The sequence below is a fragment of the Gadus chalcogrammus genome, chromosome 15 (genome assembly GCF_026213295.1).
Source record: "Gadus chalcogrammus isolate NIFS_2021 chromosome 15, NIFS_Gcha_1.0, whole genome shotgun sequence".
NCBI lineage: Eukaryota > Metazoa > Chordata > Actinopteri > Gadiformes > Gadidae > Gadus > Gadus chalcogrammus.
The window spans coordinates 9,231,335-9,373,517 of record NC_079426.1 but is presented as its reverse complement, the minus strand read 5'-3'; the positions used below and the strand labels follow the sequence as shown (position 1 = coordinate 9,373,517).

General features: G+C 44.8%; 11 protein-coding genes and 1 pseudogene across 21 annotated transcripts; 4 read left to right on the top strand and 8 right to left on the bottom strand.

Annotated features, from left to right (window-relative positions):
* Positions 1-1,614: 1,614 nt before the first annotated feature.
* Positions 1,615-15,747, bottom strand: LOC130404983 (PDZ domain-containing protein 7-like). Its single transcript, XM_056609937.1, is given in 18 exon segments — positions 1,615-1,794; positions 5,225-5,325; positions 5,812-5,954; positions 6,096-6,273; positions 6,276-6,434; positions 6,920-6,988; positions 7,286-7,377; positions 7,452-7,543; positions 8,598-8,773; positions 9,273-9,428; positions 10,966-11,523; positions 11,925-11,985; positions 12,873-13,020; positions 13,591-13,770; positions 14,081-14,253; positions 15,114-15,253; positions 15,539-15,656; positions 15,658-15,747. Coding segments are annotated over 18 exon segments (2,814 nt in total).
* A 2,284-nt stretch (positions 15,748-18,031) lies between these two features.
* sfxn3 (sideroflexin 3) lies at positions 18,032-27,078 on the top strand. 2 transcript variants are annotated; one of them, XM_056609241.1, is made up of 11 exons: positions 18,032-18,149; positions 19,237-19,410; positions 20,104-20,274; positions 20,811-20,909; positions 21,325-21,400; positions 21,508-21,593; positions 21,969-22,096; positions 22,486-22,535; positions 23,109-23,158; positions 23,520-23,567; positions 23,834-27,074. In XM_056609241.1, the coding sequence occupies exons 2-11, from the start codon at positions 19,247-19,249 to the stop codon at positions 23,928-23,930; spliced, it is 969 nt and encodes a 322-aa protein (XP_056465216.1). In that variant the 5' UTR covers positions 18,032-18,149; positions 19,237-19,246; the 3' UTR covers positions 23,931-27,074. The 2 variants fall into 2 exon arrangements, with proteins under 2 accessions (XP_056465216.1, XP_056465217.1); XM_056609242.1 differs by lacking the exon at positions 18,032-18,149 and adding an exon at positions 18,160-18,301 and having other exon boundaries at positions 23,834-27,078.
* Positions 27,045-33,976, bottom strand: LOC130404484 (peroxiredoxin-like 2A). Of its 6 annotated transcripts, XM_056609243.1 has the most exons (7): positions 33,889-33,941; positions 32,071-32,299; positions 31,453-31,632; positions 30,965-31,056; positions 29,738-29,878; positions 28,296-28,460; positions 27,045-28,182 (listed from the first exon to the last, which is right to left on the bottom strand). In XM_056609243.1, the coding sequence occupies exons 2-7, from the start codon at positions 32,267-32,269 to the stop codon at positions 28,087-28,089; spliced, it is 873 nt and encodes a 290-aa protein (XP_056465218.1). In that variant the 5' UTR covers positions 32,270-32,299; positions 33,889-33,941; the 3' UTR covers positions 27,045-28,086. The 6 variants fall into 6 exon arrangements, with proteins under 6 accessions (XP_056465218.1, XP_056465219.1, XP_056465223.1 ...); XM_056609244.1 differs by lacking the exon at positions 32,071-32,299 and having other exon boundaries at positions 33,889-33,976; XM_056609248.1 differs by lacking the exon at positions 32,071-32,299 and having other exon boundaries at positions 27,046-28,182; positions 31,453-31,501; positions 33,889-33,929.
* A 1,191-nt stretch (positions 33,977-35,167) lies between these two features.
* Positions 35,168-37,351, bottom strand: LOC130404982 (peroxiredoxin-like 2A; annotated as a pseudogene).
* A 4,960-nt stretch (positions 37,352-42,311) lies between these two features.
* Positions 42,312-51,614, top strand: mat1a (methionine adenosyltransferase I, alpha). Its single transcript, XM_056610064.1, has 10 exons — positions 42,312-42,731; positions 44,659-44,736; positions 45,259-45,381; positions 45,844-45,956; positions 46,457-46,600; positions 47,636-47,761; positions 48,453-48,545; positions 48,777-48,959; positions 49,564-49,697; positions 49,891-51,614. The coding sequence occupies exons 1-10, from the start codon at positions 42,665-42,667 to the stop codon at positions 49,991-49,993; spliced, it is 1,164 nt and encodes a 387-aa protein (XP_056466039.1). The 5' UTR covers positions 42,312-42,664; the 3' UTR covers positions 49,994-51,614.
* On the bottom strand, positions 50,388-72,437 carry zgc:154058 (Transmembrane protein 150A-like). The gene is made up of 8 exons (XM_056610065.1): positions 72,117-72,437; positions 71,523-71,803; positions 66,810-66,857; positions 66,043-66,129; positions 63,712-63,779; positions 58,933-59,060; positions 55,540-55,717; positions 50,388-55,012 (listed from the first exon to the last, which is right to left on the bottom strand). The coding sequence occupies exons 2-8, from the start codon at positions 71,585-71,587 to the stop codon at positions 54,747-54,749; spliced, it is 840 nt and encodes a 279-aa protein (XP_056466040.1). The 5' UTR covers positions 71,588-71,803; positions 72,117-72,437; the 3' UTR covers positions 50,388-54,746.
* Positions 72,438-72,726: 289 nt separating this feature from the next.
* Positions 72,727-78,493, bottom strand: LOC130405095 (tripartite motif-containing protein 16-like). Its single transcript, XM_056610062.1, has 7 exons — positions 77,851-78,493; positions 77,476-77,571; positions 77,091-77,324; positions 76,277-76,436; positions 76,011-76,178; positions 74,838-74,974; positions 72,727-74,574 (listed from the first exon to the last, which is right to left on the bottom strand). The coding sequence occupies exons 1-7, from the start codon at positions 78,268-78,270 to the stop codon at positions 74,188-74,190; spliced, it is 1,602 nt and encodes a 533-aa protein (XP_056466037.1). The 5' UTR covers positions 78,271-78,493; the 3' UTR covers positions 72,727-74,187.
* Positions 78,494-79,149: 656 nt separating this feature from the next.
* Positions 79,150-85,442, top strand: si:ch211-198a12.6 (uncharacterized protein LOC563253 homolog). Of its 2 annotated transcripts, none has more exons than XM_056610060.1 (2): positions 79,150-79,390; positions 81,613-85,442. In XM_056610060.1, the coding sequence occupies exon 2, from the start codon at positions 81,735-81,737 to the stop codon at positions 83,436-83,438; it is 1,704 nt and encodes a 567-aa protein (XP_056466035.1). In that variant the 5' UTR covers positions 79,150-79,390; positions 81,613-81,734; the 3' UTR covers positions 83,439-85,442. The 2 variants fall into 2 exon arrangements, with proteins under 2 accessions (XP_056466035.1, XP_056466036.1); XM_056610061.1 differs by lacking the exon at positions 79,150-79,390 and adding an exon at positions 79,397-80,064.
* stox1 (storkhead box 1) lies at positions 84,905-102,405 on the bottom strand. The gene is made up of 4 exons (XM_056610059.1): positions 101,818-102,405; positions 89,741-89,893; positions 86,620-89,404; positions 84,905-85,987 (listed from the first exon to the last, which is right to left on the bottom strand). The coding sequence occupies exons 1-4, from the start codon at positions 102,149-102,151 to the stop codon at positions 85,834-85,836; spliced, it is 3,426 nt and encodes a 1,141-aa protein (XP_056466034.1). The 5' UTR covers positions 102,152-102,405; the 3' UTR covers positions 84,905-85,833.
* A 9,629-nt stretch (positions 102,406-112,034) lies between these two features.
* ccar1 (cell division cycle and apoptosis regulator 1) lies at positions 112,035-131,357 on the bottom strand. Of its 4 annotated transcripts, none has more exons than XM_056610135.1 (27): positions 131,266-131,357; positions 130,590-130,751; positions 130,052-130,230; positions 129,786-129,950; positions 129,569-129,616; positions 128,993-129,025; positions 128,692-128,900; positions 128,372-128,498; positions 127,825-127,953; positions 127,065-127,254; positions 126,222-126,390; positions 125,451-125,606; positions 124,818-125,043; positions 124,207-124,320; positions 123,680-123,846; positions 122,494-122,704; positions 121,053-121,136; positions 120,709-120,894; positions 119,630-119,821; positions 119,128-119,433; positions 118,584-118,719; positions 117,863-117,948; positions 117,082-117,228; positions 116,373-116,493; positions 115,490-115,672; positions 114,550-114,755; positions 112,035-114,253 (listed from the first exon to the last, which is right to left on the bottom strand). In XM_056610135.1, exons 2-27 carry the CDS (start codon positions 130,699-130,701, stop codon positions 114,173-114,175), a joined length of 3,963 nt encoding a protein of 1,320 aa, XP_056466110.1. In that variant the 5' UTR covers positions 130,702-130,751; positions 131,266-131,357; the 3' UTR covers positions 112,035-114,172. The 4 variants fall into 4 exon arrangements, with proteins under 4 accessions (XP_056466110.1, XP_056466111.1, XP_056466112.1 ...); XM_056610136.1 differs by having other exon boundaries at positions 127,840-127,953; XM_056610137.1 differs by having other exon boundaries at positions 128,692-128,885.
* A 355-nt stretch (positions 131,358-131,712) lies between these two features.
* Positions 131,713-136,191, bottom strand: zgc:110319 (uncharacterized protein LOC796111 homolog). Its single transcript, XM_056610160.1, has 8 exons — positions 136,094-136,191; positions 135,607-135,701; positions 135,355-135,490; positions 134,813-134,879; positions 134,619-134,730; positions 134,204-134,267; positions 133,287-133,461; positions 131,713-133,103 (listed from the first exon to the last, which is right to left on the bottom strand). The coding sequence occupies exons 1-8, from the start codon at positions 136,132-136,134 to the stop codon at positions 133,035-133,037; spliced, it is 759 nt and encodes a 252-aa protein (XP_056466135.1). The 5' UTR covers positions 136,135-136,191; the 3' UTR covers positions 131,713-133,034.
* A 414-nt stretch (positions 136,192-136,605) lies between these two features.
* si:dkey-228d14.5 (uncharacterized protein LOC796266 homolog) lies at positions 136,606-141,886 on the top strand. The gene is made up of 7 exons (XM_056610162.1): positions 136,606-136,889; positions 137,825-137,872; positions 137,988-138,050; positions 138,436-138,503; positions 138,615-138,745; positions 139,991-140,168; positions 140,625-141,886. The coding sequence occupies exons 1-7, from the start codon at positions 136,825-136,827 to the stop codon at positions 140,816-140,818; spliced, it is 747 nt and encodes a 248-aa protein (XP_056466137.1). The 5' UTR covers positions 136,606-136,824; the 3' UTR covers positions 140,819-141,886.
* The last annotated feature ends 297 nt before the right edge of the window (positions 141,887-142,183 follow it).

Sequence of the window (142,183 nt, the reverse complement as noted above, 5' to 3'; positions counted from 1 at the left end):
GACATTTCATGGGACATCACCCTTTTGGCTGGAACAGGTTACATTTTGGCTACGGTATTCTGCTGCATACAAACAAACAAACAAACCAAGATATGCCACAAAAGGCCGCTTGTCAACAAGCACATATTCAACAACATCAGATGAACTGTCACCACTGTGTGCATCGATCTCATATCTTCCTCTACTCATACTCACATTACCGTCATCCTCGGTGTAAATATACGAGGCACTAAACCGTATAACAGAGTGACATTGTCTTCTATTAAGACATGTATCTATTGCTTATTTAGCCACTGTGACTAGACCAAAGCAAGTTTAACACTATTTTTTACTTGTGTTGTTGTCCGTTTCTTATTTGTCTGTGTCTTCTTTTTGTGTTTGGGTCTGTCATGTCGTCATTAATCCATAGAGTGTGTAGTCGCCTGTGTATATTTTTATGTGTAAATTTCTTGTACAAATGACTGTGTTTTTAATTAAAGAACAAATTGTATCACCTTAAAGTGGGTGCCGATGTCATCCTTGTCATCCATAAATATATATTTCTATAACATGAATCATAACACCCAAAATACAATCTCTTTAAGCCTTATCGGCACTCTATCACTTTACCAAAATTAAGCATTGCAACCTATGGCAATTGTAAGGCACTGGGCATTATAATAATGTTATCTAATGTACTAATGCCATGTACTCACAATGTGCCTAACTCTGCCGAAATTTGTTGTCCATGTTCAGTTTCCCAGCCCCGTGTCATCCCAAGATCAGTCACCAGGAAGCTGTCACCATTCCTCAAAAGAGGAGGATAGCTGCAGAAGCCAAGCTCACTCGCAAAAATCCGCAAAAAATAAATACAGACAGCATTTTGTTATACTTCATAATTCTCTCGCCAAGGCATTTTGACATCACTCGGGAGGGGTTAATCGGATATGAATCTATAAATCTCATAAAGCAGTCAGGAAGCGGGGGGGGGTATAGGGGTAATCTGTGTCAGACTGAATCTGATGGCCATGCTGAGACGTGCACTCTGCGCACGTGTCCTGAATTAAACCGCCGGTCACCTTAAAAACCCTGGGAAAAGCAGAGATAAGAGTGCATTGACTCATGGCTTTTCTTTTACTGTATTTTTGCTATTGAAGAAATTCAATATAAAAAAGCATTTCCTTCATTTTGTCCAAAAAATGTATGTCCTTTTTTATACTGGGTACAAAATAAACAAATCGTACAAAAGGGATATAAATACATTTGTATAGCACAACAACATGATAGTATATGATTATATTGTCTCATACCAGATATGATCTGAGGGCCACATGTTCTCTGCCAAACGTCTTCTGCTCCTCACTATCTTACAGGTCCACTCCCTTATAGAGACACACATCATATCCTTGCATCCATGACGACCGTTCCGCTTTCCTCCGCTGTGATTGGATCTCCTCTCTTGCCGCCACCTCTCGACCGGAGGGGGATCAGACGGTTCCGCTCCGATGGGTAGCAGGGTATTTAAAGTATGAGATCATGGTTCTGCTTAAGGCGTGAGGCACCGGGCTGTCCTTCACACCCGACCTGTGGTTCTGCTGCGAGGCTGGCAGGGCCGGCCCTCTCCCCGTGGAGGGTTCAGTCTGCAGGGCCCCCGGCCCCCCCGCCGGGCAGAGTCTTGTTCCTGGGGACCTTGACGACAAACACCATGGCGTTCCTTCCGTGGTGGCCGAAGGCGCGGCGGATGGCGTCCACGGCGTGCTGGTGAGTGACGCGCTGCAGCGACTCGCCGTCTACTGACACCAGCTCGTACCCAGCCTTCAGATAGAGGGACACACACACACACACACACACACCCACACACACACACACACACACACACACACACACACACACACACACATACACACACACACACACACACACACACACACACACACACACACACACACAGACAGAGACTCAGTCGTAGAGAGAGACACCCACATGCACAAACATTTAGACATAGACAGAGACAAACTCATAGAGAGAGACACATACAGACACATACACACAGATAGACATACACAGAGAGAGACACACTTGTAGAGAGAGACCCACGCACACACAGACATACACACATAGACATATACAGAGACACACTCATAGAGAGAGACACATACACATACAGACACATGCAGAGAAAAAAAAGTAATAAATAAAGTAATAAAAGTAATACTTTCACCTAAATATGGACTCTTTATGCCCATACTGCTCCTTGTCCCTGTGTCGCTCATTATTCAAGCCATGCGTCCCTCTTTCCAGAATTCCTCAAGAATCAGACCGGCTCTGATAAGTCTGCTGGGACTGCAGCCCAGCAGGAATCAGACATACGCTTGGGAGACTTGGGCTTCTCTGATCCCATGAATATCCCTACACCGAAGGCCATTACTAAAGCTCTGTATAACCCTCCTCATTCAGCACAAGGCAAGGTGGATGGAAGAAAATATACTCATGCACTGACACACATGCGCACTCGGGCATTCAGGCAAACTTTGTTCTTTGACTGCTTTCCAATTTGTGCATGTTGGACAGAATAATAACCCGGGGAAAAGTGGAAGAAAGGCTCTTTTGCTTAGGCTCTTATGCTCTAAGCCTTTGGCTTTTTGCTGCGACTATTGGATACAGGACGGCAACAGAACCTTTTAGAAAGCCAGTCACGTTAACCCAGGTCGACGATGGGACTCCTGATCTCTCACAAAGTTGACGAGAGCAGAGAGCTGGCGGTCCCCTTGGGACTCGACAGATTTAATCTTCAGATACTGGGTTTGAACCCATCTTTACATCCCCCCGGCCTGAGAGGTTCCTAAGCTGATTGTTTGGTACGTATGTGACCCCAGGCGTATCCAGGAAGCCTCCTGGATACGCGCTAGGTGGGTTAGTATCCTGGGGGAAGGACCAGCTGCAACCTGTCGTTTTGTCAGGGCCTTAAACGTACACAGACGGACACATACAAGGACACACACACAGAACACACACACACACACACAAACTCACGGAACACACACACACACCCATTGTCCTCCAAGATGAGGACAGAGTAATCGGCGTGATTGGAACCCTGAGGAGAGTAACTTCCTGTGATGTCATCAGGGCACAGAGAGGATGCACCTGCCTAACGGATACACCCTCAGTGAAGGTTAGCAACACCCTCAAAACACAGCCGCTGCCCATTGTCATGCACACTCCTTTGAATCCAAACCTCTCCCTTTCTATCATTGTTCGTGCAAACTCCTTCTTTCTTCCTGTGAACTGTATTTACCGTTCTCCATATGAAATCTATCAATCCCTCTCTGACCATCATGTGTCAGCGAATCAACAATACTTTATTGTTCCTTGCTAAAACACAGATCCAACCCACAACTTAACCCGACCTGACCTTATCCTTATCCAACCTCATTTTATAATCTAATATTTTCATAAGCATGGTTAAAGCAGGACACATGTGCATATGTAACATGCACATTTTAACTTACTGAACTTAAAAGTTAAAATGTGCATAGAAATAAATATCATGGGAGACAGAAAACGACCACATCCCTTTGTGAGAACGCCATCAAAAGATTTACATCCTTTTAACTAAAGTGGGGATTACACAGGGCTTTAGTTGTTTTTAAAAAGTAATTTTTGGTGAATTAAATAAATCAGGTCCTAATCTGCCACATCCTCTTTACAGCCCAGAGTGCTTCATTCATAACGCTTCCTGCTCTGTGGCCAATGGACGTCCTCGTCCAAAAATAATGTGATGAATAGAAACCTTGGCCACTGTATCACATCCATCAAAACACGTTCAACTGTTGTAGTGCCAGTACATGACACACACCATACACACACACACACACACACACACACACACACACACACACACACACACACACACACACACACACACACACACACACACACACCACACACACACACACACACACACACACACACACACGTGCACATGCACACACACACACACACACCTAAACACACATTTAAACACACACACACACACACACTTAGAGACAGACACACACACACACACCCACACACACAAACACACACACATACAGACACACACACACACACACACATTTAAACACACACACACACACACTTAGAGACAGACACACACACACACACACACACACACAGACGCACACAACAGACACACACACACTCACACAGACACACACACACCGGTATCTAACTGATAGTGTGCTGCTGCTGCTGCTACTGCTACTGCATGCCTGTGCGGAGACAGGATGTATGTTAACACTGGGGGTCTAGTGGCCTCATATCCTCCTGCACTCAAGGTGTGGGAGATAGCCCAGAGCCTGGCAGAACACAGACACCAGCTGGGCCGCGGGACCAGACGGGGAGGCCCTAGGTTAGACCGGGCAGCTAGCATGGCTCAGCCAACACACAGTGTCCTTGTTCCATGAGGGAGCTTCTTTGCTGTATTTTCTTTTGTTGCTTTTCAGTTATTCACTTACTTTCACTTACACTTATTTCACCTGAAGGAACATCTCTTGAACACAATCCTTGGAAGCCACTTCCCTGACTCGATAGTACAATGCTAGACTATAGTAGAGTATACCTTATGCTAATCAACTCCACAAAAAGAATGTGATTAATCTTGAGTTAAAATGAGTCATTTTAACTCAACCCTAGCCTAATGAGCCTAAGCCAAACATAATTGAACTTAACTGAACCTAATCCCCTAAGTACGGTTAAAGCAGTACAAATGGGTGCGTGTCCCATGCACACATGTGAACCTGAACCAATATCACCGACCCACCGTCAAATTACAGCAGAAGGAGACATATTACCAATACATTAGCTCCTCCAGAAACCATGTACCTCATCCAAAATGTACGAGTCCGTGGACACGCAAGGGTGCGCTCCCTCCCTCTCTCTTCCTCTCTTCCTCTTCCCCCCCACCCCCTCTCCTGTCCTCCAACTCTTCCCTCACACAACGCCTTCCAGGAGCAGGCAACCGTCCACGGGGATGACATGGTGCAGTCAAAACACTCTCTCTGCCCCGGTGTACCATCTGTCCTCCCGACTGTCTGGCGCTACTAAGAATACTCTTTTGTTCTGTTCCAGGATTGGACAGAACTAAAGTGTACTCTTGGAAAAGCTTCAGTCAGCCAGAGAGAGTCTCTGTGGCGGACTGGGTATCACTCGTCGAAGGGTTCCCGTCCTGCGGGCGTCTTACCTTCAGGAACTCGCTGGTGGAGGCCGCGCCCCCGGGGAAGATCTTCTCGATCTTCACCACGGGCTGCACTCTGGACTCGATGCCTCCAGAGATGCTGATGCCTATAAAACATGAAGAGTTAGATGAACCTCTAGGGAGACAGAAGCACACACACACAGACAGATACACAGATAGGTAGGGAGGTAGGCAGGTCTGTAGATTGGTTGTTTGGTAAGTACGTATCTACACGGTTGTTTGATGTACTGGATTTTTTTTTTACTCCTCTTTTTAATGATTTACTGACCTCTATTGGTGAGATATCAAACACATGAAATACAACATTGAAATTCCTCTCATGATATCAAAGGAGAGATCTTTGTGGGAGTGTATGATGAACGATGGTCATTTCCATGCAGAACTAAATAAATAAAACTCCTCCATGCTTCCATGCAATAACCCACAAATTATTCTTTGATATTACTAATCTCTCTCGGAGCTGGGAACATATTGCGAAAGATAACACTTTCCAAGCAGACACTTTGTGGTGAAGATTACGTATTTATCCGCCAGGGATGGAAACGCAAGTTTATAGCTGGCTGGTCTCTCACCCAAAGACGGTCTGATCTTAGAGATGGTCACCGTGGTAACGTCGTACTCCTCCGACAACCGCTTCGGGCTCCTCCTGCCCGTGTGTCCGTTCTGCGTCTCCCCGACGATCCGCTGTCCGTTCTCCAGTCCGACCACGGGGTCTCTTCTCTCAACGGGGGGAGGTGGGGGGCTACCACCACCACCACCACCACCACCGCCCGCAGGCACCCTCATGCTGACCTCCGTGTACGCCCCCTCCGCCTCCTCCTCCTCTTCGTCCGCCGCCGCCCCCGCTGGCCCCCACCTCCCCCGCCTCCCCCCCGCCAGGCTCTCCGGGCTGGCCTCCCGCCGGCCCCGCCCGCGGTGCCCCCCTCCCCCGTTCCTCACGGGCGACCTGCCCCGCTCCGGCGTGGCGGCGGGGGGTCGCTGCGCCGCGGGCTGAGGTTGGGGGAGGGGGTGCGGGAGCGGGCGCCGGGGGGGCCGTAGCCGTCCAGGGGGACGTCGAGCAGGGGGGTGAAGGCCCGGGAGGGGGGCAGCAGGCCGGCGCCGAGGCCCGCCTCGCGCAGCCGCTCCAGGTCCTCCACCAGCCGGCGGTCCCGCCCGCCGCCCTGAGCCGGCTGCAGGTGGAAGCCCCCCCGGTAGTCTGGGCACGCACACACACACACACACACACACACACGAATATATATATACACACAAACACACACACACGCGCACACACACACACACACACACACACACACACACACACACACACACACACACACACACACACACACACACAAATATATATACATATATATATATATACACACACACACCCACACAGACACAGACACACACACACACACGTATATATATATACACACACACACACACACACAAACACACACACACACACACACACACACACACACACACACACACACACACACACACACACACACACACACACACACACACACACACACACACACATAAATATACACACACACACACACACACACACACACACATACACACACACACATAATTATACACACGCATATATTTATACGCACACACATGTCTTGCCAGATGTATCATGTGATGGATGAGGTGTGGGTGTTCGGCCCCTAGAGAGGCTACCTGGGACGGGGGTGATGAGGTGCCGTCGTGGGGTCCCCCCGCGGGGCGAGCGCAGCGCTGGGGAACGCACTGAGAGACAACAGTGGGACACGCTGGGTGACAGAGGATTGGTCTACGCCGTACTTTGTAAGCTGTACAATAGGACCCCTCCAGTAGCTTGACCATTTCTCGTTTTACGGCTTTATTCATAATTTGACCACGGCTGCATTTTTTACATCTTAGTTTTGTTTTGTATCTTACCCTTTTTTTCGCAAGTATTTCACACTATAGGTCCAGAATGACCTTGAAATCACATTGAACGACGACCTTGAGGAAGCGACAGGGTGAAGGGTCAGAGGGCAGGCGATGATTGACAGTCCTGCTTACCGGAGCGACTCTTGAGGATCTCATAAGCTTCCAGCTCAAAGGGCATGACCATGCTGTCGAACTGGCCTCTCTCATTGGCCGGGATCAGCATCCTGCATGACATCCAATAGTCAGATCTACATGTGGACACATGTGAACGCCCACACAGCACCACAGGCCCTCTCACCTTATCTCCCTGAGCAGCAGCAGTTTCTCTGGCCTGTCCAGTATGGCCAGCAGGGGACGCACAAGCTCCTCAATCACATTGTCGGACAGAAACTGGAAAAAAAAAGAAGAAACTCAATGGTACACGAATGAGATGCATCAGCCTGTTTATTTTTTTCTATGACATTTCAAAGAACATAAAAATATCAACATGCATGTACATTAGTACATATAAAGAAATTAAATGCAGTTGTAATGTAGTTTACAAGTTCCCCTTTCCGTGCAGTGAACTAGGTCATTAAACCCACTAGTCTTGGGTGTCTAAGCAGCCAATTATCAGTGAGGACTCATTGTGCTTTAAGAGGCCCTGGTGCCTGATCACTCCTTCAGAGTGTGGGAGCAAGGAGCGGATTACCCAGTTTAGAGTGTCGGAGAGAGAGAGAGAGAAAGAGACGGCTGATATTTGACCCTAATCATAAATGACAGGGCAAATCTGTCCTTTGTCACCGCTGGTGGCTGTCACGTCCATCAGGAGGAGGGACTTGGACGGATACACCGAAGGGACAATGCTTTACATACGATCCCATCCAGACTGAGGGGTAATCCGACACACACACGCACACATGGCTTCAGACAGCTGCATAAGTGTGGTGAACGCGTGTGACTTAATCACAAAATCATTACTGCCCTTTGGTGGCCGTGATGTGTCGCTGGTCTGTCTGAGTGCCCGGATGAATGAGCGCTTGATGAAAGAATCATATCACGCACACACACGCACACACACACACACACACACACACACACACACACACACACACACACACACACACACACACACACACACACACACACACACACACACACACACACACACACACACACACGTTCTCCCACGCTTGTGCACACATACACAAACATACACATGCACACATCTAGACACACACACACGCATACATGCGAACCTGCTCAAATCCGCACAGCTACACAAACACACAACGCACACATGCATATACACACACATGTGTACAAACACACACAAACACACACACACACACACACACAGCACCAAAACACAAACACACACACACACACACGTATGCACTCGTACACAGGGAGAATGTCTGCAGAGTGAGCGTGTCACAGTGCATGTCAGCAGGTGCGTGCTCACCCTGCGACAGTGTCTGAGTACGGCGGTGACCTCGTCGGGGGCCAGCAGCCTGTGGGCCATGCCCTGCACCTGGCCCAGGGTGTCGGCCTGAACCTGGGGGCTGCTGCCCTCCTTCACCCCCGCACGGCTCTCCCTGGGGGAGGTCAGCAGCTGGAAGGGCCGGCCCCTGCTTTTCTCTATAGAATTAAGAAGTGTTACGTAAGTATTGGAGGGCCACACCTAATTGGCCATATATTGAAGTGTGTGGGTTGCAGGGTAAGGACGTTCCACTCGTTTTTCTCTAAAGAGTTTAGAGTTAAAAGTCAAGGTTTGGTTTTCTTTGGGTGCAACTCTGAATACCAGACACTTTTGTTCATTCATTTAAATTAATCTGGTAGAGCATAGGTTAGAAGTTTAACTCCTATTGGTTTCATAACATAACCAAATTGTGGGGTTTTGCGAAGCTCAGTTATTAGTGCTAAGGTAGGCTTTTTTTTTTTCAGAAGCACTTTTTGTCATCTTTGTTGAGATGCTGGTTGGATAGTTTCAAATCTTAGCTTGCTCCAGAGGGATTCTCCAGATTCCCTACCCCAGCTTCAACCCTGCTTCACCCCAGCTTCACCCCAGCTTCACCCATGCTTACGATGTATGCCCTTAGGGTATTGTTAGACTCTTGTGAGCGCTGTGGGTTCTCACCTCTGTCGGTGGGGCGCGAGGGCGACTTAGAGCGGCTCTTCTCCTTGCGGTCTCGTTTGAACAGCAGGTTGACGAAGGTCTTGGAGCGCTGCAGTGTGGACCCGCCTCCTGGGGTGCTCTTGTCCTTCTGCCGAGACTTCTTCTTCTGCTTGTCCTCTGATTTCAAATAAAATAGTTGTTTCAGTTTAGTGTTATAAAGTTGAACCATTGAAAAAAACGGATAAAGTTTTCTCTTTGGATGAGAGAACCAAAGAGGAAAACTTGTTGAAGGCCTTGATGAAGAAGTATGGCCGCAAATACAGATACGTGTCTGATCAAAAACACCATCAATCCCCAGTCCTCCAACCGGCTGTAGCTTTCTCCGGTTGTTCAAGCAACCGGCACGACGCAACAGGGCCGCTCATATACATCTGTGTGTTTACTGCTTGATGCGTGCTTTATGGATCGTGACGCCCCCCTCTCATCGCCATCACCGCGGTGACACCCTGTATGAGAACAGACCGTCGATTTCTCTTCCCGTCTGCTCCTCTTATTCACGGCGCTATATCTTGGGCGGCGGATGGTGGCGGGCTAATGCTGATGAATTGCTGCTTACAACGCCGCTGCCTGAACACACTGTGATGTATTAAAGGGCACAGCAGTTGTTGGGAGTGGAAGTGCCCGGGGGCCTATATAACAAACAGCCAATCAACCTTGGGGCCACACGCCTGGGGCTCTGCCACTTTCTGGGGCCCGCAGAGACGATAAATTGCATGAGCAACAGCTCATAACTTAGAGGACTTGATAGGGGACGGGATGGAATCCTGTCCGTTCCCGTTTAAATCGTCCCCACAGTGGTTACGGGGGAATGGAGTTTGGAAGGGAAACCATCCATCACTGCGCTTTGTGAACTCTGGGGTTCTTTGATGAATATGGAGCGAGCTTAATTCAGTTAACTGAATGTAGTGTTGTCGTTAACTTCTCCGGAGAGAGTGAGGGCAGAGAGAGAGAGGGGGTGAGGGTGAGGGAGAGAAAGAGGTTACAGGAGACAGGGAAAGAGAGAGATAGGGAGAGTGAGGCAACAGGGGAGAGGGTGAGGGAGAGAAATAAAGAGAGATGGTGCAGGAGAGATTGAGAGGGAGTGAGTGCGAGAGACAGCGAGTCAGAGCGAGAGAGAGAGAGAGAGAGAGAGAGAGAGAGAGAGAGAGAGAGAGAGAGAGAGAGAGAGAGAGAGAGAGAGAGAGAGAGAGAGAGAGAGAGAGAGAGAGAGAGAGCGAGCGAGAGAGAGGTAACTCTAAGGTCACTTGCTGGTCAATAGACGACCGTTAATTCTAAGCAGGATCTTTTGAGGTTATGAAGGCATATCGTATTACCGAGAGAATGGACCGACTGGAGCGACTGAATCAGCTCCAGACAGGAGAGGCTAACTAACCATCATACTGTGATTCTGGATTAGGTGGGATTTGATTCTCATCTTCGACCTCTGCCAGGGGTCTCAAAGGAAATGCTAGGATTCTAATTGATTGCTGTATGCTATCTGACTTATCCATCTATTTGAATTCTTGCTTGCATCCAAGGTTTAACCGAAACCTTTTCTTACCTAAACCGTGTTTAACCTAAATACCTGATACTTAAAACCCAAACTTAGAAATAACGCAGACTTTTGGAAAAGTTCTCGTGATTTTCCCAAAGTCAAAATGGCGTCCGGACCCACCCTTCTCCGTGACGTGACTCTGGGAGCGGCTGATTGGCTTCCGCGGCCGGCTCAGCGCCATCAGCACCGCCGTCTTGGCCGAACTAGTACTTTCATCTCTCCCTTCCTGCTCCCCCGAAGACAGCGTCCTGGACCTCGCCCGGCCGCCCCCGTCCCCTCGCCCCGGCGGGGGGCCCGCGCTCCCGTCCCGGGGCCTCTCCCCCTTCCCGTGGACCAGCGTGTCCCTCAGCAGCACCGTGGCCCCCACCGTGCGGCTGGTCTCTGTGGCGACCCACCCGCCCCCCGGCTGCGAGCCGTAGGGGGAGGGCGGCCGGCTGTGGGGGGGCGGGGCCTGCGGGTCGGTCTGCATGGAGGACTCGGCGGTGCGGGGGGTCCGGGGGGTCCGGGGGCGGTCCTCCGTGGAGATGGCCACGTCCACCATGTCGGAGCCGAACGGCGGCGGGAAGAGGACCTGGGAGAGGCCGCTGAGGGAGCTGACCGGGGTGCCCGACGACAGGGAAGAGGCCGAGGAGAAGGAGTCGGACCCCTGGGAGGAGGGCGCCGGGACCCCGTTGGACACTGGGGGGGGGGGGGGAGCGGGAACACAGAGGGAAGGAAGGAGATAAGTGTTAGAGTAAAAACTAAATGTAGTGTTAAACTGAGCCATTAATCCCACTGAAAATGTTCGATTGAATGACCATTACAAAGCGGTTGAGATTAAGGTCGAACCAAAAGGGGTTCCTGATGCAAAAATGTACTTTCTTCCAATCTCGATTTATTTTTATCTAGTTCTGTGAAGACTCAATCTTCATCCAACTCCAACTTCATTCAAAAACAGACATGGCACTTGAAAACCTATTGGCAAAATGTAATGTCAAGACTGGAGCTTTTCTTTTTAATATGTGGTTCAGACTACATCAGCTGTATATATTTGTATATATATATATGTATGTTTAATGTTAATCCGACATAGACCATACATTTGTTCAGCCAACTGTATTCGGCCACCATCTCTTTGTAGGCTGGGTACCTTCCAGCCTCCTGTTGAAACAATATAAATATCATTTTGTTAAAATATTGAAATATTTCTTAATCATTTTGAAATAATTCTGTCCTGAATATCCTATAAAGGGAGCTTTGCTTAGACCCTGAATAAGAAGGTGGTGTGGTTTCAGTACCAAATATGAATTTACGTTTTCAAAGGCTACTCCAACTGTAACAACATTTGGCACAGAAGAAGAGTGATGTTGGCTGGATGACCTTGGCTGACCCTTGCACAAAGACACTTAATGTAGCATCAAAGAGCTGATACTCCAGTCTCCCTCCAAGTCTCCTTCCAATGCTTCAGCACAGCAGGTACGGAGGTGTTGGGTGACCAAACCCCTTAAGGTCCTGAATGTGATTTTTAAACACAATGGCTTCATATGTAAGAATAAGGGGGGCATAAAATATGCTTTCTACTGAATAAAACCTGATCCCTGGCTGCCGCTGAATAATGAACGCTGTCCCTGGATGTTTTTCACACATGGAACCTGAGATCAGAGGTGTAAAATGAGCACACAGGAATGCCAGACCTAAGACTTTGTGCATGCACGCGCGCACTCACCCACACAAACACACATATGCAGACACACACACACACACACACACACAGAAACACACACACACACACACACACACACACACACACACACACACACACACACACACACACACACACACACACACACACACACACACACACACACATTAGAAATTCATGGGAAGGTAGCCAACTGTCTGTTTTTTTTTGGGCACCCTCAATTCAAAGAGCCTCTGTGTTGTTTAACACGCCGGGGCATTCATTATGTGTCAGGGCACTTAAAGAGACTCGGCAATGAAGTCATTATCGTTCATTATACCTATGGAAAGGTCTGAGGTGTACATACCCTGATGGTCAGCATCACATGGGTGTGGCTCTTCAACACCTCCACCGCGTTGCTATGGGTGATGTCTTCAAAGCTCACCCCATTGGCTGCGAGGATCTGGTCACCCATCTTGATGCCATGCAGCTCGGCCAGGCCCCCGGGGTCCAGTCTTGATGAAACATACAGTCAGTAAGGAAGTCAGTAAGAGGTTCATTTGAATATCCACAGCTTTGGCAAAACTTATTTAGAACAATTCTACTACTACGCCACCTCATGGACTAGAGTGGACAGCTGGCAATGATCAAGCATTTAAGAAAATGTGATAACTCTCTTAATGTAATGTAACAGACTAGCTTGCAGTTACATTCCTAACGCACTACTAATCTACCATCACTGATTCCGCTTCACTTTTTGCTACCACTGTCTGCTCATTAAGCCCCTGTGGCACTCCTTCATCCCTGTAGGGAGGGTACCCGCTTCTGTCTTCCTGGGGAGTATCCCATGCCCTTCAGAGGGGTTTAGGGTCTGGGGATGTTGTATAATGTGGCCTATAAAGCGTTCATAGACTGTACTGATTCAGGGCTATAGAAATGAAACAGTCTGGACTCTGGAGTCATACTTAAGACCAACGCGTCTGCACATTCAGCATGTCTCGCCAACATTTTCATTCTGCTGCATGGAACCACCGCCGTGACAACGAACGTAAGATGACATGAATCAGACAGGCTCTGGTCCCTACTTTGACACGTAGATGCCCAGGCCGAACTCCTTGCCCCCTCTGATGTTGAAGCCCAGGCAGTAGTCGTCAGAGGTGGTGTACAGGTGGATGATCCTGCGCAGCGCAGAGCAGTTGGAGCTGGTATCGGAGGGCGTGCGCCCACTCTCCTCCACCACCATTCTCCTGTGGATCAGGTCCACCCTGCGCACGCACACATACACACATACACCACACACACAAACACACACACACACATATAAACACGCTAAAGGACCACATGTACTACAACCTCGTCGACACGCCATTCGTATGTCACACTTTGACATGATTTATAGTGCAAAACGTATATGGAAACGTCATTAATGCGCCAGTAGGCGTCTTCATATAGAATGGCAGATTGCAGAAATGGGGGTTCAAACCAAGAACCTTTCAGCTGGAAGTCGAACCCCCCTAATACGCTATCAATGGCCATGAATATGCATCCAGGTTTCCTCCCTTCCTCAGGTCTCACCAGGTGGTCTTCTCCTTGGAGTAGCGGATGCCGGGCACCTTGCCCACCCTGCGGACCACCGTCCTCAGCCTGTGGTTCCCGGTCAGCACCTTCACAGCACTGCTCATGGTGATGCTCTCCAGGCTCACCCCGTTCACCTCCACCAGCTTGTCCCCCACACACAGCCCAGCCTGCTCTGCACACCGCACAACACCACAAGCTTCACTGTCTAACATTTCGGTTTCATATTAAGGTGTATTTACCATCATGCCATTTATCTCTTCGTCGCCATATAACCGTGAACTATGTACATCTTTTATGATTTTTCTTTTGCACACCGTCATTTTTAGCAGCAGGTATTGGAGTGAGCCATATTTCTCAATAAGTCAGGCTGGGAGTGGGAGAACCTAACCACAACTAGGCTGTCCTGCACCCCCAGCCTCAGCCCTGAAGCAGACGTATCGATACAGAGTGGTTGGTTTAACTTTGGCATTGATTCAACACTTTAGAAGACAGGATAGTTCAATATGATAATAAAATCTGATCAAATTTAGGGAGGGAGGGAAGGACAGACAGGCAGAGGGAAATACAGACTGACAAAGAGACAAATACAGAGGGGAAAAAGTGAGACAGAGGGACACACAGAGTGGCAGAGGATATCTAGAGGGAAACAGATGGAGACAGAGGCAGAGAAAGAGAAAGAGAGAGAGAGAGAGAGAGAGAGAGAGAGAGAGAGAGAGAGAGAGAGAGAGAGAGAGAGAGAGAGGGAGAGAGAGAGGGAAACAGAGTGACAGGGAGATAACTCAAGGAAGTCAGTTGGCGACAGAGGGTGCGAGAGAGAGAGAGAGAGGGAGAGAGAGAAAGAGAGAGAGAGAGAGAGAGAGAGAGAGAGAGAGAGAGAGAGAGAGAGAGAGAGAGAGAGAGAGAGAGAGAGAGAGACAGACAGACGAAGAGAGAGACAGACGGAGAGAGAGAGAGAAAGAGAGAGAAAGGGACAGAGAGAAAGGGAGAAAGAGAATATGAGAGACAGACACAGAGGAGGAGAAGTCTGCACACCTGCAGAGCTGTCGTCCTCCACTTTGCTGACGAATATCCCCAGCCCGTGTTCGGACCCCCCGCGGACGCTAAAGCCCAGACGGCCATCTGGACTCTTATCCACCGTCACTGTGTGGATGTCCTCACTGTCTTCCCCACCTACACACAAACACACACACACCCAAACACACACACATTGCATACAAAGCCATGATACACACAAACGATATTCCAAAAGTATAAAGCCAGGCCTTTGCTCTTTGTTTGTCCATAAAATGCTTTGGTTTTTATCAAGGTGCTAGAAAGTCCAAACCGTTCTTATTAGTGTTCATATTATTCTCCATGGTGGTATGATTTATGGGGTTAGTATTCCCGTTGATATTGATATGGTTGATGCATTATAATGGATGTAAACAGCGTGCTGAGGCTCGGTGCGTCCCCTACCGTCCACCGGGGTGTGGATGAGTATGACCCGCCCCATGGGCGAGGAGGACCCGTGCCGCCGCCGCCGCCGCTGCTTCTTCTTCTGCATGTAGCGCGTGGCGGTGTGGGACCCCCCCTGGCTGGCCGCCGCCCCACCCGTTGAGGGGGTGGGGCTGGTCCCCTCCAGCCGCCATCCCACTCCGGCCGTAGGGGGGAGCCGAGTGAGCCATGACGAGAGCCTGCCTCCCCGTCCCTTACTCATCCAGGCGCAGGGGCTTCGGTAAGGGGCTACGCTCGCTGGGTGTGGGAGCTGGCGCCTTGGGGGGTGCGCGTGGGCGGTGGTGGTGGTGGTATCGGTGATGGAGTCCTGTTATTGGTGGTGATGATGATGATGATGATGATGATGATGATGATGGCGGTGGTGGTCTTGGTCTTTTGACAGCGGTGGTGGATTAGGAACGGTGATGGTTAAGGCGGTGATGGTGGTATTGCTGTGGCGACCGGTAGCGGAGGTGGTGGTGGTGGTGTTCCGATGGGAGAAAGATGAAACCTCCAGTAATTGGTTGCTTGCGGTGAGGTACAGTATGTTATAGGTATAGCCTCCCCACACGCACACGACACTGGACTGGGGCAACGAGTATAGTGTGATTGTATCATCCCCGGTGCAAGAAGTAGACCTCAACAGAATTCTTCTTTAAAAGATAAACAAACCAAAAAGAAAAGTAGTCCATGGCTGAAGATTTGACTTTTGATCTCACCAGGATGAGGATTCCAGGATGAAAAATGCCAAGGAAAAAATATAGTCATTAAAAAAAATATATACAATCCCTATACTTCTCCTAGAGGCTTCCAAAGCCATACAAAGCGGTGAGGCATACGGGCGTATCGGTTCCTGTGATCCATCTGTAGGACTACATCCATGGTGTCTGATTCTCACTTATCTACATGCTGGCTTGGTTGATGGTATGAAGGGCGACCAAGAGTGCACGGTGCTTCCCCAAGGGACACATGCGTCGTCATGTGTAATGTAACTGATAGCCGTTGGGAGGCTACAGTATAGTGATACGAGGCTACAGCCTACAGCGTCAGTAGTTCGAGTCAAGGGCAATCACCTGGTAACAGGTAAATATACCACTATCCGTTTTACAACACTGGAATAACACAGAGCAGGCCAATACTTTGTTTGTGATTGTTTACAAAAAAAAAATAGGCCTGTGTATTAGGCTTACCCTGTTTCTTGGAATTTAACTGCACCTGTAATCAGCACCTCGGACAGCGCCCAATGAAACGCTAACGTTTGTTATGACCTTATTTCGACGCTTAACGGAAATAATTTACGTGACAAGATAATGGAACGAGGTGAATCATGTCTGATGATGAAACCGAAAGGGGAAACCCCCAAAACGTAACGAATGTTTTCACTCACTCGGCTCACCTTGATGTTTGTCAAGTTGGGTGTCAGAGTTCCAGAGTTATCTGACTGGAGTAGAATCAGCGGTCAGATAACTTTCCATATAGAAACATGTGTTGACTATATTCACATATCAAACGTGTAGGATCATAGCCTTATCCGAGATCATTAAGTGGCGATGTAGGCTACCTTGCTCTCGATAGAACTGCACACCCGCCTTACTGCCCTATGATTGGATAGCGAGAATGGATGCAGGCCAACTCATGTGTTATCTGGAAGGGTCGAAGCTTGGCTTAGAGGCAAGCGATCTAATTAAGAAATAAAAACAAGAACGTTGTTTAACTTTAATAAACTATGGCTCTACTAACACAGAGAACATTCAGTTTAGATATTCAAAACTATATGCGCTAGGGGGGGATGAAGTGTAAGCAGGAAATTAGGTTAAGATATTAGTCGATGCGTGTGATAAAGGGTCACTACGACCATTTCTGCTACTTCTCTTCTATTTCGCCCTGTCACTTCCTCTTAGCCTTTCACAGACCAGGCCTACACAATTTATAGTTCTCAATAACTTAAGTTGTATTGTTGCATCATATTTCTTACTTACTTTTTCTTATTGAATATATTCTCAATACTTTTGCGTGTATCATATTGCTTTGTCTTTTATGCATCAACCTCAAGGAGTCTTTAATTTTTTTGTGCAAATACACTTGGCAAAATAAAATGATGAATATTCTGATACTGGTTCTGTTCTACTGCTGTTTAAGTCGGTGTTCTGTCGCTCTCTGGTGGATGTAATCTAAACTGGAGATGTTACCGAATATGATTAATCTACACACCCTGCTTATTTTTAGTGCAATTAATACTAACTTATTAACTCGAATGAATACGAGTCCGAAATAAACAGATAACGTCTATATATTTCCCAAAAATACATAATATTGTATTTATTGCTGACATTTCGTTTTGAAGAGCAATGCACCAATAAGGTGCTGTTTATCGTCCTCGGCCAGCTATGGTCGACCAATCAGACACTTTTTATTGACCTCACCCAGCAACGATCGACCAATCAGGCACTGTTTATCTTCTTCGCGCATCCCACATCGTAACGAATGGAACATATGACAACCACAGACGACGTCGCCCAGCGTGTATACAGGGAGGATTTACACCGGCAGAGCCGTGATATTGAGAGGTCATACATTGTCCATTGTAAAGGAGGTACGTGTTAATGAACAAAGCCAGGCAAACGTTTACAAACTGACTCACGTTATCCGTTCCCTAGGCTCTTAGAGGTCGCATCAGTGCTTTCCAACTAAAACTATTACTACTTAGCGTGCTAAAGAGCTAGCTGTCAGGCTGGTAAGCAAACGGTGAGTATGGGAGTTGTGTGTTATCTTGGTAATAACGGTCGAACTACTATGTTATATGAAACACCGTCTTTCAAACGAATTGACGCGTCTGTTTAGTGACGGTTTGCATTGCTTGTTCTAGGTAACAAATAGTTGAAGCCATACATATATTGCTAGCTTGTGGTTAGCTCAGAGCTACTAGGCGTGTTGTTTCCCGAGACCGTAACGTTAAATGTGTCATTGGCCGCTGGTGTCGTGCAAGGACTTTTCTCCTGCAGCTCTTCGTGATTTAACGTGTCCATCTGTTACCTCGTGTAATGGTATGCGTGTTTCGTCTCTTTTTTTTTTTTTTACAATTATAACATCACGAAGAGCAACCACAATTGCCCTCGAGAATCTGACGCAGTTAAATTGTAGCGCTATTGACTAAAGTTTGAGTAGCATAACGTTAGCTTTTGAAATGTGTTTTAGGACTAGCCGCCATTAATTTATTTAAACCGATTATTTGCCATAATGTGGCAACTTATGTTGAGTAGAAGGAGAGAAGCTTGGAGTCTTTCTTACAAAAAACGTAGTCATTTTTGCCAAAAGAAACAAGGATTAAAAAATGATCCATTGACCTGTTACTCACAGCATGTTCACATTTTGCAACTCGGAGTCGTTATAACCTGTTCACAGCTAGGAGGCTTGCAATGTGATCAGGGTTTAACAGGAGTGGGATTATTATTTCACCCCCTCCATCATTTCACCTTCTTTAGTGTGTATCAATCCCTGTGCCCAGATGGACTTGCGTGTTTTGGTGTTTTGTTCAAAATGGATTTTTAGAGCTTCTGTAGTTATTTTAAGTCACGGCAGAGTAATATAGTAGTGTGTTTGTGAAGGAATAAATGCAAACATGTACTTGTGTAAACTTTTGTGGTATGAAAGTGATGGGCGTGTTTCTCTGTCCTCCAAAGATAAACCAATATGTCTGGAGAGCTGCCTCTAAACATAAACATCAAGGAGCCGAGATGGGACCAGGGTACGTTCATGGGCCGCGCCCAGCACTTCTTCATGGTCACAGATCCCAGGAACGTCCTGCTCTCGTCTGAGACCCTGGAAGATGCCAGGGTCACTGTGGAGAACTACAGGTACTGTGTGTGTGTGTGTGTGTGTGTGTGTGTGTGTGTGTGTGTGTGTGTGTGTGTGTGTGTGTGTGTGTGTGTGTGTGTGTGTGTGTGTGTGTGTGTGTGTGTGTGTGTGTGTGTGTGTTAATGCTGTAAGGATTTATGCTTTGCTTAGACTTGACAGTTGAGGTTTCTTGTCAATATGGTGGCTGAATCAGTTAAACCTATTCCTGATCTTGTGGAGTTCACATAGGGTAATGTACAGGGAATGTGTTTTGGATGCATCTGCATCAGAAAGTCAAGTTTGTAAAACAAGCTCCCCTCTTGATAACCAACTGCTGTAGGCAAATAATTTAGAAAATATAACAAACAATGCTTTTATTGTGTTTTTCGGATAACCTTGCTTTTGCTAATGACTCGAGCATTCAAAAAGGATGGAGGAGTTAATGTTTAAATGTACTTAACGAGCACTTAAGTTAATTATGGCTGCAGGTTGTAGCATCTGTTTACCGCACCTTACGTTCAATCTGTAGGGAAAACCAATGCAGACAGAATTAGAAGCTATTGCTCCAAAAGCCCTGCCTCATTCTGAATAGTATCTTTGGGACATTTAGTAAAAACAGTGATATGGCTAAAGTTGGGTGCCTTACCTCTGATAATGAACCAGATCCTGGACTAGATTGTGTGTTTTAACCAGAGGTTTTGTGGTCCTCCCAGAGCTGGGATCGTGAAGCCGGGCCTGACGGAGGACTCTCTCTGGAAGGCCAAGTATGTCTACGACTCTGCCTTCCACCCTGACACCGGGGAGAAGATGGTTGTGATTGGCCGGATGTCGGCTCAGGTCCCAATGAACATGTCCATCACAGGATCCATGCTCACCTTCTACAGGTAACTGGGAACTCATCTGCCGTCTGTGACTCATATTTCTGAATACTGCCAATCTTTATGAGACTGATATTAGTATTTTATCAATTCTGCTAACTATAATTATCCGGTATGCTTTTTATCTTGCTCTTGTAAATTAAAAAAGGATGTGTAGGATTTTTATTGTTTTTAAACCCTATCTGCTGATTTTGTTTTTGGCATAAGGACACCGTTCCTCTTCAGGGACTGTATAACCATCAATCACTGAATTCTAATAAGATGGTGGTAATGAAATGTAGCTTGCATGCTAACCATGAACTTCTGAAACACCTGCTGGTTTCCATGTTTGGAGCGGGAGGTCAAAGACAACCCAGTTGCTATTGCTGGCGTCAATGAAAGTCACATACTTTAAAGTTGATTGACAGCCGCTAACCTCTGCAAGGCCAAAATCCGGTCCTGTGGTGCCCTTGGCATTCGAAGCACACACACCAACAGATTTGAAAGCACACGACATGGTGCAAACAGTGTTCGTGAATGTGTTCCTCGCTCTTATTGGTCAGGACTACGCCAGCGGTGGTGTTCTGGCAGTGGGTCAACCAGTCCTTCAACGCAGTGGTCAACTACACCAACCGCAGTGGAGACGCCCCCCTGACCGTGAAGTAATCCCTCTACCAAATCATTCATCTATTAGCGTGTTAGTCTGTATGAACTACAGCAACGCCACCCAACAACCGTCTCATTATCCTTGCCATCTGGCCAACCCCCCTCTTATCAAGATTATTGTGAAATAATTTACTACTTTATTTTATTATTAATAACCACAACCCTAGTTAAGATTCACAAATCGTCAAGCCAAATGGCCATAAATTGATCCATCAAAAACAGGCCAGCCTTTGACTCCCACTGGGGCCCACCATGCCTAGAGATGTATTCATTCACATTATTATTTATTTTCACCAACTGACGCATATAAAACATAATAAGATAATGTAAAATAAGACTGAATAATGACGGGGCCTCTGGAAGTGGTTGTTGTTGTGGCCAACGTGTGTCCGTCCTCCTCCTCTCTCTCAGTCAGCTGGGCACCGCCTACGTCTGCGCCACGACGGGAGCCGTGGTCACCGCCCTGGGCTTCAAGTCTCTGGCCGCGGTAATGCACGGGGTCCTCCGCCTCACACCAGGAACAACCACGCTAAACTGAGGCGGCTCCACCGCAGACGACGTGAGGCGTTATGTTAATCATGTGTCTCCCCCCAGCGCCTGCCGCCCATCATGAGCCGCTTCGTTCCCTTCGTCGCCGTCGCCGCCGCCAACTGCATCAACATCCCTTTCATGAGGCAGAGGTGAGTCCCAACCCCCCCCCCCACCCCCCCTCGTCAAACTCCCGTTGATCAGGGCGTTTCCTGAGGTGGGATTGGTGCAGGTACCGGTGCACACAACTTTGTCAGTGGTGACAGTTGACACAGCATGAATCAATAGTTAATTGTGTAGCCATAAAAGTCTATTCAAGTCTGGTTTGTCAAGGCCGCTTTTGTTTGGAACACAAGTGAGCTTGTTAAAGTTAAAGTTATTCTATTAGTGAATGCACAACATGCCAGCTTTGCCCGTTATGTTGTGCATTTGACTAATAAAATAACTTGAACTTGATCGAGCTCACTTGTGTTCAAAACAAAAGCTGCCTCGACAGACCAGATGTTAACGTGATTGACACCTCCTAGGGAACTGAAATACGGCATCCCGGTGACCGACGAGAACGATAACCGTCTGGGGGAGTCCCCTCGCGCCGCCAAGCAGGCCATCCTCCAGGTCATCGTGTCCCGTATCGGCATGGCGGTGCCGGCCATGGGTAAGGACCGACTCCTCCCCTTTACGTGGTCCCCTCCTGGGATCGGTTGGGTAGTCGAACGGGATCATGGGTTAAGAGGTTAGAATTGTATTGGTGGGTAGAAAAACACAGGAGCCGTCTATCTTTGTCTGTAGTGGGGCAGGAAGGTATTAGTGTCACGCCCCCCTGGCCCGACGGTTCGGAGTTTGATTCCGGATGTACCCAGCTTACCTGCAATCTTTTGACTTTCATGTTTAAGGGTAAGTCTCAGTGAGATTAAGATAGACGTTTAAGGCGCTTGAATGGCTAAATACTAGTAAGGGCAATTGCTATAATATTGTTCTAGTTGTTTTGGTTCTTAACCCGTTTTTCCCACTGTTCAAGATGTCCTTTTTCTCTCCATTTCCCAGCTATTCCCCCCGTCATAATGAATGCGCTTGAGAAGAAGGCTTTCCTGAGGGTAAGCATGGGACCCAGGGCCTGTCATCTCTTGCCATCTCTAACAAACTCTCATTTAAGCCACATTCCACAACCGTCCATCACTTCTTAAACTGTTGTGCAGAAATGTGTGCTAAACGAGTCCGACCCGCTCTGATCCCCATGCAGAGTATGGCCGGTGTGTAGGCGAGCAGTGGATAAGATCGTTCTAATCTGATGACAGAAAGCCTTAAAGAGGGTGCCTAAAATCCCTGTTCTCTGTGAGAGAGGAAGAGCGGACTTCCATGCCCGTTTCATTGACCAGGGTTTAAAGGCGCGATAGAGAGAGAGGGGCCCATTTTACATTAAATGTTTTCAGATACAGCTTGGTTAAAAAAAAACATATCTTGTTCTTCACACTCACACTCACGCTTCACACTCGTTCTTAACTGGCATACACAGCTCATAGGAAGTAAAGGAACATAAATTGTATTGCGGTAGACCAGGATAACGCTAACATTCATGTCCTTCCCTCAGCCTAAGCAAGGGATGCTTGGTCAAACTAATTCATTGCGCCACACATTTTTGAACATTGTTTTTCTGTCCCCTCCTGCAGCGTTACCCATTGCTCAACGCGCCGATCCAGGTGGGGCTGGTGGGTTTCTGGTAAGTAGCGGGCCGCACACCTCTGAACGAGAATGGAAGAGGGAGGGATGTACACTAGGGCTGTGCAATTAATCAAAGTTTGATCGTGATTTTGATTTTCAGGTCAAACTCCGAACTAATTTAATCGAGTTAATTTTTTTTTCAAACATTTCAAAGTTCTCAGTTACAAAGCTTTTTTTGGAGAGAAATGCTGAGAAAATGCATCATGTTTCAAACTTAAAAAAATAATAAATTCAATAATCGTGATTTCAATATTGACCAAAATAACCGTGCTTATGATATTTCCTCAATCAATGTATACCATCCTCCTGGCTTACAGTGCGTACGACCCCTCACTTTGGGTGTTCTTTCTCTTCTCCAGCTTGGTGTTTGCCACTCCACTGTGCTGCGCCCTGTTCCCCCAGAAGAGGTATGTACCAGCCCCTCCCACAGCATGTACAGTGCAAACTAAATACCAGAATGGTTGGAATAAAGAAGGCATATAATGGAGTGTTTGAATACAAATAGTAGTTCTTAGATAATCTAATTTTGCACTCGTGCTGCAGTTCCATTGAAATATTCTGTGCTGGAAATGCTTTAATCACTCGGGTCACATGGTGTAAGTCATGTGGCGTTGAAGTCAGATAGGGATACTGGGCTCATTCTGACCGACTGCCTCTATCACTGTCCTTGTAGCTCCATGAGTGTGAGCAGTCTGGAGCCGGAACTGCAAGAGAGGATACGAGAAATCAGCCCCCAGACCACCACTGTGTACTTCAACAAGGGCTTGTAGGACCACAAACACACTCACACAAACAAACACGCACGCAAACACATACACAAGCGAGCGAGTACGCACGCACACATCCATATTGGCTGAGCCTACTACTATCCAACACTCTGAGGGAACAATTCAAAAGGCAGGGGGAACTCTGTTCAAGATGATTGTTCCGCTTCAGTCTCCCATGTTATGTGCTTGTATTGTTTGTTATTATATTTTGTATGGGTGCTCCAAAGTGCAAAGGGTCGCAGTAGAGATGGCGGTTGAGTTTTGAAGAGTGCTGGGTTTTCACCGTTAGTGAAAACGGATGGATGACCAGGAAGACCTTGAGACACGTCACTTCCCTTGGCACTTGATTCGCTCAAGGCTGACCGACACTCCTTTTTGGTTTTGTTATGTGCTGTGCTATCATGTGCTATCTCCTTTCTAGGGTTAGGTTAGTAATGTTTAATGGCTCCACGCCCTCTGTTTTTAGTAAATGCTTTTTGATTTTGTGATTTGAGTGAACCATAGTAAGTCCAATTCAGAGTTGTAGTTTCTTACTGGCTTCAGTTTATCACCTTCTATAACTATGCAACCCTTTGCCATTTATCAATGCTTTATTAAGCTTTCCAATCATATATTTTTGCACTGGCTTGACGCTCATTCACCATTTTTATCACAATTGGGGAAAAAGGAAAATACACATTTCATGAGCACAAAATGGACCACGCCTAGTAACCCCAGCAACTTATGACTCCTCTGAAGTGTACTTACTCCTTCGCTATTTTACTCCATTATACAGGTGCTAGGCGCATATTAAACTTCAATATTATAGTAGCCCCATACGTTGGAGCAAGATGTCAGCGTTAATGTTTATGTACTGTAGCCACGACGATGCCAAACTCTCCGGCACACTTCAAGGCCTTTGGTTGATATGAGGTTCACTGAATTGTGCGACAATAGGGTCGAGCTACTTGATTGTTGTTGATGACTGTAACCGATTGGGCAGAATGTACAGTGTACCATCTGAATGCTAAAGCTGTAGCTCACCCCATAGATATCACAAGGCAACCTTTGAGTAAAACACTATATGCAGATTAGAACTGAAGGCAGAAATGCCCCTTCAACCCGATGCACCATGAGTTGCATATTTGTCCCCCAGATGGCAGCAGAGTACACATGTATCAGAAATCAGTACAATCAGATGCTACAAGAATGCATATGTGTGTGTGTGTGTGTGTGTGTGTGTGTGTGTGTGTGTGTGTGTGTGTGTGTGTGTGTGTGTGTGTGTGTGTGTGTGTGTGTGTGTGTGTGTGTGTGTGTGTGTGTGTGTGTGTGTGTGTGTGTGTGTGTGTGTGTGTGTGCACAACAGAACAATGAGTGAGGTGTAATTGCTTCTGCTGTAACTCAAATGTATATTGAGTTACTTTTGTTAGCGTTACCTTGCGTTGATAAGTAAACATGGTCAGTGGTAACATTTATTCTGATACTATAGTGATAGATTAGTTGATGTATCGTGACCCTCTAACCTCTATGTATGCACACCTGTCACTTGAAATCTATGGATGTTTGTGTATGTTTTTGAGTTTGAGTAGATGGTAGGGCGTACTACCTAACCGGACTGAAGTTGCTATCAAACAGGGTCATCTACCTAGTTATGTCTTGTTAATTCTCCCATCTGTATGTTTTAATTGCTCGTGACAAACATCTTATAAATACATGAAGTTCAGGACAGTGTTAAAGGAGAACAACACTCTTCCCTTTATTCATTTGTGTGTATATGTGTGTGTGTGTGTGTGTGTGTGTGTGTTATGCTATGGCGTTGCTGATTTTGCTTTATGCTTTGGGTTAAACTGCACTATAACCTTTGCTTTGCTGCTGTATAAGCTTTTAGGTGGCTTTTTAGAGGGGTTATATTGTTGACTGCTTTATGAAATATGTATTGGAAATTGTATTGTATGATTACTGTGCTTGACAATGTTAAACGGGATATACGCTAACTAATACCAGCGCTCACAAGCAATATGTTGAGGAACGAGTAACTTTTTATTACTTTCCCCCTTGGTGCAATTGAGTCCACAGTATTTTCTGAGATTGTACATTTTCCTAGATGTCCGATGGACATTATGTATAATGAAATATTACGGACAAACTGGTGGCAGTCAAGTTGAAATACTTCCAGCCGTTCAGGAGGATACCATGGTAACCCATTGCACCCACTACCAAAGATGAGACCAGTTTGAATTGGTAAGAGTTGAGGAATTTCAGATGGAGACTTTGTTTTAGCGTGAGCTTATCATAACGGACCTTCTCTCATGTCAAGGCATGTCTTATGTTCACTAGAATGGGGTTGCCCAGTAACTATTTTGATACTAAATAGTTTGTTCCGAAGTCATATTTGAAAAATTACCAACCACAATGATAATCCTCAGGAAAAGATATGGTAGGAACTAAATCTATTTTAAGTCTGATGAAAGTAATTTAGAGTTAAACAATATCACTGAAAGTTTCCAGTCACTGCACAAGTTATCCAGCATTGCACAGAATGATTTTTCATGCATAGATATTTGTTGTACACTCCACAAATGTTTGTTTTCATGGCGTAATATGTACAAAAACTCCTGTTAGTTACGTTCTTCAGTCAGTATTAGTACAGTACTTGTTTCTTCCTCCAGACTTTGTACTGTGTCCGTTTCCTTCCTTGATGTGTATTTACCAAGAGCAACAGAATAAAATATTTAACTGGAAGTTCTAACTGGGCTCATATCTTTGTGTGCCGTGTGTCTGTCTCATAAGGAGTTGGTCCTACCCTATTTTGTTGCAAAACCCAAACTAGATCAATTATGAATAGATAAAGACCCTTAGGTCTTTAGAAACTAAAGATTTACTAAATCGTATGATTTAAACATTATTTTGTTATAATAGAAAATACTACAAACTTTCAAGAGTTACAATTCCGGAAATTATAGCGGCATACTTTTAACAACCAGTACTGATAAGAGTGAGATAAGCAGGCAGGGATTTCAGTTCAGGAAGTTATGTGTGCTTTGCATTTACATACAGAAACTGCTTAGTTTACCATTGATAAACAACTAGGGCATCGCGGTTCATAAAAGGCCTTAGTCTTAGATCGGTTGAAGTGGATGAATATGCAAACTCCTTTTTTTATTTGCGAATTGGATTAGAGATGTCAAGCTAGGCATGCAGTTCTTCCTGACCTTAAACAAATATGCTACAGCAATACAAAGGTCTTTGATATATGTTTTTCCAAGAAGCTTCAGAATCTGCAACAAAAAAAAAATCAAGGGAAACATTCCTTTAGATTTAGTAGGTTGCTTTATCTTATGAAAAACAAGTCTTGTCTCCTAGAAGCCAGCTCTACCCCAAATAAAAGGGCATATCTTGATTCAACAACAACCTACCTTCAGTCAACAGAAACAAATCTTTTAGAGATTGTTGATGGATCTGTTTTTTATATATTGTGTTGAAGGTATTGCTCAAGGCAAAATGTCCCTTGTACTGTACATTTGTTTCAAGTGCTTGCAATGTCTTGACGCGTGTAATACAAAAAATTCAGACAAATGAATTAAAAAGCAACATTGTAAGTCTAGGTGTAGAGTTTATTGCGGTTGACAGGCCATCCAAACAGGCAGACAACATCTCTCCCAGCAAATAACGCATCACCCGTCTGCAGCACCCAGAACTCCTCGTCGGCATGGCAACGGTAGTGAGCCGGTGTGTGGAAGCATCCAACCCGCTCGTCTCCTGAAGAGTTTAGAGTCAGGTTTTCATTATCACACACAGGCTGACAAGACCGTCCGCCATGTGGACTGCAGCCTGGGTACCCAGCACAGGGCGAATGATAATTAAAATAACTCATAAGATCTGTATCAAGTGTAATCCAACATATGCTGTCATTAGAATCCCATATTGCACTGGTTTTAAGGTCACAATACATGCAATTATATGTTGGAATTAAAACATGCATTTTTGGTTCCATGATGCATTCACAGTGTGGTAAAATGCTGTCAGGTGTCAACAGCTTTCCTTGCCATTTCAAAATGAAAACATCTAAATCAAAAACAGAACAAAATTCAAGAGCCATTTAGAAAAATTAATTACACAGGAATTAAATAAAGATTATCCTTGCCCGCTGCAATTTCTCTTAATTAAATTTAACTTAAATCTATTTGGCTGGAATGATCTTCTTCACGGCTTCTAGAACATCTGCAGTGTTAACCTTGTCCCCAAACTCTTTCTCACGGTGTTCTAGAAGAATCCCCTGTAACACACACACACACACACACACACACGTCAGTTCACCATAACTAAATCCACAAAAAATACATTGCACTTGCGTCATGCCGGAATAACTTTTAAATTCGATTGGCCAACCTGGTCTCCGGGCCCAATGACGAACACGCCTCCCAGGATGAACCCCTCGCCGATCATGTTGCCCTGGTGACCCCCTCTCCGGGCTCGCATGAAGTTCTGCCACACCCCCAGCCGGAAGAAACCCATACCACCCATCTTCCTCTGCAGCGGGCCGTAGAAATGTTTCTACAGGGAGGAGGGTGTGATTAGGTTCCCTTGATATTTGCCATTGTTTCGATTTTTGAGAAACAATATAGGAGAGGCTTTGACTGCTTGATTCATCCTCAACAGACAAGGTATCACCCACGTAAATTCCTTTCATTTTTGGAAAATACATTTGATGAACAGTATGACGTTATAGATATAATGTACCTTCTCATCTAAGTACATAGAGTGCCCCTTCTCATCTATGTAGATATAGTGTACCTTCTCTATGTAGATATAGTGTACCTTCTCATCTATGTAGATATAGTGTACCTTCTCCTCTAAGTAGATATAGTGTAACTTCTCCTCTATGTAGATATAGTGTACCTTCTCATCTATGTAGATATAGTGTACCTTCTCTATGTAGATATAGTGTACCTTCTCATCTATGTAGATATAGTGTACCTTCTCATCTATGTAGATATAGTGTACCTTCTCCTCTATGTAGATATAGTGTACCTTCTCATCTATGTAGATATAGTGTACCTTCTCATCTATGTAGATATAGTGTACCTTCTCCTCTATGTAGATATAGTGTACCTTCTCCTCTATGTAGATATAGTGTACCTTCTCCTCTATGTAGATATAGTGTACCTTCTCATCTATGTAGATATAGTGTACCTTCTCCTCTATGTAGATATAGTGTACCTTCTCCTCTATGTAGATATAGTGTACCTTCTCATCTATGTAGATATAGTGTACCTTCTCATCTATGTAGATATAGTGTACCTTCTCATCTATGTAGATATAGTGTACCTTCTCCTCTAAGTAGATATAGTGTAACTTCTCCTCTATGTAGATATAGTGTACCTTCTCATCTATGTGGATATAGTGTACCTTCTCATCTACGTGGATATAGTGTACCTTCTCATCTACGTGGATATAGTGTACCTTCTCTATGTAGATATAGTGTACCTTCTCCTCTAAGTAGATATAGTGTAACTTCTCCTCTATGTAGATATAGTGTAACTTCTCCTCTATGTAGATATAGTGTACCTTCTCATCTATGTGGATATAGTGTACCTTCTCATCTACGTGGATATAGTGTACCTTCTCATCTATGTAGATATAGGCCCAATCCCATTTCTACCCCTTACCCCTTCCCCTTACCCCTCCCCCTTGTCTTGAAGGGGTAAGGGGAAGGGGTAAGGGGTAGAAATGGGATTGGGCCTTAGACCCAATTCCTTACCCCCTCACCTTACCCCTTCAAAACAAGGGGGAGGGGTAAGGGGTAGAAATGGGATTGGGCCATAGTGTACCTTCTCATCTATGTAGATGTCCCCCGCAAAGTGTGGTCTAAAGTCCTGCAGCTCCGTGCCGATGTCCTCCTTCACCACGGCCACCAGAGGGACCCCGAGCTTCTCCAGCTCAGGCTTCAGAGAGGACAGCTCGGAGGCCTCCTGCGAGAAGATAGACGACACAAGAAGGAGATAAGACGATAAGTCGGGGACACTGCTTGAAATGATGGTGTTATGTAAGAGTAAGCCGCTGAGGCTCAAGACGAGTTCACACAAGCCGTCAGGAGTCAGACCGCCGCATTCCATCCACTGCCTACGTGTGGCGGAGAAAAATTAACCCACTGCTCCGGAAGTGGGAGTTCGTTGAAAAGATACAACAGGATTAACAGGACTCGCCGCATGGGCAATTTCCGAAGAAAATGCCAGTGGTTGCGCCAACTTGTCGCGCACGCCACATTCTGTGAGCATGCTGACATGCTTAGGCCCCGAGGCTAATGAGTGAGCACTCCAAGCCTCAAGTCCCTGGGCTGCTTTGAAGCCGACTTGCGGTTGCTCAAACTATTGGGCTGATCGTTTTGGTTTGGCTGTGAGTTATGGCGCCCGTGTCGCCAAAGAGGTCACTTTTGGAGGCCTGCTTACATGCGGTTTCTATATGTGTACCATGATTGACAAGGCTGAGTTGTTCGCCTTCGGAATGGTTGAAGTCAGCGTTTTTTTTCCCCATTGACCCCATTGACTGATTATAAACAGTAGCTTGGTGAGCACATGCAGCAGTGGTCATTTGAAATTGACCCTGTGGCACCATTTTGTTAGCTATCAACGCAACTCCCGCCTCTGGGGTTCTCTGAAGCAGAATTGGGATTGGTTGAATAATGGTGGCTCATTTGCAAAATCGTAATTTCGAATAAAAATCGGCCATAACTCTGCCATTTTTAAGATAATCAAAATCATAATAATACCATAAGGTTGGGCAGTAATGAGTATTTGGACAATATTTTCAAATAAGGTCCAGATACCAAGTTTCTGTCAGTGACAGAACTTCAAGACTTCAAGTCTGGCAGAAATATTTTCAAATGTATGTGGTATTAACATCACCAAACTAAATGTACCACTAGTAACTACCTTATGTTCCTACGTAATAGGAGGACAGCCGTCATCGGTAACATGTTGAGATTACACATAGTGATGGTTGGTTAGCCACAGCCTGTGTGAACTCGGTGCTAAGCCTGACTAAGTAGCCTAAGTCACCTCTCTGCACAGAAATCACCCAGGCCGCCGGACGGCCATGACCACAGCTCCGCTGGCCTCCCACAGGCTCTTGGCCTTGATGACCCCGCCACCTGTTGAGGTAGAGCAGACCAAGACAACAAGGCCATGTTAAGGCTCGGTTCCACATGATATCATTATTTGGTCTACTGTTCAATGGCTACGTTTTCCAGAATGTTGTGAACTTGCAAAACATCCCGGACGGGGTTATATGTTCAATCTTTAGAAATGTGCAGGAATCTACCAAACTACAAAAAAACGAATTCTTATGGTCACGTGTGTTCAGGTCAGGAATGTGCAAACAGGTACAAACAGCCAAGTAAACTGTTTCTGATGTGCCTTAAAGGCCACATACAATGGACTCTTTCCAGATATTTGCACACTATCTAATCTTGCATTAATTCGAGAAACGGGATATGATCATCGACCAAAGTCCAATTTGGATGTGGCGCTATAAAAATGTCTCTAACCTTCTGCGGTGGATTGCAGGTCTGCATCCTCCAGGTAGTCCATCGATGCCTGTGCAACTTTAGACAAACACAGGTCAGTGTTTGCAAAGAAGATGCCCACTATCGCTGCTCCGACTGCCCCCAGACCCAGAGACCACACCCCCATCCCCAACAGCTCTCCCTCCAGACCCGAGGATAACACTGGGAAAGGAAGGAAATAATAAGTGGAATAAATTATTTTGTTCAATAGAAAATGTACATGATGATAGATAACTGCCATCCCTGGCTGTGACTCATGCCTGTTATTAATTTCCTTGTCGTTTATTCCCCTGCCATGACATGGGAAGAGGCCAGGCAGGTTTCTGTGAATTGAAACTGGCGGAGTAAAAGGTATTTGCAATCTTTTGTCTATCTTGGTGAGATGTCATGGTTAAGACACACCCTTGTTATATTTGCAAGTTCAACAATTACGACTAAAGGTGAAGTCTACATTATTCTCTTTCTTTTTTTTTAAAGAAAATAGAAAAATTGACCCAGGAAACTCAGACAGAAAGTCAGAAAGAGCTTTGCGTTAGGGGAGGCAGCTCAGGGACATGCTTAACTTATACTACACTAGAGAGAAACAGGGTAACGTCTTGCCTGAAGTGGGTTTGTTTGGTTCAGGGATGGCTGTGGCTTTACTGAGGTGAAAGAGGGCAGTGTGGGCCCTGACAAGGCAGGGCCCCGCTGTGGCTGGGGACTGGCTCATCGGAGGAGTCCCTCTCATAGTTAAGGCAGGGTAGCGCAACAATAGTTTACTTCTCAGGGTGGCGGAGCACCGAGACAAGGCCAGCGCCATAGATAGTGTCTATGGAATGCTCTGGAAAGGCTGGGGAAAAAAATATATACGATTCTATTTCTAACAAAACTGCCAACAATTTAGTCATACAAACAAGTCAGTAAACATTGAAAACCAGCTGGACCGGTCCAGCCATCAGGAAAGAAACCTTGACCAAAAACATAAAGTTTGCCTTCATATTTCTGGTTGATATATAACCCTAACATTCCATTAGTTGTCGACAATAGATTGTGTTTGTGCAAGTATCAAACATCAATAATTCTATAACCCTTTGGGGATAAATACAGTGCCCTATGTATATTTATCAATATATGTATCCATCTATCTTTACACTGGACAATAGAAGACAAATCTGCATATATAATCAAATATACAAGTTATAAAGTCAGATATTATTCACATGCATTGGCTATTGCTACACTATAAAATATCACAACTAATAAAGAAGCAAATTCAATGAATTAACTCAGAAACTATAAGAGACGTTCATATGAACAGCAATCTAATAAAAAAAAAAAATCGAATTAATTAATTAACCAATATAAATGTGTAAGCGGGTTACTAACTTGCTGATGCCTCCGTGTTGCAAAAACAAATCGGCGTTTTTTGATGTTTGATGATGGAGTTTAAGCCCCCTTCAAGAAGAGTCCTCTACAACACTATGGCAAAGTTCAGTCCGTGGAGACACTTGTATGTAACTGCAATACCAGGGGCTGCAGTTTCAGGACCGCAGTTCAGGGACCTATTATTTCGTGACACTGGCTTCGGGACACGAGTTTCCTTGGATGGCGAAGGAATCTCATTAGTATCTCAAGACTAAATCGCGAAAACGTGATGAAACACGCTTAACCATATCTATAAACACCTAAACGAACCCTTGCCCATACCTTAATTTAACTCACCTCTAACCTAACCGTAAACGGCTATCCGGCTAAAATTTGCAATTTTAATGTAGACCTTCACCTAAACGTCAACGCCATCCTATGAAAATGAACTCGCCTTCGCCAACACCTAAAGTGTTAATGATTTAAAAAAGAAAAGAAAAGAGGGTCCCATGAGTGCGGTTCCAGGGGTGCGGTACTGAAACTGCAGCCGCAGGAGCACGCTTATTTGCGTAAAGAATAAACAACGATAAGAATCGACCAATTGAAACGGAAACCTTTTAGTTCACAGCAACATGCTCAAGGATTTGATTGTGGCTCAAAGTGTCAAATATATTTAAGCGAATTTCCTCATTGATACATTTTACGACTAATGTTAATTAGTACCTGGACTGAACGACAGAATGTGCCTACAGTCCAACATCCTACTTCAGCTGCGACCTTGATATGTTTTTTCTTCTTAAATGTAACATTCAATGCTAATCACTTGTACAAAATCAAGGGCATATTATCCTGGGTGCCTTCTCGGCCATTAAACAGATTATAATGTTATGAAATAAAACCTTATGCCAGTATCTGGTAGCATCACACAGGTCAGCTTAATCTTTACAGGTGCTAAATACGATAACGTTAGCGCGGCTACATGTTATGATCTTAGAGCCAGATAAATACAAATTTCTTTACATTTTTGTGCAGTATTACATACGATTACAGCTGTAGATGAATGCAGCAACTCACAAAACACGAATGGGAGAAGAAATGCCGTCAGTCAAAACCATAGGCTAGCCAAAACAGAATTCTCCTGAAGGCGTACTAGTCGATCTATTCTAAGGGGAAAGTAATCGAGCTAAATGGCAGGATCAAATTACCCAAGACTCCATATAAACAAATCTTTAATCATTGTTTATATTAATTATACGTACCACGCTGCTCTATGGAAATAATTGCAAGCAGTTATGTTCAAATTCTCTGAAAGAAAATAATCCTTTTGACGCTCCAAGTTGAATTCAATAGCTCTGCCATTTCTAATCAAAACCATTTTAAATCGTCAATAATATATAACTTTGATTCAGCATTCAGTTGACATTTGCCTTTTTGCCTTTTGACTCCTCAAAAATAAGTGACCATAAATTTTGAGTGTAATGTATCGATAAAAAGTGTATGCCTGGTCAAAATAAGGGCCTTTCAATATGAAATTCACTTCAGGCTAATCAGATAATTTAAATCGCAGATTCTAGGTAGACTTGTGAGGACACTGGGGATTGAATACCCTTGTGCTGGTAGCACACTCACAAGGCTATCAAGTGAGATCTAGTTTGTTTTTGTATTGTACTTCATATATTTTTTATACAGGACATTCATTTTATGGCAAGATGTGTCTGATATATAAAGACATTTCACATTTCACATTTCACAAAAAATTGCCTGACACTCTCGACAGTTGATGATATATCTTTATGCAATAACTTTGAACTGTTTATGTTATGTATATTCGATGAAGTCTAACCTAACTGGGCTTTGTGTGTATAGCCATCAGAACAGTCCCCTCTCAGTTTGGGAAACTACTCTTCATTAAAACACAAAGGAATTAACCACAAACCAAAAGAAAGGTCAGGTACATCGACAAACAGTTAAAGTGGACAGTTAAAATGGCATTATAATTGTATCATTAATATAATTATCATAGTTAGTATTATTAGTATTATTATTTGTATTATCATGAAGTATTTATTGTAAAATATTTAATAATAGTATGTAGCATAGTCATGCAATGGCATGTAAACACGCCCATCAAGAAAAAGAATGAAACAACTTTACAAAAAGACATTAAAGGCACTGATATATATTTCAAGGTCACCCCTTGATTATTTTTACTCACTATTTGAGGCCCTACAGAGAAAGTGAGATAAAGACATCATCGATCCACACATGCTACTATATACATGCTCCAAACACTAACATAAAAAACAAACCAACTACAATGAAGCAAACAGTCCATTGCTCAGCGTTGGGAGCTTCATTTGCCAGGGCTCGGACCCTCTGGGATCTGACGGGCCGCTCTCAGTAACGCCAGCAGATTAACCTTATCCCCAAATTCTCTCTCGCGGTGCTCCAGTAGTACACCCTGAAACAAACAAGATGAACAAAACAACTACAGCCATCTCTCCCTTTAGATCAGAAACAGATCTAAAGGCAGGATCGTCGAGTGGTTAGGGTTGAAAGGTAACCTAAATGTCAGTAGCCTAACCTGAATAGGGCATCCTTGAGCTACATACATCACCTACCTACCTGCTCCTTAAGGACAAGTATCTAAATTCCCTGTAAGTCGCATTGGAAAGCGACTTAGCAAAGTTACTGCTAAATTACTTCTTTGTGTGTGCGTGTGTGTGTGTGTGTTTGAGTGTGTTTGTGCGTGCGTGCGTGTGTGTGTGTGTGTATGTGTGTGTGTGTGTGTGTGTGTGTGTGTGTGTGTGTGTGTGTGTGTGTGTGTGTGTGTGTGTGTGTGTGTGTGTGTGTGTGTGTGTGTGTGTGTGTGTGTGTGTGTGTGTGTGTGTTTGTGCGTGTCTGTGTTTGTATGCCTTTGTAACTCTCTGTTGGTCAAAGGTATTCAAATAGTCACAGCTGTAATTTTCATATTTCTATTTGTACCTGATCTCCAGGCCCGATAACGAACACTCCCCCTAGGACGAGTCCTTCTCCTCTGAGGTTTGCCATGAAGCCCCTCCGGGTGGCCCTCCAGAGGTTCTGCCACACCCCCACCCGCAGGAACATGGAGAACAACATCCAGCGCTCTCGAGGGCCGTAAAAGTTCCTCTAAACCCCATGAAGACAAAACACTGGGTTATCTTTCAGTCAGTTTAGTTATTAGTTAGTTAGTAAGTTATTTCTCTGGATGATTAAGGATTGAAACCCACAAAAACACACAGACACACACACACACACACACGATACATGTTAAGAAATGTCATTAATGTGCAGGTAGGTGTTTGAAATCTTGGTTGACGATGCCTACAGGTAGAGTGGGAGGAATGGGGTTCGAAGCCAGAACCTTTCTGCTGGGACTCAAACAATATACTCGACTATTCCCCCCTGAAAGCTTCATCCACTCTTAGTTTTAGAAGGTCCTATCATATATATATATATATATATATATATATATATATATGGAGAGAGAGAGAGAGAGAGAGAGAGAGAGAGAGAGAGAGAGAGAGAGAGAGAGCAGACCTTCTGGTCCAGGTAGACGTTCCCAGCAAAGTACTGCTTGAAGTCGTCCAATTCCCTGCCCTTGTTTTCTTTGACCACAGCAAGGAGAGGGATGTCCAGTTCCTGCAGCTGGGACCTCAGAGAGGAGATCTCAGAGGCCTCCTGGATAGTGAGACACAAAGAGAAGGAGAGAACAAGAGAGAGGGAGCGAGACGGAGGGGGGCGCTGAGACAGAGATATAGATGGAGAGAGAGGGAGAGAGACCATTCATTTAAGGTTATATGTACCGTGATGTGTAGGTAATTAATTAACGAGGCTTAGTCCGAAGTGATGCACATTTATATTGAAGTAGTAATGTGGTAATAGTGTCCTCTTGTGGCTGTGCTGCCTGAATGGGTTTCGTCACGTGCCTCTCTGCACAACAGTCACCCAGGTCTCCGCACCACCATCACCACCGCCCCTCTCTTCTCCCACAGAGACTTGGCCTTGTGCTTCTCATGGACTGAACACACACACACACACACACACACACACACACACACACACACACACACACACACACACACACACACACACACACACACACACACACACACACACACACACATCAAGTGTGATTGTTTCATTATCAAGTCTAGTTAGTTTGGACACAACTCTTGTGGTTAGTCGATGCAGATGTATGAATGCGCCTTACTATTCAGTCATTTAGCTTTTAACTGTTATTTAAGTGACTTAGTAAAAAAAGAAAATGGCATTGGATATGGGCCCCTGAACCTTGGGAGACCACCTCAAACCCCCTAGCTACCCCGACTACCCAGCCCCTTTAGCAATGGTGAATGTTGACGGACTCACTGCCTCCGGTGGTCTTGAGTTCTGTGTTCTCCAGTACCTCGAGCTGGGCCCAGGCTGGTTTGGTTAGGAACCAGTCGGTAAAGGAGCTGAGCAGCTCCAAGATGAACAGGCTAACTGCCTTCAGGGTGCCCGTCACGGTTACCATTCTCTCTCCTCTCTGCTCCAATGGTGCACATTCATCAGGATACAGCTGTAATCACATCACAACATACATGGCTTTAACTATTTCCCATGCCTCTCCATAAACATCTTGTAATTTGGAAAATAAATAGCATTCATGTCTTGTACCCTCTATTCAGTAACCAAAGAGATTATTAAGCATTGGAAATTGATTATTTCATCTTAAGTGTTAACTTTGTGAAGTTATAGAGCAATGAAACATATTTCTGCCTTACCAGTCTGTGCCTCGCAGCTACTAACATAAGCGATATAACTGATCGGTTCTGCTTTCCAAAAAGAATGTGAAAGCCTTTAATACCTCCCCAGCCCAATCGCACTAAACCCTGTTCTCTTATGTAACCATAATGTGAAAGGCTTTCTGCTAGCGTCACTGCAGGACCTCACTTATGTTTTTGTTGAGCACCAAGCACAGACTATCAAAGGCTTACCGACGGCCAATCAGAAATAACTAATTAGGAATGACCTGTGACTATTACTCCAGCCATAGCATATATATTTGCAGAAATCAGACTGATATTCACATTAGGCATGGCTAAAGAAGATTTAGGCCCATTTATTAATCATTGTTGATGAAAACCCACACTATAACACTAACAAAATACGAGAGAAGGAGAAGGTTTGAGGATAAAGACTTTATTATCAATTGCACAGAAATAATAACAAAACCTGAGTTGGTTTGAAAATAACCTCTGACCTGGCATCAGGCCGCAGATTATATTCCCACACGGTGTGGCTTTCCCGCCCATGCACGGACCAATCACAACACTCAATGCATCGGCCCGAGAACTTTGACCCCTCATCCCAGTTCTCCATTACTGAACATGCACTTATCCTCCATCCCTGAGTTCTCAGTACATTACAGTGTAAAGGATTTACATCTGAAACATTACAGGGTAAAGAAGATACATCTTAAACATAACAGTAACTTTAATAGGCCTATCATATGTAGGTCAGTAAAATATGTGTGATTAAAATCAACTCGCCTTCTTATTAATTAACCTGATTAAAAAAATACATAATAAACCACATGTGTTTATGAGATGAGCCATGTATAATGAAAGAAAATTAATCACTTTGTTTTATCTTAAACAATACTGACACCTTCATGACAAACAATGACATTGCAGGCAGGTTGATTTTTCAAGTGAATTTATGGATTGTAGCCTACGCTTGTAAAAATGACTACGTAGGCAATTTGGAGCCTTTTGGAAGACTACGGTCATGCACAATGAGTAGGTTGTGCAAGGATGTGTACAGATAGAACAGCTAGAAAATCCAATCACTTAATTCAGGCAGAATTTAATTATTAGATATACAGTTTATTTTATATATATAGCTTTTCGTTTTCTTCCAAAATAGGTTTTACAACAATAAATATTATAAAAATGTTTTTAAACTACTACTCTACCTTTACCTACATACAGAAAACAGTTATTCAGTTCCCTTTCCAACATTCAACATTGCAACATCCAACAGTACTATTTCAGAAATAACTTAAGTAATGGATCCCCCATTGCACTGAAAGCAGAAATTGTCTAGATCTATAGGCTACTTCTAATCAAGACTTAATTTACCCTAGCATCCATATTATTTCGAACCAATAATAACTGGGTTATGCCCAATGCAGGCCTTCTCGAAAACTATTTCCGTTGCATCATCGTAGTACTACAGTACTTCACCAGTAGTGGGACGACTACATTCATTGGATGTCAAACCTGCTGCTTCAGTTTCAACCGGCTGAGGATAGGATTTCACACCCAGCTGCTACGTTCCCTCTGGTGTCCCAGTCTGGATGTGTGAGTGTGTGTCAATAGATCGTATATTACCTTCTCGAACTAAAATACATTATAACCGAGAATTTTTTTTGGTATATGGGTAGGAATCAAGTTTGTATGATTGGTTGATAGATAAAAGCATAGATTAAAAAAAGAGTTCTGTTGTAATGCAGAGAGGAATCTATTGCCACCGGCGTTCATCACATAGATGAATAGATAATTTATTATGAAGAACACAAAGTACATCAACACAAACACAACACCCCATGAAACATAAGGTAGTGAGCTTTTTCAGGGCAGTGATGGCAGCATACAATATAAAGTATACCCTACCACCCTGGCCTGGGTAACTAATCATTTTAGCTCCAGCGGATAAAAACACATGTGTAGACATAAGTTTGTAACTCTTAGTTAGGAAACGAGGCTTATTGCTATATGCATGTTGATTTTGTTTATGCCTTGGTAGTGTTTGGGACCGACATCCAATCAAAATAAAGGATTTGTACCACACCCCACTTTGTCACTTTCAGGGATTGGTCACCGCTCCAAACGCCCCTCGTACACATCCAGCCCGTCAGAGAGCCGGTTGGTTTATCCGAGGTCGTGACAACGGTCACTCTGGCTGGCCTCATCATCGTCAACCGCATGTCTTGTTCAGTAAATTTGAATGTACTATCATTATGTCCGTTATGTTTGTTAAAGAAGCACAACTCAGCAGTGCAAAACATTAGGCCATAAGCAGGCTTGTCAGGATATCGTGATTCTGAGGAACAGTATATTTCAGTCAGGCACAAAGTTTTAAAAAAAGAGTCTTGGTTGTTTTGCAGGCAACATGTTAACCTCCCCAATAACTGACCTACTTAAGCCTACACTGAGCATGACAGCCAGCTGGGACCGGTACATACAGCAATGATAGAAAAAAAAGGAAGCAGGGTTAGGTGTCCTTGGACTTGGATAAAGGCAAACATGTGTGGACATTTCTCTTGAATCCAGAGAAAGGAGGCCCCTAGTTTTAAATCTGACCAGCTGCGTCTGGATACTTTAAAACCAGTAGCTCCATTAGAGTGGCCACCTACATCCCACCTGATGGCTCTTTAATGCTTTTCCCACTGTATTGCAGGATTAAGAGGCAAAATAAAAACATTTTCTACACTATTACAATTGCATTCACCCTTTTTCAGTAGTATTTTCAGTATACAGTATTCAGTATTCAATATACACATTACAAATGCACCAATCTTAAAGGTTTTAGGTCCATATATGGGACATAAACATATGGAAATGTCAATGACGTTTAAGTAATAATATTAAAACATATGCAAATTAATACTTGTCTATCTATCTTGGCTATCTGTCCAAATTTGTAGATGTGAGCTGGGTAAATGGTTTAAGTAAATACATATTTATTTTGAATATTATGTGACCGGTCATATTAGCTGCAAAACAAATCTGTTGCTTGAATGCTGTTGCCTTAGTTGAAGGTTTTGAACTTTAAACGTTATGCATTATGTTTGGGGTTTTTACAAATTAATCAGTTTATGATTACCTGTTTTGACTGATAATGGCACTTGGGACTTCGTATAGGTAAACCAGCAGGATCAGGCAAGCAGATAGTCTGTTGAGGTTCTGGCTGCTGATTACAAGATTCTGCAGCAGATGTAACCAACCAAGCAATACAGTTTAATCTAACAGTTAAACTGTAATGGATGTGAATAGCACTTTCAAAAATACCAGTAAAATATGATGGGAGGGGAAACTAAAAGATCCAAGAATGAATCGATGAATTGAAAAAAGTCTATGCTGGTTTGCTTTAATTTTATGACGAATTCTGATCTATTTAGAATAATGTTATAGCATTATAATCCAACCCAAACCCTAATACTAACCCTATCCCTATAGCTAAACTAACCTGAATATATATCTATCAATAAATAGGATAATACATATTTCTTTAAAGTAAGCTTAGAAGGTCTCTAAGCATCGGTATTACTGGTTGCCTCAACAGTCATTGTTTTCAGTTGTTGACACGTCAAAGCTCCGATGTTATCACACACCTGACACAACCAGAATGATCTTGTTGCCGATGGATATAGTCTCCCAGTCAGTCATTAACAAGCGTGGCATCAGTCCTCTCTCTGTCTCCTAAGGTAACTTCAGTCCTCTGACTGAACCAAGAACTTCACTTTAAATATTTTAAATAAATATAAGAATGACTGACAAATTTATAAGAAAAACAAGTGTTGTTTACACTTTAGATATTGCATTGAATGCTTCGTGCTACGTTGTATATTGTTGGTGTATGCCTAATATGTTCCCTGGTATATATGACCGGGAGGTGAAGGGAAAAGTTACGACATGACTTCTGTTGCACAATCAAGGGAACATTATTTGAACATTCCTATTTATGGGGTAGGGTTTACCCAAACCTAACCTAACCCTATTTTAATACATCATCCTAAATGCTGGAGAAAATATATTGTGTCTAAATTGATATAAGTTGGTCTGTGATCTTTCAAAATAGAAAAAGAACAGGTTGCATCATTTTTGTAGTCGGTCTCTCTCTCTCCCTCTCTCTCTCTCTCTCTCTCTCTCTCTCTCTCTCTCTCTCTCTCTCTCTCTGTCTCTCTCTCTGTCTCTCTCCCTCTCTCTCTGTCTCTCTCTCTGTCTCTCTCCCTCTGTCTCTCTGTCTCTCTGTCTCTCTCTCTCTCTCTCTCTCTCTCTCTCTCTCTCTCTCTCTCTCTCTCTCTCTCTCTCTCTCTCTCTCCCCCTCTCCCCACAGACTGCAGATCAGTCACAACAGGGGGCTCGTGGTTGGATGGTTTGTAAGGTGGTGGTGGAACCCAAACTAAAAGTGTTCCAGCCACCCCCTCCGTGGAGTGACCCACCATCTTAAGGACAGCTGACATGTGGGGTGCTACGACCCCCAGCACTACCCTATACACCCCCACATAACGTGCTCACACGCTGTGTGTTCCACTATTTAAAACCCCCCTCCCCGGAATGGTCTATTCCATGGGTCCAAATGAAGCTTGTGTTTGTATGAGTGTGTGTTGGGGAGGGAGTGGGGAGGGAGTGGAGCGAGTAGAGTGTGTGTGTGTGTGTGTGTGTGTGTTTGTGTGTGTGGGTCTGTGTGTGCATGGAGGCACGTGTGTGTATGTGTTTTCTCCTGGCCATATATAGGATGATGTGCACCAGGCTCTACATTGGTAGCAGCACTTGAGCTCTTCCCCTATTCTGTTTGTATCTCTATCACCACTCTCCCTCTCTCTAGTTCTACCTCTCTCTCTCTCTCTCTCTCTCTCTCTCTCTCTCTCTCTCTCTCTCTCTCTCTCTCTCTCTCTCTCTCTCTCTCTCCGGCCCCCCATTCAAGATTACCTGCAGGAATACAAGGGAAGCTCTGGTCCTGCTCTGCTCCTTTCTACCGGACCTTCTTGCTGGGAGACTTTGAGTGTTTTTCTTTTTTAAAGCTGTGTGCTTTGAGAACCCGGTGAAGCTGAGACAACATGAGTGATCTTCTGGAAGATGGGTCCTTCATGTTCACGTCGGAGTCCGTAGGGGAAGGACATCCAGGTGACATACCTGAAATTGTAATCTCTGTCTCTTCAGGGTTCCTTGTTGTGTTTATGCCTGGTATTATACATAATGAATTGACATGAAACTGGTAACACTTACCCATTTGTGCAAAACAAACAATGATTGACATAATATCTTAAAATGTTGCCCTATGCCATTGCATTGTATACAAATAGGTTTGGATTGTCCCACTGTTCCGCTCAGATTGCAGTAGCATTTATATTATATTTACAAACCAAAAAGTTAATTATAATACAGGTAAAATATTTGAATGGGTTCCTCATCCTTGAATGACTTGAATGGTATTCCATTGATGGAGACGCAACTGTTTGAGACGCATGTGTGTGTTTGTGTGTGAACTATGAGTGTGTGTGTGTGTGTGTGTGTGTGTGTGTGTGTGTCTGTGTGTCTGTGTGTGTCTGTGTGTGTCTATGTGTGTGTGTGTGTGTGTGTGTGTGTGTGTGTGTGTGTGTGTGTGTGTGTGTGTGTGTGTGTGTGTGTGTGTGTGTGTGTGTGTGTGTGTGTGTGTGTGTGTACTACGTCCCAACTTACTCGCGGGCAGCTGTGCCCTATGAGGTTGGAAGGTGGTGTGGGGTTGCACAAGTTAGCAATAAATGTGCAAGGAACTCAAAACGAGGGTCTCCCCAATACAGCTGTCCTTCTGTGTACACCCCCTTCCAACAGCTGTTGGATCCAAACAAACCTAACCGAATATGAAAAAGGGAGTTTGATAAAAGTCTTTGTTATTTTAGTGTGGGAAGAACTGATGTAGTTTCAACCTACTAGCTTTTTGTAATTCTGTATTACAGCCTGCACTGGCAGTCACTGCACACTGAGGCGCTTTTGAACAAATCAGAACACTTCAAATGCAGCCTGCCCTATGCCATCTGTGTTTTGCGACATCCCCGAAAGAGTGTGTCATCGTACACAATCCCATTCACGAAAGTTGAACATTTGCTAAACTTGTATCAAATAGGCACTTAGACACAAGCTTTGGATTTCCAACTGGATATCTGACAGACTGACTGTGTACTCTTGTACTTGACTTGTTTTTAAAACACCAACACATATACTATTTTCCAAGATATGAGGCACTGGCTTGACCTGCAATAATCCCATTATAATGCATTTTTCGTATTATTATATATTTTTTCTTAAGGCCAATTTATTGCATACTTTTGTGAATACTTTATCATTTTTTCATTGTGCATTGTTCTATGAGATCATGCATCCAGATTATCCAAAATCCTCCCCCCCCCCCGCCCCCCCAACAGTGTGGAAGGTTTGAAGATAGGTAGCCCTGTGGTCAGCATGCCCTTGGTGGGAGGCCCACTAACCTACGGAGCCCGATTAAAACCGATAAAGGCCCCTGACCTCTCTCTTCCCACTATTGGGGGCAGGTAAATAAATAAATACATATTCAGTGTTTGTACTGTGAAGTACTACAGGGCAAAGGCAGGAGGGCATGTTGTTTCTGATGTAACCTGCACGCTGCCTTGCTTCAGCAGGGACAGACAGACAGAGAGAGAGACACACAAAGAGAGAGAGAGAGAGAGCGAGAGAATGAAATAGATAGAGCGATGAATGGAGGGGTTAAGCATTGACCCAGTGCCCCCCATCACACAGGCACACAAAATACAACCATAGAACCTGGAAAGAAGTCTAAAATTACCCCAGGGCTGAAATCCATCAACACGAATGCAGCGCATAAACGCTCATAAACATACCAACATCGTTTTCAGATCAAAATGGGTCCAATCCAGCATTATAGGCTGGATTTACCAGTCAAACCTGCATTCATACTTGTTGTTAAGTCCCATTGTACTATGGGCTTATGGCGTCTAAACAGCTCTCGGTCTTTACAAATGGTGGCATTTGGTTCACTTATATCAATGGATCTCTTTCATATTTCTCCTGTCCACAGATAAAATCTGTGACCAAATCAGTGACGCTGTCCTGGACGCCCATCTGATGCAGGACCCTGATGCAAAAGTAGCCTGTGGTAAGAAATGAAGTATACATTTGCAAAAGTGAGGAATACTACGGAGCTGAACAAAACTCACCCACAGATGTTGTTCATACTATTTTTTGTGTTCTGATATCAACCTTGGGATACTTGCAAGATAAAGCCTTTCAGAGCTCAAACCATTGAGCATGTCGGTGACAAACAACAATCCATAAATCTCTATGTCACATAATGTCATTGCATCGCAAGGCCTGCAGATCCCGGCAACTGAGAAACTGACTCCTGACGGTCTGAGTGATGCTATAGATAGTCAATTGGTGGTGGCTGTTTGGGCTGTTTAAAGCTCCTGGATTTAAACTCCTAAAGGCCACAGTCTCCCTGTAGACATCTGGAGAAAGATGCCCCCAGCTCCCTACCTTTTGTGCAAACAAATGTATTGAAAAATGTATGTACGGTAAAAAAGGTTACTGTAAATTCCTTTGGATTAAAGTGTCCACTTAATGAATAACTAAATAGCGTGATTGGATGTCTCCCCCCCCCCCCCCCCCCCCCTGACAGAGACGGTGTGTAAGACCGGCATGGTGTTGCTGTGTGGAGAGATCACTTCCCGGGCCCATGTGGACTACCAGAAGGTTGTCAGGGAGACCATCCGGCACATCGGCTACGACAACTCCGACAAGGGTGAGGAGAAAGAGACCACGAGGATGAACCACATCGGGGGTGGAGGAATGGAAAATACAGGGGGAAGGAGAGTGGGTTGGATCGGGGGGGGGCGTTCGCCACCAGATCATAGGGTACAGGGGTTCGATTCCCCAACGTCCACGTCCTAACCATTAGGCATCCTAAAGCAACAAGTCCCTCACTCCTAGCTTGGTTCTCAATCTGAAATGCATGCACAAATTCTATGTAAATCGCTTTAGATAAACGACTTGACAGTTCATAGAATACAAAAGGTTAATCCCATTCTGGGAAATGTAAAATACTGTAAGTAAAAGCTCTTCTCCAGTCGTAGCTCTCACGGTGATTCCCAACATACACATTACAGAATGTCCATAAGACTTAATTCTGTAAATCTTCTTCATTCTCCTGTCTCTCACATTCACCCTCTCCCTTCTCCCCCTTGGTCCTTTCGGTCCTGCGCAGGTTTTGACTACAAGACGTGCAATGTGCTGGTGGCTCTGGAGCAGCAGAGCCCCGACATCGCCCAGGGCGTCCACATCGACAGACAGGAGGAGGACATCGGCGCCGGAGATCAGGTAAGAGCTATAGTGACCACGGAGCCGTCTCGTAGCGCTGAGGCGCAGGCCCCGTGGAACAGTTGGATTGCAGTTCTCTTCAACGCGGCCTCTGGTCTTTATGCCCTACATCCCTCATACTACCCCAGTGCCCAAACGCTTTTTAGTTACTACCTATTCTGGTTCACTTTGTTTTGGGATTGTCTTTCTTCTTGTAAAGCTCTTTGTTCCCCAGAAAAGGTGTTACAAATAAGGTCAAATTGTTTAATATTACGAATAAATCAACATCGTGTTGGGGGTCGGGATATCTAAATAGTTGAAAGTGGGGGTGGACTCAAAGCGGAAAGGTACTGGGTTCCATCCTCAAATGTCTAGCAACTGAAGCAAGATGCGTATCCCAAACCTGCTCAGGCCGTGTCTGACAAGTACATGAAATCACTCTCCCGACACCCTAATACTTAACACGGCGATCTAGAGAGTTCAACAAAAATAACCCCTCCCTCGGCCTCCGTCTCCGTCAGGGCCTGATGTTCGGCTACGCCACCGACGAGACGGAGGAGTGCATGCCGCTCACCATCGTCCTGGCCCACAAGCTCAACTCCAAGATGGCTGAGCTCAGACGCGACGGCACCCTTCCCTGGCTGCGTCCCGACTCTAAAACACAGGTGGGAATCTTAAACCAACATGAGAGTGGGTGAATTTGGCGTGCGTTGTGTTTTGTTTGCGTTTCCTTGAAAAACTGATGACAGAACTTGGATAAGATTCAGCGGCAGTCTTTGATTGTGGCCCCCGGTGACGCATGCGGGCCCTCCGGTAGTTACATAGAGGGACTCAGTTTATCTGTCCGTCTAGTTGGACATTGGAGCGAGTGCAGGGAGCAAATTAGTTTAGTTTAATCCTTAAATCCACCAGGGCACCTTTATTTAATGGCATACAAATAATTGTAATAATCGGATCAGACTATTAATGCGTGCTTGTTAATCCAACTGTAGTCTGAGTTGGAGTAGGTTTGGTGGGGGGGGGGGGGGGGGGGGGTACAGTGATTCATGAACCTGTTGACCCACTGACCGGCCACTAAGACACAACAAACTTGCCAATGAGTGAAAGTCTGGTGACCGCGTAAAAACAGAAATTCATACAGCAGCAATTATTTTTCAGTTGTGGTCCATCGTGTTGGTGACCCTGTGTATTGCTTCTGTCCATGGGGTGTGGATTGCAGCAGGAGTGATAGCTGCAGTCTTGTTTATCACCCCAACACCCCGCCTCTCCACACACACCTATACATACACATGCAGGCACATACACACACACAAGCATACAGACACACACAAATTCACATTCACACGCACACATTTGTGCATTTATGAATCAAGTATTTTGGTTCTACCCTCAGAGGTTGGGGTGGGGGGGGGGGGTTAATTAAGTTGTTGTTTTTTGCAGTTTGGTAGTTTGGATGTAAACATTTCAATTGATGAAACTTTGCCAATCTGCACGTTACAATATTTGGCCAAAAACCGTGTTAATTTAAAACTGGCTATGTAACCATAAACAATACACATAGTCAAATAAATTCAGAGTGTAGTCAGTGCGCCTTTATCAGCCCTTATCTTTGTCCCCATCACATCACACGCCCAGATGAATGAAGCGTATGAACAGCTGATGTTAACTCATGGCTTCTCATTGGTCCTCCCCTCCACCAGGTGACAGTGCACTACGAACAGCAGGGCGGCGCGGTCATCCCCATAAGGGTCCACACCGTGGTCATCTCCGTCCAGCACGATGACTACATCTCCCTGGAGGAGCAGAAAGTCATGCTCAAAGAGAAGGTACACGTCTGTCCATCTGTTTGTCTGTGTTATTTGTTCCCCTATACTGTCTGTCATCCTGTCTGTCTGAACTGTCTGTTCTGTCTGACTGATTGATTGACACTCTGTCGGTCCGGTTTGTCTCTCTGTCTCTCTGTATGTCTGTCCGGACAGTCTGTCGACCTGTCTGTCGGTCTTTCTGTTTATATTTCTGTCCGTACTGACTGACTGTCTGTGCGTCTGTCTGTCCATCTGTTAGCCTGTGGAATGTCTGGGCTTACAGTGTGGTGTGTTAAGTTAGGGTTATTCAAGTTGGTGTTAAAGTCTTCACAAGGCCAAAATGTAACCTGCAGCCATTCTGAAGGTTACACATTGATACACACATTGAATACCAGACAGAGTTGATCTATGAGCTTGTTGGTTCAACACAGGACCAAGGCTCACATTTCTATACATTTACACATAGTGTGCTTCTCAACTACAATAAGATATGATTGGAATTAGAATTTGGTCCAAAGAATAAAAGACTGCAAATGAATTCTAAATAGCATTTACCAAACATGAGATGAGAAACAGCACCGACTGGATAGGATATGGACGGATCGCAACTGTAGTGTAGATGGAAGGAAACATGTTTAAATCCCCTGACATCTCAACACACATTATTATACGTTATGAGTTGGGAAGTAAATCTGCGTGTTGTTTGTGGCAGGTGATCAAAGCAGTGGTCCCTGCTAAGTATCTGGATGACCAGACCATCTACCACCTGCAGCCCAGCGGACGCTTCGTGATCGGAGGGCCTCAGGTGAGACCAAACGCACACACGGAGACACACAAACACAAGATGATTTGTCTTTTATCACACTCTTCCACTTTTAACTGCCACACGAGATCAAATACATTTTATTTCATAGCGCTAAAACATATTTTTTTTAACCAGATATTAATGATTACGAGGACGACAGTGACAATGATGAAATAATCTGTTAACAAATAATTGATATCTACCGGTAATATAACTGCCTTTGCTGCGCAGGGCGATGCCGGGGTGACGGGCAGGAAGATCATCGTGGACACGTACGGCGGTTGGGGCGCGCACGGCGGTGGAGCCTTCTCAGGGAAGGACTTCTCCAAGGTGGACCGCTCGGCTGCCTACGCCGCCCGCTGGGTGGCCAAGTCCCTGGTGAAGGCCAAGCTGTGCCGCAGGGTGCTGGTCCAGGTGAGGATACTTCTGTACCCATCAGTTCACCGCTGTCTACTTCACTTTGACTCCACCACCACCACCACCAGCACACCAACTGTAATGTAGATGGAAGGAAACCTGTTTCAATCCCCTGTCATCTCAACACACATTATTATATGTTATGAGGAAACACATTCTTAATTGACGCATGCCATTTAGACGTGCACCTACAATCAGCATTTGTGACTTGGCAGGTGACATAGCTACTAATAATTGTAAAAATCTGATCAGACTATGCCTGCTTGTTAAACCAACTGTAGTCTGGGTTGGAGTAGGTATGGGGGGGGGGGGGGGGGTGAATTTAGCCTATCAAGGTCTGATATGCAAATTATATGTAAATAGGACAATGGGTTGACCAAAAATGGAGAAGGAGCGTGTGGGATGTGAGGGCGAATTAATACAGGAACTCGCAAAAGGTTTAATGTTGTTTTATGTTGTTTATGTCCTATCCTCCACCAGAAGGACTAGCTGACTACGTTGGATTCCGGGGGGATCCTTTAATAAACAAATCAACCGAAAGTAACAATGTTCAAGGCAGGTTAGTTGTGGTGGTTAAACCTAGCTGTGCCTTGTCTTCCAGGTGTCATATGCCATTGGCGTGGCCCACCCCCTCTCCATCTCCCTGTTCACATACGGCTCTTCCGAGAAGTCAGAGGGGGAGCTGCTGCGCATCGTCAACAAGAACTTTGACTTGCGGCCAGGTGTCATTGTCAGGTAAATAACGTCATACGCCATATGTTATTAATAAGGTGGTACAGGTTACGTATTTTGATACAGATAGGCCATCTGAAGGCATTGCGGTATGAATTAACAACCTTTTTCTGAGAGCCAAACACCTAACCAGTACAACAAGGCCTTTCTGTCATGCTTCAGCAAACTCAAACTCCATTATGTGTGTGTCTGGCAGGGAGCTTAACCTGAAGAGGCCCATCTACCAGCAGACAGCCTCCTACGGCCACTTTGGCCGCCCAGAGTTCACATGGGAGATGCCGAAGGAGCTGATCCATTAAACATCCCCAACACCTGCCCTGGAACACAACCACAACCACACCTTCTTACGGACTACAGCCACAAAGGACTAATCATTTAGTCTTAGTGCCCCCCACTTCCTACAATCGATATGGTGTATCTTCAAGAGAATACATGCGGCCAATGTTAGGGATATAGTTTTAGGTTTTAGATTTTCGGGCTGAGGTTCGCTCCACCAAAACAAGACCACTTTAGCAAGAGAAAGGAGTGGGGGAGATGTGTATCTGAGGAGGAGGATGAAGGCTATCCATTCAAAAGCCAGGTCTAAATATTGAAAGACAGCACCACATAAGTTACACAGAGAAGAGTACACAAAAGAAAGTAAATGTAACAATAACAGTCATCTTATGATCATTTTAACTCTTTTTGGGATGGTTTTTCAAACTCAGGTAATGCTTGTAGATTTGTGCCTTTTGTCAAACCATTTCTCTTATGGTCACTGAAAAGCAGAAATGTATTTATATGCAGGGAAGTATCGTAAGCTGTAGCGGTGCTTTAATCTTGTGTCAGGGTTTGGACTCCATCTGCATAATATTTGACGTACTCAATCAGGTTAAGCCGAGACAAAGCAAATTTTCCCGACTGATGCAACTGTGTGTGCATTGATTACTCAATATTGTGTCACCAAAAGCCAGAATACTTCTACAGTAATAAATGTTAAATATAAAAAATGCAAACATAACCCCAAAGCAGAGAATATCCCCTTTGAATTCTGAAATGTGGTGCAAACAAACCTTTTGATCTCTAAATGGTGCTTTTCAAACCACTCATCTGTGGGCTTGATGTTTGTCTTAAAATAGCTCATGTGTTATTGAATTTACTTAAAAGAGACTTGACTCTGTATGAAAAACGATTTTATTTAAGATACAAATAACAACAGCAATAGGTCACTTAGTCAAGAAGTCTGTTTGTGTTTGTTACTAAACCAAACAATGAATTATTACCCCGACATATGAAATATGATGCATTAGTTTCCATGCCAGGGCTTCCCACATGACATTGCTAGACAAACATGGGGTCCCACTGTTACAATTCTCTGATAAGAAACACTTGTTTTATCTATGGATCGTTTGTACTTAAACTGTGACTTAATCTTCTGTGATTGCTATAATTGGTGCTGAGAAGTCTTAAGCATTGGAGACATGTACACATCTCAAATCTCCCATATGGTAAAGGTGGAGGCACAGGTTGACTTTGATTGAAGTCCTGCCGCTGCTGCTTTTTTTCCATATCAGTCATGTGCAAAGCCAGATTGGACAATCTTCTGCTTACATTTTATACCTACAGTGTAGAACCAGACGTGCTTCTGCTATGGGCCATAGGACAGGAAAGCAAAAGATTTGCCTCGTTAGATTTAGGGACACCTGACGGCAGAGTTAATAGTCTTAAACCAAAAGCTGCAGATGTCTGTGGATGGTCAACAAACGCTGATTGTATGAACCACTCGCTCCACGTCAATGTGTGACCGTGGACCTGTTTACTTTGAACCTTTTAACTTTTCTTAAAACATTACAGCTGGTGGATCAATGAACAATGTATATAATTATCGACAATAAAGAACAATATTTTAAAGATAAATCTGTAAAAGTATTATTTTCTCTTTCTGATTATACTGTAAAATATGAAATAAAAAAGGATATGTAAAGCACAAGGTAAGATAATTGAGAGTTCTTCTGAACTTTGCTTGCAGTTTTATTTGTTAAATATGAAGGCAAATTAACATTCATTGTTCTTTAACTGAAACAAAATAAACTAGTTGAAACTCTTTGGTTTTAGTTAGGAAAGTAAGGCACATAGGGCTTCTCTTTATTTTGTTGCTTTTCAGATAAAACTCTTGATTTGTTTAGATTTCCTCCAGATCTTAATTATTTTAACATAATTCTCCTGCCAATCCTAAATCAGCATCAGAGGCAGACTAGTACATACAGACATCAAAACACAGTTGTGTGTAACAAGCAAAAACCAAACCAGCAAACATGGAATGTCCAAAGCGTATCAGAAACGACGATACACATCTATAGGATCCAAAAAGGTAAAACAAGCAATTAAACATCATGTAGAACAACAACAATAATACAATGAAACACATCCATTCCTGTCACATTCGCTTTCCATTCAGATAAAAAAACAAATTGAAGTTGGAAAAAACAACAACAATACTATCAGATAAACAAAGAAACTTGAATTAGCTTCCAATCCTTGAATACAGCTAGTGACGTCAAATATCTTCCTGAGTGCAAAGGTCAAAGTTTAAAAGGTAGGGGAGTAAACCGAGAGAAAGAGACCAGACTCTCCTGTTATAACGGCAGTGGAACGCAGATAAACATGTCATATACAATAACAATTTTAATTATAACTATAATGATAACATCAATAGCAACATGAATCAACAATAATAAGCATTTGGTTGGTATCGTTTGAATGAAATGCCAGCAAGTAAATTCAATGCTTTAAAAAACACAAATCCATCACAACCCTGTTCGTGCGAGCACCTTGATAAACAGCCCAGAATCTTGATTCAGAGACTGAATCTCTGGTGTATATTTGCAAGAACGTTAAACGCTAAATCCTCTTATCATAAAAGGCAACGTCATACTTCAATGACGGTTGTGAAAAGACACGACATGGCGATTTAGACACATTCTGATTAGATGGCTTAACTTTAAACTTAGAACCCACTCAGTAACTGTAGTGATTTATCAAGGTTTAGCTCAAGGCTAACAATATCCCTTGACACTGAATGTGTAACTATAATAAATGATCGTTTACAGTTCAAACATGACAAGTTCAAACTTTCTACATGTTAAAATATACAAACAACAACAAAATAACTTTCTGATCCGTCGACCGTTTAACAAAATAGCTGTAACGGAACCGCTTGTCTGCAAATGTTATTACATCTTGTTACATTTAGTAGTTTAGTTTTATGTAACCACTATTAGGCTGGCCTTTTCAGTTTTTCAAACAATTTAGTGAAACTTACAACTCTGCATAGTATCAAGTTAAGTTCAGTCTGTCTGTGTGTTTTGTAAATCAAACTGACATTTAGACGAGTACCAGCTCCACCGAAACAAAGTAAAAAATATAATTCTGTTTTGTAAAGATTTATTTTAAATATTCTTTCGAGTTATTTACAAATGTATTCAGGTGGTGGCTAAGCGCACGTAAAGATTCTTGCATATTGACTATTGGCATTTCAAGGGCAGGGGCCGATAAATTGTATTCCTGTATCCTCTCGAAAAAAAAAAAGTACCAACAAGGGCAACTGCGAATACACAAAAACCAAAAATAAATATATTTGAAATGTAAATACCTTCGTGTGTTGATAAAATCCTTCCTTGTAAGCCTGTCTGAGATTAAGGCACTGAAATGGTTCAAGGGATACCAGTCTTCCGACACCACACAGGATCCATGTAATGTATAATAATGGCCATGGTTTGTAATGCTCCTATTGCCAGAGGGTGGGAACAACAACAGAGATAGTCATTTGGCACAAGCTCTCAGAACCGAAGGCAGCGAATGTCTACGTTTACACCCACTTGGTTTGGCATAATAACTCTAACTGGCGATAAAGAAAAAAAAAAAAAAAACATCAAGGTAAATGCTCGGATCTAATATAGTCTTTATAGTCGGCCGAGCTGGGATTTAGAAGTAGGACATCCACACAATCAAACACTGGTGATTTTCCTCTTGCTGGAGTCGGTTATGCCCAAAATGTGACGCAATGGCTTGTAAACATGTCCCTACCTTCAGGTCTGCAGACCTCCTCCCTGTATCTCAGTATAAACTGGTATGAAAACACAACAGACATTACAAAAATACTTTTCAGGAGGTCTGACTTGGTGGTTTGGTGTGGCATTGCTGAAAACAAAAAAATGTCAGATCATCACATCTATTCTCTTGCGTTCCCAAATCATGAAGGCAAAAAGTCAAGTTCGGGTCAAGTATTGAGTTTTGGTCTTCAGTAGGTCGTCAGGCAGGGAGTGAAACGCAATTGTTGGACTGCAGCGGTGAGCCATTCCTCAAACTGTAGAATGATGACCGAACCCAGGCCTTTACTCAGACTTCAGAGCCCAAGGCACAGGTTTTCATGACTCTTACACACCAACCATAATTTTTTGTCGCCCTACTCCTTTCCGTAGCATCTGTGTTAGAGGAACGGTGTAACACAGTTGGAACGGTTGTGTCCAGAGCTCTGGGGACTAGCAAGCTGTCTTGCAGCTGTCCTTAAAACCCGTCCTGTTAAGCTACAGAAGTCACCTAAACACATCTCAGCATACCGTCACATATCTCAACAGCTTCAGTCGGTCACTCAAAACCAGAACGGACCATCGCAAGGGCCCCTTGACGCAGGTTTGAGATAGAATTGTGATTGAGACAGGATTGAAGACCATACACTTCTACTTACCCTGGTTGGTTAGAAGAAGATAAAATGAGAAATGAAAAATAAAAACCATGGAAAATAGTCAAAGAAGGCATTTCCGGTTCGTCAGTCAGCAGCGTGCAAATCAGGAGACTTGAGAGACGTCTAAATATCCACGGTCTCAGTCGATGCATCAGGAGACCCCCTCCCTGGGGGGGAGGGGGGAGGCAGAGAAATCAGGGTTGTTCCATCAAACCCTAGTCCCCTTTCCTCCAATCACAGCGCGTGTGTAGCGCTGGCCGGGACGTCTCTCTCTTGCACATGGGCGTGGCAGAAAACAAACTAATTAATTTCAAAAGTAGGACTACAGACTACAGCATGGACATGTTTTCGTGCGGGTGAGGTTGGGGATGTGCATGGGGCAGCGGGCCCACCTGCAGGGCCTCTATCTTGTGCGCATGGCCCTCTGGCCCGAGGGCCCCTCCCCTGGCCAGCACCATCAGGGTCTCCCCAGACATGCCGGCGAACTCGAAGGCAAAGGTGCCATAGTAGAGCATGACGATGACGCAGAAGACCCACTCGAAGATGGCCGACGCGTGCTGGAGGACGAAGCTCTCCTGCAGGAAGAACATGCCACCTGGGAGAGCGAGGTGAAGGAGGGTAACAGAGGACCTGAGAGCATCATCTTTTCCCATAACCAGATTTCCACGTCTGGGATAAATCAAGCAACACATTTTTGACGCTGTTCCTTTGCGCCTACGGCGAAATCTGGAGATAGTTAAAGCTCAACAACATGAATCGGACATGAATTTTTAAAGATACAGTATGCAAGGCTTGATCCACATTGGGGTAAAATGTCACCCTGCCTTAACTAGTGGATAAAATACGAACCATATAGTCAACACGACTTGTTGATTCCCTACATCCCCATATTTTCTTCAACCTACTTTCCTGTTACGTCTATTAAAATGCACAAGAGCCTAGAATGTTTAAAAATAAATTCGACCTGCGTCAAAAAAACAAATTCCCATCAGAAAACGATCATCCCTCATTACTCTTCCCCTCCTTTCCAACTACCCCTCCCTCCCAATCCCTTCTTTCTGAAGAAGCCTGGGTGATCTCTGATTGGTTGACAAGGGGGTGTGCATGTCTTCAAGAGGATACTGAGCACCAGGGCGGTGAAGGCCAGCAGGGACATGGTGAGGCGGAGGTGGGCCACGCCGTACTCCCTCTGGGTCTTGGCCAGGCGGTAGGTCAGAGCCGTCTGCAGGCACACAAACAGCATGCTGGTGGGGAAGGCCATGCCCGCGCCCACATAATGGAGCACCTTGGCGCTGTCCACCTGGGGAGGGGAGGGGGAGGGGGAGGCAGACGGAAGGGGAAGGAGCGATGCTGGTCAGTGGTTAGGCAACACTGAAATGTACTATTAAGCAGTTGCTTTAATCAAAAGGGACTTCAATCAGATCATTGCTAAAAGATCCCTAAAGATGATCAACTGAAGAGGTAGAGAGAGACACCCAGTCTATAAGGGGTATAATGTGGTTCTGGTTCATAATGTGCACATGACCTAACCACCTGTGGCCTGTAGGGGGCAGTGTCAGACCGCTTTTCCTACAATGTCAACATTGGTTTGTTTACGTATTTATCTTCACAGCGCCCCGGCCCTAGCCAGACATGCCAGACCATTTGAGCCAGGTCTGCACAAAATCTGTCCCGACCATGAGGGCTGCCAGAGCAGCAGATCAAACAGGGCAGGCAGATGCGCCTGGATCCGAGCTGACTTTGGCCCTGCATTGAGAAAGTGTCAAGAGGAAATAATAACACTAAACACAAAGATACTGAACAGCAGACAAAAAGGGGAACCGAGTGAGAGCGAGAGAGCAAGAGCGAGGGAGGGGGAGCGGGAGCGACCGAGAGAGCGCGAGAAAGAGAGATCTCCTTGTTCTGCAGATCACCAAGTGATCTGAGACAATACACAAAAGAACTGCTCAGGAGCATGTGACCGCAGAGCTCCTTTGAACGAGACGTTCTGATCAGCTGACAACCCGATACCAATCTCCCGGAGCGGCACCGACCGCAAAAACCTAAAGAAAACCCCAAAAGTGGGCTGATTTGGGGTCAGGGGTGACAGAAATCACTTTACTTGGGCCCACCATCTAGTCCAAGCTGCTGATTAAAGACTGAGGCCTGCTTTACGGTAATCAGGAGAAGGACTTTCAAATCCTGAAGCCAATAGTCCACTTACCCTGCAGGTAGATTTTGAACATTCGAAATTAGTAACTGGTTCCTTGAATTTACCAATTAAGAAAAACTCAACATGAACACGCACGCACGCACGCACGCACGCACACACACACAGACAAAAACACACACAGTACAATGGCTGCCTTTCTCTGTGCAGGCTCACCGATTAGACTTAAAGTCCAAGTCAATGCTGGGATAATAGGATAATAGGGTTAGGATTGGCACTGGCTCAGAAGAAAGAAAGAAAAAACTTAAAGATAGCAATCTTTTGGTACTGTGCCTGCTGTAGTAACCGTCCATTAAACCCTTCTTTCCAACTCCTCCGCAAACTCTCCTCCATGCAGCCTTGTCTCACAAGGAGGAGCCAAAGAGGCCGTCACAACCATTAACTGGGGTACATTTCAGTTTAAATGTCATTCCTCCAAATAGTGTATCCAGACAAGTGGATGTGTGCCTGGTTAGCGTGATACCTCACCTATACAAGCATGCCTCCTGCAGGCTTGTTTAAAACAACACAAGGGCGACCTGAATCATCCTGTCCTCACATTCCAAAAAACGCTGTACAGAGGTCGTAGTTCTATCTAAATCTGCTAAAAATATCCATTATTATGCACCGAGTCATAAGCACACCCACAGTTCACTCCAGTGCCCTCTTTCATGTCTCTCCCCTCTGGGTTTGACCACAGCTGTTCGGTCGCCATCTTGCTGCCGAGCAAAATGTTTGCTTCAGACGCAGCTGTGCTCCGCCTCCAGCAGCACACCGGCCCATCTGCCGTCCACAACCATAGCGGACGGGCCACTAGGCTGTTCAACTCCCAGTCCTAAAAAAGGTACTGGGTTCGATCCCCTAGTTCCCCTTCCTGACCAGTAGAACATCCTTGATAAAGACATACCAACACCTACCTGATCTTTTAAGACCGATATCTGAATTCACTCTAAAATGCCTTTGATAAAAGCGTCAGCTTAATGACTCAATGGTAACAAGTTCAAGTTCAAGAGTTCGGAGCCCAGCTGTGTCTGAAGCAGCTCTGTCTACCAAAGAGGTTTTGCGATGCTATACATTTCTACTCATTGCTCCACTCTGGACTGAGCTGGTCTTTGTGTGTGTGTGTGTGTGTGTGTGTGTGTGTGTGTGTGTGTGTGTGTGTGTGTGTGTGTGTGTGTGTGTGTGTGTGTGTGTGTGTGTGTGTGTGTGTGTGTGTGTGTGTGTGTGTGTGTGTGTGTGTGTGTGTGTGTGTGTGTGTGTGTGTGTGTGTGTGTGTGTGTGTGCTTGCGTGCGAGTGTGTCGGACCGAGGCCCTGCTCCTTTTACCCAGCCTGCCCCAACACATGGCCTGGAGAAGGTGACTCACTCCCCTCTGTGTTTTCCGTAACCTCCCCGCCCCCTGGTCCTCCAGAACTACACTACTATCCTCCAGTTCCATCCCTCCTCCCCGCCTCTTTCCCCCCCAAAGAGGCCTCGTAGGAAACCGGGGTGAGGGCAGAGGAGGACGCTGTTTACTCACTCCTGTCTCCCCCTCCCTGCATTTGGGGATTTGTCACGACCCAATTTAAAGTGTCATCCCTGGGTGGCTGGCTGCTCAGACAACATCCAGAGGCTGAAGCCGTTGCCTGGGATTAACCGAATCACATGGAGATATGACCCTCGATGGGGAATAGGCAGTGAAATACAGTGGTTTGGATATACCAAGGCTTCGCAACTGTACATTTGGGTAGAGAGTTTGAAGCTTAAAGGTAATGTGCATAATGTAAAAAATACTTTTAGGGAGGATGAATGCATTGCAAAATGAAACAGATACATCACTTTGAAAAGCACGTTGTTATTTGAGGGAAACATCCCAATTAGCAATGCAACGGTTGTACAGTCGTGCTCTACAAGAAAAAACAAAGCATGGTTATTTCTCTAAGAATTCAGATGACGAATTGCTACTACCTATAAATGCTTACTCTCCCTTCCCTCTCCTGAACACACACAAGATAACTCATCAACCAGCCCATGGTCCAAATATTTAACACAGTGCAGGGACTTTTTTGCCCTGGACGAAGAAGAGCAACAGAGAATCCTTCTGTGTCAGTGTTTGACCTCCCAGTCTAAATGTCACACATCAGAGGACGCGGTTGGTGCTACGAAGAGGACAGAGTTCATCACTGCAGCGTCCACTTCCAAGGGACAGCAGACTCCAGGTGCTTTTGTGTGTGCGTGTGTGTGCGTGCACGTGTGTGGAAAACAAAGGAAATTACAAGATAATTAGGAGAGAGGCAGTAATGGAGGCTTACAATCAACCCATTAAACAGAACGCCATGAGATCAGTACCTGGAAGTTGCCCACAATGATGAGGCCGCCGGAGCAGATCCAGCCGGTGGACAGACTGGCCGTGTTGAGCAGAGAGTTCTGGTGCTTCTCTATGACATGGGCGTAGCGTAGCAGCACAATCGCCATCACTGTGAGAGAGAGAGAGAGAGAGAGAGAGAGAGAGAGAGAGAGAGAGAGAGGAGAGAGAGAGAGAGAGAGAGAGAGAGAGAGAGAGAGAGAGAGAGAGAGAGAGAGAGAGAGAAAGAGAGACATTAATTATGTTATTCAAGTGTTAGGCATTTTTGACTATTTAAATATTTTATTCTAATGTGTATCTTATGTCACATTATTAAACGTAATTTAAGATTTGAGTTTCCCTTGCCGATAAAGCCCTTTGAATTGAACAAAGACAAACAGAGAGAGAGGGAGAGAAGTTATTCAGTAGTGTAAGGAAAGGAAAGGCAATAACATATATTGGAAATGTTTAACACACATTATTCCATAAGATTCGTTTTCTCATAGTACCAAATTAATACAATTAGAATATATAATATATGTATAGTTGGTAATATAGTTTATCAATATATCTTTGATTCCTGTGTAGCAATGCCTAGGATAATCAATGGTGTATAACATGTCTGGCCTCGAAAAACACAGCAAAAAAAACAGGCCATTTAGAATTTCCTGGAAAGTTTTCTCCTCATGAAAAAGCGGGAATTTGAAGGAGGGAGGGAGGGAGGGAGGGAGGGAGGGAGGGAGGGGGGAGTTGTAGTGAGTGGGGGTCGGAGGACGTGTGTGTGAGTCTAGGACCCCGACCTGATTCAGGATAAAGAATTCAAACAAAGGGGGTACAGTGACTGGACCATATTGGGCCCAATAGGATGTGACTGGTGTTCAATTGTTTTGGGGGGGGGAGTCTATGTTGTCCATGTCACACACTAACGGGGCCTGCCTAATGAACACTGACAAGATCCCCCCCCCCCCCCCCCCCCCCCCCCCCCCCCTCAAGAAAATAAAAAGCGGGAAAGACTAAAGGAGCTCAGAGGTATGGAGCAGAAGGGGGGGGGGGGGGGGGGGGGGGGTTGAGGGGCCTCCAGGCATCCAGGGGAGCCTGTGCTGCCAACATGGCATTATGCTGCAAACTGCAGGGCAAGAAAGTTGTTTAAAGCAAAACAATGGCAGCCTTTGTCTGCGGCTGCTGCTGCCGTGACCGGAGCTTTTAGCTTTAGCCGCTCCGTGGCTACCTTGGCACACTGCCTGGCGTCTCTGAACCTGGGTGAACCATGATGAACCTGTCCACACTTAGAGCTGGACCCGTCAGACGCAGTTCACAAGACCTTTCTGGGCCTCGAAAGCTTATCTACACCCCTGGCATAATTGAAAACGTTCCGATGTCTGATCGCGTGTTGGCAGTGACTGATTGAGATCGCTTTGATAGAGTTGGTGGCTCATGATGTTGACTCTGTGAATGGATTTAAAATGTTATGAAAGAGTTTTTTAGATTACTGACTTGTTTTAGGTTCACAGCCATGGTTGCCGTTATTTGTCACTCGCATGAAGATACAGCCTATTTGGAAAACACACTTTGATTTGTGCGGACAATGTTTCAATGTTTCCCAGGGTGAGGAAGAAAACGATTCCAGCTATCTGTATTAGATTATGCCGTCCTTGTCTCCTCTCTGTCTGCGGAGCGAGCCTCTGGTCGCTATAACAGAGCTTTTCCTCATTACAAATGAACATCCAACAGTCTCGCTGGCCATTGGAAAAGGAAAATAAACTGCCTGATGGAACTGTTGATAACATTGGCAGTATAATCACAAGAATGCCCTTTCCCGTAACACAACGTCTAAAAAAATTCATGTTTTCCTAGGAAACAGGGCTTGTAGGTCAATAGGGGCACAGCAAGACATCCCTCTGTCGGCTTTCTGAACTGAAAACTTAAAGACTGCAATAAGAGTTCAATTAATAACAATTCGAGGGACAATAACAACTGACAGAAACAGGCCAATCCCCTGCTGGTCCCCGACAGCTCACTGTTGGTCAAGCACTTTACTCTAAAAGACCAGGAAGGTCACGAGAGAGAAGGCACAGAGCTGGCCCACACCGAGACGGTCACCATTGGCACACCAAGTCACATCCCTCTTTATGATCAAAATACAGACAAACATAAAGACTTGATGTGCATTTGGTACAAGCATGATAAAATACGCACTGCGAACAGAGGACAAGATAAGATGTCTTTTTTAGGTTGATGACAGCAGGAAGTACAAATGAGCAGTAGTGAGAATTGAAAGATAATATATCTATCATCATTACATGTCCCGTCATGTTTTCTGTTAAAATAGCTTGCTTTTCCCAAAGGGGATCTATTTTAATCCAAACACATCACTGCTTCCTCTCACAGTGCGATGTAGATAGAGAAAAGATATGTTGTCTTCACACTCGTGTGTAAAGCACAATGCACAAATTGTGGTATTCAAGTGCATTCTAGTGTGCAGTTAGAGTGCATATGGGGCCACGGTTACGCTGAACTTGTAAGCTCAGTATTACAGTTGGCTGTCCAGTTAAAACTGCAGTGTGCTGGGAATGCTTAAGACATATCTTTTGCAAGATCCCAAAGTCTACCTGTAACCAGATTAGACTTAATGCACAACTCTTCAAAAACGATTTGTTTTTAAAAGATTAGGTTCAATTGTTTGTGTTATCCACATATGATAGCACAATATATATAGCATATGCATATATGTATATCATTATAGCATAATATACATATAAAAACAAAGCATTATATGTGCAACCGTGTAAGCACACTCTGATTCTCAAATTGTCGTTTTCAAACGTATTCCGCAGTCTGCCTAAAAAGCAGTTTTAAAGTGGGCCTCTGGTGTTTAGGCTTGTGAACCTCTCCGAGTCGAGCTGACTAAACAGCAGCGTGTCAGTGAGAGACCGGCAGACAGGGTGCCTACAGAGGAGGGAAAACCTGGTCTCAAGTCTGTTGATACACGCAAAGACCCCAGCACCCCCTCACCAATCCCCCCCCACCAATCCACCAGGGGCGTACGGGCATCGCTGAATGATTGACGTGATTAGTGATTAATGATCATCTTGACGATGCTGTTCTGAGGGGATCCCAATGGGCCAGATGGAATCTGAACTCTAGACATGCACGCATACACTTTGCAAACACACACACACACACACACACACACACACACACACACACACACACACACACACACACACACACACACACACACACACACACACACACACACACACACACACACACACACACACACACACACACAAACACACAAACACTCAGGTAAGTGAAGGCCAAGACAACTGGACCAACAGAGCGATGTCTATTACGTTAATGGACTCATACCTCCATCGTATTTATACAGCATACTGCACCATTTACTATTTTTCACTCGCTCGTAAGTCCGTTATTAAAGCATTTAATCGCTATAAGCGGCGGCTGCTTGCTGCTCTAGTAATGCGCACATGATAATAAGCTTGAAATTATCGGCCACCTGCAATAAACTCCGACACGGCATCAGCAGAACAATGGAGAACAGAATAGAGTTGCCATTTCCTGTGCTATATCTTTTTGACACGCAGGTCGATATACAAAAGTGGCCCCATCATGAAACAGTCCTCGTCCCCTCCCTGTTTAATCTATTCTAGACAGACAAGACAAAAATAGATGACAGCGCAAGCACACACACACACACGCACGCACGCACACACGCACGCACGCACACACACACACACACACACACACACACACACACACACACTGCTGGGAGACATTCCCTGGTGCTGGGTCGGGTCGGGATGTTCAGAGTGCTGACCCACAACGCATCCAGCAGCACCAGAGATCCATCATACTCTGCATCCGCCCTATTTCAACCTAAACAACACCAACGCTACGCACCATGAATGCACCATTCGGCCCAAGGAGGTAACCTTGTAGGTAAAGTATCGACCAGCCTGTTCGCATAGAGCAAATATCTCAGAGCGGGTTGAGGCGGTACACCGCAAAGGGGAATTTAGATTCTGTGTTTTTTTCTGCTCAACAGATCATGCAGGGTTTTTTCCCTGGCTCTTCGAGATTCCTTCCAATCGAGGAAGGCCTTGCATGCTTTACCCCAGAAAGTGTGGACTTCTTATTCTGACAAGCTGCTGCCTCCAGCGCAGTGGGTGGGCTTCAATATCTGTCGTATTTGAATGAGTAAAGGCCATTCGTCTGTGGTGTGCATGGGAGTTAATATAAAAAGGTCAGAGAGAATGTGTCAGACCCTGGGCTTATTCAGAGACATTGACTGAAAACCAGCAGTCAGCCAGCTGATAGACTTCAATGAAGGACTTCTAACAGAAATGTTAGCTGAGTCCTTAACATAATGCACTTTACTACATGAAGCATACATTTGGACGCAACATTTCAAAAACGATTTTGAGGTTTAAATTTAACTTAAACTAAATGTAGGTCAGATGAGGAAAAACAAAAGTGGATTCCTACACCACAACACTACTTGTGACGGAAATTTGTGGCCACATTTTCCACTGTTATCTGAAAAGGTGCGCAAACCAACATGAGTGACAAGGAAACTGAAGTATCTAGGCCAACCAACTAATTAAATTGCGAGAAAATAAACTTGTTGGTGCAGTTTCTTGTAGAAACATTTACTTTCTTATGGAAACATTTGCTTTATAGAAGGACAAAATCTTCTCTCCTTTCCAAGTGTGTGTGTGTGGGGGGGGGGGGGGGATATTTGTTTGTGTGGGTATGCCTACCCATGAAGGATCCAGTGCTGCAGATGAGGCTGAAGAAGGAGCTCTCAGGAGGCAGAGTCCCACACTTACTATATGGAGAAAACAGCACGCACAAACACACAAACACACACACACACACACACACACACACACACACACACACACACACACACACACACACACACACACACACACACACACACACACACACACACACACACACACACACACACACATTGATGTTACTACATACCCATGCTATTTGAATTTGCGTTGCTACACATGACCATACTATTGTATTGTATTTTACATTGTATAAAAAAGTGTTAGTGGAACCCTCATATCTGATGCCTCAACTCAACCTCTTTTCTATCAGATGCAAACACAGAGAGGGGTACGGTTGATGTAAGGTGTGGACCCAAAAGCAGTGTGGAAAGAAGGAATAGCAGCAGGCAGGGATGCGTTGTAAAAGAAACTCAAGTAATTAGCAAGCACAGTACAAAAACACTTTCCATGAAAAAATAAGTGGAGAAACAAGTCTCAAAGAAGCTCTTAACAAAAAACACGACCGAGAACCGTGTTCTCGCAGGCTTCAATAGAACCAACGTTTCTGAAGTTTCAGCAGGGAGGAAGAGGAGCAGAGGGAATGAAGAGAAAAGACAATCAAACACAGGACTAGATGATGAGTTTGTGATAGTATGCCGTCCGGTAAGGTAACCAAAGAGTGTGGCCGGAGCGGAGCGCATAGCGGCCTCTGCAACCCCACTGTGTGTGTGTGTGTGTGTGTGTGTGTGTGTGTGTGTGTGTGTGTGTGTGTGTGTGTGTGTGTGTGTGTGTGTGTGTGTGTGTGTGTGTGTGTGTGTGTGTGTGTGTGTGTGTGTGTGTGTGTGTGTGTGTGTCTGTGTGCATGTGTGTGTGTGTGTGTGTGTGTGTGTGTGCGCGCGTGAGAGACCCTGGGGCATGTTCATTCTGCCATTAAAGCCAATCATCTTGTCAGCTGACTGCACCCCACCACCTTACAGCCTGAACACACAACTCACGCTATCATCAACCTACACTAGATGAGCTCCCGATCTATACGTCTAAAGTTGCTTTGCTGACGAGAAGCCCCTTCTTCCAGTGATCCCATCAGTCCCCTCCTTCTGCCAATAGGAAGAATGCATGTGTGCGGATATTCTGCGAATGTTCAGTCATATCGCAGGTATCTGCTGAGCATTGAGATCTGAGTTATATTTAGACCAAAACGTCCAGATGGTGAAACAACAGCGAATGCTGCAGAGTGGTACATAATATTAAAAAAACAAAACTGGTTTTGTGTAGGCTTGCAACTCTAGGAATGGCTGAATCTCAACGATAAAAAATGAGTTCTTCAAGAATGTAAGTCAGGACTTGGCTCTGAGGTTGGTACTTCCACACCATTGTACTCCATTTTATAAACCAGTCTTTGCCCTCTTCATGTTCAAAGCCCTGCAGTCTAAAAAGCTAAACAAACAAGCAGCAGACTCGGTTTCCTCCCAAGTGTAAGCCGACTCCACTTTTCTAGGGAATTTGCGTGCGGGTCCGTGTGTTTGTGTGTGTGTGTGTGTGTGCGCGAGTGCGAGTGTGCGTGTGTGTGCGCCCGAGTGCGAGTGTATGTGTGCGTGTATGTGTGTGTGTGTGTGGGGGGCAAGTGCAGACCCATGCTTTGCCTTTTCAGACCCACTGCCACGGTGGCAGACAGGAAAGCTATTTTCATCGCATGTACGCCATGAGCACCAGCCCCTACGCGCACACACACACACACACAAATCATGTCCACACACACAGGAACTGGGTCCTCAAATCACTTTGTCACCAAGGTGGGGAGACAAATCCTGGCTAACAATGGCATCGCATTCCTCTATGTGTCGTTTTCCTGCTAAGAGCTCACGAGAGAGAGAGAGAGAGAGAGAGAGAGAGAGAGAGAGAGAGAGAGAGAGAGAGAGAGAGAGAGAGAGAGAGAGAGAGAGAGAGAGATCATGAGACATAAGAGCGAGAGAGAGAGATGTATAGGGTGAAGCCGGAGAAAGCCAAGGAAAACAGAGAAAGCAAGACAAACACAGACCGGCCGACCGACCGACCGACCGACCGACCGACAGACAGACAGACAGACAGACAGACAGACAGACAGACAGACAGACAGACAGACAGACAGACAGACAGACAGACAGACAGACAGACAGACAGAGTCAGACAGACAGACAGAGTCAGACAGACAGACAGACGGACAGACAGACAGAGTCAGACAGACAGACAGAGTCAGACAGACAGACAGACAGACAGAGACAGAGAGAGAGAGAGAGCAGTAGTCCTGCTGGGGGCGTTCTCCCAGACCTGATGAGGGGGACGTTGTCCAGTGTGCAGCACAGAGTCGGCCCCCTCTGCACGTACAGCTCCTCCTCACATGACTGGTTGTATAACCTGGGGAAGTTCACAAACACACACACACACACACACACACACACACACACACACACACACACACACACACACACACACACACACACACACACACACACACACACACACACACACACACACACACACACACACACACACACACACACACACACATTAAAAAGCTACACTTCAACCAAAGAACACAGATTTCTTTAAATTCATTTATTTCTCTCTTTCGGTTTTGTCCGAGGGAAATAGACAGATGAATTTTAACCTTTTATTCCCATAATAATGTTGCACGGTGTCTATCTGCAGAGTTGCTTTTTTTCTCGGGTAAGCTGCTGCCCTTGTCAAACGGTGTCTCCAGTGGATCAGATCAACCCTGTATCGTCTCAAAACACCAGCCCATATCCCCAGAGACTGGCTAGTTATCGATTTACAGAGCTTACACCACTGACCCAAGGACAACAGAAATCTGCTTCTTAGGTCAGATAAAAAAGAAGGATCTCTTTTACTGATCCTCTGCTGTCACGTACTTAGTTATACATCTTGTCTCGGGAATGTACTGGCAAAGTTAGGATTAGGACTGTGCTTGGACCGAACAAGATAGGAAACGCGTCATGTGCATATTTTTATGACAAGGGGAACCAAATACAGTAGAGAGAGAGGGAGAGGGAGAGAGAAAGAAGGATATTACCTACCAGTTTTCTACTGGGCAGACGTGTTGATTGTACAGAGCCATGGCATATCTGCAGGAGGAAAGAAGGAAATAAACTGATATTAGGGATAAAGCATGATTATTTTGCTATATATATTGCGTACTTTGTTATACTATCTGTCATATATTATCGGACAATAATAATGACCAAATGTAATTCTTCAGAATTCAAATCAGGCTCGTTTTATGGATTAAAACCAGCGTAATCTAGCTAATCTCAGAATGTACAGGATCTCCCTCATGATTAACCATCAAAACGCTAATGAGCTGACCGGTCAGCATCATGTATCAGCCTCTCCCGTTCATCTTTCAGGAACTGAAAGACACCTGCAACCGAGCTCGGCGATTGGTCTGAATATTTGCTGAATTTGGAAAATATGTTTTTAATCGGGGCATGAACCATGCGGGATTTGCAGAAGAACAACCAGGGGTGCAGTAGAAACCACCTGCTTCCAGGTAGAAACACGAACTGAACACTGAAGACCTCAATGACCAACTCATGGTGATACTGAAACCTGATGCACCAGATAAGTAGCTTAACCACTTCCACCTAAGACACAATAAACACCCCCAAATGTATGTATTGGAACAAAGATTAATATTATTTAAATGCCAGGAAGAATGAGAGGGATATATAAAATAAATAAATGATATTGTTTAACTCTGGGAGAGAGGGATAGAAATGGAAAGAGGAGAATGAGAAAGAGAGGGGGAAAGGGGGAAAGAAAAGAGAGTGAGTGAGATGAATTCACTGTAGGCTATATTTACATATACCCATTCCAACTCATGCTGCAATGAGCACCACAGGTCTCAACACAAGGGTTTTGATTCTTGCTTCATATTATTTTAGTGACAAACAGAGATTGACAGAGGCGGTAGAGACAGAGAGAGACATACAAAAACAGAGGGAAAAAAGGTAGGATGAAGGGTGAGAAAGCAAAACAAAAAGGGATCTAGCCGGATAGAGATAGAGAAGTGACAAAAGACAGATAGGGAGGAAGACAGATGCTGTGTACTGATACAGTGTGAGGTCAGCAACAGGCTAAGCAACAATTAGAAGCGTTACCATGGTGGGTAGCATCCCGGCCCAGGGGCCGCGTCGAACGGTGTGCACTGGTACATAAAATACATTACTCTCACATGACACACACACACACACACACACACACACACACACACACACACACACACACACACACACACACACACACACACACACACACACACACACACACACACACACACACACACACACACACACACACACACACACACACACACAATGTATACACAGACACACCAGCCCCTCAAGAGGTCTGGAGAGAAGGAAGGAGGGGGGGAAAGAAAGACATAATCCACCAATGGCCCCCGACGAATCAATGCCATCCCCCTGATGGCGAAGGACAAACATGCAACCATCCATCAGCTGAGACGCGGCTTCTGTTGTCAGCGGTAGGCAAACACGCCACCATCTGCCTCCAGACGCCGTGAGATCCGCTACGACCCGCAGGGCTGAGATGGCCGCATAGCAAAAGCAGTGTTTCTAGTACCGTACATTCCACTAACGTTGTACCACATGGCTAAATCGGTCTGTGTGAAAACGGGAACGTGTGAAGTTTGTGAACGTGTGAATACTCAAGGAAGAACAGAGCACCGGAATGAATCGTCATTTATAATATTGATGGGCTTCCTCATATGGTTATTTTGTGAATTTTGTTAATGTATGTGGTTGTGAACCTGTTCACACATAGTATCATTGGTTTTTAAAGTGTTTTCAGGAAGAATTTTTGTGTATTTTCAGTTCAGCTCTCAAAAAAACGCATTAAATCGTGGTGCATTCCCATTGTCATAAAAAGTTGCGATATGACAAAGGACTGAATTATGCTGCAATAAAATCAGCACTCTTGATGGAACAATATAACTGATGCTGCCTCCACGGTAAGATAGGATAGGTGAGCACCTAACCCCATCTTGGAAAAAGAAAAAGATTGCAAAACTGGAAAGCCACGTTTGACAAAATAAAATGTATTAACACTTTACTTGTGGACCTCCCAACTGGTTTGAGGAGGGGGAGGGGGGGGTTGGGAAATGGGTAATGGAACGCTGTAACATGTATTACAACATGCCTACCCGATGGGTGTTCCTGGTTGTAGGATGGATCCTCAGTGTGTGACGCCCCGTCGTTGAGAGTGGAACATGGCCTTGGGGGGCGAACACACGGCAGGATGCTGGGACTCAAGCCTGCCGTTCGCAGATCAAACGATTTGGGTAACGCAAACGGACGTGGAATAAAGAAAAGGCCACCGACAGGAGATGGAGACTAGATCGGAAAAAGACGTCAACCCGAGAAGGCTTTATTAAGGGCAGAGGTCTCGGCCCGCTGACCAGAAAACAGAACAAATGTTTCTTACTTGTCCCAAGGTCAACCCGGTAACATTTAAATAGAAACAGCCAGTACAGTTCAGGGTACTTGAATAATAAAGTGTAGTCTTTACTGCACAAAACAATTTTTGTACATGTCCCACGCTTGGGGAGAAACTAAATAATAATAGATTTGTTTATGTAGCTGGGCTGGGCGGGGCTGAACTGAGATGGCCTGGCCGGCAGCAGTATATAAAGTGGAACAGGCCACATTTTCTCTTTTTAAGGATGAATTGCGGAGATCGTATGCAGAGAGAGCGTTACTGTGGCAACCGCTCGGTTGCGCGAGCGAGCGTCCAGAAGCAGCAGCCGAACAGCTTGTCAACACAAAGCGTGGTGGGCAGCATGCCGCGTGGAACGGCGTGCTCGTTATGGGGCATGTGTGTGTCACATCCTAGCAGTGACCTTCCTGATTGGCCGTGACCTGGCAACCTTCGGTAGGAAGGGGAACTACCTATGGATGAGGAAGCTGAACTTAAACCGAGTCAACGATCCAAATACTTCCAAACATCCATTTTGTTGGGTTGCAGAATGGAAATGCATGCCACTCTGCCATGCTGCACAGGACCAGGGAAGTCTCTAGTGTCTAGGGTGTTCAGCCCACCAGCTGATGGTTCCGTGTTCGATCCCCAATGTCTTCCGCCTGTAGGCAACCTAGAGCAAACCCCACTCTGTTTTGATTCAATTGTGGTTTGACACGGTTCTCATGTTATCGGCTCTATAGCAACGGACAGTAGTCAAACAAATAAGACATGACAACCATGAGACTCACTGAAAACACAATGTCAAAGCAAAATCTGCTGATTGTACACCGTGCCCTGCGTCAACAAATGGAATCGCAAGTCGCTGGCAAGAGGAAAAAATCCTCTGCTCCATGACGTAATAGTAAAAACTTAATCATTGCCTCTGTAGTGAAAAAAAATGAAGACAATGCGCAGACAGAATTGGACATGTTCGTCATCGGTGCAAGGAGACTGGTATAGGCCTACACCCTCTGAGAAAACGCCACACCAGGCCTGGTCTAAAACTACTTCGGGCCCAAATCCAGAAGGTTAGGGGAAGGGTGCATTCTGGTAAACACACTGTCAACCAATTCTGGTAATCACTCAACAGATTCCAATCAGGTGCTCATTGTGAGTTTGCCAATAACACAACCAATCTCTGACACAAATCTCAGGCCATTCCACACACACACACACACACACACACACACACACACACACACACACACACACACACACACACACACACACACATACACACATACACACACACACACACACACACACACACACACACACACACACACACACACACACACAATTGACTATCTGGAAACACTCTTGAGTCTAGTCCCTGGGGCTGTGCATACCTTCCCCTTAGATCATAGAGCAGGGAGCAAGGAAGAGGCTATAAGACCTCTGATTATGTCTCCCGTAATGAGCCTACAGTTAACTAGGACCCCTCCGGGGTAGAAAAGGAGAGGTGTGGTTATCACCATCTAGGTCAGGGGCTGTTAAAGTTTTCATCTCGGCAGCCAAAATACCATTCTGGTGTGTCTAAAGGAGCCCACCACACACTCTTCAAACTCACACCAGAACCTTTAGGTTCCTGTCAGTTGTCCTGCCGCTTCCTACTTCCAACTGGATTGTGGCCCATATTTGGTCCGGCCCATAGTTTTATAAATGCTGGTCTAGGTGCTGCTGCTGCTGCTGCTGCTGCTGCTGCTGCTGCTGCTGCTGCTGCTGCTGCTGCTGCTGCTGCTGCTACTGCAGCTGACCCATTTGCCACTACTGGCCACCTTCCAGGAGGTTTTAAGATAAATACGAGTGCATCAAAAAGCTTCTGTTTTTAAACAGTACCAACACAATGTAATGGGTACCTGAGTACTCTAATCAATGTCCCAGGGGGGAAAAACAGCACTGTGCGAACACGACTGAATAAACAACCCCCAGAGCCTCTGCCATTGGAGACTCTACCATGTTGAAACTTATTTTTTGGAGTGATGTGATCATGTATGTTCTGTAAACACTGCCTAGATCCAGGAGAGCTGTTCTATGTAGCAGTCCCTGTGTGTTAGTGAACAACACCACTAGAAGAAACCAGAGGAACGGATGCAAACCAGTTCAACTTGCAAATGTGACAGCCAATGTGATCTATCATAACACATCTTGGAGGAACGCAGATCTTTTACAGCATTTTGGCACAGACATAGACAGAGAGAGCGATAGACAGATATACATTTCCACACATGCAGGGAAGAGGGGAGACTTACACAACCCATATCCCGGTGATGGTGAGGGCTGGGAGGCTCACAGGGAGGATCACCCAAAGAGACATCCCCAACAACCTCTGTAGTCACCCTCTGCTCCCGAAACACTCCTTTCCTCTTTCTCCTGGGCCAGCCAAGCGCTCGCTGCTCCAGTTCTAGCATTTAATTGCAGGCGGGAGACATCTGCGTTTCCATTCACTTTTATTCGCCAATTCAGATGAGAGCGGCGAGTGACATCAAGACAGAAGAGCGACAAGCGATTATTTCCCCTGAGTGAACTGTGCCTGATGGTGAGAGGGAACAAATTGGCATCAGTCACTAATCAACAACGTCACCGATGATGACCATCTTCATCGTCACCATCATCACCACCACCATCATCATCATCACAAAAATAACACATTGAAATAGACTACAAATGCGCTATTACGCAATGCGCTGGGGTTCACATATGGAGATGCCAAATCCATACATTTCATTAATATTGTTTTCATTGCATCTTAGCGCCGCTGTGGTTAACACTTATTGTAAAAGCAGCACACATCCACATAAAATCCACGTAAAGGGGAAAACGAGGACTTCAAAATTGGTGCTTACCCGGTCTCTTTAGATGTGATCCACAAGTTGTTTTACCCTGGATCTCTGAGACCTGAAACCTTTTGTCTGGCTCGCCTTCGCCTTGCTCAACACCTCTGGAAAACCAAATGGTCACCTTTACCCGGGACTGAAAGGATCATGCGGCGAGTTACCCGGTGGTCGATACGAGTCGTAGTTTCGTGTTGTTGGTAACAAGAAAGTAAGCAAAATCCATACGTTTGTAAGAATGTTTTCAATATCTGTGGGACAGATGTCTTAGTTTTTTCATACCATCTAAAGTCAAGCTGTTGCTTCGGTACATCACTATGTAGCCGCCAATAGAGCCAACTCCTCCTCTTAAAGAACGGGAGTGTGTTGGGTTTACTCATCCCTGCAATCTCTGGAGTTTACAATATGGGGTACGATAAAAGAGCTGTTTGCAGCTTTATCGTATGTAGCAATCTCATATTATGAACTAGATCATATTATCACATAGGGCTGCATATTTTTCCTTAAATATGACGATATGAAAAGGACAATATCTAAATTAAAATGATATGTGGCTCTGGGAATGCAGAGGACCCGTGAATATACGTTTATTCGGTGCGTCCGATGAGGCAAACGAGCGCTCCCCTCCTCGGCGCTCTCCCGTCGTGAGTCTGTGCGTTCAGCGGGCTCTACAGATCTTGAGTTTCTCTTCACAATGAAATGACAGCAAGATACTGGTGCGTTACCACGTGCAAACGTTATGCATGACTTCTGGTTCAAGCCTATTTATTGTTTGTTATATATAACCTTCCCACAGCGTTCTAAGTATGTGAAGAATTGTTTTGCACAGTCGCGTTCCCAAAACGTAATAATAACCACATGAAGTAGGCTAACGTTATTTGGGACTCTTAGTCATTTTAATAACGATCCCCTGAGCTGGCCTTTTAGGTAACCCTCCCAATCTTCAAAGAAGTTTGTGCAGATGTCTTTGTTCAAATATCATTTTCAAAACCCTTCTTAAAACCACATGTCATGTTCTTTTTTTGTATTTATTCGAATGAACGTTCCAAAAGTCATCAAATCGCGTGACGTTATCGTTTTTGAGTGTCATTTATAGACGTAGGCCTACCCCCGAAGTATCCTGCTGGTCGCCTCTTTGGTAAACCAGTCTTCTCTGATATCTGTTTCATTTTAAGAAGATCTTGCTGTTTGGGAACGTGAAAGAAAATAACCTTCCTTGAACATTAATTGGTTTTATGCACGATAGTTTTAGATCAGCCGGGAATAACAATAATTTAAATAAAGGTTCCCGGACAGTTTGGTAACCTAATTGGACTAGCTGGGTAATAACCAAAACATGTACCTTTACATTAGAACATATAAGAATAGTTTTAGTAGTAGTATAGTAGTAGATAGTTTTAGATCAGCCGGGAATAACAATAATTTAAATAAAGGTTCCCGGACAGTTTGGTAACCTAATTGGACTAGCTGGGTAATAACCAAAACATGTACCTTTACATTAGAACATATAAGAATAGTTTTAGTAGTAGTATAGTAGTAGATAGTTTTAGATCAGCCGGGAATAACAATAATTTAAATAAAGGTTCCCGGACAGTTTGGTAACCTAATTGGACTAGCTGGGTAATAACCAAAACATGTACCTTTACATTAGAACATATAAGAACATCTATATAGTTTTGATTTATTTTTTATTCAAAGTTGTATTAGTAGCCTATTCAACTGTTATTCCCACCACAATATCGACTATCAGATTATCCCCCAACCCCGACCAATCATGAGTAGATTTCTCATTGCAACGTTGATGAGAAATCCTCATACAACTGAACGAAAAATGAATAATAAAATAAATACACAAAATGCAATAAAACCTGAAAGTTAAAACAGCGGGGAACAGATCACCGATCAGTAGACAAAATTACATAATTTAACTGCTTATTGTTCAACTAGACACACGATAAAAAGGTCTGATGATCATACATTTAAAAAAAAAAAATCCAACAGTAAACATTTATGATGGAAGAAAAAGTTGTAAAGAAAAAACAACAACCAACCATATCATGTATAATAAATAGCCTGCCCTGCACTACAGCAGTTTGATACTAGAACCGAAGCCCCACACGCTAAAGGCAGGGTAGATGGGCTCGGTGAAAGAAGTCTGGATCTTGTGCAGCAGGATCATGCTTTCAGAAACACTGTAAAAGGCAAGGATCCCTGCTCTGTAATCCAGGTAAACTCCGACCCGGGATGACCTTGGCACCTCTAACTCTGTGCTCTTATTGTTGTGCACAAAGGAGTATTTGGACTCCGAGCAATAGAGGCTCCAGGACTTCTCATTCCAACCAAGGCTGCATTCGTTGCCGCTGCCTTTGCGTTTGATGCCCCTGTAGGTCACTGCGACGTCAGTCTCCGTCCCTCTCCAGTCCACCTCCCAGTAGTAACGACTGCCACTCACACTCTCTCTTCCAAGAACCTTATGGAAGCCAGAATGACTCGTTATTAATTTATACAATAATTTATATAGGGACGTCATAATATGCCAATAAGCATTTAATTAGGCCTGTAAAGGCCTACCTTTTTTTCTTCTTGGGGAAGTTAACCGATTATATTCTTATATTTGTCAGTGGAACTAGCTAGCTAAACAATGACCCCTACTGGTCCTTTACAGCATTACAATAACAATGTACAACCAGTGCATTCAAAAAATAAATTCAAAAGAGTTGCAAGAGATCTTACTTGTTGCCATTGGTCAAACCTCTCAGGGTGGCTGGAATAATTTTTGGGGTTCTGCACCATGGTAGCCGTCTTGTTTCCATCAGAGAGTTGAAGATTAGGGTGGACGGTGTTTGAGTCAAGGATCAACTGGAAAGCATCTAGAAAAACACGGGACAACAACATGTTGACAGCACCGCATTGCCTTGCTCAATGCCCTTCCTGAATCTCTGTGTCACCTTTCATGGTTCACATTTTTTTACAAAGAGATCTGGAGATAAAAAAGTATAAAGCAAAAATATGCTTACAAATTTCCTTTGAATAATGCTTGTTTGGCTGTTACTATGACTTATACCAAAGGTATAAGCCATAGTAAGGATCTGCAATTCATCGTGTTGTATTATATGAGGGGTCTTTCTCCATCACAATCAGCACCACCATGAACGTGCTACTGATAATACACCATTCACAAAACAGTGGCAGTCCATATGGCGATCAAGATTATTCTCTACCTCTAGTTCAGTTGTATTACTGTCTTGGACATTATTCATTGCCAATTATCATAAATATTACTAAATACATTGGTGGTGAGAAAGATCAAGATATTACTGTTGGCTTGGGGTAAGGAAAGAAAGTGGTCATTATAATTAACATATGTTATATTATTATACAATATAATTAACATAATATTCAATGTGTACTATTATAAAATGAACACATTCCTTTAACAAGCAACATTTTGTTTCAAGGTGCTTATTAAAGTCACGTGACTGAAACCCAAACCATGACAACCAACACTGCTTAGGGTCAACATGAACCACTGCAGTCATGACAGAATAACGCGTGACATCATTTTCTTTGATAATTTGTCAAAGTATGGAACCTGAAAGCTTTTGATGTGTATCCTACTCTAGCTTTGTCCCAAATATACCCTTTATTTGGATAGTTTATGCAAAGTTTTCAGATTGCTTCTAGACATCTCCTCAAACCTGTTCTCCGAGTGGACATACTTCTACCTCTCCGGTGTTGGTCGTTTCTTTTGTTTCACTACAACAGTAGTCTAAGGTGCTAACATGTCGAAAAAGGCAAAGCAGCCAATGATAATAACAACATACATATATATATATATATATATATATATATATATATATATATATATATTCTTTCTTTTTTTTAACAAAATTAACTATAACTCACATTTGAGGAAATCTTGTCTGGTCCTTGGTTGTTGTTGTTGTTGTTGTTCCCGTTGTGGTTCCCGTTGTGGTTCCCGTTGTGGTTCCCGTCGAGGCTCGCTGACCACTACTGTGTCATCTGCTCTCTCTGTCTTCGTGTCCATTTGTTTTGTTATGTGCACCTCTTTCACTATGTGGGACATGTGAAGGAAACATATTGGATTTTATCAGTTTCAATGTCAACTAAAGCCCAAATAAATAACTTTTACTTCATTTAAATGTAGGAACCTGCGGAAGAGATCTTGCTGGTCTCTGCCTTGGTGGCCTCCTCCACCTCCATCTTCAGGGCAGCGATGGCTCTCTTGGTGGCCTCGAAGGAGTAGTTGGGAGCTACTACTACGTTGTTGAGGTCCTCATATCCTGATGGTCCAGACAGAGCCTGCCAACTCTGTGGTCCAAGAATCAAACCAAAGTGAAAGCAAAAATTTATTTTTACATAACTGAGACACTTTTATCCAAAGTGAATTACAGAAGAAGCTGAGAACCATCCCATATCGGAGCCAGTAAAAACAAAAGGGATAAGTGAAGCACAAGCTGCTTTCTAAAACAAGACTAACTGGAAAGGTGAAACTAGGAACAATCTTTATGATTGTTCTTCCTGACACCATCTTGATCCACTCCCCTCCTCCTCCACAGCCCAATCACTAACACACACACACAGACACACAGACACACAGACACACACACACACACACACACACACACACACACACACACACACACACACACACACACACACACACACACACACACACACACACACACACAAACTCACACACACACACACACACACACACACACACACACACACACACACACACACACACACACACACACACACACACACACACACACACACACATCCACAAAATGCAATTTTGTGCCTGCACCACCAAAAACTCTTATCACATTTGTTAAATATAAACATCTGCTATGTAAATGTGTGTACATACACACACACACACACGTGAATTGTAGTTTATTAAGGCAAACGCTTGTTTGCAAGACTGAAACCTTGGATAAGGTTCAGACTCAGACTCACATGGAGGAAGTGGATGTGGTCGTCAGTGTGTGAGAGCTTCTCTAGGTCGTTGTGTTTCTTCCTCATCAGGGTTATTTCCTCCTCCAGGCGGTCAAGCAGTATCTCGGCCCTTGAAATAGTGATCTTCTCGTGGGATTCGATCATCTCGCGTACTTCGATGAACTTCCTCTCCACGGTGCGCAGAATCTCAGTGAAGATACGTTCGTTTTCATCCAGGGCTGTCTGGGCTGAATGCTGTTAAAGTATAAAAAAAACGCTCAAAAAGGTTATTATATTTGAGATTTCATGGGGAATAATTAACACTTCTTTGTTTTGATCAGATGGAACATGTGTTCATCTGATTTGTACAGGGTACACTAGACTCGGCTGACAACGTCACACTCACTTTTACTGATTCCACAGCTTGTTTGAGGTCCTGCCACTTTTTCACTCGCCCGTCAATCCTCTGTTGAGATTTGTGAAGAGTATTGCCAAGCTGTTTCTGGAGGGAGAACAAAAAAATACATTTAGAATGACCAATTCAGGTTAAAATAACACAATATGGAGCTATATTTTACCAATTGTATTATTCTATAATGATAAGATTGGCAAGTTCTAACTTAAACTAAAGGGGTGTGGTGGTGGCTAGGGTGTTGGACTCCCAGTCGGCCCATCGTTCGATCACAAAAGTCCGCAGCCTACCTCTGACACTGACCCTCTATCTGCTTCTTAAACCTAAACATCCTAAATATTTCATCATATTATTGTGAGATTCACTCACTTGCTTCTCGGTCCTCTCTGTCCCGGCGGGAACGGTGTCATGGTGTTTGTGCTCGTCCATCATGCAAAGGACGCACACGGACGTGTTGTCGGTGCGGCAGTAGGCCTCCAGTAGCTTATCGTGCTGGGCGCAGAGCTTCTCCCTCATCTGACCCGTGGCCTTCACTAGCTTGTGCTTCATCAGCGCCGGGTACTCGTAGTGGGACTGGACGTGGTCCTCGCAGAAGGAGGCCTGGCACACCAGGCACGACTTCACCGCCCGCTCCTTTCTGGTAGTGCAGAAGTCACACATGACATCCCCGGTCCTCTCCTGTCCCCGGGACAGGCTCCTGGTCTTGGTGCTGTTGGTGGTTGTGCGGCGGGTCTGACTGTTACTCAGGCTGCTGTAGCGGTCCAAGTCCAGGGTACTTTGGCGCGACATTTTCCTCTTTTTTTTCTTCCTTTTGGCAGAATTATGAATGAATGGTGGTCGAGTTGATCGTTAGGTATGATGGTCCCAAGCTGAATACTACTATATCGACTAAATCACAGGAGCGATACAAGTTAAGAACTGGTCCACTGTTGAAAAGATGACACTTTGCGCAGCTGATACCTTGAGCGAGAGATGTGGGCTGCTTGAGTGAAACTCTGAAGTCGTGTATGACATGCAGTCATACATGGGGTGTGTTCATTTCGGTCAAACCAGTTCTCCTAAGGCGTGGTGTAATCTAAAATGCCATTCTTCGAGAGGGGTTTAATTAATGTAAAAAAAAAAAAAAAAGTAAAATAAATTAACTGAAAATAATGTCCCTCATGGTATTCTTAAAAATTGAATAAATTGGCCTTCTATTTTATACTCACTTACATTCTATTAGTAACATGATCATACATGGGATTATGTAGGCTTCAAAAGCAAACTAATCCCCTCTGTTTTTTGTTTACCAAACAAACCATTTAAAATAGTGTAGTATAATAATGTGTAAAGTTTAGTACAATTCAATATCATAAAATAGAAAACATTGGATAAGGGATTAGATTGGGATAGAGGGATCATTTATTAAGATCGAGGATAGAGGGAATTAGGTCATAGGATAGTATGATGTGGTATGGCATGTTATAGTAATAAATACAGTATGTCGAGTTTAAGTTTTTTAATGTCCTATAATTACTTATTTAAGTTATAATAAAAAGGAATAAAAAGACAAAATGCAAAAACGGTGAAGCCCAAGTTTCGTTGAAAAACAAATCTATACCAATTCAACTTTGTTGCCAAATTATTCACAATAAATTATTTAGGCCTAGGCATGATTGCTCCTGGGCTGTAGGCGGCAGTAGAGCAGGCCACGGTGGTGAAATGACAATGATTCGTTCCCTAAAGTGTGTCGGTTTCTCCATCGTTGGCGCCAGACGAGCTGTGGCGCGAGCTGCACAGAGAGGGAGGAGAGAGAGGAAGACCCACCAGTTTGACGAAGCGCAGACCAACCCGCTGCTATCTCCACTCTTTAGTTTCAAAGCTTACAACTGATATCTCTTCCACAACAACCAAAAACTGTGATATAAAGGTGGGTGGCCGTTTTACAGATACATCAGTTATGGTAACGATATAAAGCAGGTTTATTTTTTTTTAGACATCTAGCGACTATCACAAGTTACACCGCGCAGTGCCTTAAAGCTTTGTATGAGGATTAAGATGAGCCCATAGTGTCTTGTTGAAAACAGCACTGCTGCCTTCTAATGTCTGAATGTGTGCATTTATCTCCAGATACGAGAAGCATACTGTCTGTGTGTACAGTAGTGGAAAAATACACCACACAGGCCCATTATCTGAAATGCTCCGTGGCAGCGTTACGCATGATAATATTACATTTTAGGGGTAAATCTGCTATGGCGATCTATAGTGTGGCCAAAAACGCCATTTTACTTTTGTAGGTGCTTTGTTCCAATTTGGCTTGACATACAAAACTTGGTGTGTAGGTCGGGTTAGGCGTTTTTTTATATCAGGCTTCCGTTCTGTTTGGGTGCCAGACGCCAGAAGTTGTGGATAGCCGTGCTAGCGAGCTGGTTTAGCCGGCTAGTTAGCCTGGTGGTGCGGCTAGGTAGCCAGCCTGCTAGCGCTGTTGTCTCCTGCTATCCCCGAGCAAGGCCGCCATTGAGGCCGTATTTGCTGCCGCATTAAGGAGGGCTTTGGTCTGCAGGAAGCGCCCTTCTACTTTTAGACCACGGTTATTTCAGCAGCGTATGTATTTCATTGATTAACATATGTCACGTTTGAAATTCGTTCGTTGGATGTATTGTTTCGTCATTATTGTGTTTGTCACCCCGGAGGAGAGGGTAGCCTTTCCCGGGATTTTCACCCCCGCGAATACCCCGTCGCTGCTGCGTTAGCCATCTTTGTTTCAGCTAACAAGCTTCACGGCGAGGGTGTAGCGCTAAATATAAACAGGTATCCTTATACGAATGTCGACGGTATTGGTGGATGAATTTAAGACGCATTTGTATGTTTTGATTTTGCAAAGTTGTGGTGTTGGGGGTCCCGATTCCCATGGTATTGTGGATTACGTGGCATAAGATTAAGTTGTTTTGAAGGGCGGTAGCCGAGCTCGTCCCATGCTAACTAGCGGCAGCCATTTTAGAGCAGACTAATCTGGGCTAGCTGGAAGTGGTGGTGTGGCACGACAAGATGGCCTGGTAATTCTGCGCACAATGAGGATTTCCGCGTTGCTAAGCGTATCCTAGAGGCGGTTCGAAAGCGGTCTTATGGCTTTCGAATTATTTTTGCTCTGAACCTGGAGCGTATTTGGTTGTTTGTTCAGGCTAGTAACACATACCCGCTAATTGCTGGCTATGAAGCTAGTTAGCTCGCTATATTCGCAAACATATTAGCCGCTAACACAATACTGTTACCGTTAACCAGTTCCCCCATCGTAGCCAGCTAACTAGCGGCTATGTAGGCTATATGTAGCTGTTTAGATAGGCTAACAACCGTCAGATGCTTATAGGGGCTACAACTCACAATATTGATCAATCCCTTTGCGTTTAATGCCTTAAGAACAAACATAAAGCACAGTCGATTGCCTTTTAGATGGCGTACATGATGTACTATCCGTGCAGATTTTAACTATGCATTTCAAGTGGGGGTCCATTCAGACTTTATAGATGTTTTTTGGCTACTCAGGTAAAGCTCTGCTAGGCGCTAAAAGTGTATGCCAAGTGCTTATGTAGCACGTGAAGTTGAGCAGTTCACTAGCAATTTTGGGCATCTGTCGGATATTTATAAAATATACCAAATACGTTGTATTGTCACCATTAGCTATTATGGTGAGGATTAGAAGAATAACTAAATATGAACAGAACCACAAACTGGTTAACTTGTACGTTATATGGACTAGCGAACAACTCGTGTTACAGTCAATAAATAATATACAATTGCATGTACATAAAATCTTGTATGGTGCAGATCCGTCCCCATGATCCTCCTGATACATTGGCTTTGAATGTTATATTATGATATATACATCATAGCAGATTCTTTATTTTATTACTAAGAATTCATAACACATTGGAAAATTTCGCCAGGAGTCTGGACTTTCCTCTTAACTTAACACCATATAACTGACCTTTAAAACTCATGACCTTTCTACTAATTATTTAGTAATATATTTTGCAGGGGCAGATACTGAAAGAAAACCTTAAGTGTAACTGAACTGTCTAACTTTGAAAGTATTTATGTTAGGAAAAAAAAGGCATTGCAAACATGTATATACTTTCTTTTCTCCAATTGCAGAACGGCTTGACCAGAAAAGACTTGTGTGCAGCGCTGAATCAGGAGGATCTCCTCTAACCCAAGTCCCTACAAAGTTATCATCCGGCAATAAAACGGAGGTCGTTGGGCTGGAGTGTGTTCTCATGGCGGAGTCAGAGACTGAATGTGACACACCCGGCCTTGACACGCTTGGGTCGGAGTGTGTCATAGCCCACAGCCAGGTCGACCTTCACTATGGTGCAGAGACGGAGATCATGACTGAGGAAAAGCGTGGTTTAGAGCTGGAGATCCATGGCTCTGACCTGGCCAAGATCCAGGGCCTAGGCACAGAGCTCGGAGCGGTGACCTGTGTGGAAGCCATAGTAGCGGAGACGGACCACGACTACATCAAAGTGGAGCACGGCGAAATGCATTGTTTCACGGGGGACGTTAGATCGGCTAACTTCGGGGAAGTGCTGCTGAAGGGCGAACATGACCACGTGGTGAAGGTGGAGTCGGACCACGGCGGGGAGCTGACGGTGGAGTCAGAGAACGGCGTCATCATTCACGAGGCCCACGGCCTGCAGTGCAACGAGTGCGGTGAAATCTTCGGAAGCATCGCCGATCTTCACCAGCATTTTGAGATCCACAAAGATCTCAACCCGTACATATGTGTTCACTGCGGTGAGAGCTTCGCTGTGGAAGCCAGCCTTAAGCAGCACATGAAGATCCACATGAAAGAAAAGCCCTACGTCCCCACCGGCGTTGACATGGTGGGCAAAGGAATGATGGACTCCTTCACCTTCAAGTCTCATCAGATGATCCACCTGGCAGAGAAGCCCCACCGGTGTTCAGAGTGTGGCAAGAGCTTCGCGGCTGCCATCACCCTAAGAGAGCACATGAAAATGCATTCGGAGGACAAGCCCTACAAGTGTACCCAGTGCAGAAAGAGCTTTGTGCGCCGGAGGCATCTGAAGAAGCACCAGGAGCTCCACGCACGCGACAAGCCTTATACGTGTGGCCAGTGTGGCAAGGGCTTTGCCACCACTTCCAACCTTAAGCAGCACCAGAAGACCCATGCGGCGGCCATGGGCGACAAACCCCACCGCTGCACACAGTGTAGCAAGTGCTTCGCCGCCGCCGCCACCCTGAAAGAGCACCAGCGGGTCCACTCCGGCCAGAAGCCGTACAAATGCAACCAGTGCAGGAAGAGTTTTGTTCGCAAGCGCCACCTGAAGAAACATCAGCTTGTCCATGCCGGAGGTAAGCCTTACACCTGCTCCCAGTGCGGCAAGGGCTTCAACCACTCCTCCTCCCTTTCCCGACACCACAAGATCCACCTGCGGGAGAACAACATGTACGCCGCCGTGCCGAGCGGCAAGGGCTTCGGCTACGGGAATGCCGTCAAGAGGGAGCACCAACAGGGCGACAAGCCCTACATGTGCCACCACTGCGAAAAGGGCTTCAACCATTCCTCTTCTCTGTCGCGGCACCAGAGGGTCCACTCCGACGGGACCTTGTACACCTGCCCCCACTGCGGAAAGCGATTCAACCACTCGTCCTCGCTGACCCGTCACCAGAGGGTGCACATGGATGATAAGCCGCATATTCTCAGCCATGGTCAGCAGCAGCAAGATCGAGAGCAGAAGCAACTGTTGCAGCAGCAACTGTTGCAGCAGCAGCAGATGCAGGAGTACAACGCAATCCCCTCGGGAAAAGGGTTCTCCCATACCATCACCAAACAGCGCCTGGCCGACGGAGACAAGCCATACAGATGCTCCCAGTGCGGGAAAGGCTTCAACCACTCGTCGTCGCTCTCCCGGCATCACAGGGTTCACAGTTGCGCTAATGAGGCAGCTGTGAGATGATTTGCAATTGACCCTCTTATTATATTGGAGGTACCCCGTGATTGTTCTGGGCATAGTCAGGACCTTTTGAATGCTTTTAAAAGGAAACAAAAAAAAGTGATTTGATATACTAACAATGTTACCTGGACGGCGCTTGCCCTTCTGACTTGGCTATTTGAGGCTGAATTCAATGAAATATACCTTCAGGCAGGCATATGTAACTTCATGTGATGTGGCTCACTGGGCGACTGATTGGTGATCAAGAAAAGTTCTATTGTCTTGAGGATATCAATTGGCGATTTCTCCTATCAGTCCATGTTTAGCAAAAAAAAAAGAAATTCTATGTAAATAATTGGAAGATTTCTTTTATATATATGTATAGGTTACTTGTGTGCTGTTATGATCCAGAAGATGACATTTTTGATAGCAGGATCCACTCTGGCGCCAACCCATTTTTTTCCCCCTTTTTCGCTACCATAGTAGCGTGCGCTACCAGACACTTCATGTGCGCTCACCCTGCAGTAAAACAATTAATGTCTCGAATCAAACAATCTAACTTAATCAATTCTTCATCCTGCTGTTTTTCTTTGTTTCTCCCTTCGTTTAGACTACATGGTTTTTGTACTGTTGTACAGATGGCAGATTTAGCCTAGGCCTGCCTCTCTGGGTTCCATTTTAGCTTTGAGGAAAATACGTAATGTTAAATAAACATACTGCATAGCATACTGCAAAATGCCCCGTGTCCTTATTTAAAGTTTTATTTCCCCCGTGAACTCGAGCATCACCTGAATGCAGAGGCAGATTCTTCAGTGGTTTGTAGTAAATCATTTATCTGTCTACTGGATAGCTTAATCTTGTGATGTTTGATGCAAAATTGTCACAATTTGGTCAAACTGCTTATTACAATGTAAATATAAAGACAATTGCAAGACTAAAGAGAACTTTCTTCAAGATTACCCACCTGATTCCATGGGATTGCGCTCTATTAACTGGTCTGTGTAAAATATCTTTTACAAACGTGTATTTTTTTTAGACATGGCTTGGGTCATGTGAAAGGGAACGAGAAATACAGTTTTTATGGGTGGTGAAATGGTGAGCAATATTATCTTTTGGATAACAATTGTGCTTCAAACTGTAGCATAGGTTTCTTGTGTTAGATAGGTGCCTTATTGCATGCCATGTAGAAATGTATGCTAAGCAGTTATTTGGAAAGAAGTTAGGGTTTTCAGGATTTTCGTTCTTATTATACTTACCCAACATTTTAATTTGAAGTCACTGATCCCTTTTTTCCTTTTATTTTTGCTTTTATGTATATTACCGTTGACACTGTTATGATCATTATTGTCTTTAATTTCTTCCATCCTTGTCAATGACCTCCAATGTAGAGCAAAATAACCCATGATCAGTAAAGGCCTTGAAGGGGAAATCTGTAACATCTTCCGGATTTGATTGGCACATGTATGGATCAATAAAGGTCATTGACTCTCTCTAGTTTCCTGTCTCTCTAGTAATCTGAGCTCAAAATGAGATTACGTGATTAATTACTCTGAAGAGGTTTGGGCCAAGAATATTGGAAGGCTGTCGTGGTTCATTACCGCTGATCTGGAGCTAGGGGGAGATGTGCCTGCAGTTTTTTGCTTTTAGCACACGGTGGCGCAATTTATCCGCAGTACTGCATGCCTGATGCAGATTCTAACATCTAACAAGGAGTGTAACGTAATCTGGCCATTCACTTGGGAATAGTACATTAGAAACTTGGACAAAACAAGTGCTACCACTACAATCCAGAGAGTGGTGGCTGGTTCACCAGCCTTATTCACTGCCTGGGTACAGGCATATGCTCTCTAAAAATGTATCAATAGAAAGCAACTCATCTACTAAACAGCCATTGGTTTTATGGAGATGTGGGCTGAAAGGTCTCCCGCTGTTAAACCAACCAATCCCTCTAGAATCACACAATGCTTTCCAAGCCTTGCTGGAAGGCAGTATCACAAACTAACACTCAATGATAAGTTGTCCTTTAATCCTGGACCAGCAGTGTTAACAGTTGTGTTTTTCAAGTATCAACCACATGAAAATGTATTTTTACATTAATGATTTATTTTTGGATTATTTGACAAGACAAATCTAATGCTTGGACGAATCCTATTTTCCAGACACTGAATAAAAAAAACATTCACTGAGCAGTAAATAGCTCCTACATTATAAACCACACAAGATCATTTGCTCTGTATACATGCGGCTATTAGAATATATTGCATTACATCATGTACAAAACGAAATTACACATATGTACATAATACGCCTTGCATCCAGGCCACTGGGTGAGTCTTGTGTTGTTGTGACGGGGGAGTCATTCAGAAACAATTAGCCCCACTCCCCTGACGGGGCAGACGGAGAGGCCCCCGAGCCCTCACTATACATTCATAACGGGGGTGAGCTGCAGCAGGGAGCTCTGTGGCCGTATAGTGCTGCTCTTGGAATGCAGCTTCTCCAAGTTCTGCAAGAAGCCTCTCTTCTTCAGACCCTCCAGAATCACTGTGTTGTTGGTGGCCAGACTCACGCGGGTCCTACAGAACAGAACGCAAACACACACACATTTTCTTAGTTGACATATGACCTGCCCTCCAAATATTATAATGTATATAATAATATCCATATAATGGAGTGAGGTAATTGCAAATGGCGTGTTTTTCCTTCCCTTCATTATCTCATGAAAATATAAGAAAGTACGATGGCTGTAATCATACTTATTATGATAATCACTGCCTCCTGTGTAGGTGCTGTAATTGGCTACATACTGTTTATTCAGCTTCATCGCATTCATTCATCTACATAAAAGGTAAAAACACAAGTTGTTGAGGCACTCAATTGGACATCTAACCCAGAGGTTAACTATCGCCAGTATAGCTTATTATCTTTCCTTATCCCTTGAGCTTCAGACGGTTGCACGTCCACAGATGGGGGTATAAGCCCTCCGGCAGCACCATGAGCGGATAGGGCTCCTTATATATATCGATATAGTACTTAAAGTAGCAAGAAAATATCATTAACATTACTAATTACAGTGATTTCTTTAAAATGCATGCTGTTAATGAGAAGGTAGGAGTTAGGCATCTTTCACTAGTACCTTTTAGCTAAGAGAACACTATATCCACTAACACGCTATCCTTTCCCAATAAAAGATAAATGATCCATTTACCTCGGGGAGTCGATTCCACTATCCCCTGTGATGCTCTGGCTTTCTGCAATCTCCCCCATGTCGCCGCCGGCTCCACTGGGCATGCTCCGTCCGACCACATGGCTCTGAGGGGTTCCGTTCACCAACACCCTCTCCTGTTGCTCCTCGGTGGCTTCCTGCTCCAGCTCCGCGCCCCAGTGAGCAGACTCGCCGTCCCCCTCGCCAACAGACCGCCGTACGGTTTCGGCGTCAGATTCAACCTCGCTCGTCTGGCAGTAATCAAAGATGCTGCTGTCCGCCGGCTCGGGGGGTTCCAGGCGGTCTAGGCCGACACTGGCCCCCTGCCGTGGCTCTACGGTGGGCAGTGTTGCTCGCCCGGTGCCCGCCTCGCTCTGGATCCCTGGAGATCCACTGATCTGACTGTGAGGTTGATGGCTCCAGCTGTTCTGCCTTAGTCTGTTGGGACTCAGAGAGCTTTCCCCCTGGGTGGCTGCAGTGAAGCTGTCTGTATGAGCCATGCTGCCCCCCCATTCTTCTTGCCTGCTGGGATGGGCTGGTGGCGGGTAGCGGCGGGGGTCGTGGGTCTGAACGCGGGGGAACTTATGGTACTGCACATCGGAGTCGTAGTCCGGGTAAACCACATGGTGGCTGTGATGGTCAGCTAGGGCTGGGACGTAGGGTGGGCCGTCCACCATCTCTTCCTCGTTCAAATACAGGGAGCTGCAGGCGTCCTCGTCCACCTCTTCGTCCTGATAGAGCCGCTGGTCATCTTCCTCAAAGTCTTGGCTGTTTGTCAACAAGGAGCCGCTGTCGGCAGCCAGCTCCGGCCTGTTAAACAGTGCTCTATTCACGGCCACGTTGGCTTCGGCCACCTGTTGCCGTCGATTCGCGGCGAAATCTCCCGGCTGTTGGTGTGAGTGGAGCAGATCAGGCCTGTGCAGGTTATCGTCCTGTTTCTCGGCGTGCCTGAGGGAGTGTGTCCGCTGAAGAGAAGCGTTCGCTTTAGTCCAAGGTACTGCCGGCTCACGCATTTTAAGCACTGTGTCGTACGGATGAGTAGGGAGGATGACATCGGCATCAGAGTATGGTAGGATGTGAGCAGGGACCTCCGCCGTCGTCGTCGTCTGCTCCACCTGGTGCCTGTGGCTGTCTGCAGAACCCCCGCCCTGCCGCTCATGCATAGGCCTGGGTTCGTCCTCCGACGCCCTGGCCTCCACGTTGCCCGGCCCCGTCTGGTGTCTGAGCTTGTCGTCTATCCTAAGCGTGCTGCTCTGAGGGTAGACTGCGCTGTAGCCTGAGGGCAGCTCTCGGCTGAGCTTCATATCCGCCCGGAGGTGATTATCTGCGGCCAGTTCCCCCTCGCGGAGACAGGCATATTTGTCATTGGGTGTGCAGGATTCACCTGCATGCTGCGTGTCCGGTACAATAACTTTGGTTGGATGTGGATCCCATGACTTGGAACGGAGCCCTGTCCGCTCCTTCCTCCCTGCCACCGATGTCCGGCTCTCCTTTGTGTCCCGCCTCCTATGCCCTTTGTTGTTGGCGATTGTTCTCTGGCAATTGGTGGTGATTGATGCCGGGGTTGCAGTGTCACCAATTGGCTGAGCGTGGAAAGGGTTATTGATGCGCTTTTTATACACACACTTCTCGTCAGCCCCAGCCCTGGCTCCCTCCGGGTGCTCCGGCTCCTCCGCGTGGATGTCTGGTTGGAGTCGAGAGGGGACGATATCTCCCTCCTCAGGGTATTCGTCCTCACATAGGGTCTTGTTCCTAGCTCTCTCCTTCTCCTTTTCCCTGTTCTTCTCCCTGGAGGAGTAAGGCCTCCGCTTGCTGCGGGAAGCCTTGGGGACCGACCTCCTGCCCACCCCGGCCCCCCGTGATGACTGATGGTGCCGGGGTTTGGAAACGGTCAGGATTTCGGTTGAGATTCCCTTATCCACGCCTCTGTCCACCCGCTCCCCCTTGTCAACGACTCTCTCCTGCACCTTCTCGATCGCTCTCTCCCCTCGGTCTTCCAGCTTCTTCATGAGGACCGTGTGCCGCGTCAGATTGTCTACGGTGAGTTCGGGGTTGATGCGTTTGATGATGGCGTGCTCCAGGTCACGAGGTAGGTTGTTGAGGTCTTCCTCGTCCCGCACCGGCCATTCCTCCGGAGGAAACTGACCCGAGAACGAGGTGTACTCTTTCTTTGGCTTTTCCTTTTTCGCGCCGTTCCTCCAGAAAAGACTGAGGCCGAACTTCCTCCCCGACTTGCTGTCCTTGCAGTCCTTGTCCTTGCGGCTGGTGGCGTTGGTGGTCGCCGTGGTCTTGCTGAGCTCACTGGGCTGGTAGTCGGCCGCCGTGGAGGTGGACTGATGCACCAGCGTTGGCTTGTGCTCCGATGGCCGCGGCCACTTCAAGCTCTTGCCCGTGCACTCGCTGACAGACACGGTGACCGTCGAGTGGCCGTCGGGAACCACGGAGGGCGGGACGGCGGCCACGGCGGTGGTCGGCGTGGCGGAGACGTTAGCCGTCGCATGGGGGGGTGCGAAACAGCTGCAGGACTTGCAGTGTGCCACCAGGGGGGCGTGGGCGCTGTCCACATCGCAGGCCTCGTTGCTCAGCAAGTAGGTGATGGGGGGCGGGGAGGGAGGGTCGTCCCCCGAGGGCGAGGCCCACCAATTCTTCTCCCGGACCAGGCTGTTGGTGATGAAGTAGGTCTGCGGCGTCACGATGAAGTAGCCCTCCCCCGTGTGGTAGATCTTGCGCTCCTTGATCAGCGCGCCCAGTGCGTTGTACAGGATGTCCTGAGTGGGGATGGTCATTCCTGGACGCAGAGCACAAAGGAACAAAAGTGAAATCACAATTTGGGAATATTAGGGATGGATTGTATTTCAGTACAAGATTGGATATGTATGTAGGCTTGCTGCCTTTATTTAGTATGGGCTGAAGATGTATTTCTATCACTATTACTCATTTGACAGATGCTTTATAGGGATATCAGCCATTTACGTAGAGTCAATTCAGAAACATTAAAGAGCAGATAAGGGGTAAGGCATATTGGTCAGGAAGGCCAACAGGAAGGCTCTGGACATAGGGGATCGAACACAGTGTAGTTGGGAGTCAAACACCTGAGGCACCAGAGTATGTAGCGTTGGGTTACCTGGATGGGCTTTGCTCATGTGGTTGACGAGTGCTTCCTGGGAGACAGTGGTTTGGGATGAGTTCATGTCTGAAATGGCCGAGCACAGCACCTCAGCCAGGGGAATAAACTGGGACTGCGAGACAGGCAACATCTGGATGGGGGACAAGTCACCTGAAACACAAACACAGACACATTCCCGGGTCAAACAGGTGGGTCTCGCTATAATTCACACAGTTTAAAGTATACCTGGGTAAAATAGCGGTGGCCTCTGACTTCTTCTTTGCCATAACAAACACACTCCTATGCAGGAACTAAAGCACATTCCTGACCATGGCCACATTTTAAATCATGACTAGGGTGGTCTACTCATGTTGGTTATGTCAACCTTGCCTCGATGCTATTGAAATTCCTTCTATAGAGAGGCAGGCCACAGAATTCCATTACCCGCCAAGAACTGACCACAGGTCTGTCTGCTGGACGGATCATATATCCCACCCGCCACCCCCCATAACATTAAAACCCATTCTCCATCCCGTTGGGGATTGCCCTGTAGACCAAGGTTCTGCGATAAGTAAAAGACAAGGAAAGAAAAATAGGCGGGACGGAAAGATGACTCTGAGACATTTTGTCCTTGTAAAAACACTGGTTCGACTTCTACATTACACAGACTCCCAGATCAAAATCACCATCCTGGACCAGAATTTGGGGTTGACTTGTTCACAAGCTTTGGTCAACCATCAAACAGAAGCCGCAGGGCTTTGAAAATATAGAATGAGTGCCTTTCAAACAAATACAGAACAACACAGGCATTTTAGAGCCGTTTCATCTCTCCACCAAAGACTCCCAAGGAGCAACCCCCCCCCCCATACATAAATCAGACAATTAAATGAGTTGTACTAAGTGATTGGTCTCCCTTTTAGGGACCAGGTTTTCACTAGCTGTGCTCTGTTTTGTACCATGAGAAAAGGCCTTAAGGTACCGTGACATCAAAGCTTACCAACGCCCATATTAGCAAGTGATCTATTACAACCCTGATATATTGTGGACCTATTGACAGTTGGTTGTCAATAATTAATCTGCCTGACTGCATGTGGACATGTTAAAACAACAGGTTGCTTCTAATTTGCTAGAAATGTTGCCTGTGACCTTAGACAAGATGCAGTTGAAATGCTGTTCCCCCGCAGACATAAGACAGTGATTTATTGTTTTTTAAAAAACATTTAATTCCAAATCGAACTGCAGCTTTTCCTAGTCAACAAGTAAAGCAGGCACTAGTGAGGCCCGAAAGCCACTTAAAAAGGATTTAAGCTCTGTGACAAGCAGTCAAAATATCACTCCATCTGCCATAGGCCCTATATGACGTTGTTGTATGTATTTAAAAATACAGATATTTGGGACAGGGATTCCAACTATCGGACAGAGAGTTTCCATGGCAAAATGTCCTACAAGCTAGTTTCAGCCAGTGCACAAAAGGTTCTGATTCTTGGCTGCGCAGAGAGAGACCAAGCTTTCAATTTATGAGGAGGTTCAACTGTAACAGAACAACTTTACATACAAGGGCATCCCCATGACCTTACGCAAGGGACTGGGAAATTGCTCTTAGTTAATGAGCTACAGATCATTAAAAGAAGGCGGGAAAGGGCTGAGCAAGCGGATAGGGTTGAGATAAAATACCAGGCCAGGTGGAGGTGATACAGCTCCAAATAGCAAATAATAGCCAAATTATGTAGAAACAATGATGGTGTGTGTGTGTGTGTGTGTGTGTGTGTGTGTGTGTGTGTGTGTGTGTGTGTGTGTGTGTGCGCGCGCGCGCGCGCGCGTGCGCGTGTGTGTGTGTGTGTCCCATCAACCCTAGGTCATTTAGTGAAAACACTGCCAAGCTTACTCTCTCTTTTAAGTAAACATTTACAACATTCACACTTGAGACACTTTTAAAACAGAGCACATAAACCACTAATCAACTGCCATACTAGATTGCACACACACACACACACACACACACACACACACACACACACACACACACACACACACACACACACACACACACACACACACACACACACACACACACACACACACACACACACACACACACACACGTACGCAAATTGCATGCAGAAACATTTGCACACTTCAACGGACATAAAGGATTTTTCTTTTTTACTTTTCAATGTCAAAGAGTTACAGACAAAAAATATTACCAGACAGTCTAGTGCAGGATGATGAAAAGGTTAATCAAGATGGAAATGTCATTTCTGCAGTGTATTAATCACAAATGCAATTTATATTTTTATATGAATGGAAAATCTGTTCAATTATTAAATGTATGAGACAACCCAGAGTTCATATGATCTCATAGTATCATTTTTCTCTCTTTATCCAGAATACATTAATTATTCGTTCTATATGACTAACTAATTTAAGTAAATAGCTGAGTGTGCGCGCGCGCGCGCGTGTGTGTAATCCCCCACCCCCCTTCACTACCTGCTTCTAAACAGGATGTCCTGCTGGAAAGCTCTTATCCCATAAGCTAACTGAAAAGAGAAATGTCCTGGGGTGCTAAGGCGCTATGTAGCACATAGCTAGCGTCTTCTCCCCTGCTCCTTCACAGCAGCCCAGACCAACGTTACAAAGAAGACCCGAGAGATAATACACTGAAGCAAGGGTGTTTGTGTTCAGGGCAGAACGTTTATTTGGAATGAAGTCTGGGTTGCTAGAGGCAGCTTTTGAATTGGTGTTTATTGAGACTAACATTAGCGGGCGTGACCGTATAGTGGAGGCTCTGGCGTGCTAACCGTCTACTCCTTCCTGGCTGGTGGGGGGAGTTAACGGGACGGTGACAGTACTTTGTGTTCCTGTAATCCAAGACCCGGTACGCGGACATTACACCCATTGTCATACACAGCATGAATTGAATACCCTCGCAGATGCCTTGGCAACGGAACCCCGTGCCATGGAGAGGAGAGAGGCGGGCGAGCCACTGGGCCAATGGGACTGTGAGGCAAGGCAGGACATACTCCAGATGCTGCAGCACTGGGCCCTGTTGTGGTGCCTTGAAGTTTACACTTTATTGAAGCTATATAACCGTAATCAGCAAAAGATGTGTGGAACGTTTAAAAATGATGAGTCGCCTCAATTGAAGTATTGGTTAATTTCCCTGCATTAAAACACACACCCATGTCATAAACGACATACAGTCCCTGCGAGGCAACAGCTGCTCGCAGTTAAGACGCAGAAATGATGGGAGGATGATTGAAATCCCATTCGGTCGTTGTAGCTGATGGGGATTGACGCAGATATTCCCTCATTCCTCCGCCACCATAGGTCGCTGCCTCCTGGTTGATCAATACCATATGGATCCACATGATTGCGTGGGCTTAGCTTAGAATCCACATGGCGCATGAGTCCCATTTCATGATTGATTGCATTACCTCGAATGCTCTCACACAATAACCTCTCACATGCACACTAGATCCCAGAAGTTCAAGAGCCACGGGCCAATGGCCAGTGGATGACCAGCACACAGAAATACATTTCAACCCACCGCAAGACTGAGATCCCATGACAGAAGATTGTTGAGCCAGTTGGGCTTTTTGGCTGCAAGCATGTCTATACGAAACGTGTGCGTGCCGTTCTGCAGGAGAGATGACTTCATATGCATGCAATAAACTCTAAGGGTCATTGATGGAAGTAGCCTTCTGACACACAGAACCATACACACACACACACACACACACTCACTGTTTGTGAACTATAGCATTGATATCAATAAGCCAAGGATTGTTGAATCTGCTGATACTGAATGAATGAGCAAGGCCCCTCCCATTGTATCCGTGTGGTCTTTATTAGGTTGTTGTTTATTCCCAGTCCTTGCTGCATTCCAGATTTCCCAGCTAGTAAATTATAATTCAATTCAGGGGGAATTTCACAGAGCAATACTACAAGTTGTTAGTAGTTGTAAATATAGGAAAATATAGGCAGAAACAGACTCAAAGCCTACAAGGGGGAAATGTTTACACCAAATATAATCATAGGATCAAGGCCTTGACCTCCCACCATAATGAAATCCATGGTGAGATCTAACCAGAAAAAGTGAGCTTTGTTCCCACAACCATCCCCTAAGGGGCGGTCCCACATGCACACACACCCCAACACACGCACCCGCACATACATACAACCACAAACATTTCAACACACATTAAATAACACACACACACACAAAAATACACCTGAAATTGTTCCTAGATCACACACAAACACCCAACTCACACACACATACACACACACCAACCCTCAACACAGACCCACACTCACTTATCTCATCCCTCAATCGCTGCTATGAGCTCTGCAGTAAACAAACTGCTAATCTTTCTCACCCTCATTAGAGAGGCAGTGTGTGTGGCAGCAGTCAGGGTGAACTCGAGGCGCGAGGCTAAAATGCCAGCGCTCGCCTTTTGTTTTCACTCACTGATGGAGACTGTGTGCAGGACAAGCTTCGGTGAGTCTGAGGGACGCGAGGGAGACATCCAAGGGGAGCTCTTCCGTGTGTGTGTGTGTGTGTGTGTGTGTGTGTGTGTGTGTGTGTGTGTGTGTGTGTGTGTGTGTGTGTGTGTGTGTGTGTGTGTGTGTGCTCAGTAATCTGAGAGATGTGCTGTGATTTATGCTGCCACGCCCTCATTGTCCCACTGCTGTGTTGTCTTTGTCTTGGCTTCCTCATATCTGCTGCACTTGTGGGCCCCCCTCAGTGGCACGCCCTTCTTTGTGTGTGTGTGTGTGTGTGTGTGTGTGTGTGTGTGTGTGTGTGTGTGTGTGTCTGATGTGCATGTGACTGAGCACTCCAGCATGTGCATGTGTTGCACCTGCAGTAAATGACCCAATAAACCAAGTTAAAGATCCTTTCACACAGTAAAGTCTCTCCTCTAGCCCACTAGGCACCAGCATTTATTTTGCACTTGTTATCACAAACACAGCACAACTTCTGTGTACCTTTTTTGTTTACCCCTGATAACGTTTCTTTAATGTGACAGTTACAATAATTACTATTAAGTTGAAGGGTGGGTCGGGTACTGTTAAGGAAAGTGGTACTGTCTAGTATACCGACTGACTAGTACCCCTAGGCTGGTTGGTACCAGCCTAGGTGTAATCTGTAAAGTACTAAGTACTGCGTAATGTACTTTGTGAATACAAAAGCATAATATAGAAAATACCACTGCTACAACCAAATGTCTAATGGATGCCTTTATATAGCATTTGATTTGCAACAATAAGATCGGTCCCACATTGGAACCATTAAAAAAATATGAACTCATCGTGTTATGACTGGGAATCAGTGTTGAAATCATTGAGAATTTAACTAAAGTATTACTGCCAGACAGACTGCCAGACAGACACAGAAAGACATGCTGACCGACTTAAATTGTTCAATTTAACTTGTAGAAATACAATAGGAATTGTCATTGTGCGCTTATATACCAACATCTTGGGAGGAAAAACTAAATCCCTCAATGCAACTCTTGTGGTCAAGCTTTGCAGAGTTGCTTTTCATGCAGGCTGTGAAGAGAGAAACAGACAAGAGCATGTGTTGACTGGGGTCACCATAGAAACCCACAAGTGGGCGTTTTTTGCTTTCAGGCAGTGTAACAAAGAATGACGACAAATAAACAAAAAAGGGCCCAATCTGCAAGTGAGCACAAACAAAGTCAACAGCACCAGAACGGGGCAACCAAATTGCTTACACATACACACAAATTAAAAACTTGGCATAAGACACACAGTAACTATTTTTGCCGACTATTCACTTATTCGTATTGATGGAGCAAGTTGTGTCAATCCACATTCCATTCTAAAAGTGAGTTTGGGACAGAGAAATAACAGACACATGATCCGAGTGCTGTGAAAACATATGGAGCACTATCAAAATTGCCTTGGGAAATGTTCCTTATTTCCCATGACCACCCGGTCTTTGAAAGGTTTGACAATAGAGGAATTACCGTGTATTCTGTTCCATAGCCGAGAGTGCTATGTTGTAACTTTATACAATTACCACTCCTGAATGGTGCGGTGCCCTCATTCTGTTGATGCATTGACAAGATGTCAGAGCTTCACACACTAACAGCCTTACAGCTTACTCAGGTAATACTATGATTTTTGTGGACTGTGGTTTTAACATACCTTTAATGGAATAAAGCTGTAGTAAAGAGGTTGGGATTTTGAGGTGGTGCAATTGTGTGGCCTTCATAGACCAACACTTTTTCAATGATTTATTTGCCCATTCCTTCCTTTCCACCCTCACCCCATGCATGCACGCATACGAGCCCATGCGCGCGCGCGCACACGCACACACACACACACACACACACACACACACACACACACACACACACACACACACACACACACACACACACACACACACACACACACACACACCAGAAAATAACCATTTACAGCAACAACTTCAACAACATTTAATCAAGCATGAGGGCAGTCATTGCTTGGGCACAGACGAAAGCCATTTCCTGCTGATTAGTCTGTGCAGCGCTCCATGCTTGGTCCTGTCCCAGAGTACGAGTCGTCGCCGTCGGCCACGTCTGCTGACTGAACCCTGCAGTCTCACTTTCCCATAAGTGCTCGCAGTGAGGCACTTTGACCTTGCCCCCATGAAGGTATGAGCTGTACCGTGTAAGCCATCCAAATCTAATAGATTGCTGGGATCACATACTCTAACGATTATAAAAGGTAAAGAAAACATCCTGTCAGCAATCTGAAGGCTAATCGCAATGCCATATTTATAACAATATTGAACCACCCCCTTCTGTGTGGACCCCCTTCCCTGGTCAGAGCAGTGAAAGAGTGAAGCTGAACGCTCCACAGGGTAGGAGAGCAGACGGATTGAGAGGTACCCCGTATCTGTTGTTTTTGGCAGCGGGCCATGGGTATCAGAGAGCTGTTTTGTGTGGGTCCATACAAAGGGCTGGCTGGCTGGTCTGAATTGGGGGCAAAGAGCTTCATCGTCCATTGGAGAGAATCTACTGCCTGGCATTTCAGGTGTGTGTGTGTGTGTGTGGACTGTGGAGGCTGTCCGTGTTGCCACAGAGGCAGAGCGCAAGCGGGATTTAAGCTGATCCTGATGTCTATGTCTCTTTCTCTCTGTTCAGCCTCTTGTCACGTATCAAATGATATACATTTTTGTAATCCAAAATTTGGATTACATAAAAAAAAAGGATTCCACTGAATCTTACTTCTCCATGTACAGGAGTCTTCATATTAATGTGGGATCAACATTCTATCCCTGGTTTATTATTACGTGAGGCCAGATGGTCGAGTTAACGTGTGATATATCTGGACAGATATGGGAAAAGAAACACTTGGGACTAGGATACTTGGTTTATAGTTTCCTCCAAAAACATTCCACTGGCGGTTTTGCGGCATGTTATAGATTGGACTCCCTGCTGGGAAGGAATAGGCCATAGGAATATATTATATAAACTTAATAAAACACATGGGTTAGGTTAGGGTTCAAATATATGATGCCTTCAAAGTGGTAGGCTGTATCACAAGCTAGGGAGCAATTTATTTTAAGAGTCATACATCTCGAGAGCGAAGAGAGTCATAAAATGATGTTTCAGCATCAACATACGGTGATGTGGAAAGTTATCCCAAAATAACAACTTGCAATATAAGAATTGCAAACTATTTTCATATAAAAAGGCATGAGCTGTAGCTGAGAGAAACACATTCAAATAATGATGTGTATAACAAAATGTATTTGGTTTGACTAGTATCAGCAAGTCATTTTAAGGTTGGATTTCTCTGTAGGGATGAGTACGGCGTGATACAGTATGTAAACAGATCACACAATGTACACACATTCACAGGTACGGTGGCCTTTGGGGTTTTATACAGTTTCAGGTTAATCACTTTCTAGATGTGTATGTTGATACTAGAAACAGGTGTCGAGAAGCCCTCATAAACCACATCAGAGCATATATACGCGTCTGTTGAGTGTGTTGGACCGCGGCCAATATCAAGTACTTAACTCGCCCCACCTCCCTGTTATTATAGACAAGTAGTACAGAAAGAAAGTACCTTCATCGCACACCTTGGGTTTTACCGATCAGGAAAGTATTAAATGAAAATCCTAAATGTTATTAGAGTATGTTATGTGGGGTACACCATTTTATAATAATGTGTTGCTGTGTAGATAAACTGGTACAGCATGGCACGCCAACAACACTGCCATGGTTATGGGTTCAAGGCGACCACCCATGCTAACCATGCAGTGCCGGTAACATAAGATGACTTGGATAAAATCGGCCACCAAACACTGCCGTTATAATAAATATTTAAAGTGTCATGTTTTGGGGTCCAATTGAAACACCTGGAGATTCTATAATAACACACAAACTTTTATCCTCGACTCGACAAAAAAACAGCAAAATAGGCAACACTCTGTGACCCAAAGGTGGCCAGTTTGCAAATAGGTCGTAGCTTTTGACCTTTTCTGCTTACTCAGGACAGGGTGGGCCATTTAGCCCAAGTAAGGCTGCGGATGGGGGGTGTCGGGACCAATAACGGAGCATCTGGAAGAGTTATGGCCATTAGCAGGGAGAGCTTTGAAACTTTTTCCAAAAGAAAACCCACATAAAAGAAGACACAGATCGTGTGAAAAAGTACAACATTAGCAAAGTGAAAAACGCCCAAAAGGAAAGAAAAGAAGGGTAGTTCTGTGAGCATGAGTTCAGGAAATGATCTCAGAGGTAAATGAAGCATTTCAGGAATGTTTCACCACCTTATGGTATGGTGGCCTAAATGAAACACTGTTTGAAATGGAACCTGGGCACAGGGAGAGAGAGGGGGAGAGAGAGTGCACACTGAATTACTCTACAAAACACAGGAAAAGCCTCAAAATTCATAGCCCCAATTTGTTGAGAGATCTTATGGATCAGCACAGACTGCCCACCGTCACATCGAGGTTCAAGTCCATGTTCACACAAGGAGGCTGGTTAAGGAAAACCCTAGCCCTAACCCTAAAGGGTATTGGATAGGGATGATACAGCGCACTCTGTATAAATGATTCAGGCGCACGATCCTCGCCATGCGTTGCACAGAAAAGACATGGCTGTAGTCCATCCAGTTAAAGCAAGCCAGGCTAACTCAATGCTAAGTCGTCAGTGTAGTTACATTAGGAGAGGTGAGCAATAGCTCAAACAAAAGGTATTTTTCCTCATGAGCACCACTCACGTTATGATGAATGTGGTAATGAATCCGGGTCGCCAGTCTCAGATATAAAACTGTAGATTTTTCCTTTTAAGTCAGTGCCGGGTAGACGAAAAAAAATGCCTTCATTTCAAATTAACTGACATTTGCTAATTTTATGGGGGAGGGAGAAATAAGACAGTTACTACAGAAGGCTGACACAAGGGATAAGCAAAACCGCCCCGGGACATCGGAGACTCGAAGCAGTGGAGGAGGAGGTGGTGGAGTAGGGGTAGGGGCAGGGGGATAACCCAAGCATTGGCGAGGGCCTTTCCCACCAGGATGATAACAACAGAGTCTGTTCATGCTAACTCTTCACCGTGCTCTGTTAACCCCCCATAACCTCACTGCAAAGCCCTTCCTCAATCAAGCCCTCGCCTCCCACCAGACTCCCCAAGCCCAGGACCTCTCGCCTCCCTACCACGATCGGAGAGCCCCCCCAAGGAACGCTCTGTTTTCACAAAGCACCTTACTGATAACCAGACAAGAAGGATGAGGTATTGACATAATGAATCACAGAGAGCTATACTCTTCTTGTCTACCTACAGTTCTTTTCCACTTCAAATATAGGCCTACATTTAATCTTACTCCAACCACACCTGGTATGTCTTAGAGAAAAGCTCTCCCTAGGCCACTTATCTGATGAAAGGTTTTTTTTTTACAACATATAGCTCAAAACTGAAATATCTTCTAATTGCAAGTGATTCGTTAAACCTGGAGGACATGTCATTGCGTCAATACAGACGCGTTGTCCAGAGCCAATGGCCATGAAAGTGAAGGACATTCATCCAATGGGGAGAGGCTGTGTAAAAAGCCGCCCGTTAAACGGTGATTCACTGCAGACTGACTCCATGCCAAAAACCAGGCCGTAAACCACGCTGACAATCCACAGAGGATCATTTCCATATAAATGGTCGCAGCACAGGGCCGGTGACTTTGTTAATGCAAAGGAAAGAGGTGTCTTGTCCACAGATGTTTTGTCCTAGGTGAGACTGCTATACGGTGTGAATCTGTAAGTACATTCACCCTTTAGGAGAAACCCTAAACCACGTTAGGTCTGCTGTCGTTGCCGCATCCATCCACGTCTGTCTTGAATTTGACTCTGAGCTCATTCAATGTTCCTGTGTACATTGGAGCTTGTGGGGACCTTATGGTGTGTGTGTGTGTGTGTGTGTGTGTGTGTGTGTGTGTGTGTGTGTGTGTGTGTGTGTGTGTGTGTGTGTGTGTGTGTGTGTGTGTGTGTGTTCATGCTTGCCCACACTACATTTTAATCTTAAATCCAGAAACATGCTGCCTCCCAGCAGGATAGCCCATTCCAAGCACACACACACACACACACACACACACACACACACACACACACACACACACACACACACACACACACACACACACACACACACACACACACACACACACACACACACACACACACAGCCCCCCACCATCTCACAGCCACATGCACTCAATTTGCTCCCAGGTCTGGCCCCTGTGTGGTCTTCCACCCCTTCCTCGCATTCTTCCCTCATACTCCCCCTGTCTCACTCCTCCCCCATACTCCCCCTTTCCTCATCACAGGGCCCAGCCCAGCAGGGCTTGCCTGTTACTGACACTTAATGGACAGGTAGTAAGACAGAGAACAGACACCAAGGCTAAACACCAGCCAGACAGGTAAGGAGAAGGAAGGCAGCTGAATGAAAAACACAGCTGGGCCAGATGTCAACTCACCAACACTGTGTGTGTGTGTGTGTGTGTGTGTGTGTGTGTGTGTGTGTGTGTGTGTGTGTGTGTGTGTGTGTGTGTGTGTGTGTGTGTGTGTGTGTGTGTGTGTGTGTGAGGAAGTTTCAATCATGAATCAAGGGAAGGAAGCCTGCGTGATTTTAGCATACAGACACTGTTATTCGTTTCTGGAAATGATTGCACCTTTCTGTGTGTGTGTGTGTGTGTGTGTGTGTGTGTGTGTGTGTGTGTGTGTGTGTGTGTGTGTGTGTGTGTGTGTGTGTGTGTGTGTGTGTGTGTGTGTGTGTGTGTGTGTGTCAGCTGAATGTCTGTATGAATGACACAATTGCATCATGCATTTCTGAGATGCACCCTTCTCAAATTGTGATGTTTTGCAAAATGACGTAATAGTTTATTTATGCCCTAAAACCATAACCACAATGCCACTGTAATCTTGTATCATGTAGGTTGGGTTAAGAAATATAAACCACCAGTTGAGTGGTGCAGGGAAGACTATCATTATGTCCAGGATCTCCTTCCATTTACTGCCAAGTGGCGCGGGCCTGTCCGTCATTTAAACCCCATGACATTTCGTCATGCCTGAGTTATACAGGGTCTTCTACAGATGCCTTTGTCTGACATAAACAGAAGCTGAGTTATACAGAGATAGAGCGAAGCAGATGGTGATACAGATGAAGAACCATTAGGTTTGTAAACCTGTTTAATCAACTGAGACAAACACAAGCTAGTGTCAAACTTCTAGATTCTATATTTAGAGGACAGACCGTCCTCTGTGACATGTTGCCAAAGTTGTGACAGTAGGAACGAAGAATCACCCTTCCATTCAAGCCTACAGGTCAGGTATAGACCATATCGTTAAGGTTGACATGCATTTGCTCAATCTGCATGTAGGCCTATGTACAAATTGAATTCAACAATGCTCCTAAACTACTATTCATTTTCTGTTTTGTTTAAAATACCTTTGTTAATGAGTTGGCAACCCTTTCTGAGTTGCCATTTAAATCAAACATTTGCTTTGATTTCACCACAATTAACTCAGTTACACTTTTGTTTAATATTATCAAAAAATAATATCAATGTTGTATTTGACATACCAACAGCTTTGAGGACGAAGCCTTTTGGTGACCTGAGTGCCCGGCGCATCCATGCCTCTCTTATCACCTCTAAGTTGTTGGCGTTTCCTTGGAGAAAAAGGACCAGATTCTCCATCCATCCCTGAAAGTTCACTTCGGCCACGGCCTTGACGAGTCTCTTATTCCAAAAACTGCGAAGGTTTTGAGACCTGAAGTCGGCAAAGACATCCTGGCCACTCGCCGCAGCCGTGGTGGCGGAAGCTTTCCCGCCGGTGCGCGAGATCTCCTCGTCCCTGCCGAAAACCAGCGCGAGCGAGGCAGCGGAGAGTTGAACCGCTCGTGGTTGTTGAGACATGGCGACACTCCAGCTTACCTACACCAAAACAAAACGGGTCGCATGCTAAACTCCTCCAAAAATACAAAACGACGGGTTCCTATGAATTAAACAAGGCGTCCCTGACTACACATTGAGGTAAATACACTGCATTCCGACGGTCCCTGTCCGGGTCCAGCAGTTGTGAGGCAGAGAGGGGAGGGAAGTCTGGCTAGTTTCTCGGCTCCCAAGGTAACCAGTGACGACGGCAGACGGAGGGAGGGACCGTCAGCCATTTGTCCCAGACAGGTTTTCGTGTCTTTTGCAGGTGTGTTGTTGTTTTATTTTGTCAGAACATGCCACACCATGGCCCTGTATTTAAGCTTATTTGAAGCTTGGCACTCAATTAGAGCTGAAATATTTTGCGTCAAACCCGCTGTGCATAAGGGCATTCGTTGGATTCGTCTGGGCGTTTGAGTTGCTTGGCAGATTTACTTGTGTGGCTGTGGGGAAAAAATCGAATAAATTAACGGTATGTTTTAGTTCTTAATAATAGGCCTATTTAGAAATGCGATACTAGGACTACATTGTTCCACAAATGAGTTCGCAATACAAACTAAACTTGTTTAGTCCTCGTAAACACTCGTAAACAAGACGTCTGGAAAGGGTCCAGCAAAAAAAAAGATGCCTTGTAAAGATTTGGTTCCCGTTCAGCGGTTTTTATAAAAAATGACGCACCATTAGGAGACCCTACCTGATTCAGGTGCCAAAAACACACTGAAAGCTACCTTTGTTAACAGATTCAGCATTAATCCAAAATAGGAGCACTTATTTCCACTACTAGAAGCCTAAATGGCAAGTAGCTTCCCGCAGCACAATTAAACACCTAGATGCCTCCAGGTCCAGGCCTCAGTTTAATGACTTACGGGGGCGTCAAACCTGAGTATTCAAGACCTAGAAATGATACTCCCATTATAGAAACCTGGAATTAAACCATTCCAAGCAATGGCACAATACTGAGTAAAACGAGTTTCTGTTTTCTTTTCAACAATCATTTTTCAGAGCCCTCGCTATATATTGCGAGCAAAATGAGAACCATACACCCTCGGTTAGAGAAATGCTTTTAACGGATGCTTTGACAGGCTAGGGCAGAAGGACAGACAGAACACACTTCGTATATCATAAAAACCTGTGGTTTTGGTTTAAGAAGGACTGGGTCCTCGCAGGGAGGGGAGGGAGGTTAATGTGCTCCTATGGTTCTGGTGGTGTGTGGGGCCTGTTGTTGGAACAGGATATTGCAGCTTCCTTTGTACATGAAAAGAATACATCAGCCTAGTCTACACAGGATGACAAATGCACAGCCTGTCTGAAGGAAACAGCCAAGTAGAGAGTCAAGTATAATGTTTTTGATTGCGCTTTTACCGTTATTGACGAAATTCCCCCTTGGGGCAAATAAAGTGATATTCTATTCTATGCTATTCTATTCAAGAGTAGGGTTAGAGAGAGGAAAAACAGACCTGGGGTTGGGTAGGGAACAGAGTGGTGGTGCGGTGGTCAAGCAGTTAGATTGAGGATAAAATGTATTTTTGAGGATGTTATGGCGCAATATCCAGATAGGAAAACTACGTTCCAATTTCTGCGGGGAAAAGCCCTTGTAGCAACCTTGAACGTTGCACATAAGTAAGTAGTAATGTGATGTTTGACTTACATTCGATTTTGTTCCGAGTTGAAGATTCAATTAGCCTTTCTTTTGGACTAGACACTGGGACTGCATAGAACACCACAATACCATTAAAAGCCCTTATGCAATTTTCCAAAATCCAATAAATTTGATGATTTATACTACAATATTATGGCCAACCCTCAACTCCCAAGTCTGTAAGTTTAATGGTAAGTTGTTCCTTTAATTTTTCACCAATCTTCCCCACCAACTTGTTCCCGTCAGTGCATTGACACAGCCTCAACATGGTATATCAGGTGTCCTGCTAGGGCCAGTGACCCTGATTTTATCACGCTGTATATTTTACATGAATAATGTCAGCGAACCACAACGCTGAATGAAAGGCCTGAACTTCTACTTACATGCCAATACATCTGTTACTGCTACGAGAGTTTTGCTCCTGGCACATTGCTCAGACTTAAAAGCCCACAGAAGGCATTCCCTATTCTTCCCCTGCAGAGACTGAATTAGGCCCAAACAAACCCTAAACCACAGCAGAAGGTCTGCTAAATGGAATATCAATAGAGTCTCTGGTACTCCAGCCCCACAAATCTTCCCAAATGTGGAACGGAGCGGTCGATTCTGCGTTAGATTAGAGGAAAGGGAGCATAAACCCAAACCCATGAAAAAGTAATCTCTCTCTTTTATTCGTCTTTCGCGTGTCTGAAAGTGTCTGTGAGTGTGTGTGACTTCTCTGTCGCCAATGTGGAACGCACTTTGAGATTTCCGCAGCCGGAAATCTCGACAGTTGGAAAGGAACAAGGAAGGGTTGGGAGTGCTGCCCTTTCTTAGGGGTCACGGGGGGTCAACCACATTCCCAGGACATGACTTTTAGGGACTTAGGCGATGTGCATGTGATTCACCTTATAGGTTGATTTGGATTCAGTAAGCTGTAATGCCACCAAAGCTCACCCTTGTCAAAAACAGTCCCATAGATCAGACAAACACAAAAGTGAACATATACAAAAATAAAACTGTATGGGTTTATATCTGTTCGAAAACATTGAACATTTCCGAAATCCCTTCAAAAAAGGAGCTGATGAAACAACAAAGAATGACGATAGGCAGCTCTCCAGTGGAACAATATGCGTGAGGAAGTGTGTCTGCATGCTACATGTCACGACGCACCATAAGTTGATTCTCTCCCCTTTTCCCCCCGCCTCTTTTTAAATACATTACAGCTCTCTCTTCTCCCCCCGTACCACAGAGATCAAAGAGGAAGAGGAGGAGGCTGGTTCGTGTTCACTCTCAATAGTGTGTATTGACATTTAAGACAGCCACAGAGGCATGCTCCAGTGCCTGCGAGCATACATGACAGAGAGGAATCCCTGGGTCCCCTGACTGAAACCTGCTGGGGTGGGAGACGTCTGTCCCGCTGGCTCATCCACCACCGCCAGTCAGACAGCCAGACAGCCAGGCAGACCAACAGAACGGAAAAGCGAGTAGGAAGAGGGCAAGGTGCACTTAGTCTATAAAACCTGATTGAACCTGAACTCACACAACTGTAATTGGTCTCGATTTGAATCGACTCCAAGAAATACAACGAACGGATCCCAAACATCAAGTGTTAGAGAGAGAGAGAGAGAGAGAGAGAGAGAGAGAGAGAGAGAGAGAGAGAGAGAGAGAGAGGCTCACCCCCACCACTCCACCCTGATAGGATAATGCAGCTTTCTCCATCAGCAGTGTGTAGCTGTGGGTCCCATGGTGGTGGTGATGGGGAAGACAGAAGGAATGTTGAGATGGTAATATTACACATCAAAGACAAGGGTGCGAGGTGGTGAGAGAGAGAGCAGGCTGAGCTTGGGCCGCCATGCAGCTTGCCACACACGCATAGACACACACACACACACACACACACACACACACACACACACACACACACACAAACGCAGTGACGTGTATGTGAATGAATGCAGATGTGCATGCGTGTGCCACATACGTATGCACACATTCACTCTCACACACAAACATGTGCACACGCACATATTCACGCATTCCAACAGAAACATATCATCAAACTTGCGTGAACATAGACAAATAAGAACACAGACACAAATACACACACAATCACAAATTCACACAAACGCACAACACTTCAGAGGTGAACCTTGCCGATCACAGCCACGTGAGAGATGTCTCCAGCTGCACTTTGAGGCTGCGTGGGAGAGCGGGAGGATTTAGTCTACCCTTTAGTAACGTATTGTGGCTGCCTGCTCCATTTACACACCGTTAAGCTCACAGGTGCACGCGGCTCTAGTCAAACACAGACCTCCGCCGAAGCCATAACACTGGGCTCGCTATCAAAAGCCTCACTGTGTTTTTTATGTTGTCCTGCTGCCCGTTAAACACAGACACCACCACGTTAACAGATCCAGGCTCAGTTCAAGGGGACAGAGTGTACGTTTCACACCCGTAATGCCTGGTCCCTGTTACTGCGTACCTGTAAACGTGTGTGTTAGACCTGCGAGTAAGTAGTACCAACTCAGTGATGTTCACTTAAGGGTCTGACCTCATATAGCCATTAGAATTAACTTTTGTTAAAAAAATTGTAAAAAGGGTAACCTGGCCAAGAGGGCAGCAAATCACAGGGAAAAGTACAAAAAGGCAAATCAGGTGCAAAGACAGCAGCCAATAGTGTTCTGTTCCATCAGTCACGTGATCACATTGGTCAAACCAAAATAATAAAGGTAAGATTGGGGCTTCAACCTTTACAAAGCTTTGTAGGCAAGATGTTATGCAGCTATTCAACTTCTTCATTCTGCATTTGTTTACCTTTGCTGTTTGGTTCTTAGCTATCGGGGGGCGACCTGATATCCTTCTTTGCACAATGATGGTTGTGCAAAGAGTGGCACAGAGGACTGCTTTCTAAATGCTTAACCATATGTTTCTACAAGTTTGAAATGTTTCTCGGCCCTTTTGGACTGCAAACTGGTGTAGAAAAAAAAAAGAAGAAGCCCAACCAGCAGAGTTATGTTCTCATGCATTCTTCTGCTGATTGCCATCCCTGAACCAGCATGCATACACTTCCACTTACATGTTCTTTATTCTACAGACGCTTTTGGGCAAAGCCACGTCCAAGTGAGGCTGCGAACAATCAAAGCACGCAACGCAATCAATATTGGAACAGCTACAACTGAAGTGCGGCACAGCGTTTGTTAAATAACCTGATACACGTGCTAAAGCTGTAGGAATCAGAAACATGCCTGTTGGTCTCCATGTGACCTAGACATCCGAACAACGGAGCAACGTTTGAAGTAACGTGTTAATTGACATCCGCTGGCTTTCTAAAATGGACTAGTGCCACTTGTCCACTTCCCAAATATGAGGGCGGATATTGGCCTGCGATACGTCACTTGTCACCGTAGTGGACCAGCAGCCGGTCAGTGGCGCTCACTGTATTAAGGCAAATGGGTTACGCTTTGAACTTAAAAAGCTGCTAGGGAAATGGTGACACATCAAAGGCGTGTGTAGCATATGAGCTTCATTAGCAGCATACACACACAGCCATGGGGCGTCCAGAGAGAACCACTCACTTTTAAAGTCAGACCTTGCACGTCCAAGTAGTTACTGCAACATGTGGCCTTGTAATGACAAAGAGACTAATGAACTTACACGCACACACGCCTGCACACATGCACACATCCCTACAGACACGCACAAGCACGCATGTGCGCACACAGCAGGAAACTATTGTGAGTGAGAGATTCCACCAACTGTTCTCGGTGACCCCTGCTTTGAGGTGACCCCAAGCATGCAGGAAATGCCTGCCGGCAACTTCCTGCCCCTTTTAAGAATTTGGAACCTTGGTGGGGAAGAAGATCAGGGGAGCGAGGAAGAGTGGCGGGCGGGGGGGAGGGGGGGGGGGGAGCAGGACCGTGGGCAGAAAAGAAAGCAGGAATACGATTTGGTAAGAGAGCAGAGATACCGAGAGAATTGAGAGAGCTGGACTGAGAGAAGATAAAATAGAACCGGAAGAAGAGCTTGAGAGAGAGCACTGAAGAGTGAGAGCCGGCCAGAGACTTGAAGGGAGAGAGCGGGACAGAGCTGAAGAAATAGAGAGAGCAGGACAGAGCTGAAGAAAGAGAAAGTGCAGGAAACAGCTGAAGAGAGAGAGAGAGCAGAACAGAGCTGAAGAGAGAGAGAACGGGACAGGGAGCTAAAGAGAGGGGGAGAGCTTAAGATGAGAATGGGGGGGATCTCATTTAACGATAGGGCTACGCAAATCTATACAACCTGCTGAAGTAAATGCCATTGGAGGCAAACATATGTAGGCCACTTCCTGACAATCTCTTAAATCTACAATCCCCATCTGCTGAATCTATGAATGACTGAGGTTTCGCCAGGGCAACCAATCTGCGACCGGAACAGGAATGCTTCTTGTGTTTGTCGGCCATTGTTTGCTCTGTGGAGCCGGTGCTGTTTTTTGTAACCCATAATTGTATTCACGTTGTCGAAAGCTCACCGTGCAATTACACAATGGAAATGTTAGCTTTACTAAATTACACATTGCTTCTGGCAACAGTCCAATCGGGCGCCATGATTATCTTATCGAGTGACATGCGCTCCCTTAGGGGCCCGTGAGTAGTCATGGGAGGGAGGGAAGAATCTGTTTTGGATCTAGCCGAGTTCCTCTCCAAAAGGTGAATGCCATTATGGCCTTGGTTAACTGGAGTTAAATCATGAAATATGAAACCCTTTTAAAACGCAGTGCGAGGTGGAGCGGACCCAAACAGCCCCATCCGGGCTGTAGGACCACTCTCCAGAGGAGTCTGTCTGGAGATATGTATGGTCGATAACTGGTCCTAGTTTGGAGGGTCTTTCTCAGCAATCCTTGTCTCGAGAGGCATGCGTTCGCTGCTAGGCTCCCAGAAGGACAGCTGCCCCAGAGGTTATGTTGTCAATAACAACCGTGGAACTTTCTCACACTGTAACCCAGTATTCCCAGAGAAAGTTTGAGAGAGTGAGAGGATCATTTCCTTCAACAACTACACCACTTTGCTGAGCTGATCTTAAAGGAAATAGGGGTCTTTGGGCAGCCTCTCCTCTTGACTTAACCCCCCCCCCCCCCCTGGCCTTCCAGTAGGGGCCTGCCGTGCTGGAGAGACAAGGAGCAGTCAATGGGAGCTCTCAGGTATCAGTTACCTCCTAGAGTATCAAACAGCCTGGTGGAGGCCGAGAGCAGCAACGACGGGCTCCTGTTTGTTTGTTTGCTTTGGTGGAGGCAGGACTCCCCTGGCGAACCTCAAGGGGAGAAGGACCTAACTGGGAAAGACGATCCAGTCAGGCCGGGAGAGAGAGAGAGAGAGAGAGAGAGAGAGAGAGAGAGAGAGAGAGAGAGAGAGAGAGAGAGAGAGAGAGAGAGAGAAAAAACCTTACTAATGCTGAAAAGACCACGAGGTGTAATGAATAAGCTGTCGCTGGTTGGAAGACTTGATTGCTTGGCATTTTGACAGTATTATTTTGTACGATTTTATGCCCATGTATGTATCTGGATGGGACAACAGTGGGTTCAGAACATGAAAGAAGGACATTTAGCATAGGGGTGCATTTGATGACAAAGCAGGCGTTTCATTGGAGTTTTTCCCCCATGCAATGAAACCATTGGTTTGACCCATGAAAGTGACATGGGGTGTTCATGATGCTTTATAGGCGCAGCCTTCAAGGCCTCTCCCTCTGCTGCTGTCATGTCAATGTCACTGGTGGACAAGAGAGGAAACAATGCAGGAAGCACACAAGGGGCTTCCCAGGGCTTTTAGCAGGGGGATTGCGATGCTGCAAGAAGGCCCTTGTCATGGTAACAACTGCCGAGACATAAGACATGCACACTGGATGGCTGACCCGCTAGGAGAAACCAGGAGGAATGTTTCTTAGCTACGGAGAGAGAGGACATAGGCGTACATTATATTACGTACATTCAAATGAAGGTTTGTTTGCGGAGCGATCCACAAGTGTGTGTTCCAGAGGGTGGACCGTAAAGGGCAATCAAAGAGACCCAACGTTCCAAGCACACAAGCGCTAAAGAAGAAGAAGAAGAAGACGGGGGAAGGAACCAGAGGAGCACGGAGCCATAACTCATGCAAGGGAAAGCAGAGCGTTTCAAGGCTATTTTAGTGTGGAACTAAAAGTAGTGGAACATGAGGCTTGGGATGGACCCCGCGCGGTTTTCCTTTCTAGACGCACTTAGGCTAACAATACGGCCAGTGTAACGTCACACCGCATCTGCACATGCTTCCTGACATCCGCGACCCTGCCCCGCAACTTCAGAAGCCTTATTTACATGAAAAGCAAGCATCCTGAGAGGGGGTTGGGCTGGAGCTGGCTCATGAGAGGTTGCCAAAGAACCAAACTGACTATTTGCTAAGCTAAATCTTCTTTACTACCCCCTGATGCCCGAAGTCATCATGCCTTGCATTGAAATGGACTGTTCAACCCATACCCCAACTCTTTAATGGTAGGAGGGGTTAAAGAGGAGAGGGTGCGATTGTGTGCATGAATGTGTTGGATGTGGGAAAGGTGTGTGATTGTGTTTGCACGTGTGTGTGTGTGTGTGTGTGTGTGTGTGTGTGTGTGTGTGTGTGTGTGTGTATGTGTGTGTGTTTGTGCATGTGTAGGTGAAAAAGTGTGTGTGTGTGTTTCTGTGTGTGCATGCGTAGGTGAAAAGTGTGTGTGTGTGTGTGTGTGTGTGTGTGTGTGTGTGTGTGTGTGTGTGGGAGGGGAGGGCTACAAAGAGCCTCTGTTTGGGCCTAAGAGTGGGGTTACCTGCTCTGCTCTCTGCGGTGAGTTCAAATTTCACACGTCACATGTGCATGACCTTGCACATATATGGATATATTTTCCCTCCTGCTTGCAAGCTTGTATGTTGCTATAGTGCTCACCCATGTGCATGTTTGTATGCGCGTTTGTGTCTGTGTGTGAATCTGTCTGCATGTCTATGCAATCCTATCAGGACAAGTGATATTGTATGTCGTTCCGAAGGGGAGGAATTGAACAAAAGCGTTAACTGACACTCCTATAACCTGCTAGAGCATCGCCTTGACAAGTCATTGTTAGAACGAGTGGAAGGACAAAGAGATGTTGTTGAAAACTGGACCGTGATGGAAAGATTCCTAACCCCCTTTTTAATGAGACAATATGCAGACACATGGTTTCTTGTAACAATCGGTTACAGCATTCAGGGCATTTTTACCTTTACGGATGGGATTCCTATATGACGAACAGTGAGGTGTCACTGTTTCTCTGCAATGTTTAAGTTAAGTGGAATGCTGTGGATCCTGTGTCGACTGCTTACGAAGGTTTGCATTTTTTTATGAAAGTTGATGCGACCACCAATTTGAATCCTAATCCTTCTTTCTTTGTAATTTTCAGTGGAGCAATCTCACCGCTAATTTTAAACTAAAACAAATGAAATCAATCTCCTAAAAGCTGCGGCCAGGAAAATCAGATCATAGTTACTGCTGCCCAAATAAGGCCAAATATCGCCAGTCCAATCAGCCTGCTGTAATTGTACGACGTAACTGAAATCTACTGAACAATTTGCTCCTACAACAAACAAAACATGTATTGGTTTCAAGTTCAGAAAGAAAGCAGTGAGAAGCTCATTTCTGCGGGCGTTGTTGTTGGATATAGGACAGCAAAAGCACAGGATTTCACTGCCATTTGCTATCCATCAAAGGGGAGAGTCTTCCTGGCTGGACACCCTATCCTCTCCTTTAGGAACCGAGTGTGACAACTCCCAGCACTGCCAGTTTTAGAGCGCTGGAGCCCAGGCTAAAGCAAGGGCCCTCAGCCAGAGAGGTATAAAATGTTCAGTGAAAACAGATACCATGATGGGGGTTGCAGAGTGACAGGGAGATGGAGGCCACGCTTAACCTGTAAACCAGGTGGACCTCGCTCACAATGAACTGGAACACAGCCAGATCTTTTTAGGCCAACAGCACTGGTGGTTTTGAAGGTAATGTTTGAAGGTAATGTTACATTTCACAATAGGGGTTCTTATCTTATTATTAGAGACCCAAAGACCCAAAGTGGGTCCCGAACCATCAAGTTAGAGAGGGTCATACTGACAATGCACATAGTTAGTGACAATTTCGTGTTGAAAGCATCATCCGTGTGACCAGTTTCTTGAGACAAAAACATTCAACCCATTGTTTTACAGTAATGCTCGTGGTTTTGGAGTAATACTCCTGATTTACAGTGATAATCGTTTTCATTTAAAGTGGTGGCTGCTGAGTAATATTCAATGTTGACAGTAACAGTAATATGATATCGGTTTTTTTAAAAGGTCCCTTGTGTTCCCTAGCTTCTTGCCAATATCCCCTTTTTGCACATTGACCGGAAGAAAGACTTCCTTTCCCACCCTGTTTTGTGTGTCTGTGTGTGTGTATGTCAGTCAGAGAGTGGGGAAGTGGCGAGAGAGAAGACAAAGGCAGCGACCAGCATTACATCAATTTCAGGAAAGTCCCTATGCCCCCATCGTCCAACTACTCCAAAGACTTAAAGCTCCTGGGAAAGTGTTGCTGGTGATGTCTCATGAGATAAAACGAGATAAAATTGGCCAAACACTTTCGAAACGGTCATTGCCTTACTAAAGGCAAAAAAACATTATATACATTGGTAAAAACTCTCTACGTCACCTCACCTCAGTTATATTGGATGGAATGTAGGCGATCAATAGGCCTATTCCTGGATCCATAGCATCATTGTCAGGGATTTGGGAAAATAACTAGAGTATACTTACAAAAATATAGATTGTTTAAATGTTGGTAATTGTCTCATACGGAATATGAAAACTGGTCGATTATACCTACCGTTTATTAGGAGCATAGTTCTGAAAGAGTTGACAAGGCAAACAGGCCTACTAAGTTTTGAGCCATCTGAAATTCTCAGTTTAGGTCAACGGTTGCCAAACAAAGACCATCACAGAACAGGTCTTGTTTGGGAAGGTTCTTTTAAGCAGTCCAAGTTTTGCTTGACAATCAAACTAACATGGTTAAAGATCACATGACATTTGCAGAACGGCTTAGAACGGCTAATTCCACCACACCTGGTGGCATGTCATGGGACCTTTAAGTCTCTATTTATTTACAGCAGTCATAACTGTCCTGTCTTCTCAACTTAACATACAAATGACAGTGTGTCTCTAATCTAAAATACGAGTTATTTGTTATAACAAGACATCAAATGTTTTTCAGCGCGCAGATCTACTTTTAAGTGAAACAAGTATCGATGTATTTAGGACGCTCATTATGAAGTTATAAAATTAGCTCCTGAGCAGTGCTGCCTCCAGCTGTTCATTTTGGGGCATTACACACTTGTCACCCCTGTTCATTTCCACATTATCGAAAGACAAAGCATGTCTAGTCACAAAAATATATATTGTGCGAATACATGGTGTTAAATGAACCATTTTAATCAAGCACAAGACATCCAAAGAGTACAATGTCAATAGAAAAATAAAAATTGCCTTCAACAGGGTCTGATTAAATTAGATTTTGGCTCTTCTTTGACCAACACTTCAAAACAATAAAATGTACAGACTTCAAGTGAATTTCAAAATATGAATCTTAATTCCTTCAGCATCAAAGAGACATTCATTAAGCTTATTGTTTGGTTCCCATGTAGTCAGTAGTTCCCTCCTCGTCAAACAGAAGATGAATTCTTCCCTTATAAAGAAGGTCTAAAAGTGTGAACACACCACATGACAGAACAAAGCCATGCTCTAGCCCAGAAGGGCCAGCAACAAGTAAAGTTTAAGAGGATGGATGTTTCTCGTGGAAAGGGAATCATGCATAGTCATGGCCTAAAGGAACAGGGCAAAACAGAGGAATTCTGAAAAGGTACAATGTGTTTATTGGAACACATTAAGTAATTTAACAGAACAGAATATTTCATGAAGTAGTGGGGTTTTTTGTGACACCGGCTGGAGCCAGCGTCTCATGATCCGCTGTTGAAAAGTAGTTTTTTATTTCTTTAAATATATTTTTTCTTGCAAATAAATATATATATTTTTATTGCTAAACAGGGAACCTAATATCTTGGCATCAAGTACAACGCCAACATACTGGCATAGATTTACATGTGGTACCTGATGGCAATGTCCAAGTAAAAAATTTAATGAAAATGTACTCATTCACACAAAGCTATGAAAAACCACAAATCATGAAATGAGCTTGAGTAAGTGTCATTTGAGAGAAAATTAGAACATCAATAAGCAAAAGAATTACTTGAATGAAACAAAATCTTAGTTGTGTAATCAAATCAAATGAAAAAAAAATCACAATAAAAAAAGAAACGAAAAGCGCTTATTTACAAGTAGGGAAGAAAAATTCACATCACAGATTCATTCAGTTGTCGCCGCCGTTGGTTTGAGCCGAGGGAGTTGGGCCCCTACTCTCTGCCTCAGGAGACCCCTCCGCCTGTGGGTCCTAGAACAGGAAGTAAACAAACAGTTAATGCTGATTCTGATGGGTAAGTTAGAGCAGTCCATTTTTTTCTGAAAAGCAGACATAGCTGCTGTGATTAACAGACCGTTGTAATGAAACATTTTTCAACCGTAGAAACTAAACTACTCATTTTGAGCGGAAGCAGTACAATCTTTAAAAAAAAAAGCAGTTTTGACCAGCTCACTGCCCATCTTCCCTTACATGTTTCTGAATTCCCCAACAGTCTCTTTGGGGATGAAAGCGTCTACTAAACGACCATGGGAGTAAAATGGCGTCACCTTTCCGAGCGTGGCCAGCAGCTCTTTGACGGCGGAGGTCAGGCTGCCGGCACACGTGTTGATCTGCCGGTGGTAGGTGGTCTTCAGCTCCTCGGTGGTCTTCAGGGTCTCCTGCGTCAGGCCCAGCGTGCCTTTCACCTCCTCCAGCTCCTTGCTCAGCGCCTTGTTGGCCTGCTCCATGCTGCCCATGGCTTTGGTGTCCTCATCTAGGAGAGCAGAGTCAAGAGACACGAGAACTCAGGTTTGGGTCCGAGACAGAGTGAGGGAGTGAGGGAACTAATGTTGATTCATTCGCTCACAAGCAAGGAGATCTAGTTGATCTAATTGAGACACTATTAGATAGGTATATAACCCCATACAAACACACCAATAGCCTCTAAATACTCCCTAATTCTAGGGGAAGATGGTGTTGTCTGGGCATGCATCATATTGGGATATTGCAATAAAGGGAATACTACTTCTTTTCATCTTCTCCTTCAAAAAAAAACAAAAACACATACAACTAAAAACCCTAGCTGTTTGACTATCGCATAGACATGCATTATTCTTTTCTTACAAATAGCTACTGAATAATTTAGGTTTAACATCACAGCATTGCGACAAATGAACCCCACACCAGCTCACCACTGATAACATGTCGGGTCACTTTATGGCAACAATCCCACATGGAGGGAGAGTCAGGTGAAAGCCGACCAGGCGTCTATTTAGCAAAACTCAAATTGAGCCAGACACCGTCCCGAGGGACGTCTGGCACAGAGTGTAGCTTGCAGGTTTGAAAGTATATTGTATCTATTTATTGATCTGATGCAAATCTGTGCAGATTCAGAATCTCCACAGATGGCTATGGTTAAAAGACTTCTGGAACAGAGTGTAGCTTGCGATACAAGAACATAAATCCACTGGCACACACACAGTATTCCATCTCTCTGAGGGATCGTACCCATCTTGGCGTCGAGCATGATGAGCTTCTGCTCGATCTCCTCCCGGGCCTTCTCGCTCTTGTCCAGCTTGGTCATCATGCTGCCCACGTCCACCATGGCGCCGTTGAACACGATCAGACCCCCGGACTCGCTGGACTCGGCCATAGGCGGAGCCGTCAGGGACGGGAGCAGAGCCCGGTTGCCTGGGAGACAAGGTTTGGTTGATCAGAGTTCTGGATGTAGCCCTTCTTCTGCCCGTATCGAGACCCCGTCGCTTCAGACCGTAGATATCAGTTATTATGGAGGGGGAGTCAGGTGAAAGCAAGACCAGGCGTTTATTTAGCAAAACTCAAATTGAGCCAGACACCGTCCCGAGGGACGTCTGGCACAGAGTGTAGCTTGCAGGTTTGGAAACATATCGGATCTATTTATTGATCAAATGCCATTCTGTGCAGACTATCCACAGATGTAGCCAATCTTCTCCCCATATCGAGACCCCGTCACTTGAGACCGGCGATAACAATTATAAAAGTTGATGTCAACAATGATTTCTACTACGGTCAATCGTTTACATTCTACACTTCCTCCAATTTTCGTATTGTTTCGATTTGTAACTTCATCTATTTTCTGTAGTTCTTTGCATATCGTTACTAAAATGTCCCTTAATAAATTAACTTTCTTGAACTTCTGCTGCTGTGACAACAACATCACCCATCTGGTATTACCGTTCTAATGGTTACTGACCCAAAGAAGCCCAAGCATATCAATTGAGTGTCAGTCATTCAAGAAACTTCACCAAAGATTCACAAAGCCAGTGGAAATAGAACCGAATATGGGCAAACTCCCTGGCCATGTTAACCATCTCTAGAAGGTCAAATGAGGAAGTGTGAGGCAGGTACTCACCCAGAAGGTGCTCCACCTGGGTGTCGATGAAGGAGGGCGGGGCCTCGTCTTTCCCCAGGTCCGTCAGCTTGCGGTAGTAACAGGACTCTTTGACCACCGGCTTATTTAACAGTTTCTTTACCTGGGAACGGAGCGACAGAGAAAGAGGGTTAAGTCATTTGGTGGAAAAGCTTGTGCTGGAGAAGCATGGGACGGAGGTCTATTTAAGGAGAGGTTGGAGGTTGCTTTCAGCATGGAAAATAAACAATCTTTCTTGTTCATATAAAGGTCAAAAGAGGACACGTTGGGTCACTTTATGGCAACAATCCCACAGAGGGAGAGTCAAATGAAAGACTATCCCATGGACATGCATGCTTTCCTCCTAGCATCTACCGAATAGTTTACGTTTAACATCATCACAGCATTGGTTCAAATCAACCCCACACCTGCTCACCACTGATAACATGTCGGGTCACTTTATGGCAACAGTCCCACTTTGGGGGAGAGTCAGGTGAAAGCGAGACCAGGCGTTTATTTAGCAAAACTCAAATTGAGCCAGACACCGTCCCGAGGGACGTCTGGCACAGAGTGTAGCTTGCAGGTTTTGAACTATATCACATATTTTTATTGATCAAATGCTAAATCTGTGGAGATTTTTGGAGGCTTAAAGGAAGAAGATATAAACAAGCAGTTGTGTGTCTGTGCGCGTTGAGTGCGTGATTGAGTGTACCTGAGCGCGGGAGAGGTGCAGCCCCAGTGTGTACATGATCTCCTCCAGGTCCCTCTCCATCAGGTAGCCACAGTGGCTCTGGTCAAAGTACACAAAGGCCATCAGCAGCTCCTTATTGTAGGTCAGCATCAGCTTCTTCTCCTTGTCCTGCAGGGGAGACGCCAGCCAACACTTAAGACCAACATACGACTGTTTTCTCATGGTGAGAGACTCGCAGTGACTCTGGAAGGAGCCGGCGTGGGCAGCATCTTGCTAGAGGATCGTTGGGGTTCAAACTCAGCTGGATGTGAAACCACCACTGGACTTGCCTGCCCTCTAATAATAGGCCCTTTTATGTAGTTGTTTTAAGCGTTCTATGCATTAATTACAAAAAAAGCCAATGGGGCCGAGTGCTAATTAAGAGGAGGAAGGATTTTGTTTCAGCTTAGAAAATAAACGTCCTTTCTAGGTCAAATATCAATCAAAAGATGTTGGGTCACTTTATGGCAACAGTCCCACATACAGGGAGTCAGGTGAAAGCGAGACCCGGCGTTTATTTAGCAAAACTCAAATTGAGCCAGACACCGTCCCGAGGGACGTCTGGCACAGAGTGTAGCTTGCAGGTTTGGAAATATATCGTTTCTATTTATTGATCTGAAATGCAAATCTGTGCAGACTCCAGACTCTACACAGACGGCTATGGATGGTTATGGTTAAAAGAGACTGCACAGATTACATGACTGTGTGTGGTTGTGAAAAGGCCCCAATATAGTTATGCTGCGTGTGGAAAACAGGAACCCACCTTAGAGGCCCTCTCCTTGGAGGCCTTGCCCTCGTCTTTGCGCTCCTCCTTGCGCTCCTTCTCAGTGGAGTCGTCGTCCTCCTTATCTGAGACGGGGAGAAGTAAATGTGGTCAGTTCATCACTCCGATTCAAGCGGCTGTATTTTGCCTCGTCTTTTGTCAAACTCTTTGTGGGTGCTGCATAAAAAAAGGGGCTACATAAATAAAGCGTTTATAGTCATAAGCATTGAGCGGGTGAAGTCTGAAAAACTAAGGAGACATTTGTAGGCAATGTATGAGCGTGTTCACAGTTAGTGTTTTGTTCCAGATTAAAGGTTGTATCAGCGATGCTAGGCCGAAACATAAATGATCACATTCATCTGATCTTTCCTCACGATCCGCTAGCTGCCCGCCCCATAAGCAGGCCGTCAAAAAAACGTGTCTCTGTAGGCAGCCTATGCTCCGAGATCGTACACAAAAACAGATGGTACTCCCAACCACTCAAAACCAAAATAAATAGTATTCCAACCAACCACCGACAAGGGGTGGGTGTTGTGGGGCTTTGCGCTGCGCTCATGATAGTTTTTACTGGATGCACGAAACACGGAAGGGAGGGGCGGGCTGGCTCTGTTTGGGATCTCGCTTCAAATACCAACAGAAGAGACGTCTCCCAACATCGCTGATACAACCTTGAAGATAATCTAAATCGAGCTACGCAGGCCTCGGGTACATGAAGGGCTACCATTGTCTTCCTCTTCGTCGGCGTCCTCGGCCTCCATGGGGTCATACTCCTCTGCGTTGGCCGTGCTGCCTTCATCCTCCCCCTCCTCTTCCTCACGAGACTCCTCCTTCTTCAGGTTCGGGACCTTCTCCTCGCTCTGGGGATGGCAGATGGGCAGGGGGTCAATTCATGCCGGTATCCGTTTTCATTGCTTCCATATCAGGATTCTGATGTTATTAATTAATTATTAATTGTTGATGGTACATCCTACAGGGGGTGCTATAGAGTATATTTGCCTGCCCTATGGTCGACCTTTCTAGGTCAAATATAGGTAAAAAGATGACATGTCGGGTCACTTTATGGCAACAATCCCACATGGAGGGAGAGTCAGTTGAAAGCCGACCAGGCGTTTATTTAGCAAAACTCAAATTGAGCCAGACACCGTCCCGAGGGACGTCTGGCACAGAGTGTAGCTTGCAGGCTTGGAAATATATTGGATCTATTTATTGACCAAATGCAAATCTGTGCAGACTCCAGAGTCTCCCCACCCACACGACGCGCTTACCTTCTTCTTCTCCTCGTCCTCCCTGGTCTTCTTCCCGGCCGGCTCCTCGCTCTCCTCCTCCTTCTTGATGTCGCGTTTCAATCCGCCCTCCTTCTTCTCCCCCACCACCACGACCGCCGTCGCTGCCGACGTAGCCGTAGCAGTAGCCACCGCCAGCGCCGTCACCGTCACCTCCTTCTTGGCCTTCTTCTCCTTGTCCTTGTCCTTCTTCTCGTCCTTGGCGGGCAGCGAGGCCAGGGCCTTGTAGATGCGGTAGCCGAAGTCCCGCTGGAGCATCTCGTTGAAGAGCTCGGCGAACAGTGACACCTGGTGGTGGGATCCGATGAGAATGGGGATCAAAAAACACACAAAGTATGAACGCAACAGCGTTCAAAGATAATTGGAAGTGCTCCTGGAAGGTAGGCTACCACAATGATTAACTATGTGTGTGTTGTACTACAAGATTGTAGTGTTGGGCTCTGTACCACAAAACATGGTAGCTTGGGAAGGGGGGGGGTCTCACCTCAAAGGAGTGCTCCTTGTTGTCCTCCAGCCGGTAGTCCAGCAGCACGCTCAGAGACATGATGCTGCAGTCGAACTTGCCGCTCTTGGCGGCCCAGTTGGGGTACACCAGGATGGTGGGCTCCTCCGGCAGCACGTAGCGCCGCTCCCGCCGCTGGCGCTCCAGCTCCTCCAGCTTCCGCCGCTCCTCCTCCTGACACGCACCGAGATCACACGCCCTGTTTAGAGCTACCGCACACAAGACGGAGTGCCTACAAGACGGATCAGTTCGCCTGATCGAAGGCTGGCTGGCATTACATACGGCGTCATCATGACTCCCGGACGGGTGGACCCTGATCTGGGACTTGGTAGTCCTACTGTGTAAGAAGGGTTGGGGGCACAGAGCCTGGGCTGGAAACTGAAAGGGCAGACTTAAGCCTGGTTTTCTTTTTGCTAGGGAGATCGAGTTGAGAGCGAGTGGATGAAGCGTGTTACTACAGTGGCAAGTCTACACGGCGTTGACTTGAAACGTTTTCACTACCTTTTTACAGTTTTCAACTGCTGGTCGAGTTTGTGTCTACCCCATTACACGCTTACAGATCCCTGCCTCAAACAACATGATTGGTTTAAAAGGTTTAAACCAGATCCCTCATCTGGAAGTGAAACCACCACCAGACTAGCTGGCCCTCTAATAATATGCCCTCTTTTGTAGTAGTCGTTTTTAGTGTCCGTCTTATGCAAGAATTTGGGGGCTGAGTTCTAATTATGCAGAGGATGTTGTTTCCGCATAGAAAACAAACAACCTTTCTGAGTGAAATGTAGGTCAAACGTAGACATGTTGGGTCACTTTATGGCAACGATCCCACATACAGGGAGAGTCAGGTGAAAGCCGACCGGGCGCTTATTTAGCAAAACTCAAATTGAGCCAGACACCGTCCCGAGGGACGTCTGGCACAGAGTGTAGCTTGCGGATTTGGAACCATATCATACCCATTTATTGATCAAATGCAAATCTGTGCAGACTCCAGGATCTCCACAGACGGCTTTGGATGGCTGTGGTTCAACGCGCCCACCATGAAAGAGCAGCCCGACCGGACCTACCTCTTTATCCTCCTCCTGCGGGAGCTCCTCCTCCTCGGGGACCTTGACCTCGGGTTTCTCCGGCTCCTTGGCCTCCTCCACCTGCTCCTCCACCTTCAGCTGCTTGGTGAGGCGGGCGATCAGCTGGGACTTGAGCCCCTTGGAGCTCAGGGAGCGACAGTCCAGCTCCTTACGGAGGTCGTTCACCTGCGAGGGGGGAGGAGAGAGGTCAGAGGGGGGGACTCTCCGGATTCAGAGAGACACAGGGATACTTTTGAAAAACTACATTTTTGAATTCAATGTCTCCAAGACTAAAAACTAGCCTGGAGGTATGCAAGTTCTTGTTGCAGAACAACCCGCCGTACCTTCATGGACTTTGGGTCGAGCTTATCCCAGTGGGTTGGTATGGTGACCTCCTTAGCATCTTCCTCGTCCTCCTTCTCTTCCTCCTTCAAGGGAAAACGATTCAGATGGATGGATAGATAGATGGAGAGAAAGAGCGACAGAACGGGAGACACACAGGAAAAAGGAGAGAGAGAGAGAGAAAGAGAGAGAGAGAAAGAGAGGGAGGAAGGAGAAGGGACAACACAACAGTCAGCACACACAGCTCCAGGCCTCCGGTGTGATTCAAAAAGAGTTGACGTGTGCAAAAAGCAGGGTCACATGATCGTGTCTGTCATAGTCTCTCTGCTGTGCTTTACTCCACTGCCACTGACGGATAACACAGGGAAGCTCTCCACTAGCTCTTCTAAACATAAAAATTAATTAAATTAAACAAATTAAAAAAGGAAATGTCCCCCCACAACCCCAGCGGCCAATCAATGCAGTTCTGTGGAACACAACAAAAAAAATAAAAAAAATAAAAATGACCAGGTGTGTCCAAAGGGTGTGTAGGTACATCAGGTGACCTGGAGCTGTTCTCTGAATGGAGTGTGAATGGGTGGGTGGGCCTAGTATGGTCTATGACTGGGTAGAGGGGGTGGGAGGGGCGGGTATCTTGGGAGGACTGTTCCCATAGAAAATAAGCCATTCGTCCAACCAACTGCAGTGGAAGAACCAAGTTCTACATGTAGCCCCAAAACAATAGCAAAAAAACCAAGTGCAGACAGGACACAGGACTTAGGGGTGGGGTCTGGGGGATGGTCACTTTTTCCCAAGTCAGCCGATATCAAATTGATCTTCTACATAGAAAACACACACTCACACAAACTAGACCAAAAACATTACGCCCTCACACAACTGACTCTACAGATTCCAGCTAAGGTTGAAACAATCAAAAATGGTTCCCAACACCAACATTTAAATGAAACCCCAATCGACTCTCAAACCCATATTTCTGAGAAAACCATTTGATAGCAAGCCACGTTTGATGGATCATCATCATAGTTATTAAAGGAATTAACGAGGGTAGTTTTCATCCCGTTTTAAATTGCGTTAAGAAAGCTGGAAGCTGTGTCATCAGCTGGGACCGCGTGGTCATTTTATCAAATGGATGCTAGTCTCTCTCTCCTTGGGACAGTACGTGTCTTGTCAGGTGTTGTGGGGCAGAGTGAAGGATGCAGACAGAGGAAAGGGGAGGGGCAGGGGACACAACAGCAGGGTAGGGAGGGCTTGAGGGCAGGCGTTTGATGGTGCGATAGTGTGTGCCTGTGTGCTGACGTGTGACATCTCTGTGTGCGAGTGTCTCACGTGGGTGTGTATGAGTGCATGTGGTGGTGTTTGTTTTTAGCTGTGTTTTGTGTGGTAATTCCTGTGCCTTCCTGTGAGAAGCGGAAATGAGAAGAGAGGGATTAGCGGGTTCAGTGCCTGTTCTCCATCCGCCTCCTTTCGCTCGGCCGACAGCTTCTCGGCCAGCTGCTCCCGGAGTCGCCGCGAATGCCCCTCCCACTCTGAGCGGGTAGGAAGACAATGCCACACATCCGGGAGAAACAAAACCACTGTCTCCACATGTGCGGGGACTGTCCGCCCCTTGTGACTCTCCTCCGGCCGGTGATAGCGAATCTCTGCAAAGCGATACCTGTCGCAAAGGAAGAGGGCGCATTGGAAAGAAACATTCTCGTCAGGACACAGAGAGATAGAGATAGGAAGAGAGAGAGAGAGAGAGAGAGGCAGAGGCAGGTTGGACGAGGACAAGCCTTCTATTCCCCCACAAATAGAGCTAGTCCTGTTTCCCCCTCCGCGCTTCATTACTGTCAGCCCTCTCTCTCCTACGAGTAAACAAACCCAGGCTGCATCTCTCCATCAACTAGCAGGGACTTAGTAGGTTAGGGTGGCCAATTTGACAATAAAAGCCGACATGACAGTTACAGAGGAAACAAAAGTACACGAATCAAAAACACGACCCCATCGGGTTATTCCCTCTCCGGCCAGCCAATTAGAAGAGCACTCTGCATCTAACACCAGATTATGGTATGTATGCGCTGTAGCGCAGGTAGCTGGTTGGGGTGGGGGGGAGGGGGGGGAGGAGTGGTTGTGAGGAGTAGAGACAGAATGAAAAGAACACAATGAAGTGGAGTTAAATATGCAAGATATTTAACCAGAGCCCATAGAACCACCAAACGACGACAACAACAGAAAATAATGGCGGCGTCTCCCGGTCTTCCAGTCCACTGCTCATCCAGCCACAGAGAATCATCAAGGCACGCCATCTTTCATCAAATCCATGTGTGAGTGTGTGTATATGTAGATTTATATACATATACGTGTGCATGTATAGAGAGGCAGGACAACACGCACACAAAAGCGACGACGCTTAAATAAATATAAAGTAGCAAATCAAAAATCACAGTTATCATTAATATGAAGAAGAACAGAAAATAGCAACCGGATGTGACGAAGAGAAGAAAAACAATCGCTTGCCGAAGTTATACATTCATGCAGCGTTTGAATTTTGGATTTTTAGCTTTGCCTTTTTTTTATTTTTTGCTTGCTTGCATCGATTCACGAGAGGTCTGACCGTGGTAGGGTGAGGTGGCGGACAGAAGGTACTTACCACTGGGTGCACAGACTGAGGTCTATGCCAGTGAGGGCCTTGCAACAGCGTATGGCTGTCTTAATGAGGACAGAGGGGTCCGTCTCCGGCTCGGCTCCGTCCAGGGAGGGGGACCAGTGGCCCCCGATGGCCATGGCCTCGTCCTTCCCCCTCATCCCCACCAAGAACTGCACACGGAGAGAGGGACGCACACAAGCAAATCAACAAAAATAATAAAAAAACGGTGATTGTGATGAACAGGACGGGATGAGAAACCAAAAGTAATAATTCAAAAAAAGTAAAAAATAATGATTTGGTCATGAGTATCAGAGGAGAGACTGAAGAGGCTATAGAGAACGCCCGTTGAGAAAAACATCCGATGTATTTCTTTCACAAACACGATGAGAATTCAGCGATGGAATAAGATTAAGACCTCACGGTTAGCGCTCTGCTACGCTACTCAAACCGCCCAGACGCCACCATTACCTCCCTCCCTCCCCACGAAGGAAGCACACGTGAGGGACGTGGGCGATGGGCGTGCGGTGTACCTTAATGAGTCTAGCCGGATGCTGGAAGGCATCTCGGAGTTCCTGAGGGTCCTCGGCCAGAGCGCAGGACTTGTGGTAGAGCTCCTCTAGACCGGGGTTAGCGAGCAGCATCACCTGCAGGACCAGACACGGACATCAGCCAGGAATACGAGCGCAAGGCATAGACAACAACAGGACCACGACTCCGTGAGCAGGGCCGTATTGTGACCGAGCCACTAGTTCCAGGCAAACTGGATAACAACCAGAGATAAAAAATGATACAACAAGTTTACTGGGTCCCACAACAAAAGTCAGGTGCTACTATTTTACTATCAAAGTGATCTAGCATTAACCCACAGCGAATTATATTTAATTTGTGGATGGGAGCCAGTAGGAGTTGACTCCTGATGCCCAGGGAGGCCTATATAGGTTAGGCTACGAACACACTGGGGAACTAATGCTGCACCTTTCTGCAGAGTCAAACACTAAACTAAGTTGAACCTAACACTACAACATCCAGCCCCCCCTACCACTCCACTATCTTCTCCCCCTTTTATTCCCTCGACAATTCGTGCTCAACCAGACCCATCGGGACACCGTCAAGTCTGACGTCAACCAACAGATGGTCCCACCTTGGCACTATAGGTGTGGTTGGCGTCGGGCGGGTCCAGCACGGCTGTGTTCTTCACCAGCGGGTCCACCTCCTTGTGCATGATATGGAAGTTGCAGTAGTTGCCGAACTGGAAGGGCCGTTGCAGGGGGAAGGCGTCCACCCAGGTGAAGACGGCGCCGAAGAAGTCGCTGGGGATGTACAGGCTCTGGTAGCGGCGGCGCAGCTCCATCATGTCGCAGTTGGAGCTTGAAGGACGCAGGAGGAAATACAAATAAGGCCTTTAGGGATGGGGCCCATCGTGGTGGACATGACCACGTCCACATGGGTCCTTTGCATGACGTTTTGCAGAAACTACAACTAATAAAACCAAGATTTAACATATTCCCCTCCCCCACATGTGCCACTCACTCCCTTCCACGCTTCCATGCAGATTTATGATAAAACTAAGACCTAAACCAAATCATCCTGAAACAAGCAAATTAAACTCTAAACACACTACCACAAAGGAAGAAGAGATAATCGCGCTCCTTTGCCAATCATCTGCCAATATATGGTCAAATGGGCTAGCTTTAAATAAAGTAAACGCCCATAAAGAAACACACCCTAGCACTAAAACAACGCCAACATGGCCGACGGCGTGTTGCCTACTCACCCGTCCAGGCTGAACTTGGAGAACTGGACCGTGTAGCGAGGGACCACCCTGCGAGGCCTGCGGGGCGAGCGCTCCCGTCTCGGGGAACGCTCCCTGGAGCGCTTCCTGGTGGGCGATCGCTCCCGGGACCGCCGACGCTCCCGCTCCCTGTCACGGCTAGACCACAAAGGAATACAGACACGGTTAAACGTACAGTATGGAACAATTATAATAAAGTACGTGAAATCTAGAGTGTGTGACTAGAGCACTAGCCTGCTAAACTAAGTGTGACTAGAGCAGAAGACAGCTAAACCAAGTGTGACTAGAGCAGAAGACAGCTAAACCAAGTGTGACTAGAGCAGAAGACACCTAAACCTTGTGTCACTAGACCACTGAACTAAGTGTGTGATTAGAGCACTAAACAGATTAACTAGGTATAACTAGAGCAGAAGACAGCTGAGGTGTGACTAGAGCAGAAGACAGCTGAACTAAGTGTGTGATTGGAGCACTAAACAGATTAACCAGTCGTGACTAGAGCAGAAGACAGCTGAACTAGGTGTGACTAGAGCAGAAGACAGCTGAACTAGGTGTGACTAGAGCAGAAAACAGCTGAACTAGGTGTGACTAGAGCAGAGGACAGCTGAACTAGGTGTGGCAAGAGCAGAAGACAGCTGAACTAGGTGTGACTAGAGCAGAAGACAGCTGAACTAGGTGTGACTAGAGCACCAGCCAGCTGAACTAGGTGTGACTAGAGCACCAGCCAGCTGAACTAGGTGTGCCGCGTTTCCCGACCTGCGCTCCTCCTTGGGCCGCAGGATGAGCTCGGGGCCGCGGTCGATGCGGTTGGGGAAGCGTGGGGGCGGTTCGATGCGTCTGACGGGCTGCGGCTGGGGCATCATCCTCACCGGCGGCTGGAGCAGACCCCCGGAGAACACATCCGGGGCGAACACAGGGGCCCCCCCTTCAGCACCACAGACGTGGAGAAATACAGAAACAACACTCAGTCAGTACAGGGAACGTTGTTTACAGAGTACGGTGGTATCCATTCATTTAGCCAATAATGGTGTCGACAGCAAAAAATTACCTTTTTTAATTATTATTCCCAAAATGGTATGTTCTGTGATGAGTGGTGTGTAATATATGCCGTTTAGTGGTCAACTTTATACAAAGAGTCCAGGTGGACAACACTGTGAGTGCGTACAGGACTGGCCATCTGGAGCACTGTATCTTATAATAGAGCGCCCTCGTGGGAATATAACACCTGGCCTGGCAGCGTTAACTCCAGGCTAGTGGCGCGAGACAGGACCACTGCATGTCGTGTCCCTAGGTTGGGTGCTACAATAGGGATCACTGCAGTCCCAGGCCAACACCAAGATTATAAACACTAAATTACTAAGTCAGGTCACGGCTAAAGCCCATTACTTATGAATGCTTATCTTTGTGCGAATGTATTGTGATCGTGAATGATGTCTGAAACTATAATAAAGAAAATGTGAATGACTTATCTAAGAATATATATATAAATATAAATACTTTACGGGACGGCTGCACCTGTGAGGTAGAAAACGAGGTCCTGGCTCAACATGGACCAACGTCCATCAACATCACCTGATGGAGGGTCTCCTGTCTGCTTACCTTTGGGCGGGGGCTGGGGCAGCAGGGGCTGGGGTGGGTTCTGCAGGAGAGGGGCCAGAGAGGCGGCAGACATCTGGGGCTGGAGCAGGGAGGGTGGGGGGCCCTGGTTGGGGACGTTGAAGGAGTTGGGGGGAGGCAAGGACTGCATCATGGGCGGGCCCTGCTTCATCATGTTGGGTGGGGGCTGGTTCTGTTTGGAGGTGGGAGGAGATAAGGGTGGGGGTCTGATGTTATTGTCAGTGTCCAGAATGACAGCTACCTGTAATTCTGATTTGAAATTTTTTGCAAAGTAATGTAGCAACATATTGAACCCAATGATTAAGAACGCAATAATATATGAATTCACTGCAACGTACAATGTTCCCAATCGCTGTAAAGCGATATCCACAAATTCTAATGAACTCCTTTCTGGACCACAGTGATTTGAATAGTGTATTTGGCTAAAGTACCAGCAGCAGAGTAACAGACAACCGGACACTATCACTATGCAGGCCTTTAGGACACAAGCCTTCCAGTGAGTTATCTTTTTAAATATACACGTCAAGTACATGAATGAGCGGATAGTGGGGTCAGGCATCTTTTTAGGCGATCCCCAAATGTAGGCTGCGGACACAGGTGTTTATACCTAGAACCCTTCGGTTGCTGATCAAACCCCCAGTAGACTATGCTGACCCCCCCCGCCCCCTTCAAAAACAGAAAGAAAAACAACATGTGGTGCAGGTTGGGCCCGAAGGCGGGTCTGAGAATGAGCGAGACGTGCCGGGAAAGGGTTTACGTTTTGCCGGTTATCCGGCGCCGAGTGCATGTCCGAGTACCGCAGCTGCATGGGCGGCTCGTAGAAGTTGCCCAGCTGCTGCGAGGCCTGAGGTAACGGCGGAGGCTGCTGATGCTGATTCAGGGTGAGGAGCGGGAACACACGTCAGCAACACACACACAGTTGCCATGGTAACCAACCACTCTTAAAAAAAGGGATCATCTCTACTAGGTCCCCAGGGACATGACAAGACGCTAGCCGTATAGACATTGGTGACATCTTCCTCAATCGTTTTGAAGCAGAAATAAACATGCAACTCACGGGTCAGTTAATAAGAGCATTGACTCTAGCTTAATATATTTATACATCCAAATCAATGTACACCATTATGCACTTTAACTGCTTTAAAAAGTGTGATTGCTTCTTCAGTTTACACAAATAATTAAAAAAACTGAAATGTCACTGAAAAATATTCAGCATATATCAGTATATTGTATTCGTTCTGGCCTAATTGACGTTCTCTGAAGAGGGAAGCCGTGTCGGGCATTCTGACCGATTGGTTGGAGAGCTGAGGTAAAGTCTGGATGCGCTGTGCGTTCCACTTGAAGGGCATGTTGGGATTGTAGACTGCTTCCACTAGGACCCGGTCGCCCACCTGGGGGGTCTTCCCTTTCACCGCACTGGCAGGACGAGACAGTAAAAATTGTACTTGCATTAAATTAATAAATCATACTTTATTATGTACATCACACCAGGCACGAAGACAAATTGAGTACATTGACTCATATCTCCCTACAAGCAATTGTAAAATCGATATTATTGGGTACACAGGCCATCTGTAACAGGAAAAGACACTACGTGTTCAAATGTTACCTAAGCTGGAAGAAGACGTCCTCGTCCACAAAGCCGAACGTGTCGTGGAGTTTGTTGACCACGCCGGTGAAGACACGCTGCTTCTGGGGCTGGGCCTGCGGTTGGTGGCTGGAGCGCGGCGTTGGATAGGACACCGTGATCTGGGCCGTCTGCTGATTGGACATGCCCAGGCTGGTGGGCAGGGCCCCCGAGGGCTGCGAGAGGGAAAGCTGCTTCTGTTATTGTGTGACCATTATGGAAGCACTGGAACAAATTATGTATTTACACATGATGCGTATTATTCCCCTAGTTAGCTCATTACCTGAGAAAGCAGGGCCTGCTGAGGCTGTGGAAGCTGAACACGGTGAGGGAGAGAGAGAGAGAAAGGAAAAACGTTCAACAGTGGATTGGCTACCATGGGTCAATCTTACCACAAAACACACTGCAATATTTTTACAATTCACTAGAGGCTTCATTGATTTTTTTTCCATTATCCTTATTAATGTGGTTGGGTGCACTTGAATGAATCAGGTTCCAAACAAAGGTAACATAGTCAGCATTATTAAGTACTTGTCTTATTGTCAACATCACTGGAAATGATGAAGATGACTACAATAGACAATTGAACCAAACTGTTTTAATGTTTTGCCGCAGTAATGCAGCAGGTCAGGCTGGACTCTTTAGTTATGGGATAAGTCACTTAAAATTTGTATTCCAAATAACACTTGGAATATGTGAAGATGGCAATACAGGTGGTCTAATTTTGGATTGATATAAATAACAATGTTTGGTGCAGAAACAAACAGCAGAATCCCATTAAGACCACTGTTTGACGAAAGATAATATATAGAGCACAGATGCAAATAGCACACCAGTGCCTAGAAGCGCAGTATTTTACCTGATGAGGGACATTGTACAGCTGCTGCTGTGGAGGTGGTGGCTGTTGCTGTTTGTGTTTTTTCAATTTTGGATTGATAGAAATCAACATGATTTGACATTAAGATCAAACACTCATTGAAATTGCTGACAAAATATAAGACATGATACAACACAAAAGTTATAATAAAAAAAACAGGAGCACGTACTTAATCAGTGGCTAAGGCAGCAGGTCTTACCTGATGGGGTACATTATACATCTGTTGTTGTGGGGGCGGTTGCTGTTGCTGATGTTGCTGCTGTTGTTGTTGTTGTTGTTGCTGTTGTTGTTGTTGCTGCTGCTGCTGCTGCTGCTGTTGCTGCTGCTGCTGTTGATACTGCTGTAGGGCAGTATTGATCTGAGACTGGAAGTGTAATACAGGACTTGTGAGACAAGCAATACATTTAAAACAAGACAAGCCAGTGAATGAATAGGTCACTAACTGGGGGCCGGCCTGTTACTCACCTGCTGCAAAGCTGCGGCGGCTGCAGCAGCTGCAGCCTGCTGCTGCAGGGCGGCGGTCTGCTGGGAGAGCTGGTAGTTTGCTGCAGACTGGTTGCCAAGGGAGGCGGCTGCCAAGGCGGACTGCGGTGCGTACATTGAAGGAGAAGCTCCTAGAAGCGATGGCTGCTGCACTCCGAGAGCTAAAGAGTAACAGAAAGCCGCCATACTTAGGAGTGGAAGGATACGTTTTAGGTATTATATTACACTTAGTTGACAGAGATTAAAAACAGTTAAAATGATTTTTATTATATAGTTATGCATAACGAATGCTTAACAAAAGATGACTTGGAGCTATACGCAAAAAACGTTAAATTATGCACCACCACGAATAAATAAAATATAGTATTCGAAATGTAATGCGTCTTGATTATTGTTATTATCATCACAATCAGCATACAATAGCACGTGCATATTTGACATCAATTTTTTAACACTGGCCGACCATTCATAATGTAAACGAAAGAGCACTGACCATAATCTCTTGGTGTCTGATACTCACAGTGTAAGCTGTTTAGGTCAAGAGACTGTCCAGAGTGGCCAGGCTGGGACACCGCACCAGTGGCGAACTGAGTCGCCCATGGCGGGTTCTTCTGCCCCCCGAACTGGGCCATGGCTCACTCGGGAAAAGGGAGAGTCTCCGCAGCAGCTTAAATGCTTCCTTCTTTAAAACAAACCCAAAGGCATACGATTAGCTCTTGCTGACACAGCAACCATGATAGCGTAGCCAGCCAAGCCTTCTTGCTACCTCAGCTAGTTAGCAGCAGCAATACGCCTAGCTTGTTAACTACTACGCTGTAGCTATTTATCAACAAAACAAAACTCCCAACTTGCAAAGCAGGACGACTAACGTAAAAAAGTAACAGCAAGCCAGTGCCTTTGTGTATGTATATATATTTATAAAAGGATTTCACCATGTAGAAATAAGACTACGCGTAGATGAGTCCGTTAGCAAGTAAACGCGCATGACTCGTGCTGGTTTTTGTTATCAACAACCTAGGCCCCGGCTAACCAGTGCTAGCCAATATCACGACTGGTAGTTGTCAATAGAAAACATTTTAATTGTGAAAATAATCCTGATTCAAACGTCTACTGCACAACAGCGATCGAAATAGGAATAACATCTCACAATAACCGATCTTCGATTAAATGTAATGATAAAAACGTTGGCTTCTTACCACACTGTCCTCTGTACCCGGCTGCTCTAGACATGTACATTGCGCATGCGCATACGCGTGGGAGATCAGTTTGCCACTGAGGGTTGTATGTCTTTACTGCTAAGCTTTTTAGGCCCGAAATTATTTTAACCCTTAAACATTATTACATTAGTACACGAGTTGGCAAGAATACACAATTCATAATATGTGTGTGGGAATGTTGTCTGCGTTGACATATTTACTCCCAAACTAAAATTACGATTGCATTGGAAATTATAAGGTACAATTTATATATATTTTTCATTTTACTTGACAGTATACCTCGCAATGTGATCCAAATGCGCATGAACCAGATTATAATCGGCCATATGGGGACGCTATAGAAACCATACAAATATAGTCCAAATAATATATGGTTATGGAAAAAAACATTTGATGCTTTGATTCTTAAATTCGGAGGTTTTTAGCATTTAATGTCTGATGGATTAATTTGGTAAACTATGAGTTTTTTGTAGTATTGTTACTCAGACACGTGGCCATAACCTATTTGCTACAAATGCGCATGTGCCAGCTCTGGTGCGAAAGCTAATAATGAGGGTAAATTACCTATAGGTGCCGCTATAAACAGCGTTACATCTTTATCGGAACAAACATTGTTTTACAGTCTATGGCCACAACCTATTGTATACATTTTATGGTCCTAACTAGGTGTCGGTACATAGAACCATATTTCAAGGTGACAAGGCCACACAGAAAAAACTTTTGCTATAACAAGGTTGTGCGTGGCTGCCATTATTTATATATTGCTGTGGATGACAACAAGCAATCACTTACAGTGTTTGGATGGTTTACACTTCAAACCAATGGTTCAAGAGTCAAATCTGCCACTTTGGGGCTTGGAACCTAGTCTGGGAACATGAAAAATCCTCAAGGAGCCTTTGGCCCCCCTCCGGTTCAGACAGATTCCCTGCAGACCTGGCCCGGGTCCGGGCAATCCAACTGTTTATCTAGTATGGGGCAGGTTCGATACGATGACTGCACAGAGGAGCCCCCATTTGGGAGAGCCATTTTCCATAAACAACCAAGATGGATGCCATTGATATACCACACGTTTCGCTGCTCTGATTTGTTATATGCCCATTCAATTGCGTCCGGAAGTATATTAGTCGGTGCCCGGTGATAAAGACTCTTGGTGATAGAAAATCTAGAGGTTTCAGAATAATGGGCATTTGCGATTTGGTTATGCAATATCACAGGCTTCTTGGAAACACTCAATGCTTGGAGATACATTTAGATTTGATTTCAGCAAGAACATTTATTTATAATATGGTACATTATAGAGCTCCAAACTACAAATAATACCAGCAATTTGAATTCAGTTCAATGGTTATTTTGTCAATACAGTGTTTATGTAGAATCCCTAGCTGTCTGATAAGTGAGCAGAGTACAGTGGATCACTGCACAGAAATATTGGGATTTTATTTTAGAAGCAATGACAACAGGAAATAAATACAGTAGGTGCTGTATAGAGGAGCACAGTGTGTGCTCAGATAGGTTACAGAACAGCATTACATATACCTTTTAACTAAGGAATAAATACGGATGTGGCCGTTTGTTCTAAATCTGATACAACTTCAGCGCCAACAGTATAAACATATTTTCATATTCTATACAATCACCAAAGTACATTAGCAAAAAGCAAAGCACAATGCAACCAGCTCTGTTTTAAAGTGAAAGCTATTTTCCTTCATAAACATAGGGTTCAAGGGTATGTTGGGTGAAGGGCGGGCCTAATCTTGTAACTTGCGTTCCAGTTCAGAGAACACTTTAGCATTGACTTCATCAACTTCATCCTCCACCTGGGAAAGAAATAAAAGAAGACACAATCATGAAAGGAAATAAAAACATGGCAAAGGAGGGGGCATCAATAGTGAAATCAAAGAATTTACAATGTGATCGAAATGAGTATCGAAATGTCAATGTCCACTCCCACCCCCCCCCATCCATGAAGTGACCGTCCAACATTATTCTTATCCACTTACCTGTTCAACGGCGACCACCTCTGGAATGTAGAACTGCATCATATTCTGGATGCCGTTCTTCAAAGTGACTGTAGAACTTGGGCACCCAGTGCAGGAACCCACCAACTTTACTTTGACTATGCCGTCTTCGAAGCCCTTATAGATGATATCACCGCCGTCCTCCTGCACTGTTGGCCTGACGATGATGGGAAGGAAATGGGGGTTTCACAGTGATTCAAATGTCTAGTCATATCTGAGCCTTCTGATCTATTATCCGGTGTACCGTGATCCGTTGGTTTGGACCAACACAGGACCACATGACGTTAAGCAATATCGACAACAAATAGGCAGAGCATAAAAAAAAATGATGTGGATCTGAACTATGAGAATTAGGGAGGTCTGAATTGACTGAAAGGTTGTGATGGCTCAGTACAGCTAAATATAATGAATTTTCCAAATTCAGATAAAAAAAATGTTGACCACTGCCGCCATTATCGACTGGATGGACGGTAACCTGTCTGCGATCCATCACAGGTCGCCTTATGAACACAGGGCCTAAGAATACTGCAGAATTATCGGTGTGTTGGTAGACTATATAGGACACAGAAATCTTGGAAAGTAATAACAAGTGTATTCCCTTACATGAACCAGAGGAAGGCTAACGTGATGTCAATGGAGGTGGATAAGAGAAAGCTAATGCTAATCCTGCCAACTGCCCTTCTGGATGCACTATGATGAATTTGGAATCAAACCAGCAGTATGAATCTGGGTAAGACAGGAAAATGCTTGACAACTCTTTGAGGTTGCCATGTGTACGATGGACTCCCCCCCGTCCCGAATCAGTAACTCAGAATTCAGATTCCTGCCTGAAAAATCAGCAGGTCTCCTCCTTGTTCCCGTTGGCTCATAAGCACTAATGTGACTCTGGTGTCTGGTACCTAATCCGGTTGTCTAGAAGCTCCTTTATAATGGCAACAACCTCATCATCGTCTTCAGAGAAACCTGCAACAAAGTACATTAAACATTGAGTCATTTAGCAGACACTTTGATCTTAAGCGGCCCTGCAGTCTCTACGATATAAAAATCCATTACATGAAGTCTCGCCGATCTCCCAAAGCACTCTTCAGTTGGCCAATGATGCATCTATTAACTGTCTTTACTACTTTGTCGATTCGCCTTATCAAACAATTATTTGCTACAATACTTTTCTCTATTCACGAAACATGTCGTAGCAGGTGACAGGGAATGTTATTGCCCCCTGGACCCCCACTGAGGGACTTGGCGTCCCCCAAACCTAGGGCCCGCCTCCGTTCTCGGAGGCCCTGCTAATACTGAATGTTGTTTGGTACTCACTGCTCTCATTGTTCACTGCTCCTGTGGTAATAGGAGTGCCACTTTCAAAGAATTTCACAATTGCATCCAAGGAATACCGCTTAATGTCTGTCCATTCCACGTCATCATCCATCTGAAGGAAAATGTGCATGAATTAAAATTGTAATTTTAAAAAGAGTGAAACATGGTGAGCTTTTCAGATTCCAAAGATGTACCTTTGTAACAGTTATGAAGTCTGGCCCAAAGAAAACACTCTTTACTCCTTCGATTTCAAAGAGATCCCTGTGAGAAAAAAGCAAAAGTTATCTTAATATTCAAGTAAATAAAACATAACTTTCAACTTGTGCTTTAACACTTCTTTGATTTCTGATGACGGCTATTGAGATTAGGAAACCAAAAAGGGTGAATATTAAACGGTAAACTGAATTCATCATTGGGGATATCATTGTGTGTGACGCCATCCGTCTGAAACAACCCAAATACATTAAATGCGTATTAATTTAATCAATCCGATTTTATGGCAGGCTATAATATAAAACCAAATAGGCTATAAAAGTGTGAGTGTACTGTACTGTGCCAATCCGTTCCAGTATAGTATGGTGAAACACTTGTATGACTATTGTATGCACTGTTGTCATCAGACACAATCAAAACTTTGACATGTAAAGCTTTGATTGACGTCCCTCCAAATACTTTCTTGAATTAGACTTTACTAGTAATAAATACACAATGATTATTTAAAAGATATAATGAGAACCTGGCTAAAGAGGAGCATTCTGCAGAGCTTGGAGAAGGAAAATCCAGGGTTCCGGATCCAAGAACAGGTTTACCAGGGAGAAACTTTAAGCTTCTCGGATTTGGGGTATCTTGTGTCTGGACGGACAATTGTCGCACTGAAACAGTAATAGAAAAATGAAAAGGGGGTAATACCCTGCCCGACACTGTCACAATATCACAGTGACACAAATCAAAGGTAATTGGAAGCGGAGTCAATTGGAATGTTTCTCACGTGAAAATTGTTTGACTGCTGTCACGTGAAGCAAATTGAATTTTCTCTGACCGGTGCATTGCGTGTGGTATGAGTTGGTTGATATCGCTGAAAACCTATGGTGGATTAAACAATATGTCAAGTAGATCAATCACATCGCTTTTCATCGTCTGAGGTCACAAACTTCCATGCACGTACACTGATGTGCAATTCTACTGTGTGGGGTCTTTCACTTAACACACGTTGATACATTTCTAAAATATGTATACGTATTAATGGACTATTAATCAGTCGAATACATCTGTGTCTGGGATTAAATGCTAAATCGTTGCGCTGTGGCGCAGTTCATTATGTATGGACGAACTTCAGGTTTTCTCTAACCTCGTTTCATTGTAGCTATCACTGGCAGATTTAAGCATAACTTGTTCAATTATAGATTTTCTATGTGTATTTATCAGGCAGTGGTTAAGAATGTGATAAAAAGCGACAGTTTAAATTATTTCCTGACCGTGACAACTGAGGAAGAACCGATCTCAAGCGCGCCGCCATTTTGTTTGTTTTGGACCAGATCGCGTGACGTCACTATTACGTTAGACACGCTCAGATGCGGAATATACTGATCATTGATTCGAATATGGGCTATCGAGCTGATAGAGTTGATTCTTCAAAAAAAATGTATACATCCAACAACGTTGGATAACTCCTTTGACTAACTTTTTTTCATTAACCATTATTCCATTTTGAAAACGTTTTTTTGCTATGAATTTCAAAATTTATTCTGTAATTCTATAACGAATTTATAACTGACGTAGCCTATTTAGTAACTGATCAAAACGCAATGAGAGAGAGAGAGAGAGAGAGAGAGAGAGAGAGAGAGAGAGAGAGAGAGAGAGAGAGAGAGAGAGAGAGAGAGAGAGAGAGAGAGAGAGAGAGAGAGAGAGAGAGAGAGAGAGAACGGGAGAGATGCCTCTCCCATTCAAGCCATGAGGCGTTCTGATTGGCAGAGTAGTATAACTCGCAGTGAACAAGACTATTGCTCGTGAAGGAACAGGTGTCTTGTCTTCTAAGGGTCATTTGCCTCTTCTACTACACTGTTAAAGGTAACTTTTAGCTGTCGGACGCCAGGACTAGGAGATTCTACCAGCTTCAATTGAGGACAACAGTTAAAGGTTGACCAGGATTATTGGCATCCCTGTTCATACATTACCTGCTGCTTTCTACAATCAACCCTGGTCCGGGATGATCTTCTGGATAATACTACCCATCTCCCTTTCTCTAGTGTCCCTCATTGGAACGTGGAGTGTGTAAGCCTACCTTTTACCATTTTTACCAATAATATTAATATTTACATATATATATACATAGATACATATATTTATATAGATTTTATGTAATATTGTAATATTTCATATTGTAATATTTCATAGTAATACTCTCTAAAGTAGGCCTAGGGTAGACAGTGCATGTTCTTTATGTTTTCAACTGAGTCTGGGGGGTTAGGGTTTCTTAAATTACTTTCCTTGCATTCAAGTATAATCAATTCAAAGGCCTTGAATAATGAGGCAGTAAACTATCTGTTGCCTCAAATTATTCTACTAATTTCATTTTATAATAATCGTTAAGTATTATACTTATCGATGGCTCTGGGATGGCAAAATCTGTTATTGATAAACTTGTTCTCTGAAATATGTGGTTTAGCTGGTAGCAAAGGGTGTGGGCGAAGGAACTCAAAAGAAAGAATGAGCTTATTGCTTCATAAACTGAGTCATACACGGTAGACACCTATAAAGGAATCCCCTTGAATGAAATAAGGCTTTTGTTACAAGACACAATGGCTACTGTCCTGAGGGGATGAGTGATCTCGATTTTTGATAGATGATGCTTACATGATGGGCCATTGGCGGTTATTGTACTATTTATTGTACACCAAAATTACATAAAAAGAACACTTAATGAAGGAACAAAGAGAAACATTATTGGCTGTTGCTGTCACCCCCGCATTAGAGCAAAGCTCATGTTGAAGAGACAGAGGCTGTGGGTTGAGTAAGAGGAAACTTCCTCAATGAGAAGGGATTTTTCAACCGATTGTTTCAAACTGGCATGTGAAAATAATAGTTTATTTGGGGCACATTTCCTTATAAAAGAGGGTCAGGTTCTACCTGTTTGAACGATGCTCGAACACACAGTCTGACTGATGTCCCAGAAGATTAAATTGAAATGTCCCTCTCTTTCTTTAAAGATATGCCATCGCCGTTTACAACAACCATGTCTGCTCCCTGGGAGATTGGTAAGCTGTGTCTCTTGTAAAGAAAGAAAAAAGCCAAAGTATTTCATTCTTAATGTAAAGGTGAGGCTTTCAACAGTGTTTCCCCACAATAAAACAATTTTGATATTCTGCTCAGGGGTGCTGCAAAATACTGCAATAAGAATGACTCCACAGAATGCTGTCTGGTGCCCACCATAAGGTAGCTATAAAAAACCTTTCAAAGTACATATAATCAACATATACACTGCACAGAGTTTCACGGTTGCTATATTATCAATATAGTACTGTAAAGAGTTTTCACTCAAGATATATTACCAACATATACACTGCACAGGTTTTCAACTATATTACCAATTACATATGTACCTGGAATAGTTTCAGGATTATTACCAACATACTGCACCTATTTTCAGTTACATAACCAACACATGTACTATTTGGAGTTTCAGAGTAGCTAAATGACCAACATATATACTATAACGAGTTTCAAAGCAGCTATGCAGTAGCTATCTATCAAACTATCCAACAACATTATGTAAATCATTTGTAATTTTAAAAATAAAATTAAAAAATGTCTCCCTTAGCTCAAGTGGAACCAGCTTGCCAGAAAACTCTCTTTTCTCTGCCATAATCAGCGGCGGGGCTTTTCTATGTGAGTTTCCAATTCTACAACTGAACATTCCATTACACGGTATCTCGACTGAGGTGAACGTCGTAGCCATTCATCTAGATCCATCTTTCTAACTGTGGTTGTACCCTACAGTTCTGGTGTTCTCTATCTTCCACCATGCCCACATCATGGAGAAGAACGCCAAGCAGGCGTTGCTGAGCCGCATCGCCCTGGTTTTCGGGATAGTGGCCGCCACGGGGGCATTTGCAGCAGGAAATTGTAATGTACGTACTTCCTTAAGACTTACAGGCAAAAGAATACTGTACAAATAGTCATAAAGAAAAAAGTGTTAGAACGGGAACAAGCAATGCATCTGGACAAGGGCACTTCGCCCCTGTGTCTGAAGAGCAAACAGAGGTGGGAAACTGTTTGTTCTATGTTATCTGTAAGGATATGGGCCGAACCAAGGCTTGATATATAGTTTAGTTTATTTATTTAGTACACATTATCACTGGTGCAAGGAGGGAAGGGAGTGAAGACCAATGGGCTTGTACAAGAGTTCCACCCCATTCAATTATCACAATGAAATCAGTTTTAAAGGCTAACATATAAACTTTAGCAAATAAGGAGACAAATTACATAATTAATCCGAGTTAGATGTAAAAAGATACATGCGGTACAAAAAAGCTGTAGGGCAATGGAGAGGAAAGGCAGTGATTAGATGTCTAGTAAGATATGAATGTACATCAAATGAGTGAGTAAAGAAAGTTTGAAAACTTTAGGGAGATCTTGGTTTGTGTAAATAAACTTTAAATATAACGATAGAACACTATCAAGGTTTCAGACAAAGAGCCTCGGACTACTTGTACTCAAAATGTCATAACATACCGTTGAAGGGCTGTCAAAACATGGATTGTAAGCAAGTCAGTAGTCAGCAGTTAGTAGTCACCAACCTATCACAATCCCGCCAAACTTGTTGAGCAGGTGAAGTCGAAAGGACATAAGTAGGTCTAGCGTGAAAAAAGTGAAGAACTCTACGTACATTGGTTAATCACAACCAACCGACTGCCCTTGTGCCTACAGTGCAGAAATTGAAGACGGCCTGAAAATATTGACCAGTAGATAACTGGAGAGTAATATAAACGCTCATAAATATCACTGTAATCTTGACATGTGCACGGAACTTGGTGTTTATGGGGAATCTCACATCAGTCCAAATAGTAAACTTGCTACTAGAAGTATAATACAAACACAATTTTTTAAACATTTTCAGTTGATATTGTAGGGACCAGTTACCATGCAGTTCATAGCAACCAAGCTCAGGTTGCCTTAGGGTTTTCATTAAAACCAGTGCCTAATAGGGCTTTTACACATGGCAAGTTGTGGCAATACAAAGTTTCTTTAGCCTAGGTTACGGTATAATTACGTTCAATAAGGACTTTAAACTGTTATACTGGACTACCCCCATAGACCTGTCAGGCCCACCATGACAACACCAGACCAATCCTTTCTCTCTGTGTCCTTCACAGCCCGGGAACCTGCCCCTCCTGCATCACCTCGGCGCCGCGCTGAGCTTCACCTGCATCTGCTTCTACACCATCCTGCTGACCTCACTCACTGGAAGGTGTCTGCTGACCGGATATGAAAAGTATCTCTACCCTCTTCGCATCATCTCCTCCGCGATTCAGATCAGCGTCACCATCGGCTGTATCCTTCTCACAAGCCAGTTTCTGTGTCAAAAGAGTTGATGTCAAAAAGAAAAAGTTGCATTGAAGACATTGAGGTGCTTTTTGATAGTTAGAGGTTGTTAGATAGTAAGATGTTGACGAATAGAAACTTAGCTTTTGACCTTCCAGAATAATAAGACGATTTATTGTCAAGTTGGTTCATCCATACCAAGAGCAAGTGCTGTTTTTTTTAGAAAGAAATTAGAAATTAGGAAAATTAGACAATGATATACATAACAAGTATATATATATATATATATATATATATATACTTTTATACTTTTAATATATATATATATATATATATTAATAGTATTAAAATATTAAACAAATTAATTTAAATAAAATATAGTGTGTATGTTTATGTATAAATAGATCAATATTTTGGATCTAATATAAAAACAATGTATAATCCCTTAACCAACAACTGCTTCAGATAGCATACTGTTTGCTCAACCAGACTACAGGGCCATCCACATCTCTGCTGTGTTTGAGTGGATGCTCAGCGTCAACCTGGAGCTGTTTGAGTTAAGCTACGTGGTGGAATTCGCCTACTTCTACTCCTGGATGTTGTCGAACCTGCTGATCAAGCGTGACGAGCAGAAACCCTTGATCTTAGCGATGTCCTGATACAAGACGGACACACCAACCAAACGAGACACACCGCGTCGGTCAGAGTGGATTGATTTATCAAGGCATCAGGATTGGCTAATACTTAGCTGCTATTTCTGTTTTCGGTTGCTAGGCCTGGACTAGGCCTACTGACCACTCCTGGATTACACGCCCATGGGGTGCTTTGTAGTTGTATCAGTTTTTTCAATACTTCCGTTCACTTCTTTCATTAATGTATGTATGCACTTCTTTCATTAATGTATGTATGATAAGATGATTGTAATGATATAATTGTTCTCATGATGGTGATTTGCAAGCATTATTACTTAGATGGAATTTATCATGGAGCGTTAGGTTGTATTTATTATGTTTATCAGTCTTTGAGGCTTGGTGTATGGGGATTTTGGTGGGAGAACAAACAATGCTTACCCATCATGATGTACAGGTCATCATGGGTATTTATTTAGAACAATTCTGATAGTATCCTACAGCCACGGAACATTAATTGTTTATCCCTATTCTATGATATTTTGTACAAATTGTGAATTGATTTATATAACCATGTGCTTTTGTACTATTTATAATATGATGACTTGGTTTTTGTGCCAATCATTTATTTGTCGTTTCAAACAATACTCACAAGAGAAAGTGTTGTAGAACATGAGAACATTTCTGACCTCAGAAAACCAATTCAAAATAAATTGATTGTCAAAGATCACTTTATCAATCACCCTGTTCTTAAAATATAAGTGTGTGTGGGACCATCCTTGAGAAGAAATACATTTTATATTTATTTGTATTACCGTTCGCCCTCCTTGAACACATCACATAGTTGCACGAATATCATTAAATAAAGTGTTAGCAATAACCAGGTTACCCAAATGTTCTGATTCAGGCAGGTAGGAAAATGAAGAACTCCATACATACATTTCTCCTTTGCGTCCACAGAATTAATCACATCTTAAAGAAGGCCATCTCATATCACGTAATGCATCACACAATACACACATGATACGACGTTATGACTCAAAACAGGCCAGTCCGCAACATGATGATTCTAGGGTGACCACAACGTCACCCGGGAAGGATAAGAACCTCTCGTGTTCTTGTAAAGGAGTGTGTGGTACGTTAGAGCTACAGCACCATCAGTGTTATGTCTTGGCAATCTCTTTATGAGATAGTGTGTCCAGGACAGATGAGACTTCTAAATGCAAAAAAAAAGCACATAATAGTTGTAGAAAATAACCTATTTAATGCAGGCATAAACCAGTCTCCTCTCTAGCAGAGTGAGCCTAGAATACAGTTTCACAGTCTTTTAACACAGTTTCCCCCCCCCTCCTCGCAATTCAATTGTCCTTACTTCATATGAAGGAAATGTTGACA

Bases quoted from the DNA above. Each gene is read 5' to 3' on its own strand.
- LOC130405095 (XM_056610062.1), bottom strand. From the start codon at position 78,270: ATGTCGCGCCAAAGTACCCTGGACTTGGACCGCTACAGCAGCCTGAGT. The intron at 76,437-77,090 runs GTGAGTCTGAGT...CTTGGACCACAG, and splicing joins ACCACATCCACTTCCTCCAT to AGTTGGCAGGCTCTGTCTGG. The intron at 76,179-76,276 runs GTTCCTACATTT...TGTCCCACATAG, and splicing joins CAGCAAGATCTCTTCCGCAG to TGAAAGAGGTGCACATAACA.
- stox1 (XM_056610059.1), bottom strand. From the start codon at position 102,151: ATGTCTCAACAACCACGAGCGGTTCAACTCTCCGCTGCCTCGCTCGCG. The intron at 89,894-101,817 runs GTATGTCAAATA...TTTGTGTTTCAG, and splicing joins CTTCGTCCTCAAAGCTGTTG to GTGACTTGTCCCCCATCCAG. The intron at 85,988-86,619 runs GTAAATGGATCA...TCTGTTCTGTAG, and splicing joins AGTGGAATCGACTCCCCGAG to GACCCGCGTGAGTCTGGCCA.
- zgc:110319 (XM_056610160.1), bottom strand. From the start codon at position 136,134: ATGGCGGCGCGCTTGAGATCGGTTCTTCCTCAGTTGTCACG. The intron at 134,268-134,618 runs GTGAGTACCAAA...ACTTTGTTGCAG, and splicing joins AGCAGTGAACAATGAGAGCA to GTTTCTCTGAAGACGATGAT. The intron at 133,104-133,286 runs GTAAGTGGATAA...TTTCTTTCCCAG, and splicing joins AGGTGGTCGCCGTTGAACAG to GTGGAGGATGAAGTTGATGA.
- sfxn3 (XM_056609242.1), top strand. From the start codon at position 19,247: ATGTCTGGAGAGCTGCCTCTAAACATAAACATCAAGGAGCCGAGATGG. The intron at 19,411-20,103 runs GTACTGTGTGTG...TGGTCCTCCCAG, and splicing joins GTCACTGTGGAGAACTACAG to AGCTGGGATCGTGAAGCCGG. The intron at 23,159-23,519 runs GTAAGTAGCGGG...TCTCTTCTCCAG, and splicing joins GTGGGGCTGGTGGGTTTCTG to CTTGGTGTTTGCCACTCCAC.
- si:ch211-198a12.6 (XM_056610060.1), top strand. From the start codon at position 81,735: ATGGCGGAGTCAGAGACTGAATGTGACACACCCGGCCTTGACACGCTT.
- mat1a (XM_056610064.1), top strand. From the start codon at position 42,665: ATGAGTGATCTTCTGGAAGATGGGTCCTTCATGTTCACGTCGGAGTCC. The intron at 46,601-47,635 runs GTGGGAATCTTA...CCCCTCCACCAG, and splicing joins GTCCCGACTCTAAAACACAG to GTGACAGTGCACTACGAACA. The intron at 48,960-49,563 runs GTGAGGATACTT...CTTGTCTTCCAG, and splicing joins GCCGCAGGGTGCTGGTCCAG to GTGTCATATGCCATTGGCGT.
- zgc:154058 (XM_056610065.1), bottom strand. From the start codon at position 71,587: ATGTCTCTTTGGGTGATCCTCCCTGTGAGCCTCCCAGCCCTCACCATC. The intron at 66,858-71,522 runs GTAAGTCTCCCC...TTCCTCCTGCAG, and splicing joins ATCACCGGGATATGGGTTGT to ATATGCCATGGCTCTGTACA. The intron at 63,780-66,042 runs GTCTGGGAGAAC...TTCTCCATATAG, and splicing joins GACAACGTCCCCCTCATCAG to TAAGTGTGGGACTCTGCCTC.
- ccar1 (XM_056610135.1), bottom strand. From the start codon at position 130,701: ATGGCCCAGTTCGGGGGGCAGAAGAACCCGCCATGGGCGACTCAGTTC. The intron at 127,255-127,824 runs GCACGTCTCGCT...ACCTCCAAACAG, and splicing joins AAAACGTAAACCCTTTCCCG to AACCAGCCCCCACCCAACAT. The intron at 119,434-119,629 runs GTGAGACCCCCC...TCCCACCACCAG, and splicing joins ACAAGGAGCACTCCTTTGAG to GTGTCACTGTTCGCCGAGCT.
- si:dkey-228d14.5 (XM_056610162.1), top strand. From the start codon at position 136,825: ATGATCTTCTGGATAATACTACCCATCTCCCTTTCTCTAGTGTCCCTC. The intron at 136,890-137,824 runs GTAAGCCTACCT...CTTTCTTTAAAG, and splicing joins CTCATTGGAACGTGGAGTGT to ATATGCCATCGCCGTTTACA. The intron at 138,504-138,614 runs GTGAGTTTCCAA...TGTACCCTACAG, and splicing joins CAGCGGCGGGGCTTTTCTAT to TTCTGGTGTTCTCTATCTTC.